Genomic DNA, 144179 nt, shown 5'->3' on the forward strand with positions numbered 1-144179 from the left:
CATATCATTCTGAAATTCTACAAGTAGGACTCTGTCTGTTAAGAGTGCATAAAGGAATGATGCAGCCATGCTCACCATTCTGTTCCCTAAGCCATTGGCAGGTGTCCAGACAATGTAGTTAAATTTAGCAGTGACATTAGTCCTAAACCTTTTGAGCATTACCATGGTTCTTTTGTAAGATCTAGTATGAGGTCCACATTTTTTGTGAAGAACTTCATAGTTTCGTAGTTTGGATATGAGATATGGAGAGGGCTTATGAGGGGATGCTTTGCTATATAAGTAGGACTGAAATCTGCTTAAGCATGATCCTTCATCAAACCCTGAAGTGAGAAGACCGTCAATGAATTTGTCAGCATGATTTCTTGTAAGTGAGGAGGAATCCTTTGTTGAACTTGTAAATGACTTAGTTTTTGAACCTGCAGATTTGAAGATATCTTAAGATAATTTTATCATGTAACAAAGGAAAAGCCTCCATGTATTCCTAGTTTGAAACATAAGCTGTGGATATTGATATTACCTACTCTTGATCCTGTGAAGTTCTTAGTTCCCAATACAGAGCCATTTGTTGTAACGTTTGGACTTCTTTCACTTAGTACCTCACCTATTGAAAACCCCTTTAAATGACCAAAATTTGAGGTGAACGTTAATATAAGTAGAGAGAAACCTATAGCAATGATGACCAAGGAAGCTTTGATCTTCTTGGAACTCAACTCCAACCATTCCATCATGGTGGCTTCAATGATTTTCACACTTCTAGATATCTCACCTTTGATATAGTAATCAGCAATCACTACCCCTCTTAAGATAAAAACATATGCACAAAATCAATCTCTCAGAATATGTAACAAGTAACAATATCAATTAGAAGCTTATATTTTACTCATAAGTTATATCCACAGCGATTAAAAGAAGGATCTTGACTTTTTTTCTAACTGCAATGCAACAAACTAAGACTAATCTCGCATTCGCAGTAGAACCAGAAGCTGGCTCAAGAATCAAAAGATATGAAATTGGCTGAGAAGGGTTAAAAAATCCTAAATTGAGAGCCAGAATAAAGGTTCCCGTCTGAACAAGCAAGAATAAAGTTTCCCCTCAGAACAAGGTTCACAATTTTTACTGCTATAAAGCGTACAGCTATAAGAAGGAAGAATCTGAATGACAACATCACCATACAATTGAATGATGCTCATTCTGTTCAATTTTTAAGATCATGATGAAAGCAAATTATTAATTCCATAAAACAAATAGAGTCATAGACTACAATTAATATACTACAGAAAACTTCTAACTTTCGATGGGGAATAAAAAACAAATAAAACAGTGTGGACAAGGATCAAATAGTGTTTGGTTCCGGAGAAATTTATTTTAGTAGAAAAATGTAATTGATAGGGAAATGGTTGGAAAGTTAGTTTAGTAGGAAAATGTAAAAAAAGTTGTTTGGTTGACCGAAATATTACCAGAAAAATTTATTTAAATATGCAAAATCTATGTTCGGGAGAAACTTTGTATCTGTTTTTTCACTTCTCCAGTTATCTGTTATCTCAAGTGGTATTCTGTAACAGTGAATTTCATCCAAAAATCAACACAAAAGTCATTTTCCCATCTATCCTATTTGTCCAGTATTTTTTGAAAAAAACCTGAACCAAACGTGCTATTTTCCAACATCCACTTACACTTTCCCATCAATCCCAAAATAAACCTTCAACCAAACACTGCCTAATAACACACTGTGGTTAGTTTTTGCAATGAAGACCACGAAACAAAAAACAAAGTGAGATCAAAATTGGGACAATGCCGCATACCTGGAGAAGAATATTATGTGTTGCAAGCGACTCTTTTAAATGATATTTAGGGAAGCAACATTTTGAGTTTGAGGCATATAATATATGGGGAAGGATATTGTGATAATCAAGTTGTGTTATTATCAAGTGACTACCAATTAATCTCACCGTTACATCGATTATGTTGATCCAATTAAGTATGTATTACATACAATATATAGTAGTATGTATTATCCATAATATATAGTATAGTTTATAAGAATTTGTAAAAGAAAATATGTAAATATAAGAACAAAAAAGTGAGTCAAAACGAAAGCACTAAATATAACGATAAGCAAGCCATATTTAGACAATAACATGCATTTGGGGAAATAGAGGAAAAAAGAGGAATATTTTACAAAATATTATCTGCCAGGTTCAGCTTTAAGCAACCATATACAGAAAACAAAATTATTTTCGAGAGGTTAAAAAGGAATATTGATAATAGATTCGTTATTATATTTATAAATTTTTTATTTACAAATTATATTATATATTACAGATAATACATACTAATTAAGCAATGAACATTTATTACCAGTAGTATATATTGTAATTTATAAAAGTTTACAAACAAAAAAGTTATAAATATAACTTAGAGTTGAAACAACATTTCTTTTTGGAGGGTCTATCACTAATGGGTCCTGCCTAAGAAAAGCCCATACGAAATCCAAACGAGAAGGCCAAGGAAAAAGAAGACTGAATTGTATTGCAGGAATGCAGGGTGTACTCTCTTTACATGTCCTAAAACTGAAGTGTATTAAAGGTCCGTTTGGATGAGTTTTTTTCTTCTTCAAAAGTTGCTTTTTTTCAAGAAAAAAAGTATTTTTCATTTTTAGTTCATTTGGATGTCAGCTTTTAAAAAAATGAGAAGTCACAAAAAAAGCCAAAAACCTACTTTTCTCAGAAGCTAAAATTTTTAACTTCTCATAAAAGCAGAAGTCAAAAGCCAAATATTTTTTTTCAAAAACTAAATATTTTTATAAAAATATAAATAGCTTTAACTTTTGTAAAAAGTACTTTTAAAATAAGAAAGTAGTAAAAGTTACTTTTAGAAAAACCTGAACCAAACGACTTCTGAGTATGCTGACAAGTAACTTCCTAGATGACTAAAAACCATCAACCAAGTCACTTAACAAATTGTCAGGTCAAGGATAAGAACAAATAAAAGCTAAGGAGGCTTAAATACTTCCGAATGTTTGACTACCAGTAAAACATGCTTCAGTAGTTCGGTTACATGACAAAGAATGAATATCCCGTTGAAAACATGCACTTAAAAAAGTCAAACAAGTTGACTGGACAAACATATCACATTTCACAGGGAGACAAGAAAAAATGTGAAACCGCAAAACAGTGATGGCCAGATTCTAAGATGTAGATGCTAGCTATAGAGCACAACTGAAAATATGCAACTTTGTTCGTGTCGTCACATCTCATCAAATAAGAACAGGACATGCCAAGAATAAAAAATTGGAAACCAAAAATCTTGAAGATCAGCATTTGCTCGTGCGTGTGAAGGAAATTTTGTGAATTGGAGGTGAGGATCTGATCTGGAATAATACATAAAAGGAAAAGAAAGAGAGAGAAAAAAAAGGAAAGGATAAAATGAGATTTAATGCATTCCAGTCCGGGAAAGAAAATTTTGTTATTAGTCTCATTTATTAGTGTTGTAAATAATAGTTTAGAATAGTAGTATAGAAGTCCCACATCATGTATATCTCTTTGTATTTTCTTTCTTTTGAGTTATATAATAGACTCTCCGCTGTGTAGTTAACACACATGGATTACATATAAATCTTCTTGTTCTTGATATTCAACATGGTATCTAGAGCCTAACAAGATCTGCATCTTTTCGGTAGACCCACTGTCTACCGAGTAAAAATCTTCTCGGAAACTGTCACCATCGTCAATTTCCGGCCACCGTCCTCCACCGGAAAAAAAATTTTGGCGCCCGTTTTGATCAAAAAGTACATTAACAGACTCAGAAGAAACCGATTTACCCAACGCCGCAAGACCCACCGTCATCAGAGGTTGCCAGCGTCGTGGACCACCATTTGACCGCCACCACCGACCACTTTTTAGGCACTTTTTCCGGCGAGCCACCCACAGTTGTGATCGTCACAAAGAGGCGGTTCTTTCCGTCCAAGGCCCGCTCCTAAATTCCCACTGAAGCATTTCTCCTCTTTCCATTACTGTTCACGACATCTTTGTTTCAGCGAATTGTTCTTGATCCATGGCTGATTCTAGCTCATTTATCCTTCCTCAAGATATTTCTCGGCTCACGATCACTGGTTCCACTGCTATTGTTGTGCATACAGGTAATAGCGTTGCTAGTTTCACTCAAAGTTCATCATTTAGTCATTGGGTTCTTGATTCTGGTGCCTCTGATCATATTTTTGGTATAAATCTTTGTTTTCCTCTCTTTCTACCTCTGGTTATTTGCCTGTTGTCACTATGGCTAATGGTTCCCAGGTTCAGTCTCATGGGATTGGAACAGTACATATCTTTCCCTCAATTACTATTGATAATGTGCTCTATGTCCCTGGTTCACCCTTTAATCTCCTTTCCATTAGCCGTTTAATACGTTCTCTTGATTGTCTCATTTCTTTTACCCAAAATTCTGTTGTTTTACAGGATCGAAATTCGGGGAGGACAATTGGCGGCGGATTTGAGTCCAATGGCCTTTACTTGCTCTCCAGCTCCTCTCATGCTCATTCTGTATTAGATTCTCCACTCACTATTCACGCTCAGTTGGGTCATCCTAGTCTTACAAAGCTCCAGAAGATGGTACCACGTTTGTCCAAGCTGTCTACTTTGCAATGTGAATCATGTCAATTCGGGAAACATACTTGCAGTTCTTTTCCTAATAGAGTCAATCGTCGTGCCTCCTCTCCTTTTAGTTTGGTTCACTCTGATGTTTAGGGACCCAGTCGTATTGAATCAACTCGGGGTTATAGATATTTTGTTACTTTTATTGACGATTATTCTCGAAACACTTGGTTATTTTTACTGAAAAATCGCTCTGAGTTGTTCTCCATATTTCAGAAGTTTTATCATGAAATTCTTACTCAATTTGGTATTCCTATCCGCACTTTTCGTAGTGATAATGCTCGTGAGTATCTATCTCAACCATTTCAATCATTCATGGCATCTCACGGCATTCTTCACCACACATCATGTGCACATACCCCCCAACAAAACGGGGTTGCTGAAAGAAAAAATTGTCATCTTATTGAAACAGCTCGGACACTCTTAATTCATGGGAATGTTCCTACCAGTTTTTGGGGTGATGCTGTTCTCACCACATGCTATCTCATTAATCGCATGCCTTCCTCTGTCCTTGGTAACCAGGTACCGTACTCTATCTTGTTTCCTCATCATCCTTTACATTCCTTACCCCTTCGTATTTTTTGTTCTACTTGTTTTGTCCATGAACTCGGTCCCAATCGTGACAAATTGTCTGCCAAATCCCACAAATGTGTGTTCCTCGGTTACACCTGGACACAAAAAGGTTATTGATGTTACTCTCCCAGTCTTCATCGCTCTTTTGTCTCGGCGGATGTTACTTTCTTTGAGTCTGTGCCATTTTTTGGCTCCACCTCCGTTCCCGATGACTCTATTGATACTCAGTTACTTATACCCTCTGTTCCAATTCAATATGTTCCGGCACCAGATTCCACACAACCACCGCCTGCACCAGATTCCACACCACCAACGCCTACTGTCACTTCTCCATATGTCCCAGCACCAGATCCTCCTCTCCAGGTTTATCACCGTCGGTCACATCCACCCATACCCCAAGACATTGATGAGGTTCCTATGGACTCAGATCTGCCGTTATCAACTCCTGCGGTTTCGGTCCTGCCCTCCGACATTGACCTACCCATTGCTCTTCGAAAAGGTACTCGTAATATTCGTCCTCCACCCAGGTATTCAATAAATATGAGTTATCATCGCCTTTCTCCATCACATTTTGCTTGTCTTTCTTCTTTGTCTTCTGTATCTGTTCCTAAGACTACAAGTGAGGCATTATCCCATCCCGGATGGCGACAGGCTATGATTGACGAGATGTGTGCACTTCATGGCAGTGGTACTTGGGATCTGGTTCCTCTTCCCTCTGGAAAATCTGCTGTTGGATGTAGATGGATATTTACTGTCAAGGTTGGTCCAGATGGACAGGTGGATCGTCTCAAAGCACGTTTGGTGGCCAAGGGATATACTCAGGTGTTTGGTGAAGATTATGGGGATACATTTCCCCTGTGGAAAAAATCACGTCTGTTCGCCTCTTTATTACTATGGCTGCTATTCGTCACTGGCCGCTTTATCAATTGGATGTGAAAAATGCTTTCCTCAATGGTGATCTTGCGGAAGAAGTTTATATGGAGCAACCTCCTGGATTTGTTGCTCAGGGGGAGTCCAGTCTAGTTTGTCGACTCCGCAAATCTTTGTATGGTCTCAAACAGTCTCCACGAGCTTGGTTTGAGAGGTTTAGCACCATTGTCCAGCAGTTTGGTATGACTCGGAGTGCGGCTGATCACTCAGTCTTTTATCGCCACTCAGACTCTGGATCTATTTATTTGGTAGTATATGTTGATGACATTGTCATTACAGGTGATGACCATCAAGGCATTACTCAGTTAAAACAACATCTCAGTCATCATTTTCAGACAAAGGATCTCAGAAGACTACGATATTTCTTGGGAATTGAAGTGGCTCAATCCAAGGATGGTATTGTGATATCCCAGAAGAAATATGCTATGGACATTCTAGAGGAGACAACTTTGTTGAATGCTAAGCCCGTCGATACCCCCATGGATCCAAATGTCAAGCTTATGCCAAATCAGGGGGAGCTATTTTCAGATCCAGAAAGGTATAGAAGATTGGTTGGGAAGCTGAACTATCTGACAGTTACTCGACCAGACATCTCATTTGTAGTCAGTGTAGTAAGTCAGTTCTTGAATTCTCCTTGTGAAGATCATTGGAATGCAGTGATCTGTATCCTCAAGTACATCAAGAATGCTCCAGGTAAAGGTCTCCTCTATAAAAACAAAGGTCATACCAGAGTTGAGGGATACTCAGATGCTGATTGGGCAGGTTCCCCCAGTGATAGAAGATCCACATCTGGGTATTGTGTATTCCTTGGAGGTGTAACTTGGTTTCTTGGAAAAGCAAGAAACAAAGTGTAGTTGCCAGATCAAGTGCTGAAGCAGAATATCGCTCCATGGCCACAACCACCTGTGAACTTATCTGGTTAAAACAACTATTGAAGGAACTCAAATTTGGAGACATTGGCACAACATCTCTCATTTGCGATAATCAAGCTGCTTTACATATTGCTTTCAATCCAGTGTTTCATGAAAGGACCAAACACATTGAGATAGACTGTCATTTTGTTAGAGAAAAAGTTCTCTATGGAGATATAGTCACTAGTTTTGTTAACTCAACTGATCAATTAGCTGATGTTTTCACTAAGTCTTTGAGAGGGCGTAGGATAGATCACTTATGTAACAAGCTTGGTGCATATGATTTATATACTCCAGCTTGAGGGGGAGTGTTGTAAATAATAGTTTAGAATAATAGTATAGAAGTCCCACATCATGTATATCTCTTTATATTTTCTTTCTTTTGAGTTATATAATAGACTCTCCGTTGTGTAGTTAACACACACGGATTACTTATAAATCTTATTGTTCTTGATATTCAACAATTAGCATATTTGATTCCCTTGAACTAAGGAAGGAAAGAAATCACTAATTATATTTACATAATGTGATATTATATTATATAATATAACATAATTTAGTGATTTCTTTCCATACATGTTTAAAGGGAATCAAATATGTTTTCTATATATTACGGGGAATGATATTGTGACAACCAAGTTGTGTTACTACCAAGTGACTACCAATTAATCTCACCGTTAGATCGATTATTTTGATCCAACGATTATATTTATTTCCATCTTTGTATGGTTATGATTTCTCATATTTAAAGTGAAAGCATTAAATATGGAAAATCATAACCATACAAAGGTGGAAATAAATATAAAGTATTAAATTTGGGAAACCATGACTATACAAAGATGAAAATAAATATAACCGTTGGATCAACATAATCGATCTAACGGTGAGATTAATTGGTAGTCACTTGGTAGTAACACAATTTGGTTGTCACAATATCCTTCCCCCTTAAATAATATGTATTACCCATAATACATACATAATATAATTTATAAACAAAAAAATTTATAAATATAACTCTGCTCATATTAATATAGTAATCCAACATTTTTATTACGAGTTCAGTCTTTCGTTTTTTCTTTATATTTTTGGATCGCAATGTAGTTTATCGACACAATGATCAGAAAGTTCTCGTACTTGCAGCAGCAAACGCACCCTATGCTGTATAAGTATATAAAAAGGTAAGATTGCTTGTTTCAAAACTACAATATTTCTAAATTCAGAATTCAATGATGCAAGTTAATGAATGAATATCAGTTAAAATATGGGGGTAAAGGAGTTGTTGGCAACAAACATTTTAGCAAATTACTCAGACTGAATTTACATACATTAGGACCAGTTCAGCAGCAAAATTTGCAGAGCTAAAGAATTTTCAGAGCTAACGATATTAAATATATATATTCGGCGAGTTTCTCTTGGCAGATCATCCTTCCCAAGTTGAATAACATCTACAATGGCCCTTTTCAGAGTGAAGAACCAACACCACTATAGTCGCTGCTGTAATCCGCTTAAAATGTACATTCATAATAACACCAACTTTGTCATGATATGTTTAGGATAGCACTTCCAATGAAACTCATTGCACAACGCTTGCCATAAGAATTCATGATGCTTTGTAGAGATCCTTTGAAAAACAAAGGTCTGATTCACAAAATAATCTTCAAAACACATAGGACATATTAGCCCAAACACCAGCAGTAGTCCCCACAAGCACAAACAACCAAAGTGAAACCGGTTTTGAATCCCTGACAACAATATACGTAAGACAACACTTACACAATGGAGAACTGTATGCCAATTAGTTGCAGTGCATTTGGTGTAACTGGTACTTTGTCAATGGCCTATTAAAGAATCACGAAGGTTAAAATTGAAAAAATAAATAAATTAGATTAGCACTAACACGAGCAGAGGACTTCGGTCACAGAAATATACATAAACACAAATGCTCACCTTCAATTCGTAGAAATAGGTTCTACTAAACCTTTGCAAATAAAAAAAAAAACCTTAAGCCTCTGAGCCAAAGAATTAGAAATGGGTGAAACCCAGAGTGACCTGAAATATTGAAAAATGAAAGAAGGAAATGTCAAAAACCAAGGACAGTGCTCTTTCCCTCCGTTCTTGGGGACTTCAAATGCTGTCAAACAAAGATGGAGAAAGTAACATAGTGAAATATTAGAACTAACAATTAGTTAGTATAGCAAATAATTCAGTGCTGGTGCCAATAGTTTGTTTGTTACCTAGCGATTAGCATTAACCAGCCTCAATCCACTAGTTACGTCTTCACAATGCTTCATGTGATGGAAAAGGGAAGTAAAATCAACTTTGCTGTTGGCCCTACAGTCATACTTGGGAGGATAATGGAAACAAGGCTCCATGGACATGGCTCGTTGACAAGGTGGATTTGGGATGGTTTCCCCATATGCCCTCTTCAGAATCCATGGTTTCAAACCTCCAAGACTTTGAGCAACATACCCAAAAGTAGACTTGGGGCTTGTAACCAATGCATCACACAAACTCAGCAAATATATTTCGGACCATGCCTTAATGTTGTGCATGTCATTATTCGACTTTTGACGCTGTTCATGACTAGGCTGATAAACTCTTATCACTTCCTTGGTCGCAGTTGTATTTGCCAGATACATAGTCCTCAGCTTCTCACCATATTCTGAGTATAAAGATGCTACTAGAACAGCTTTCGATGTCTGCTTCTTCAAAGGAGAAGTTGCCGAACTTTGCATGCCTAATTCAGGTAGCAGCTTATGCTGAACTGTGCAGGCTATAATTTCATTGATAATAGTTTGATGTGGTGCTCGATGAGTATTAAATACTCTAATCTGCAGGCCAATCCTCTCATCTGCCTTGGCTAAGTGCGCCTCATAGAAACTGCTAATTAGTTCCCATGCCTCATTTGATGGGTGAAAAAGGTAACGTCCCAGATGGTGAAAAACAGTGTCCTTTTCAGGGAACATTTTGCTTAGATCTAGTCTAAATGATGGAACCATAAAAAGAGAGGGGACAAAGTATTGATCCGACAACAAAATCAGGACAGGGACTTTCTGGAGAAGATCTTGACTTTGATCACAATGAAAGAAGTTATTGTGACCATCATGCGTGTGTTGTAGATTAAGAATAAGAAATGATGGCAAAAGCTCCTGTGAACCGTTTGTCTTCTCATTCGTGAGCACACTTTCATACGTATCAATGTGTTTCCGATCTTTCCAATAAGGAAAATCCCTAGGCAATAACCATGAGGAATCAGGAAATGGCTCGCAAAAGAGACCAAACATATCAGACCCAAATCTGACAAGTAGAACACGGTCCGTGAGGATAGCATAAAGGAATGCTGAAGCCAAGGTTACCATCCTGTTCCCTAAGCCATTGGAAGCTGTCCAGACAAGGTACTTGCACATTGTACCTGCACCTTTTTTGCTAGAGTTTGCACCCTTTCTCATGATTTTGTTGTAGGATTTGGTATGAGGTCCACAACTTCTATGAAGGTGTTCATAGTTTCGTAGCTTTGATATCAGATGTACAGAAGGTTTATGAGGGGAAGCTTTGCGGTATAAGTAAGATCGATACCTACTTAAGCATGATGCTTCATCAAATGTGGAAACTAAAAGTCCATCAAGGAGCTTGTCATTAGCAATGCTAGTAGTAAACAGGGATGAGTCATTCTTCTGATCTTCAAATGAATGATTCTTTGGACCTATAGATGTGGAAATAGAGAAAATAAAAATCCTAGACAATTCCAATATTATTTAAATTCAGACTACAATGTGTTTTTACTGAGTTATGGTATAGCTTGACTCCATGAATGTGAATGAATTAAATGAAACCATCTTAGAGCTCATTTTAATATAAGATCCTGCTATAATTAAAAATCTGAGTGCCTTAACCAATGGTAACCTACCAATGCTGGTATTAATTGTTATTTTTCTCAAGTATATAACTTAGTAATTATTGTCACAAGTGCTTGTTACAAATAGACCCTTACAGTGATCTTGAAACTAATACTGTCTTTGTATAGTAAGTATGACCAAAACTAATAAAATGAATAATTAAGTAGGCAGATCAAGGAATAAAATAGATTAAGCTGCAATTACCAATATCTGATATTAGTGTATGAGGTCGTTCTTCCAAGATTCCAGGCATAACATTTTGATCTTTGTCTCCCAACACCTTATCTAACATATACAAGTTAGAGAGATCAGCTGTTAAAGACATCAAATGAAGTAACTAGTAATGAATTAAAGACATATGACTGGGGAAAAAAAATGAAAAACTTTGCAGTTATTAAAAAAATAGTATTAGGATCTAACCATGGCCTTACCTACCGCTGACTCTGTGATATTTTGATATTTTCCTCCACTGGCTTGAACTGTAATATTTTGAACCCCTTCTTTTAAGACATAAGTAGTAGCATTCTGTGCCCTTTTATCTAATACGTTAATCTTGGAAAATCCCTCAACGAGATCAAAGATTGAGTTTTGGTGTATCAGAGTAAATGTGACTAAAATTGGGAAGGTTATGGAACCCACAAGCAAGCATCTTCTGAATCTCTTGAAACTCAACCCGATTATATCCATCGTGACTTGAAAAGTTTTCCAGGATTTCTATTGAAATAGCAGTAATCAAACTCCCTTCAACATAGAAATGAATGCAACTTGAGATACTAATTGATTTCTTAGAACTATGAAGCACCGATACTCCGAATTTTTTTTCCAACGTATCTGATACGCGTATCGGGAACGTATATCGTATCGATGAATTAATGGTCGTATCGAGAGCGTATTTGGAACGTATCGAAAACGCCGTGTTGGAGTCGGTGCTTCATAGTCCTAGAACATGCATGTTGAAATAGCAGCACATACTATTGTAGAGATGCACATGAATACTAACCAATCAGAGCATCAAAATGCAATCAAAAAGGTTTAGGCAATGTGAGAGAGTGAGAAGTAAACTGAATAGTGAAAGATACCCAAAAATGGTAAATGCATAAATACATAATTTAGATTAATAATAATTAACACACACACACAAAAAAAAAAAAAAAAAAAACCTTAAAACTTGGAAGAAAACAGAGCATTAAAATGCAATCAAAAGAAAAAAACTGACCTTAGAGTTAAACAGGAACAATATTGTTGGTGATTCATCAAAGCCAGAGAAGCAGATGCGGCGCCTCCATTTGCAGATCCTCAAGTTTACTTCTTTATGTCAAATTCATTGTCGAGTGCAATAATTGGGTCATCTACTGCAACATATATGTGTGAAACTGGGAACCTTAAAAACTGAAAAAAAAAAAATGAAAAAAAAAAGGAAAATGCTTTCCGACAAGTGTGAGCTGATTCATCACATTTTTTGACCGATTATTTGCAATCATCGTTTGCTTTTTATTCGGTTATATGCGCTAAGTGTAAAATGATATTATTTTGTGACAAAAATTATAATATTTTTATAATTTTAATTTATTTTAGAATTATAATAATTTTTATATTTATAATTTTTTTAGATTTCAATATAAAAATAATGTTGTTTTGGATTGTATTAACTGCAAAAACATTTTTTCTATTATTTATTATATAAACTTGTAAAACTATTCCTATGATTTAAAAAACGATTTTGTGCTTAAATAAATCAAAATTAATAACGATAATGTCATCTTAGTTGCTTAAATACTTTCTAAAGCGTGAATTGAATTAGCCTCTTCATTTAATTTAAAGAAAACGATTCATTTGTAACTATCGACAGCAAAATATTTTATTCCCGTCTCAATGAAGAGAGCTTTAAAAAATAAAACTACTTTTTTTATTGAAATTTAAAAAAAAAATGTTGTGAAGTTTAAATTTTTAACCTAATAAATTTTCTTAAAATTGTGAAATTGAAGTGAACTATATGAATCAAATAATTTCCAAAAGAAGTCATTAGGAGTGAATTAGTAATGAGAGATTTTGATAATTTTCTTGAGGTTAACATCAGTGTGTAAAAAAAATTCTCAATAAATAAATTTTTTTTCTAATAATTTGCTAAAAGTATGTTCAAAATAAAATCTGTAACTCAAAATATTCTGAAATTTGTACTAATGTGTTGCAAGAATTAAATAAAAATACTCAATTTCTTAATTAAAAACCTTAACTATATTTTGATTGATAATAAATAATAAAAGGGAATGAAATGAAATGAAATAAAGATAGTTATTAATATTTAGATTGTTTAAAATATGACAGAACATGATGTTCATCTCATTGCGCTCAATATTTTTATTTTTCTTTCTCTTAAATTCATAATATGAAATGGAATTAACTTATTTACTCTTATATATTGAGGGTGAGTTTGGATAAGCTTTTAAAAATGTTTCTATAATACAAATTTTAATATTTTTTTTCTCTAAAATTAGTATTTTTAATTGTGAGAAAATATTAAAATAAATTTTATATTTTTGTTTTTTATCTTATCTAATTATTATATATTTTGAAAACACAAAAAGGTCTTAAATAATCAGAATTTACTTTGTTGAGAATGGTCAAAAAATTTAATCAATTAAAATTATGTCATTCTTAATTTTTTGATCTTAAATTAAATTTTTTAATTAACTATACATTTGTATAACTTTAAATATTTGTATACTTTAACATATTTCTTTTTAATTTTGATAGGACTAACATTTTATATTTATTGTTTAATTTTAAATATGTTTCTATTAAATATGTTTCATTTATATTTGTATATTTTCTATATGATTAAGCATGTTATTTATTTAATAATTTATTATTATTATTATTTTAGTTTTTTTTAAAAAAATATAATTTTTCTCTTTTTTATTATAAAATATTTTAATAATAGTATTTTAATTTTATCTCATTTAATCTTGTTCACTCATTATTAAATATTTAATCATATAGCTTACCAAAAAATAATAATATTTAATCATATATTTTTTATAATAATATAACAATTACTTAAATTTCTTATAGATGAATTTGGAGTATATCCTTGGTATTAAAACATGAATACGATATAAGAGTATTTGATTATAAAAATATGAGTTTAATTAGTCAATTTATTAGTGAGTGAAAAAAATATTATTTGCATAGGTGAATAAATTAGCTTTAAAACAACAATGATTAATTGTGATTGTTATAAAACAAACTCATATTTTATCTTTTTTAATTTTTATGAATAATAATAAAAAATAATTTGAAAAAGTGCTAGAACTACTAGTGTTCTTAAAAAAAAGAAAAAGAAGAAGCTGTAAATGGATTGAATTTCAATTTAATTCTAAACTCAAATCAAATGTGGATTGATACAAAAAATAGTTTTGGTTGGTGTGTTGTTAGAAAAAAAATCGATAAAAAAGAATAAATAACTCTGAATTTTATGATATACTTTAAATAAATCACATGTAAAGATACCATTAATTGTGAAGGTATTCACTTATACGATATAATAATGAAGGGGGCACAATATATTTATCATCAAATGTTTTTTTATATTTATAATTAATGTAATCACCATTAATTTACGTAGATCCAACAGTTATAATTTATTGAAAATTAATAATTAATTAATTAACAAATACGACCAAATAATTTTCAATAAATTATAACAGTTAAATTGACGAAAATCAACGGTAATTAAGTTAGTTGTAAATGTGATAAACTTTTTTGGTAATAAGTATATTTATCCCCAATAATCAATAGCAAAATATTTTATTCCCATCTCAATAAAATAGAGCTTTACAAAATTGAACTTTTTTTCTCTCTCTTGGAAATGAAGCGAAAAAATGTCGTGAAGTTTGAATTTATGCGAGAATTAAATAAAAAAATTTCAGTTTGTTTTTAATATTGAAAAAACCCTTGGGTTTAATAATAAACTCAGTGTTTGTTTGTGTTTCTGTTGAAACCTCGTTGAGTGAGTTGCCGCACTCGCCTCCCCGACAACCACAACGTTAACTCCATCGCTGCTCAGGTTCTCTCCCTTCTCTTTCTATATCTATCTCTACTCTTAGGGTTTATCTATTAATCGCTGAGTTATTTTTTTGGCTTGGCCTTCTGAGATTGATTTTCTTCTTTAATTTGCAATCCTTTGTGTTCTGAGTGAACACCAACAATGATAATGAATATGGTTAAGTGTTCAAAACGCCAAAATCACAACATTTTTTTTTTCTTGTTTGAACTTCTTAAATCAGAGTTAGAAATTATTTTCACGACTGGAAAGTGAAAGTATATGAGAAATTCCTGAGAAAGGTAGGTGTTGGAAAGATGCAATTTGTGCGATTAACTGAAACTTTGGACCTAATTCATTTTCATTGTTTTCGATAAGAGAACACATTTCTATACCAGAAGATCCCTAGCACTGTTTTGGACAAGAGAAAGTAGGGGAGGAGTATAATAGGAAATAAATTGGGTGATGAAAATAATTTTCTTTGTTAAGAAAATAAGAGAAATTGAAAGGAAAGTAGAGGAGAGAATTGGTAGGTTGGAGAAATAAGGAAAGATCAAATGGTAGGTTATTTTCTATTTTTCTTGAATTTTTCCTGTTTTTTCTTTACAGATTCAAAGCAGAAGCTATGAAGTTGTTCAATATAAATGGAACCGCTCTTTCTCTTTCACTCTACACTGATGTCACCAATTCGAAGTTACTCTCTCTCTCTCTCTCTCTCTCTCCCCCCCCCCCCCCCCCCCCCAATTATTCTGCAAAAACCAAAACGGGAACTAAATGTTCTGAAAAATGAGTAACTTGTTATGGAATTTTACCTGTTAGTGAAAGTCAAGATATTATGATCAACTTGTTTGTCAGTTAGAATTGGTTCAAATTATCAAAGATTTTTTTCTGATGCCAACTGTCAAGTAGGTGTTGCTATTAATATAGTTATGTTTAAATCATGTATGTGTGGGTCGACTTCATAGGTTGAACACCTTTCATTTTTTTATTATGGCATTAGGTTAATTGGTTATTAAGATGCATGATTGCTTCTGGATAACCATCAAACATTGCTATCATAGACATAAGGGATCACTTCGTCTTGAAATTCAGTTTCACCACAGTTGCAGCTTAATCTTCTTCCCTTCTCTTGTGAGTTGTGATAACAAGTAACAACATTCAGTGTTAGTAATGCAGTTATGACAGTTAATTTATGATAATTGATAAACCTGTTGCTCCTGAGTAATTATTTCAAGATGGTGATTGCAAAATCTTTGCTATTTAAGGTCATACACCAATCTGTAAAACTATATATATATATATATATATATATAGAATACATGGTAAAAAACTTTATCTATTTATTTGTAATTGATTCAAAACTTTGGGAAGCTGCTCTTGGCTGAAGTGTGTTATGTTCTCACAGGGAACTCTTGGAAAGTATGCAAGCTGGGACATTGGAGCCTGAAGTTGCATTCCTCAATGCTTTACTTGTATAATTTCTTATTCTTGTGTTTTATGTCATGTCCAGCTCCATTTATAAGAAGACCAATATCGTTTCATGTCACTCATTAGCATGAGAGATTCAAGTTATAAGAGAAAAAGATATATTTATAGAGGATCCAATAATTTTACTTTTGTTTCTTTCTCTCTCAAAACGTAACCCTCAGGTTGCTGCACTTTTGCTTCTTTCTAATGTTACCGCTGTTATCAACTGAACCAGATTCCAGATATTTTCCCTGTTCTAGCAGCTGCACACAAGACACTTGTAGCCAAGTCACGGGACTCTTTGACCACACATACTCTTCATTCAGAGCTCGTTTTCAACTACTCAGGGTCCAAGCATGTAATTATGTATTGCTATTTAACTTATTATGTATGGTTCATTGTTCCAATTAGAGTTGCTAACTTTGTTTTGTCTTGTGACTAGATTACTGAATCTTTGAAAAGATGTGGCATCTCTGACACCACAACTTATATCCTTGCTGCACGATTTGATGCTACTCCTGATGAGGTGAGACAATTCTACAATAAAATATGACACCCATTTTTTCCCTTACTCACATAACTTAGTGATATTTGTCTCTTTACTAGATAAAGGCCATAGAGAAGCTCATTAATGGAAAAGAGATTGACCTAGAGGAGCTGGAAGGAAGAGCAACTCAATCCATGATACAAAAGGTTTGTAGGGGGATCTCTGATCAAGATCACGTTGTATCTTTTTGTGCAACCTAGTTAGTACATTCAATAATTTGTTATGTTTCAGCATTACAAGATATCTGCCTCGGAACTTGGATTATCATCACTTGCAGATGCAATAACTTGCCGAATAGCAGCTCGTGATGCCTTGTGAGAAGAATGATTATGATTTGTGATCTGCTTGTATACTACCAGTTTTATTATCTCTCCCTGATCTACCGTAGAATAATATGTCATGGAAATTAAAAGAAAGCTTTTAGCCCCCATCCTGTACTTTATCTTATCAAACTTTCTATTTTTTTTTGTTTTTTTTTTTTAATCTACAATCTTACTGCAGCAACATTTCTTATGGAAAATCAGAAGTATGGTAGGCCTTTTTTTTAATTGTTTCGTAGAATTATTTTACAGAATAAATCTATCAATTTTTATTTTATTTTTTTATGAACTTTGTTTTGAGAGTAAGTTTTGAAAGTTTATGCTGATGTAGTTCCAGTAGCAGTAGTAACATAGATTCCGCCATAGAAACAATCTAGTGTTTGACAAAAATGGATGTTTTATTCATAGGATTTAATTTTTTGAATAAAACCTTTTGGGAAGCTTAACATTATTGCAGAGTTAGTTCAACATAAAATTATAAATTATATATTTTTGGAAATACATAATTATAATATTAAAATTATTTATTTTTTCTCTCTCTCATAATTATAGAATGAAGTGGAGCCTTTTCTTTTGATAAAATTGAAGTTGAGTTTATTCTCCCTAACTTCTCTTTGACTCCGCCATTCCACAGAGACATATACTAGAGTGCAAGTTGCAAGTTAGGGCAACAACAATACATGTATATAGGCAATTGTATAAGGTTTCAGAGTGTCTATTTGAATTCTTTTATTTTTAAACTAAAAGTTACTTTTAAATATAAGTTAGGGCAAACAGATTTCGAGAAAAAAATTTATAATAAAAAATTCTTTTTTTTATTGAAGAAAAAAGTAAAAGCCAAGAGCTCTTAGGTTGAGCTTCTTTTCAAACTCTTATCAGCTTTTTTTGAATTGTATATTTTTTTTTTAAATGAAGAATCATAGAAATAGAGAGAGGAGAGTTTTCTTTAAATGTGTGCTTTCAAATAATTTTTAAGCTAAAAAAATTATATAATAACCAAAAACTTTTTTTAAATTTTTTTTAACTTTATCTTAAAAATAACTTTTAGCTTAAAAAAATAAGATCCAAACAGGTTCTTAAATGTGTGAGGTGGCATGAAACAGTTCTATGCAAATAAGTGAGTGTGTATGCCAAGAGGAGAATTCTATGTCATGTGAATGTTTCATTCTATAATAGGGAGTGAAGAATAGGTTGAGCAAATCCAAAATATAATATGGAATTGTAAACGCCAAGCCAAAGAATTCTGAGATTTATGGGAGGATCAACAAGCTTCAATTAATTTTCTTCTTTGTTACTTTTTACACTGTTCAAAGAATTATTTTCCAAGATAATATGTTACCTGTGTTTGTATGCTTTTTGCATGAGCATTAAACTTTCTTGTATAACAGGAGATTTCTATAAAGTTCTTGGTATTGCTGACCAGTTGGGTGGTGTGCTATTATTCTATTTTTCTCAATTACATTCCTACATTTCCAGTCAAATTTATTTACTTCATTAGAAAGATTGTTTATCTCCTCTCACAGGATTGCTTTCTTGTTTTGTCTTGTGATTTTGTTCAACTGTACTCCATCAATTATATCACCAAACAAAACTCTATTTCATCTTAAAGCATATAATATTATATTAACATACAGAAATTCAATTTCAAAAGTTTGAGTATCCGAATCAAACTTTTATTTTTACAAGTGTAAGTGGAATTGTGACATGGATGGCATGTGTGAGGCCATTTCAATGCCACTAGTTGCACTCCAAAGTAAGCTCAGATTTTAATAGAGCAGAGATTCGTGGAACTTTAACCCCTTATCCCATCTTTCAATATGCGTTCTTTATGTCTGATTGCAATACATATTACGTTGAATCTGGTTACGGATTGTGGAGTATCTTTATCATTTGTCTTTCTGCATAAAGTTCCCACGCGCAGGATTAAAGTTTTTTCTCTTTATTGCAGATCCACATGAATGAAAATGTTGTTTCAGCGAGCCCAATTATGGAAGATTATTATCCATAATTAAATAGGCCTAGGTGATAAATTTATAATAAGTCATTGAGTTTATGTGTCATTTCATTTATGGGGTTTGTATCTATCATGTCACATGACACAAAAAAGTTTTCTTTTTTTTGATAACACTTTGTGAGGTTCATATTTTTTGAAGCAAAAAAAAAAAAACTAAGGCACGCAAAACGAATCTCTATAACATTACACAATCACTTTTCCCACAACATAACTCTTATAAAACCCTTGATTTATATATGTTAACATAAGCTATTTATGGTGTCTGTTTCAATGTGAGTTTTTTTTTCATTCACACTTAAATTCCTAACCTAACATTATCTTATAAAAAGTTTCTTAATTTACCTTGGGAAACCCAACAAGGAAAAGAAAATTTTAAAAGTAATGGAATATGAAAAAATTGGTGTGTTTGGTTTAAGGAAAAAGTGTCTGTCATTTTAAATGATGTAAAATTGTGTCATTTTAAGAGAGAGACAGAGATAGATAAAGGAAGAAAGATAGAGTTGACAAAAAAAATAAAGGTGTGGGTCTCACCTCTTTGTGAGAGTGAAAAGATATAAGTTATGTCATTTAAAAGGATAAACATTTTTCCCTTTGTTTAAATCCAAGAAAGTTTAAAATCCCGACGAATAACATCCTAAAATCACATATAACATTATTTCGATATGCTTAATAAAAGTCACAAAATATCATATGATAGTAGCTCAGTTAGTGTAAAGGAAATAAGCAAGTGAATGTAAAAACATGTATTTTATCTGTATCATATTTAGGAGGAATTTAAAATCTTAATTCAGAACCCGCTTTGAATCGGACTAGTCGCGAAGTTATGAACTGATAGAAATATCTTAAAAAAAAAAATCTCATATTTTCCAACACATTCGACATCATTTCTAGCTAAAGTGATATAGTTTTACTTTTTTGTTGAATAAAATCAATTCTACCAATGCAAAATGTGAGCTTCTCGTCTTATTCTCATTTGATTGAATTAACAATAGTTTTTTTTTTTTTTTTGGATAAACAATAATTTTGATACCTGTGATTTAAGGCTTAAGCTATTGTGCATTAATTAATATGCTTTTTTATTCAATAAAAGTAAATAATTAATGTCAATATTAAAATTTAAAGAAGATGTTAAGCTAGTGATTTAACATGTATAAAATTTAATATTTTATAAATTTATTTTAAATTTTCAAAAAAATAAATAAATCTATTTTATAAGTTTTATTTGATAAAGAATATAGTATAATCATATAGTAATATGACTTTAATTTTGGTGCAGAATCAGTGTAAATATTTTAAATTATCATTCAATCATGTATTAATTACTTTGACTATGTGAACAATTATATAAAATATCAAAGTTATTAAATAATACAACAACACATGATTACGTGTAAGTGATATATGATTTCTTTTATATAAGAACAAAAATTGAACACATAACTTAATATAAATTACTCAAATTTCTCACCATTAAACCAAACATAGTGGCTTTGTAAGTGATATTTTTTATGGAAAAAATGTGTATCATTGTAAAGGATGTAAAATTGTGTCATTTTAAGTGAGAGAAAGAGATAGATAAAGAGGGGAGAGTGGACAAAAAAAATAAAGGTGTGAATCCCACCTCTTTGTGAGAGTGAAATGACACAAATTATGTCATTTAAAAGGACAAATATTTTACTCTTTTTTTATTACACTAAACCAAAAGGCCAATAAAGATATATTTATTTATTATCTTTTTTTTGTGTGAGTAACTTAGAGGTATCCTCACACTTTTTTCAACCATCTTGTTCTTAGAGTATGAGATTAACTCCCAAAAGATTCTAAAAATTTGTATTACCCAAAATCAAACCCTCCCAAAAGATTCCAAAAATTTATATTACCCAAAAATCGAACCCTAAACACTGCAAACCCCTGGTTGAGTTGAGCTACCTCTAGGAGTTATTTATTATCTATTTGTTGTATAAGATATATTAAAGAATAAATATTTTTTTTGGTCCCTAACAAAAAATACAGTATCCATCAGTGTTGTTAAGCTCGATTCGGGTATCGACCCGATCGGGGTACTGGATCACTGGTCGGACCAGTTGACTCGAATATATATAGATATGTAAAAATATATATAAATATGAATATATAAATTCAATTATATTCTCCATATATAAAATGAATTAAACAAGGTTCACTAAATAAGCTCAAAAACATGAAGCATAAATAAATAAAAACGCACGCTATTACTATGTCAATTTAAATTGCAACTCATAATCCCCATAAACATACCTCTCAATGATATTAAACTCATATTTTTCAAATTCAACTACATTAAAATGACATATATTACATTCTTTTAATTTATTATTCCGCAAATTGATTCAGTATTGGAAACTGAAATTTGAAGTCATTGTAGAAGAGTATACTAGCAAATAAAATTCCAAAAAAAATTTAAAATGAGTTCTACATTTTTTCTGATAAGATGAAACAGTTTTAGTTTTAGTTTTTTTGTTTGTAATGTATGACCCGACAGGGTCATCGGGTCAGGGGTTATCGGTTTTGACCCGGTTTGGCCGGGTTTTGATCGGGTTTGACCGGGTCAATGCATGACCGGTCCAATGCTTGACCCGAATCGGTTCGATGACCGGTTTGCTGGGTTGACCTGGTCGGATTTTGCAACAGTGATCTCCACTTTAGTTCCTTACAAAAAAAATTAGTAGTCTAGTTCTTATGAAATTTAAAGTGGATCCATTTTAGTCATTTGGAGGGATCAATGTGAGTCTTTTTTGAATTTGTAAGGGAGAACGATTTCAACGAAATTGATCCATTTTGAATTTCTTAGGGACCTCGAGACTATTTTATTTTTGTAAAGAACTAAAGTAGGGACCATATTTTTTGTTAGGGACCCAAAAAAGTATTTACTCTATATTAAATTCAAGTTGATATACATAAATGCACAATACATCTATTAATAGGTATATACATATAATATAGATGGAGATTCTAATCATAGAAGGGGGAGGTTATACTTATTACATCTTTTTTTTATTATCTCTTACTATTAAATTTTAATTACTATTTTTTATTAATTTAATAGTGGTAATTTATTGAATTATATTTATTAATTAATTATTAATTTTTAATAAATTATAAATATTAGATTGACGAAAATTAATTTAATAATAAAAGATAATAAAAAAAAGAGCGAGTAATATTTTCCTTTCATTTCCATGAAAGTACGAAACGTTGTCGAACCCGCTTGATATGTGCATGAAAACGACATAGCCACATAGGTATTATATAAAAGCAACAACATACGAACTGTGTCTCTGTTTCTTTCTCTTTCTCTTCTCATTCGCTTTGTCTCTGCTATTGTGTTGTATTCCATGGACGACTTCTTGGCTCTAATTTGCCCTAATTCTCCATTCGTACGCATCTCTTCCCCTTTTCAACTTTGTCCTTCTCAAGTTTTTGTTCCTTTTTTAACGAGGAACCAACACTAATCACACTAAACCAAAATCTTATATTTATTTCTATGGTTTTGTTTTTAATCAATCTCTACCTTTTAACTTGTCAAATATTTGAAATTCTAACGTTTAACTATATTTTGTTCTACCTAATATTCATTTTCAAGTCAGCCCAAAAGGAGTGCCATTAATTTTTGCATGAAGACTCTTAAACTACACTTGCTGTGAAAATTTGAATCAGACTATGAGATTCTGTTTGCTACTAAATTGTTGGCCTTTGGCTTTCTTAATGGGTGCAAGGATGTTGTTGGATTTTTGAGAATATATAATTGAAGAATCATATGATTCTGAATCTGTTTCTCACTTGATTTCAAAATTAACTTTTGCCACTAGAGCAACTAACATTTTTCTGGATATTCAGAATTGATTCAAAAGTAAAGGTTAAATATTACACCATTTAAGATCATGAAGGTTTATTGCACTCTCCTCATGAAAGGCACCTTTATTTCCTGGTTTACAGGTATGGGATGGAAAGAGATTCTCCGAGTGTTTTGAAGACATATATCCTTATTATTTATGAGATTTTAGACTTCAATTTGTGCACTGAGAATTTTATTTTATTTTATTTTATTTCCTTAACAATATCTACTGTTTTAGGCTTTGCAGTGAACATAGTGACTATTATTATGATTGTTGTGCTTGGATTTTATCAGAAGTTTGGTCGAGGTGTTCAGAGATCAGATGCCCAGGTAGTAGCTGATCTTAAAGGTTTTAGAGAAGGCACTAGAAAACCGCTGCAAAGAAACATGTCAAAATTTCATAACCTGGCCTTTGTTTTCTGTTTTCAAAACAGTTTTATGCAAGCCTTAAACTTTTATCCTGTAGTGTTACTGTATACTGTGTTCTCTTCAGCTCATACATTGTCCATTAGTTGTCAAGCTTTGTTGAAATTGTCTAAATCATGCAGGAAAGAGTATTTAATATTCCCCATATATGATCTTTGCATTCTAGTATATACCTGAAATAATTATATCCATATTTGATGCATTTACAATGAGTGAACAGATGACCCTTCCCGAGAAATTTGTCCTGGAATTGGTACCAGCTGTTGGAGCATGTCTTTCACTCTTGGACATTTTTTTTCTGTGGAAGAAAGCACATAATAGCCACTTTGTTGGATATCATAAGTGGTTTTATAGTTGTTCTGAGTTGATTATGTGGGTAAGTTTTCTAATTTTTAGTTGTTGGCTATGATGTTGTGTAGAGTTTTAGGCATTTGATTTCTTGTGATCTAAATCTTTACTTGTGTCTGTATGTAGACAAATATCATTTTCTTCACAAAATGTATCAAAATTCATTACATAGTCTTCAACTGCATCTCGTGTTTCTGGTGGATTCTGAAACCAATATTGGGGGTCTTCCATTTGGTGACAAAGTTTCCATCATTGGAGGTGCTATGATTTTCTGGATTAGATTTTTTTTTTATTTCTTTCAATTATTACTAATAATATTTGTTTATTTTCAAACAAATCTTATATCAGTATGTTAGATGTGAAAGATTTGGCATAATCTTCATTGCAGGTTTCATTATGCATCATGGAAAGCTTACTTGTTCTCTTGAATATCACATTTGGCATAGCTATCAATGTGATCAGGATAAAGAGGCTGTCTTCCAAAAGCAGGTATATACTGGCCTGTCATTCTTATGTAGTCACTTTCTTTTTAAGATTGGTGATAAGCATTAAGCATTAAATAAATTTTATAAAGATGGTAGAACTGATCATCTCTCTCTCCCACACAAGCGTTCCTTAAACCCATTTATTTGCCCCTTAAACTGTTGGCCACCCTTGATGCCTAGCTATCCTTGATTATATTATATAGGGTACATTACATGTAATTTTGCTTATCACTTATCTAAATGATTTGATCTGATTGTGGTAACAAGTACTGTGCATCCATTTGATTGTTTATGTTACTTAATATATAGAAATGAAAATTACTTTTTGTTTCTAGCTCACAGCAGTAAATGTTGACCGAATCTGTTGTGATAATTTTAGTTTATTGGAAGATCCACTTCTTTCCAATGGCATGGACCTTGAGGAAGGTGGCAATGGTAATATTGTAAGTATATATTGCTGTTGTAACTCTCTTCTCCAACTCTTGTGTTTACTCTCTTAAGATAATTGGTCTCCAATATGTATGGGATGAGTCCAGGATATAATTTTTTTTTAATTTTAAATACAATTTAATTGTTGCCCACTGTTGTTTTGTTTAAACAATTGGATAGTGGTAAAATTAAAGGAGAAATGTACAAAACTCTTGTTAACTTCGGGGCTTTAGCATATATTGCCATCAACTTTCAACTTCGGCAGTCAACATCCTTTAGCTTTCGAAAATTTTTCAATAGTTAGTTTATGCTAAAAAAATATTGCTAACTTTAGAAATTTATTTTTCAAAGTATGAATTTTTAAATAAGGAATCAACATATGCATTGACATTTAAAATTATTTAATTTAAGAGTGGCATAAAGATAAATTAACTAACAAAATATAGATAAAAGCAGCTATTGAGACATTTTTCAAAGTTGCTGGTTATTTGCCAAATTGAAAGTTGGGAGGTTTTTTGCCAAAGACCTGTTTTGGAAGGGGATTGCATGCATTTTCCCCTTGAGTTATTTTCCCCCTGTAGAATATTATCTTATTGTAGTTGTTTGAGCTGTGCCCTATCATATTCTTTTATAATTCAGTTCTATTAATATTTTTTATTTGACGAATGCATCCCTTCTTTTTTATCTTTGACTCAGTATGATATGTACATCCCTAAAATAAATTGTCCATTACAACTATTTTAATCTTGAATGTATGGAGAGTTAGTTAAAGCCTTGTCTGTTAATGTGGTTTCTTGTGTCTCGTACAACCTCCCAAAATAATTTGAAAGCAAGAGTTTGGAGTGTATTTCTTGTTCTCCACAATCTGCATAATGCTTTTTATGTAAAATTACAACAATTTTAGTGCTGTCTAATAATTACTTGTACAGTGTTTATTTCAAATTTCTAAGATTGATATGCTCTTACTAGTTAAGTTTTTCTAAAGGGAAATAATGGGAACGTTTGGGATATGATGACTTTTCAATTCATAAGTCCGGTAATGAAGCATGGTGTGGTAAAGCAATTAGACTCTGAAGATCTGCTGCCGCTACCTACTGATATGTGTCCTTTCTCCTGTCATGATATAATTTTGTCCTGCTGGCGAGCTCAACTGAGTAATAATGGTTCAAACCCATCCTTGTTAAGAGCACTCTGTAGTGCATATGGATGGCCATATCTCCGCCTGGGTTTATTGAAGGTACTTTTCTTTACCAAATCATGGTCTCCTCCCCTCCGCTAAATAAATCTAAGTTGATACAAAATCAAAGCTCCTGCATTACTATTTATACACAATAGTTACTCCATATGTTTAAGCTACTATAGACTAGTGGAATCTATTTTTTTCTAACTAATGCTGTCTTTAAGATATTGGAACTCTTAAATTTCAACTTATTTTCCTGACTATCACTATGGAGATGGAAGTTCAGTCTTTTTTTTTTTTTTTTCCTGGAAATTGAAGGAAATTTTAATCCCTGTTAAATAAGTTTGTGTCTACAGAAGTTGCTTTGTGTGCTGTACTCTATGTTGCCTTTAATAACACAGCAATGGTTCATGGGATATTGGTCAAATATACTGATAGTATGCTAACTTCTGTAATCAATCGTAGATTGTATTTGTTGCTAGAAATTCCTGTTATGCCAATGGATGTATATTGATAGTATGACAGCTTAGATGGCATAGCATATTTTACATTTATCTAGATATCTTTATTAAAAGGGAATGATTGTTATTTGGGACTTCGATCATATTGTCACAGTTCCCAAATTTTTTTTACCTGAATGCCACGAGACTGGAAAAATTTGCCAAACTGCCACGACACCATACCCGCTAATAGTTGTAGATGGTTTGATCTGCCACGTGGCACGAAACCTAAGGCCACCAGACTCACTGTCACTAACAGCGAGTTTATTGGTCTGAAACTCGCTTGGATTAGCAATGAGTTTAACGTGGCATAAAATTTAGGATGTTTTACCTTGAAACTTTAGAAGGACATAATTTTTGTCTCGGGTGTTCGAATCAAGTTTTTTTTTTTTTTTTTAATCCACGTAACTTTTTGAGAGCTATGCGCTAATAAATTCCCGAAAGAGATTCAGTCAAAAAAGTTTCCCAAAAAATGCTTCTTTGTGCCCTATTTGGCATGTTTTATCTTTGTGAATGATGCTATCTAAATTTTTACTTTCTAACACTAATAAATAATCCTTCGGCAATTTGCCAGTGCATAGATATTAAAAAGTTATGTAGGATAAAAAGAAATCCAATTGATTCGGACACCCGAGCCAAAAATTATGGCTTTCCGAAGTTTTACGGTAAAACTACCAAAATTTTGTGCCACGTGTCATCACCGTATGAGTCTAGAAAGTCGCTGCACTAACAGCAAGTTTCACATTTGCTGCCACGTGTCCCTGCTTCTGAAACACCTCTGACTAATTTGACCACCAAACTCGTTGTCAATGACAGTGAGTTTGATGGCCTCTGGAATTTTGCCATGTGGCAAAACCATACCTGCTGCTACTGGCAGCAGGTTTGACACCGTGGCAATTTGAAAAAAATTTCCATCACCGTAGCATTCAGGTTAATTATTTTGGAAATCGTGACATAGTGGTCAAAGTCCCATTGTTATTTATTTCCAGATAAGCAGGGAGAAATTTGAATAGTCTGTATATAGTGTATATATCCCATTTTTAATGATGATGTTATCTTGACATGTTTTAAATTTCGAGAAGCTACATGGATGATCATGACAATCTAAAAATAGGATTACTTAAGATTACATGACTTGAATATGAAATAATATGTTGTGTATTAATCTGATACAAAGAGTTACAATATATAGAGACCCTAATGGGCTTAAGTGAGAATCCCAGAACTAATCCAAAAGAATATTTACAGATAGGAAGTAATCTATTTAAATCTAATCATATCTAAACATATCTATTCTAACACTCCCCCTCAAGCTGGTGCGTATATATAGGGGTGTGCTTGGAGCGTTTCATAACCGGTTTTAACAAAACTGAACCGAACCGGTTTTAAACGGTTTGGTTTTCAAACCGAACCGGTTTTCTTCTTTTAAAACCGGTTTTTAATTTTCTAAACCGGTTTGAAACCGGTTTATGGTTTATAATCGGTTTTGATTTAAAACCGGTTTTAATTCAAAACCGGTTTTAAATCAAAACCGGTTATGAACCATAAACTGGTTATCAAGTTCAAAACCGTTTTTTTAACAAATTCAAAACCGGTTATTCACCATCAGATCCAGATTTATCGCCTTAATTTCTCACCTAATTTTTTTTTTTTGGTAATTTCTCACCTATTTTTTTTGCTCTTTAGTCGCAACTCTAATTTTAATTTTAATTTTAAATTTAAATTAATCACACTCCTTCACTTGTTTTGATCGCAAGCTTTTCACTCGTTAGGATACTTTAATAACTCACGGTTTGATACTCGCAAGCTTTCTTTTTTTTTTTTCTCCAAAAAAAAAATAACTCACGGTTTGATCTAATTTCTTTAGCTTAGGCTTCTGTATTTTATAGCCGGTTTTTTAATAAATTTAAAATCGATTTCATATTGAACTGTATTTTATTTTTATAAACTCGTTATTTACCAAACCATAAAAATAATTGGTTATCCATAACCAAACTCCTTTATAATTAAAGAACAAATAAGTAAATCTATTGTGAGTTGTCCTTTTAACGACGCTCTCTTAGAGACGTTAAGCCAATTGATTAATTTCGTTGCCCTTTTTGTTATGATTTTTTAACTTCATTTTTGTCATTTCAAAGCCTTCGCCTTGTCAAGTTATGAGTTTGCCAGGAGGTATGTTGTTACTTTTTTTTTTTTGGGAAAAAAAGTTGTTACATTACATAAGAAGTGCTTTTATTAGGATGCGACCTTTCGATTTATGTGTAATTTTTTTTAAAATAAATATTTTCTAGTTGAGCTGCTTAACTTTTTTTTGCTAATTTATTGTTTGAAAGTTTGAGTCAATTGACTAATATAATAGGCATGATAAAAGAGAATACTTATTTGTTCTTTAATTGTAAAACAGTTTGGTTATGGATAACCATGGATAACCAATTATTTTTATGGTTTGGTAAATAACCAGTTTATAAAATAAAATGCAGTTTCATATGAAACCGGTTTTAAAAAATAACCGGTTTTTAAAATGTGGAGCAGTTTGGTTCATGTGGACATTTTGAACACCCCTACGTATATATTGTGAGCACCAAGCTTGCTACAAATGTATTCAACCCGAGGACCTCTAAGAGCTTTAGTGAAGACATCCGCTAGTTGATCATTAGAGTTGACAAAAGCTGTCTTGATTTCTCCTGACTGAATCCTTTCTCGAATGAAGTGACAATCAATATCTATATGTTTGGTTCTCTCATGAAATACAGGATTAAAGGATATATGTAGCGCAACTTGATTATCACAAATGAGTGTAATGGGTTGTTTCTGTTCACAAAGATGAAGCTCCTAAATCAACTGCTTTAACCAGATTAACTCACATGTAGTAATTGCCATTGCACGATACTCAGCTTCTGCACTAGATCGAGCAACAATTGGTTGTTTCTTGCTCTTCCAAGAAATTAAATTTCCTCTAAAGAAGACACAAGAGCCAAAAGTAGAGCCTGTCTGAGGGTGATCCTGTCCAATCAGCATCTGAATAACCACAAATTTCTGTATTTCCCTGATCCGAATACAACAAACCTTTTCTTGGTGTTCCTTTGATGTATCGGAGGATCCTCACAGCAGCATCCCAATGAGAATCACAAGGGGATCAAGGAACTGGCTAGCCGTACTAACAACGAAAGAAATGTCTGGCCTAGTCACAGTAAGATAATTGAGCTTCCCAATTAGCCTCCGATAACGACCAGGATCAGATAACGGCTCCCCCTGTCCGGGCAATAACTTGACATTGAGATCCATGGGTGTATCAATTGGTTTACACCCCAACATACCAGTCTCTTCTAGGATATCCAAGACATACTTCCTTTGACAGATAGAAATGCCCTGTCTAGATTGTGCTACCTCAATTCCCAAGAAGTAACACAGTTTCCTGAGGTCCTTTGTTTGAAATTGACTGAATAAATACTGTTTTAACTGACGAATTCCAGCTTGATCACTCCCGGTGAGAATGATGTCATCAACATAGACTAACAAATAGATGCACTTATCAGGAGATGTGATCCTATAAAATACAGAATGGTCAACTTTACTGCGAATTAAGCCAAACACATGAACAGCAGAACTGAAGCGACTGAACCATGCCCGAGGAGACTGCTTGAGACCATATAAGGATTTGCGAAGACGACACACCTTCCCAGACTCCCCCTTAGCAACAAAACCAGGTGGTTGCTCCATATAAACTTCTTCTTGTAAATCTCCATGAAGAAAGGCATTTTTGATGTCATGTTGAAGGAGTAGCCAGTGATGAACAGCAGCAAGAGCAAGAAATAGGCGAACTGACGCCATCTTAGCGACCGGAGAGAATGTATCGCTATAATCAAGGCCGAAGATTTGAGTAAAACCCTTTGCAACTAGGCGTGCCTTAAGTCGATCAACATGGCCATCAGGTCCAACTTTCACAGTAAAAACCCAGCGACAACCAACTATAGACTTCTCTGGAGGAGCAGAAACAAGGTCCCAAGTGCCAATTGAGATGGGATAGAATTAAAGGGTTGTTGATCAAGAAAAGTGACATCAGCGGAAACAAAGTAACGCTTAAGATCGAGAGAATAACAACGATAACTTTTTTGAAGACGAGAATATCCAAGAAAAATACATTTAAAGGCTTTGGATGTTAACTTGTCCTTACCAGGAGTGAGATCATGAACAAAACAGGTACAACCGAAGACATGTGGGGATAAAGGATAGAGAGGAACATCTGGAAGCAATAAGTTATAAGGAATGTCATTATTAAGCACAGATGAAGGCATACAGTTGATGAGAAAACAAGAGGCAGGGACTGCATCGGCCCAGAAGTGAAGAGGAACATGCATGTGAATAAGAAGAGTCCGTGCAGTCTCAATGAGATGTCTATTTTTACGTTCAGCTACTCCATTTTGTTGTGGAGTGTGAGGACAAGTAGTTTGGTGTAAAGTATCCTGTGTGGCTAAGAAATTAGAAAAGTCAACAGAAACATATTCCTTAGCATTATCACTACGTAAAATACGAATAGAAGCACCAAATTGAGTATGAATTTCAGCAGAAATTTTTTGATAAATAAAAAATAACTCAGAACGGTTTTTCATTAAATAAATCCAAGTACAACGTGAAAAATCATCAATAAAGGTAACAAAATACCGAAAACCTAAAACAAACACACTATGACTAGGACCCCAAATATCTGAATGAATAATTGAAAAAGGAGCATCAGCTCGTTTATTGACTCGATTAGCAAAGGAGGAGCGTATGTGCTTCCCTTGTTGACATGACTGACAATCTAAAGTCTGAAGATCTGATAAAACAGGAACCATCTTCTGCAATTTTGAAAGACTAGGATGCCCAAGGCGACTGTGGATGAGTTGTGGAGATTCTGTGAGAGAACAAGCAACTGAAGGACTCGGCACAACCAAGTAGAACAGACCCCGTGACTCACAGCCCACTCCAATCGTCTTCCCCGTACCCAGATCCTGCACAGAAACAGAATGGTTTGAGAAGGTGACAATATAGTTAAGAGAGTTGATCAATTTACTAACAGATATTAAACTATAAGGGATGTCAGGAATGTAATAGACAGATGTCAAGGTCAATGAGGAGGTTGGACAGATTTGTCCAATCCCATGAACAGATGCCTTAGTGCCATCAGCAAGAGTAAAAGAAGGTAAATTATTAGAATATGTAAGGGATGAAAAGAGTTCCTTATTACCACAGAGGCAATCAGTAGCACCTGAGTCAAATATCCAAGGACCAAGTTATGCAGAATGAGAAACACAAGCAATGAGATTACCAGTTTCTGAAGCAGAGGCCTGAGACTGAGGAGAGGCCTTCCTGAGAAGGGTCTGGAGTGCCGCATAGTCTTTAGAGGAGAGAGAGACTGTACCATTTGAAGCAGTATCCGATTGAGCTATATTAGCAGCATGAGAAGGTCGCAGGTGAGTATACTTTGTGTAGCAACGTTCCTCATAATGACCAAGTTGCTGACAATAATGACAACGAGGTCGCTGACCACGTCCTCCTAGGCCACGTCCTCCCTGGCCTCTACCACAACCACGTCCACCTCCAATGTTCTCGCGAAAGTCAGTACGGGAAACTAGGGCAGTGGAATCAACAACAGCAGACGATGCAGGAGCAGATTTCTTATTAAGATTCAGAAGACGCTGATACGTAATTGATAGATCAGGATCCCCACTAGTCAAGATAGTATCCCGGGCATTATCATATTCTTCGGGAAGACCAGAAAGTGTGGCAACCATAAAGAGACGTTCCACCTGTTTCCAATATGCAGAAGCATCAGTAGGGTAGGGCAACATATCAAAATATGTCTGCATCAAAGATCGACTTTTGCCAGCATATGTTTTCATCTGAGTGTCAGATGATTTGCGCAGATCAATAAACTGAGACATGATGGAATAGAGCTGCTGAACATCATTAGTGTAGAGGTGTTTTGCTTCCTCCAACACTTCAGTGCAAGTTTGAAAAGAATAGAATGTCCAAGACGACTGGATCAATTGACTGCCAAAGGATACTCAGAAGCTGGTTGTCAATCCTTTCCCAATCAGATTTTTCCTCCTTAAGAATATCAGTAGATTTAGTCCTGAGATGGTTCCCATGTCCCTGTCCAAAAAACCAAACTCGAACAGAGGTGGCCCAGGTCTTGTAATTAACAGAACCCTTCAACTTTGAAGAGGTAATGGGCCCAACATTGGTGGAGATGATATTAGGAGAACTTTTGACAGGACGAGAGGGAGAATTAACCTCCGAATGAACAGGAGAAGTTGCTGCCATTATATTAAATCACAAGGGTATAAACCGAGTAAATAGGAACGAACCTGATCACAAATCAAGAAGAGGCGCGCACAAAAAGTGAGACCCACAAAGATCCATTCACAGATCTGGAAAGGAGGACGAGCTTTTCTGTCCAAGAACGGCCAGAAAATTCCACCGGAATAGTGCACACGCGCCGGCAGAAGGTGGCGCGTGAGCACCACGCGCATAGGAGACGGGCGACACGTGACGACTGCGATGGTGGTCGGACTTCCACAGACTTGGTCGCCAGGAGGAGACGGTCCTGATCGCGTGTGGTTTGGGCTGAAAACTCGCCGGAAAACTTCTCCGGTGGCCTGAACAGTGACGGACGGTGGTTCCGGTGGCCGTCGGAGGTGCTGACGCGTTCGGAAATTACTCAGAAGGGGCTTACAGCCTTAGATGGCTTGCTGGAAGGACGCACGGCAAAGAAAAGAGGACTCCTAAGCAGTGGGCTTAGGTTTTAAAGCTAAAACAAGGTTTTAAGCGTAAGCGAGGGTCCCCAGAACAAAAGAGCTCTGGTACCAACTTGAATATGAAATAATATGTTGTATATTAATCTGATACATAGAGTTACAATATATAGAGACCCTAATGGGCTTAAGTGAGAAGCCCAGAACTAATCCAAAAGAATATTTATAGATAGGAAGTAATCTATTCAAATCTAATCATATATATTCTAACAACATGGATTATCATGTTAATTTTAAAGGTGTTGACACCTTGACAGTTGACATATTCACCTATTAGTTTGCTAGTGAGAAAACTGGATTTTCCAAATGATATCGAGTCGTTAGCCTGTCCTTGTTTGTAATGAGATGCCTTTTATAAAGTACATCTAGGTCAATATTAAAATACGTCTTCTTTGCCCATGAAGAAAACTGATATGTACAAGGGAATTGGTGGTCCTAAACCTTTCAAGGTTTATACTAGAAGGAATAATGTTTAATTATATATTGTAATAATGTGGAGTTGTACACAGGTTACGTTAGTTGTAGGAAGTTATGGGTAGTTTTATCAACTATGGGCAGTTTAGGACAATACCGTTGAAGACAGTTATGATATTGTAATAAGAGGATAAATTAATCCTCAGTTTAGAAGGGAATGCAGTTCTTACTGGTTTACGTAGGGGTAGTTAGTAAAGGAAAGTGCTCCTTGGAGAGGTCTAACCTCTTGTAAGTGTTGTAAGTGAACTTCTTCTATTGAATATATGGATTGCAGTATTTATCTGCTGTTATATGTTAATTCAAGGGAAAGAAACTAGGAGCACAACAAAAACAATATTTTAATCTATCTTCTTTTTGATTTTATTTTCTTACTTTTTGCTCTACAACTACAAAATATCTGAACTTCTTCCAGGTAATTAATGATTGTAGTGGTTTTGCGGGACCATTGCTTCTTAATAAGCTGATCCAGTTTCTTCAACAAGGTATTGAAACAATGAATATTTTATGTTTCTCCATTGTGATCATTGAAATTTTGGCTTGCTTCTATTGCTTTATTTATTCTCTTACTTGAAATGTTTCTCCATGATTTTATCCCCTTTGTGCACAATACTTTAATTTCACAATTCTTGATACATATCTTGATTTGCCAATTGAAAACATTTTAAGCAACTAGCTGTGAAAATTAAGAATATAAACATGGTAACAGGGATGGTAGTCCCATCCTTCTTCTTCTTTTTTTGTTTTTCCTTTTAATTTTTAATTTTCCTTCTGGCTGCTTATCAGACAATTGGGGAAAAAATCATCCTAAAAATTTGGTTCTACTTTTGTTATGTTTTTCAGGTTCAGTGAATATGGATGGGTACTTACTGGCATTATCATTGGGTCTCACCTCTATAATTAAGTAAGTTTGGTTCTTGTATTTATATAATTCATTATGTTTTTATTTGTTTTTTTCTTCTTGTGCTTTATGTTCCTAGGCTTCACTCTACTTGCCAACTTCTTATTGCTGTTATTATTGTTTATCCTGCACTACACCTAAGTTCATAACTCATTCAAAGTTTGATAAGTCCGAATCGTTGATAAATAAATGTTACATAAAAAAGTAAAAAAACTGTATGGATTGATTAACTATCGACTTATCATTCACCCATTATTCATTTGATAGGATGCCAACATAAACAACACAAAAATAAGGGCTGAAAAGTGAGAACTCCATATATCCATGTGTTTCAGATATAAAACCATGCATAGATCTCCATAACAACTTAACCTTCTAGGAGAGTTGGTCAAAAAAGAGTACAACTAGGGGGAGGATATGGTAGCCTCCGGAACACACCAACTAAAAGAAACAGAGAGCCAATGTGGATGAAATGGAACAATACTGTCCAATCTATCTGCAAATCAGAAATAGGAACCCCCTTAAAGCAACTGTGCGCAGAACAGAAAAGAAAAATGACACTCTTGATGAACATAGGCATGTCTGTATTTTGCATTTTATTTGTGTTAGTCAATATTTTTATGTTGCGTTCTCTCCGACTTCGAGCAACATATCTTCATTCTGTATGGTATAAATTATATAATGCTTTTTTGATTTAATTATGTAATGCTTTTTTGATTTACTTACCTTTAACAATTAGTAAAGCAGTGTCCTTCTGGTCTAGATCCTTTTTAGATACACAATATACTTTTCACCTTTCCAAACTGAAGCTAAAGCTGCGATCTAGTATCATGACTCTAATCTATGAGAAGGTATGGTATTTTTATTTTATTTTATCTCTTTCATAAATGCCAAAATATATATTTTTATAATAATGAAATGCTCATGCTCTTTTTATTTTCTTCCTTAATGATGTTATTGATGCATGGCTTTCTATGATTTGGTTCATGATCATGCTTTCACACTAAAACATATATATTGTTTCATGTGTTTCAAGTGTCAATGTGTGAACCTAGCAGAGCGTTCCAAATTCTCAAATGGAGAAATTCAGACGTTCATGTCAGTGGATGCTGACCGAACTGTCAACTTGTGTAACAGTTTCCATGATATGTGGAGGTATTCCCTTAATTCTGCATTTCTTAATGCTAACCCATTATGCCAAACTATCTTTTTCCTTATTTGTTTGAATATCTGTAGTCCAACAGACTTATTGTCTTGTAGAAGATCCTTTTATGTCTTAAAAAAAATTACAGGTGTTCAAGTTTAATAAAATATCCATATATTGTCTTTATTAAGAGCTAAAGACATGATTTATGCTTTAACATGTGTAAAGAATCAATTCAACTCAAAAGCTTAAATTGTTAGGTGAGGTTACATTAATGATTTTTATACTTCTCTAACATGGTCCCCTCACACAAGAGCTCATTGGACTTAAAGGGTGGACAATACACAGGCCCACCAACCTGTGTTAAGAAACTATACAAGACTTAATTAAATGGGGGCGGTGAGGATCGAATCCGTGACACCGAGGCTCTGATACCATGTAAAGAACTAATTCAACCCAAAAGCTTAAGTTATTGGGTAAGGCTACATTAATGATTTTATACTTCTCTAACACGCCCCCTCACACGAGAGCCCACTGGACTTGAAAGGTGGACAATGCACAGGCCTACCTACCTGTGCTAAGAAACTGCACAAGACTTACTTATCATTAATTAAATGGGGAGTGAGGATCGAATCTGTGACACCAAGACTCTGATACCATGTAAAGAACCAATTCAACCAAAAAACTTGCCTCACCCAACAACTTAAGCTTTTGGGTTGAATTGATTCTTTATGTCCTGCTTTTGCCAGTAATGGAATCTTCTGTAGCTTAAATTGATGTCAAATGAAGAATGTTAATATTTGACAATGTAATTTATATAGATCTTAAGCACTGCGGTTTTATTGTTTCAGCCTGCCTTTACAAATTGGAGTGGCGCTTTATCTTTTGTATACTCAAGTCAAATTTGCATTTGTATCTGGATTAGCAATAACCATTTTGTTGATACCAGGTAGAAATATCACTCTTACAAAAATTTTAGCAAAAGAAAGCCACACTTGGTATATCATTTATTTCAGTCCATGTTTAATTTGTTTTTCACCTGCTTGAGCACATCATTATGATCGTCAGTTGCTCGCATTACTGCACTCTCTGTCAGATCCTTAAATTGATTTGTACTGCTTGATTAACTTCTTTTTTTCTTTATCTTGCTTTGTCCTGCTATAGCTGTATTGTATCTGTTCTAAAATTTATATGGTTCAGGAAAATTTCTTATTGGCTATGCAATTGACCATGTCGACTTACATGCTCCTTCTGTGCAATCGTATTACTTTTGGGTCATACATTAGGTAGTATTTGATTTAGGTTCCAAGTTTGAAAGCTTGTTCAAGAACTAAGCTGTACTTTTGGGGAAGATTTCCTGATATTCCTTTTGATTTAACGTATATCTCAGAAGTTAGTTATTTTTTATTTCAGATTATTTTTCAGAAATGTAACTTGACCTTCAAGTTTATCTATTTAAAAAACTTGTTTTTTTTTATTACTAAATTTTAATTGATGCAGTGAATAAGTGGATATCAAAGTTGATTGCAAGTGCCACTGAGAAAATGATGAAGGAAAAGGATGAAAGGTATCAAGTACATTTGCCTTCTCTATTCTTTACTATGAGTGAATATATAGAATAGGTCTGAAGGCAGGCTAGGGCTAGTTTTAATTTCACAAAATAATTTACAATAATTACAATGATGACAATTGTACCCAATGTGGGACTATTACAACAATTCTCTTCCTAATTTTAGCATTTTACATCATTTTTCTGAGTGCATGGTAGGTGAATATGAATCAAAGCTGCCAGTGTGTATTTACAACATTAAAATTATGCTTCTTACAGGATTCGTAGGACAGGAGAACTTCTGACTTATATTCGCACTTTGAAGATGTATGGATGGGAACTTCTTTTTTCTAGTTGGTTGATGGAGACGAGATCTTTGGAAGTGAAACACTTAGCTGTAAGACTTTATATTCTTATTATTTTTATTTAGAGATGAAACTGTAAAAATTTTCTTGAAAGCCACTGAGCTAGTGTTCAAGAATGGCACGATCAAATGGATTAATTTCCTTTTCATCTTATTTAATTTTGATCATCATGTGTCGTTCATGTTTTGTAGACTCGGAAGTACTTGGATGCATGGTGTGTATTCTTTTGGGCTACAACACCAACACTTTTTTCTCTTTTCACATTTGGACTCTTTGCATTGATGGGACATCAACTTGATGCTGCAATGGTATTTTCAAACTTGTTTGGCCTAATCTAATTGTCAAGTTTTGCTTCTTTTTTATTTTGCATTTAATTCTTTTTTATGCCATTATTAAGAAATTTGATGTAGTCAAGAAATCTTAATTGCAGGTTTTCACTTGTCTTGCTTTGTTTAACACACTGATTTCACCACTGAATTCATTCCCTTGGGTGATAAATGGATTGATTGATGTGAGTCTCCTATATTCCTTGAATTTTTATGAACAAAGTTGACTTGTACCCCTTCATTGGTGATTAGAATGAAAGATTCTCTTAACTTCATTGTAGGCCATTATATCCTCCAGACGGTTGAGTAGGTTTCTCTCTTGTCCTGAACATAAATTTAAAGTGGGAGAGACCAATTCATGTTCAACATCATTCCTGAGTAAACAGCCTGATTCTTTACAAGGTTTGGCTGTCTTTATGCAAGACGCATGTTGTACTTGGTCAAGCAGTGATGAACAAACATTAAATTTGGTGTTGAATCATGTGACTCTAAGCCTGTCCAAGGGCTCCTTTGTTGCAATTATTGGAGAGGTCAGATCCCTGTTTTATCAAGATTCCTTTAGCCAAATAGCCAATAATAAAACAGCATCATATATTGTAAAGGAAATATACCCATTATATTTCTATATCACAACTTTTTGAAAATGGACATTTGAGATCCTTAGTTCAAAGTATATAGAATAGGTGCAGTTCCTCTCACGTAGTCTTCTATATCCCTCAGAATATCATCATTTGTAATATTTCAAATTCAGTTTGATAAAAGATATGGAATAAATGTGTATTTCATGTAAGTTATATCTGTTTCGCTTCACCAACTGCTTATGTTCAGGTTGGTTCAGGCAAGTCATCCCTGTTATATTCAATTCTTGGAGAAATGCGGCTTGCTCATGGATCTATTTATTCTAACGGTTCCGTAGCCTATGTACCACAGGTTTGTATGTGATAGTGCCGTATACTCAGCCCCTTGAATAAAAGTTCATGTCTTTATTTCCCTATAACTGCAGGTCCCTTGGATTTTATCTGGAACAGTACGTGACAACATATTATTTGGGAAAAGCTATGATCCTGAAAGGTATATGCCTTCAACAACAGGAACCACCCCCCACCCCCCCTTTCTTCTCCCCCCCCCCCCTTTCTCCTCATAATACATATTATAAACCAAAATAACTAATTCTCTTCCAATTTATTATCTCCCTGCTTTAAACAGGTACACAGATACACTACATGCGTGTGCATTACATGTTGATATCTCATTGATGGTTGGAGGTGACATGGCTTATATTGGTGAGAAAGGAGTCAACTTATCAGGTGGACAGAGAGCTCGTCTTGCTTTGGCAAGGTGATAGCTTCGCGTTCTTCTTTCACTCCACTAGTTTATGTGGGATTTTTATGCCTTGATTGTTATCAAGAAAAATGTTTTAATGTTGTTCAATTAACAGGGCTACGTATCATGACTCAGATGTTGTTATGCTCGATGATGTCCTGAGTGCAGTTGATGTACAAGTAGCTCAGTGGATCTTACACAATGCCATTCGAGGTCCTCTTATGCAGGGCAAAACTCGATTGCTCTGTACCCACAACATTCAGGTTGTTATATACTCTCCTTGCAATTATTGTTCATTACCTTAAATTACAACGGTTTTTTCAAGCATTCTTCTTAAATTCGGGTGAACATGATATTTTCACTGATATTTTGAGCTATAATTGAGGAGAGTTATATATTATATATTTTGTATTTTTATAAAATGTGTATTTATATAAGGATTAGCATTTTGATGTTTCTAAATTTATATGCAGGCTATATCTTCTGCTGATGTGATTGTTGTAATGGACAAGGGACACGTAAAGTGGATGGGAAGTTCAGCTGACTTTCCAATTTCTTCGTATACAGCATTCACCCCATTGAATGAAATTGATTCAGCTTTACACAATCATAAACAATCTTGTAGCATAAATCCTTCTTCCAAATCCAAGGAGCTGTCTCTTCCTGATAGAGTTATTATGCATACTCCGGAGGGAGCAGAGGATGTAATTGAAGTTGAGTTGAGGAAAGAGGGAAAAGTCGAACTTGGAGTGTATAAGTGAGTGTCAACGTAGACATATTTGATATCAGACATGTACGGGGAGCTTATGTTGTCTGTTTTGTAGATCAGCTTTTGTAGTCTTCAATTGTTGGTTAACAATTTAGTGCCTTTTGCAGGAATTATGCTGTCTTCACTGGCTGGCTCATCACGGTTGTTATATGCCTGTCAGCTATTCTGATGCAAGCTTCTCGTAATGGAAATGATTTATGGCTATCTTATTGGGTTGATACAACAACAGAAAGCGGTCAAACAAGATACTCTCTGTCATTCTATCTGGTGATGGGCTGATCTGTAGTAATATCTTTTATAGTACATTTTTCTTGCTGGACATATGGCTGATAGAAAATTACATATTTTCTGGCACTGAATGACTAATGAAAGAGGCACAACAAAAAACTTTTGATTCAAGTCTTATTTTTATTAATTAGAATAGCTCTAAGTATTAGAAAATTCAGTTTATGAAGTTTTGAAATTCCATTTTTTTAAAAATTCTGAATCCCCTACTTTCATCCTGGAAAGGTCATGGTTGAGAATGGAGTATTTAGATAAAACTTGTATCAAATTCAGAAAATTTCAGTACTAGGCATAACTGGAAGTTCATGTAGTAAATTGAATTTATGTTATGTAGTAAATTGAATTTTACCTAATCATTTGCCAAGACCATCACCTACTGATAATTGTAACTTTCTAATTTATTTGAGATGATAACTACTGCTGCAGGCTATACTATGTCTCTTTTGTATTATGAATTCCTTTTTCACATTGGTGAGGGCATTCTCTTTTGCATTTGGTGGCTTACAAGCAGCAACTAAGGTACACAACAGACTCCTCAGCAAACTTATCAATGCACCTGTGCAGTTCTTTGATCAGACCCCAGGTGGAAGAATATTGAACAGGTTAGAATAAGATGTATTCAGGCCATAGTAGATTATACTAATATGAAATTTATGTTTCATGATTTATAATGTTTTATGCAGGTTATCTTCAGATCTTTATACAATTGATGATTCTCTTCCATTCATTATGAACATTCTCCTAGCTAATTTTGTTGGCCTGTTGGGTATTGCAATAATTTTGTCTTATGTACAGGTATCCATAATTTTTTCTTAGTTTGTCTTATAAATATATTATGAAAATTTGAAATTTGCGTTAACTGTCTCCATCACCAAAACATTTTTATCTTTTGGTTTTGTATAGGTCTTTTTCTTAGTCCTGCTATTGCCATTTTGGTATATCTACAGTAGACTTCAGGTATTCATTTTTCTTATTATCATTTTCCTTGTTTTAGGTTGTAAGTTGTAACTATTGGGATTATTTATGTTATTGTATTGTATGATTTGGAATTCTTCTTTATTATGGTGTATGAAACAGGAGTTTTTATAATACTACAAATGAACTATGTCAGGATTACTTGAGTTTCAAAATTTTAAAACCGTAATGACTTCTTTGACTTAGTATGATAGAGAACATTCAACTGATCTATGCAGTGGTTTCAGTTCTTCTACAGGTCAACATCAAGAGAATTACGAAGACTGGACAGTGTTTCTCGTTCTCCAATATATACATCTTTCACCGAAACACTTGATGGATCATCGACTATTAGGGCGTTTAAATCTAAGGTAAATATATATGTCACTTAAAAGTAATAATCATATATAGAAAATTTGTCTTCTTATATCATTCATAGACCATAGCACTTATAGGTGAGAAGGGTCATCAAGAGACTTTAGATTCCTGCCACTACCATGATTTAAAAGCTAATTTGTTTATAAAAATGGAGGCAGCAACCATTGAAGTTTGGATCATATGGTCAGAGAGGCTTTTGTACCATGTTGGAGAACTAAAAAGCTTAAACTGTTCAACGAGGGACAAAAAGGGTTACTTTTAAGATATCACATCAATAAGGTTTATGGAAGAGAAAATAGCTAAAGGGGGGCAAATTCCGGTGAAAAAAACTACCCAGTTTGCAAAGATAAGGGTGAGGGTCAATTGTACACAGTCTTATTCTTGTATTTTTACAAGGAGGCTGTTTCCCAAACTTGCTCCTTGTGGTCTTTTGTTTATGTTAGAATATATCAAATATATTAGATATGATTAGATATAATTAGATATGATTAGAGTCTGTAATTATCTGATTGTATTAAGTCTGGGCCTTTCATATAAGCCCATTAGAGTCTCTATATATTGTAACCCTCTGAATTAGATCAATACAACAACATATTCTTTTATAATTAAGTTGGTATCAGAGCCAGGTTCGTTCTGGGGACCCTCGCTTCTGCTTAGAAACCTTGTTTTTGCTTTAAAACCTAAGCTCACTGCTTAGGAGTCCTCTTTCTTGCCGTGCGTCCTTCCGGCGAGCCATCTAGGGCTGTAAACAGCCTCTGAGTATTTTTTCCAAACGCGTCAGCACCTCCGACGGCTACCGGAACCACCCGCCGCCACCGGAATCACTGTTCAAGCAACGGAGACTTTTTCCGGCGACTTTTCCTACCAAACTTCACGCGATCAGGACCGTCTCTTCCCGGCGACCAGGTCTGTGGAGATCCGGCCACCATCGGAGCTCCCAGGCGCTCTCACGAGCCACCTGTCTTCCCTGCGCATGGGCTTCACGCGCCACCTTCTGCCGGCGCGTGAGCCATTTTCCGGCGGCTTTTTCCGGCCGGTCTTGGACAGAGAAGCTCGCCTTCTCCTGTTCTTTCTGGATCTGTGGTTGTTTTGGTGTGGGTCTGACTTTTTGCGCGCACCCCTTCTTGATCGGTGATCAGGTTCGTTCCTATTTACTCGGTTAATATCTTTCTGATTTCTTATTATGGCAGCAGATGGTTCTGTTCATTCGGAGATCAATTCTCCACCTCCTCCTGTCAAAAATTCTCCAAATATCATCTCTACCAATGTTGGGTCCATTACCTCTTCAAAATTGAAGGGTTCTGTTAATTACAAGAACTGGGCCACCTCTGTTCGAGTTTGGTTCTTTGGCCAAGGATATGGGAGCCACCTCACGACTAAGTCTACTGATGTCCTTAAGGAGGAAAAGTCTGATTGGGAAAAGATCGACAACCAGCTTCTGAGCATCCTCTGGCAATCTATTGATCCAGTTGTCTTGGACATCTTCTATTCGTTTCAAACTTGTACTGAAGTGTGGCAGGAAGCAAAAAACCTCTACACTAATGATGTTCAGCAGCTCTATTTCATCATCTCTCAGTTTATGGAACTGAGCAAATCATCTGACATTCAGATGGAAACATATGTTAGCAAGAGTCGATCTTTGATGCAAGCATATTTGGATATGTTGCCTTACCCTACTGATGCTACTGCATATCGGAAACAGGTGGAACGCCTCTTTATGGTTGCCACACTGTCTGGCCTCCCTGAAGAATATGATAATGTCCGGGATACTATCTTGACTAGTGGGGAGCCTGATCTTTCAATGACGTAACAGCGTCTTCTGAATCTGAATAAGAAATCTGCTCCTGCATCGTCTTCTGCTGTTGATTCTATTGCTCGTTTCCTGTACTGACTTTCGCGGGAACATTGGAGGTGGACGTGGTCGTGGTAGAGGTCCGGGGGGACGTGGCCCAGGAGCCCCAGGAGGACGTGGCCCAGGAGGCCCAGTCGGACGTGGTCAGCGACCTCGTTGTAATTACTGTCAGCAACTTGGTCGTTATGAGGAACGTTGCTACACAAAGTACCCTCACCTGCGACCTTCTTATGCTGCTAATATAGCTCAATCGGATTCTGCTTCAAATGGTACAGTCTCTCTCTCTTCTGAAGACTATGCAACATTCCAGACTCTTCTCAGAAAGGTCTCTCCTCAGTCTCAGGCCTCTGCTTCAGAAACTGGTAATCCTGTTGCTTGTGTTTCTCATTCTGCATCACTTGGCCCTTGGATATTTGACTCAGGTGCTACTGATCACCTCTGTGGTAATAAGGAACTCTTTTCATCCCTTACATATTCTGATAACTTACCCTCTTTTACCCTTGCTGATGGCACTAAGGCTCCTGTTCATGGAATTGGACAAATCTGTCAAACCTCCTCATTGACCTTAACATATGTCTATTATATTCCTCACATCCCTTACAATTTAATATATGTTAGTAAATTGATCAACTCTCTTAACTGTATTGTCACTTTCTCAAATCATTCTGTTTCTGTGCAGGACCCGGGTACGGGGAAGACGATTGGAGTGGGCCGTGAGTCACGGGGTCTGTTCTACCTGGTTGTGCCGAGTCCTTCCGTTGTTTGTTCTCTCACAGAATCTCCACAACTCATCCACAGTCGCCTCGGGCATCCTAGTCTTTCCAAGTTACAGAAGATGGTTCCTCTTTTGTCCGGTCTTCAGACTTTAGATTGTCAGTCATGTCAGCAAGGAAAGCACATACGCTCCTCCTTCGCTAATCGAGTCAATAAACGAGCTGATGCTCCTTTTTCAATTATTCATTCAGATATTTAGGGTCCTAGTCGTAGTGTGTCTGTTTTAGGTTTTCGGTATTTTGTTACCTTTATTGATGATTTTTCTCGTTGTACTTGGATCTATTTAATGAAAAACCGTTCTGAGTTGTTTTCTATTTATCAAAAATTTTCTGCTGAAATTCTTACTCAATTTGGTGCCTCTATTCGTATTTTACGTAGTGATAATGCTAAGGAATATGTTTCTGTGGACTTTTCTAATTTCTTAGCCAAACAGGATACTTTACACCAAACTACTTGTCCTCAAACTCCACAACAAAATGGAGTAGCTGAACGTAAGAATAGACACCTCATTGAGACTGCACGGACTCTTCTTATTCACATGCATGTTCCTCTTCACTTTTGGGCCGATGCAGTCCTTGCCTCTTCTTTTCTCATCAACCGTATGCCTTCGTATGTGCTTAATAATGACATTCCTTATCACTTATTGCCTCCAGATGCTCCTCTCTATCCTCTATCCCTACATGTCTTTGGTTGTACCTGTTTTGTTCATGATCTCACCCCTGGTAAGGACAAGTTAACATCCAAAGCTTTTAAATGTATTTTTCTTGGTTATTCTCTTCTTCAAAAGGGTTAGCGTTGTTATTCTCCAGATCTTAAGCGTTACTTAGTTTCCGCTGATGTCACTTTTCTTGATCAACAACCCTTTCATTCTATCCCATCTCAGTTGTCACAGGTTGATTATGTTCTTCCTGTCCCTTTTCTTGACTTGTCTTTGCCAGCTGCAGGTACTTCTATTCCAGATAAGCAACCTCCTGCTTCAATACCTGTTGACCGTCCACTTCTCACTTATCAGCGTCGTAAAACTGTGCCTCCTGTCGACTCGACTCCTGCTGACTCATTGCCCCCTGCAGTTGATTCTTCCCCTCCGGATCCTTCACCAGAGGCTCTTCCTATTGCTCAAAGAAAAGGTACACGTACTACTCGTAACCCTTATCCTCTTTATACCTTTTTGAGCTATGACTGTCTTTCTTCACCTCATTTCACCTTTGTTTCTAGTCTTTCTTCTATTTCTATTCCTAAAACCACAGGTGAAGCACTTTCCCATCCAGGGTGGTGCTAAGCGATGCTTGATGAGATGACTGCCCTTCATTCTAATGGCACTTGGGACTTTGTTTCTGCTCCTCCAGAGAAGTCTATAGTTGGTTGTCGCTGGGTGTTTACTGTGAAAGTTGGACCGGATGATCATGTTGATCGACTCAAGGCACGCCTAGTTGCCAAGGGTTTTACTCAAATCTTTGGCCTTGATTATGGCGATACATTCTCTCCGGTCGCTAAGATGGCGTCAGTCCGCCTATTTCTTGCCCTTGCTGCTATTCGTCACTGGCCACTCCTTCAACTTGACATCAAAATTGCCTTTCTTCATGGTGATTTGCAAGAGGAAGTTTACATGGAGCAACCACCTGGTTTTGTTGCTCAGGGGGAGTCTGGAAAAGTGCGTCGTCTTCGAAAATCCTTATATGGTCTCAAGCATTCTCCTCGCGCATGGTTCAGTCGCTTCAGCTCTGCCGTTCAGGCGTTTGGCTTAATCCGCAGTAAAGTTGATCATTATGTATTTTATAGGATTACATCTCCTGACAAGTGCATCTATTTGTTAGTCTATGTTGACGACATCATTCTCACCGGAAGTGATCAAGACGGAATTCGTCAGTTAAAACAGCATTTATTCAGTGCATTTCAAACAAAGGACCTTGGGAAGCTGCGTTACTTCTTGGGAATTGAGGTGGCGCAATCTAGACAGGGAATCTCTATTTGTCAAAGGAAGTATGCCTTGGATATCCTCGAAGAAACTGGTATGTTGGGGAGTAAACCAGTTGATACACCCATGGATCCTAATGTCAAGTTATTGCCCGGACAGGGGGAGCCGTTATCTGATCCTGGACGTTATCGGAGGCTAATTGGGAAGCTCAATTATCTTACTGTGACTAGGCCAGATATTTCTTTCGTTGTTAGTACGGCTAGTCAGTTCCTTGATTCCCCTTGTGATTCACATTGGGATGCTGCTGTGAGGATCCTCCGATATATCAAAGGAGCACCAGGAAAAGGTTTGTTGTATTTAGATCAGGGAAATACAGAAATTTGTGGTTATTCAGATGCTGATTGGGCAGGATCACCCTCGGACAGGCGCTCTACTTCCGGCTATTTTGTCTTCTTTGGAGGAAACTTAATTTCGTAGAAGAGCAAGAAACAACCTGTAGTTGCTCGGTCTAGTGCAGAAGCTGAGTATCGTGCAATGGCAAATACTACCTGTGAGTTAATCTGGTTAAAACAGTTGATTCGGGAGCTTCATCTTTGTGAATAGAAACAACCCATGACACTCATCTGTGATAATCAAGCTGCGCTACATATATCCTCTAACCCTGTCTTTCAATAGAGGACCAAACATATAGAGATTGATTGTCACTTCATTCGAGAAAAGATTCAATCAGGAGAAATCAAGACTGCTTTCGTCAATTCCTCTGATCAACTTGCGGATGTCTTCACTAAAGCTCTTAGAGGTCCTCGGGTTCAATACATTTGTAACAAGCTTGGTGCTCACAATATATACGCACCAGCTTGAGGGGGAGTGTTAGAATATATTAAATATATTAGATATGATTAGATATGATTAGTCTGATTAGATATGATTAGAGTCTGTAATTATTCTGATTGTATTAGGTCTGGGACTTTCATATCTATATATTGTAACCCTCTGAATTAGATCAATACAACAACATATTCTTTTATAATTAAGTGTTTAAAATATTTTACTTCTTATCATATTCATGAACCATATGAAATTTTGGTGAGTGTAATTTACTAATTTACCTACTGGCACAGATTATTATATTTTTTCATTGTTTCAAAAATCCACTTTTACATTGTGAAATTTCTTATAAAAATATATGAAAAATATGCTTTTAACTAAAGCTTTAGACAGGTGGCTGGAGATTTATCGTTTTACATATTTTAATAAGAGAATTATCTTATCAAAATTAAGGATGGGGGATCTATAAATAGGAAGACACTGTATCCTCCCAAAGAAAGAAAGTGGAAAACAACAGAAGATGGCAATGCCCTCCCCCTCCTTTCAATATCTGTTGCTGTCAGAGGCAAAGATGGCTGGAGCACTGATTGCCACACTCAAACAACTAGTTTAAGGCTAAGTTAGTAGTAGTTGTTTAAGGAAATACCCAAAGCACTATTAACTGAACCTCACTGTGAAGTGCTTGTTTAGTTGTTTGGTTTATTTAGCTTGAATATATGCTTAGAATTCTCCATTTTACTTCCATGGGGAGACTTCAATCATGAAACATATCAAGCTTATATTTTTCAATACAATTTGTTGTCCTCATTTTGATTACAGTGACTTTTATTGTACTTTTCATGATCATGACTTATATTTTGCATTTTTTTTGAAAGTTTTTGTTTCTCTGGTCTTCTGAAGGGATTAGTTGTCTTCCCTATGTGTTGTGATTTTTATGCTAGCCTTGTTAGTTCGTGTAACTAATTAACTATATTACAATGGTCATTGTGGACAGGACTTTTTCTTTGCGAAATTCACTGATCATATGACATTGTATCAGAAGACTTCATACACAGAGATAGTGGCAAGTTTGTGGCTTTCCTTGCGTCTTCAGGTATGTCTTTGAATCAACTATATTTACTGACATATCAAGCTAAGAAAATATAGCAATGCACCTAAAGGTTTATGCTTTATAAGATTTATTCATGCAGCACTAAAGTATGTATTTAATAGGTTTGAATTTATGAAATCTGGAATGTCAATTTTGTTAATAATGACTTTCTTCCAGTTATTAGCTGCATTTATCATCTCGTTCATAGCTCTGCTGGCTGTTGTCGGATCTCATGGCAGACTGCCTATCAACTTTGGTACCCCAGGGCTGGTTTGTTTATTATCCTTTTATTTTTTTCTTTTTCTTTTTTTTTTGTAATATTTTATTTTTTTCTTTGATTAGGTCAATTATTGATACAAAATTTGAACATGGCACATTTTTTTTCAACAGGTAGGATTAGCCCTCTCTTACGCAGCTCCAATTGTGTCCTTGTTGGGGAGTTTTTTAACAAGTTTCACTGAAACAGAAAAGGAAATGGTTTCAGTTGAAAGAGCCCTCCAAGTATGAATAGGACTAATTTCACTAAGTAGGAACATGTTTAGACATATATAAACAGACACCTAACATTCATTAAATATTTTCTAGTACATGGACATTCCACAAGAAGAACAAGCCGGATGCCTATGCTTGAATTCAGATTGGCCAAATCAAGGAGTTATTGAATTCCAGAATGTTACTTTGAAATATTTGCCATCTTTGCCAGCTGCACTCTGCAATCTTAGTTTTAGAATTGCAGGAGGGGCACAGGTCAGTGCATGATACTTGAATTTGTGCTGAAGTTTTCCTAGATTATGACACCTATTATTTTTAATATTTTTTACATTGCATGTAATCAGGTTGGAATAATCGGAAGAACAGGTGCTGGAAAGTCTAGTGTGTTAAATGCCCTTTTCCGCCTTACCCCAATATGTACAGGCTCCATCACTGTTGATGGCATGGACATTAACAATATTCCTGTCAGAGAACTACGTGCACATTTGGCTATTGTTCCTCAGAGTCCATTCTTGTTTGAAGGATCATTAAGGTACTCTATTCAAATGTTTTTGCAGTTAATACTTCTGATGCAAATTCTGATTTAGTTCCATTGCAATTACAATATTCTTTCTTTCTTTTTGGAAAGGATTGCATATTGCACCAACATTTCATGTCTACTTTATAGCCTGTATTTGAAGGTCTTTCAAAATTTCAGGGATAACCTAGATCCATTAAAAAAAATGGATGACTTGAAAATTTGGAATGCATTGGAGAAGTGCCATGTAAAAGAGGAAGTAGAAGTAGCTGGAGGGCTGGATATTCTTGTTAAGGAAGCGGGGCTGTCATTTTCTGTTGGCCAGCGGCAGCTTTTTTGTCTTGCACGTGCACTTCTCAAATCTTCGAAGGTAAGAATGATAATATAAGAGAAGCATCATAATGTAAATTTGTCTTTGATAATATCTTCTTAAGAAACAGACTTCATTGTAGCTCATTATGTATCATACAAAGAAACAATTAACGTTTCTAGAATTATCAATGTCAATATCTCAACTTAATATCACATGCCTCTTCCGTATCTGATTATTCGGTTATTGAGATGTTCTTCTTGTCCTTTTAGGTTCTGTGTTTGGATGAGTGCACGGCCAATGTAGACATTCAAACTGCTTCACTGCTGCAAAGTACCATATCCAGTGAATGCGAAGGCATGACAGTGATTACAATTGCTCACCGGATTTCAACTGTTTTGAATATGGATAACATTCTGATTCTTGACCACGGGAACCTGGTATGTTTTATTTTCTTTAACTTTCTACTTGACAAAAGGGTAAGAACTAGCTCAAGGTCATTCGTTGTTGTCAGCTTCATTGATTTACCACTACTGAATTGTCCGGGAATAGGTGGACCTTGTGCATGATTTTATTTAGATTGTAAAGAACCAATTCAACCCAAAAGCTTAAGCTATTGGGTGAGGCTACATTAATGATTTTATATATCTCAACACACTCCCTCACACGAGAGCCCACTGGGCTTGAAGAGTGGACAATGCACAGGCCCACCTACATATACGAAGAAAGAAATTTCACTAGAAAGAAAGTGGGGACGGTGAGGATTGAACCCGGTACACCGAGGCTCTGATACCATGTAAAGAATCAATTCAACTCAAAAGCTTAAGCTATTGGGTAAGACTACATTAATAATTTTATATATCTCAACATAAATGAAAGTTTAAATTAAAGAAACCTTACTCAACTTCACAATGTTTGTGTATTGGCTGTGATCAATTTAAAGTTACCCCTGTGGCTCTCGTTATTAACCAACATGAAATGACATGAGCTTTTTCTTTTCTTTTCTTTTTTTTTTTCCCTTTTTTGACTATCTTGTGTCTGTGTAGGCTGAACAAGGAAATCCACAGGTTCTTCTGAAAGATGACTCCTCTATATTTTCTAGTTTTGTCAAAGCTTCATCAATGTAACCATCCAAGGTGGCTGCTTGCATTTGATTATGAGATCAAACAAACGTCAAGTTTTGTTCTTTGTTGATCTCTAGTCATGCGAATATCAAATTGCTGTGGCCAGTAATTGACATCACACATCATCCACAAAGACTGCCAGATATGATTCTCAGCAGTAGTATCATATTAGGTGTTTTGGGTCTTTTTTTTTTTGGTCAACTTCTTGTAAAATATCAAACCTGAACTAGCTTGTATGTTGTCTGATAAAAGACCATAGATCATTGCTAATGCTAAGTAAGTTCCGTCCAGATCAATACAAACTCAAAAGTATGTTTGACTTTTCTTCAAAGTTCCAAATCTATTTAATAGAACCCCACATTTAGTTAGCAAGTGACAGATCTCATTGATAACAATTTTCAGATACCATGTCAAATCACTTAATTTCATAGCTAATATAATGTAGGGAAATATTATTCTTATGCAACATAAGATAACATCTTTTTCCTACACACCCATTGATTTCCGTGTAGTTTAATTTGTAATTTTTTATTTTTTATAAGTGAGTGGACCCCACCTATAATTGTGTCTATGGTAGGAGATAACACTCTCCTACAACATGAGATTACTAAATCCCTATAATGTAACTACATAAATCACAACATCATTTGATACAATATCTCATGGAAAATTTTGCAAGCATTAATGTTTAAGAAGCCAACTGCCAAAATCATGTAGCTCACTTTCCATGCAAAAAGATTTGGCAGTGTTCCTGCGCCAATGTTAACGATATTTTTTCAAGACTTGTGGAAAATAGTAAGTTGGAGTACTTAGTTATGTCATATTTATAAACTCGATCAATTAATTGAACATAACGGTTTCCATCCAACCTCTTTGTTATTTTCTTCAGTTCAATTTTAATGATGAGTAATGAATCAGCTACATTTTTCTTGATAAAATCTCTGTTAAATTATGCATATATATGCTATTGCAGTTCTAATTACTAATTAGTGATGATGAAAAGGAAAGGCATTGATTATCTTATATAAAATAGGGAAATAATTTTTTTATTTTGTAGGAAAATAATTATTTTATAGAAATAAGATTACAAGTAGAACTCATAAGTAAGAGGAAATGGAAAAAAAAATGAGATTTACCAATCTTTTGTATATATAGTAAATTTAATTATTTCATGTAAAACGAGATAAATATAATTTTATAAAATAAAGGATAATCAGTTTTGCTGTTATCAGATAATTGACCCCGTTGCTGCGAAGAGAGCCACACGTGCGGCCCTTGATGCTTGCCAGAAATTTTAGAAGTACAGGAAGCCTCGTATGCAATCCCTGCTGACCCAAGTTCTGTGTTTCAGCCCTAGATTCTTACCTACTGCTGCAAAAGCAAGGAAATTAAAAGCTGATCTTGCCGCTTTGGTTTCTTGTTTTACATTCATTCACATTGAGTTGATAAGTAGTATCAATCATAGAAAGTGCTAATTCATATGATAACATATTGTTCTTTATCGAGTGAATTTGATCAAATAATTGACTCCACTTTGCTGGCTTGAAAACACACTGAATTATGGACTAGAGAGAGTTTGGGCTATTAGATATGTGAAAGGTTCTCCTTGGTAAGCATTTTTGCAGACTTTCTTTTTTTAGTGTTAAAGACCAAATAGGGCCTCGATAAATTTATTAGGGACCAAATAGGGCCTTCGATGTTAGGGTCAGCTGTCCAAAACTCCAAGAAGACATAAGGCATATTCAAAACGGCGTCGTATTACTTCCACGCTGGCATACTTAATGGTGACTCAGCAAACTAACGTTCCACGTGTGCTCCGTTAGTTGGGTCGTTGGATGCCAACTAACGGAAGGACAAACGTGGCCCTGTTTTTGTAAAATTAAGGACCAAAATGAGCCTTTTTTATTGTTGGGGACCAGAAGGGGCTTCGTGAAAATTGTCAAGGACGAAAAAGGGTATTTACTCTATTTTGAAAATAACTTTTTTTTTCTAGTGTGAAGGAATGTTTATGGGTAAGGTTATATTTACCGTAATTTTATTTTTACCACTTGATCGGTTCAATTCAAATTGGACTGCGCTTAATTACACACACAGTTAAAGTGTAAGATGTTAATGAAGAAAATGAGAGATAGCATTGGAGCTTGCCTAGATGTCAAATAGCTTTGGCAAGATAGTTGATCAACATTTTGTCTATATGTGTAGTTTGAGAGCGACTCGGATAGGTACATGAAAAGTCACTTCAACGCTTAAGTCAGTTCAGTATTCAAGGAGATTCAAGTATTCAAAGAGAGATATCATATTTTAGCTTCTGTATTTATAGTGCTTGAGCGCCTTTGTATCTTCCCATCTTTCATAAGATTATATTCACATTTATTGGAGGAGAAGGGTGGCCTCAAGCTATTCCTTGGTGGGCAAGCCTATGTTCAGTAGTAGCTTCAGTAAATATAGTGGCAATCAGGAGCTATCATTCATTCACCGATTCCTGGTAGTGGCCAACTTGTCTGAGCTGCTGATCTAGGCAATGATGGTTCCTTTCTACAAGGGATGAGTTTGCCTTGATGGCTAAGTCACTGGGGTTTCTAGGCTCTTGGGCCTTTATTTCGCATGTAGTAGGTCCAGATCACCACTCTTATTATATGATTAGTTATCATTGGATCAATTTAAAATCAATAGTTGAAAAAGAAAAAGAAAATTAATATAACAATAACCAAACAAGTAATAATGACAAACCTAGAATAGTGGTAAGTATAACTGTCTCATGTTAATATGCAATTTTACAAATGTTGAGTTGAACACATTATGCAAGGACCATGGGCTAAGAAAGAACGCAACAATAGATTTTGAATGCATATTAATAAGGGATTGATGTTTTTCATGTTATAAAATATAGTTTTATTTTCTACACACATAAAAGTATGTGGGATCCATATTATCTTTTTCTCTTTTTTTCTCTTCACACGACTTCACATGAATCTCACAAACTTTTTTTTTTTAAGTAATATCAAGGGTATCCTCCAGCCGTAACCAAAAACTAATCCTCATTCTCACACACTTTTAAGTATATATAGGAGATAAAAGTATCTCATATAACATAAGAAATATTAATCTTATTTTATAATAGGGAGTCTTTTAAGTAATGGAGAAATTTAATTTACGTGAATAATCAATTTAACGTTTCCTCCCAAATGCGTCGTATCAACATCTGACTTTGCTGCCCTCCCTAAATGGGTAATTAAAGAGTTGTTTGAGTGTGTTATGATTTTTTTGTTCTTAAAACTGTTTTTGTAGAATAGTTACGGAAACAAATATTTTCTATTTTTTTATTTTGAACGTTAAAAAGGCTATTTGACCATTTTGTGTCTCATTAATTAATTAATAACCATTTTGCCCATGATTCGAAACTATCTATCAATCTGCCCCTCTTTAATCGACTACTTTGCATGTTTAATCGACTAAATGGTTGTTGGGAGATTTAATCGACTAAATCTCCCTACTTAATCGATTAAAATCATACTGACTTATTTTTTTGTCAAATATGGAGATTTAGTCGACTAAATAGGGAGATTTAATCGACTAAATCTCCCAACAACCATTTTTTGTCTATTTTGACCATTTAGTCGATTAAAAATGCAAGGTAGTCGATTAAAGAGGGGCAGATTGATAGATAGTTTCGAATCAGGGACAAAATGATTATTAATTAATTAATAAGGTGAAAAAGCCCGTTAAAAACAAAAAAAAAAAAAAAAACAACTCAGACATGTTCTATAAATTTGATTCTGAAAACAAAAAAATAGTTACAGTTTTTAAAATATTTTTTACAAAAGAGACTTTACTAAATGAGTTTTTTTAATTTTTTTATTTGGAAAACTATAAAACTATTTTTAGAAACAATAATCAAAGAGAGCCTAAGTCACCATAGTACTATATATATGCACCACTTGCTTTGTTTAGTTTCCTTAATAATAATTAATTACTTGTGTTTTCGTAGTTGGTTCACCCAATTGTAAATTTTACATTACCCACCCTCAACTGAATGATCGGTTCAACTACTTTTAGAGTTTATAACTTTTTATAAACATTAAAAGGTCGTATTAAAATTTATATAAAAATAAACGTAAATTTTTTCACAAATGACAATAACGTGAAATTTTAATGTAAAAAAGAATCTTTTTTCTGACTTTCATATCATTTCAAATGTACTCTCATAAAGCAATAAATAATATTAAGAAAAAAAAAAAAAAAAAGAGAGTGAGAGACAACACATATTGAGAATAACAACATCGGCATCGGAGTTTCCTCAAATTGGATTGCCATAATCGCTGCTTTCCTTCGGAGCTGCCTAAGTTCATTGTTTCTCTGTCGTCTTTGTCTTTCATGGCCTTGCTTCTACCTCTCTCGATTGCATTTACTTCTTCATTCTTCCCAACCATATAACATATAATAATAACCTTAATATCAATATATATTTATATATATATTCCTTTTCTTTGCGTTGCATACATAGTAATTTGTTCGCAGTTGTTGTATATGGCGAATGCATCTGGGTTGTTCACTCCTTCGATTCCCAAGTTGAGAGTGAGGGTTCGGCCTCTCACAAGCATTCATCGATTTGATGGTTTCTCCGCCAAAGTTGTTTGCTTTGGTTCCATCGAAGGAGCTGAGAAGCATGCTTCCACAGTTTCTCCTTCCCAATCTCGGATACCCAGGTCATTTTTTCTTCTTCTTTTTCGATCTAAATATGTTTCCATGCTGCTTTGCATTTAAAGATTTGATTTTGATCGACACCCAACAATTTTGGCATCACTGCCAAACATTCTAGTTCTAGTTCTAGTTCTAATTCTAGGTTATAAAATCAGACTTATTAATGTTATTTGGGATCAACATGAGATTGCCCCATTTTGTTTTTGTTTTGTTTTTTTAACTCTTATTGAAGAGTCTGCACTCTACAGGCTTGTCAGTAAAGGCTGCAAGTTAATTGGATGTGGTTCTGCTGTGCCAACTCTTCAGATTTCTAATGATGACCTTTCAAAAATAGTTGATACTTCTGATGAATGGATATCTGTTCGCACTGGGATTCGTAGACGACGAATTCTTTCAGGTTAGTTATTGGTAGTAGTCCTAGTCCATGCTAATGTTATCATAAACAAAATAGGTCTGTGGTTAGATTACACTTCCTGCTTTTAGTTTAGGCTCTTGATGATAAATTGGCAAGGGTATTGATCAGAAATCAGGCATCTCAAGGGTTGTTTGTCAAAGGCTGAAACTTTCATATATGGAGCATTGCCATCCCCATTCTTCTTTTCATAAGATAATCCCATGATAAGGGAAAGATTCGTTTACAATTTTTTTTTACAAATTACACTAAGTCTGACCGGTCATACACTCTTGATTGAAGTATGACCGGTCAGACATAGTGTAGTTTGTAAATAAAAAGTTTATAAATATAACCTTCCCCGATATATAAATCAAAACTTATTTAATTTTTTTTTTGGGAATTTTATAGTATGATGATGGATATGGCTTTCTATTGCTTGATGTTGTGCTTGCAGGCAGAGACAGCTTGACATCATTGGCGGCAGAGGCAGCTGGGAAAGCTCTTGAGATGGCAAAGGTTGACCCTGATGACCTTGACCTAATATTGATGTGCACATCTACACCGGAGGATCTTTTTGGTAGCGCTCCACAGGTATGGGTTCAAGATGTATCTTATTGAGAATAGTTTGTTACATTTTTTCCATTATCTTTAACCTTAGCAAAGTAATCTGTATTTTTACATTAAGACATTTTAAGTAATTAATGGAGTATTTGATCAATTATGATATTGCAAACTCCCTCTTGCAAATGATTAAGTATTGAGGTTATTACTGTTCTCTTATCTCTCCAAGATCGGGTATCTGCTTTATCCATTCCTATAATTTTAATTGTCCTTGTGAGTTGCAGATTCAAAAGCAACTTGGCTGCAAAACAAATCCATTGGCTTATGACATTACAGCTGCATGTAGTGGATTTATATTGGGTTTAATATCAGCTGCTTGTCACATTAGGGGTATGAATTGGTTATACTGTTGACTTAGTACTTGCTAAATGTGGTGAAAATCATTGCCCTTTATCTGTGTGAATGCAGGGGGTGGATTTCATAATGTTCTAGTTATCGGGGCTGATGCTCTTTCACGATATGTTGATTGGAGTGACAGAGGGAGCTGTATCCTTTTTGGGGATGCTGCCGGTGCTGTATTAGTACAGGTAATTGTGTATCTTCCTGTATTTGTGCAACATTTGTAACAATGTCCGGAAGCAGTTTGGATCTTGTTTCTTAGCTATTACTATTAGTTGTTGGTTATGTTTATCTTTTCCTTTTTACTATGAAAGCAAGGTTTTGGGAATCTTTTGTAAAATTTAAGATAATAGCAAACTTTTGTCTTAGTCCTTGAACTAACTGTTCAAAATTGCAAATAAAATATTAAATGAAGTTGAGATGAAGTCTGCTGTCCCTATGTTTTCTCAAGATTTATTGTTGCTTAAGAGTGATAGTGAGCTGATGCTTTTTTCTTCGAAGAGAAGTCTTTTCTAGTAAAGGGATATAAATTGATGTCATTGCTCCGATATTATGATTACATTGCAGGCCTGCAACAGTGAGGAAGATGGTTTATTTGCTTTTGATTTGCATAGTGATGGCAGTGGTCAAAGGTACATACTTCTCATATTATTCAAAAGATCTGTTCTCTTCTTCCCGTAAGCTATGTTATTAAGCACCTACTCTCACTTCATGTAGGCATTTGAATGCTCTCATTAAAGAAAACGAGTCAAATAATGCAATGGATTCGAATGGTTCTGTGTTAGACTTCCCCCCTAAGCAGTCCTCATTTTCATGCATTCAAATGAATGGCAAAGAGGTCTTTCGCTTTGCTGTACGATGCGTGCCACAGTCAATTGAATCTGCCCTTCAAAAGGCTGGTCTCCCTGCATCTAGCATTGACTGGTTACTTCTCCATCAGGTACACAAATTGATCTATAAAACAAAACTCTGGCATGTCATCTAATGTACATATATATATAACCCGGGAATGTATGCCTGAGAGTATTACTGATGAATGAACCAAATCTTTCATCTGTTGTCTTCGTATAGCATAACTGTTGCTTATAAAAATGTGATTATAATTTAGGGGATAGGTAATATCTATTGGTTGAATCACTAGTGCAACTTGCTATGACTTCTTCAAATGGGTGGACAAAATGGACATGTACTTTTACATCCATGTGCAATGCGTTTATATTTATGGCATCCTAGGTGGATAGAAGGTGGCTATTACTTTGAAATTAATTTGTACTTTTGTTTTCATGTAAAAAGAATGGGAAATATAAATTAAAAGGGTAGAGAAACCTGATCTATCCTTTATATCCAACGATTCAATAGCTGCACGTGGGTTATAGTATCACTTTGCTAAGTGGTAAGATCTAATTTTACAATTGAAAATAAAGTAAATTTGAGTAAACTTGGTAAGTGCATAGCATACATGATAATATCTTTACTTGGAGAAAGGAAGGTTATATAGACTTGATAATAAGTGCAGGCAAACCAGAGGATTATTGATGCAGTAGCCACTCGGTTAGAAGTGCCATCAGAAAGGGTGATATCAAATTTGGCTAATTATGGAAACACAAGTGCAGCTTCAATTCCCTTAGCTTTAGATGAAGCAGTTCGAAGTGGGAAGGTTAAGGCTGGCCAAACTATTGCAACTGCTGGCTTTGGCGCTGGTCTTACTTGGGGTTCAGCAATTGTTCGTTGGGATTGATTTCTTGTCTTTCACGGCAATATTGCAGCAAATAGAGAAGACATATTTGGGTGCAGATAACCCTGCTTTCTTACACATTTGTTGAAATGGCGGTTTTGTGAGTTTGTAGAACGATAAGAATAACATGCAACACTCCCTCAACTTGTCCTTTTCGTTTTCTTTTTGTCTTCAATTCACATTCTCCTTTGTCTTCTTTTCTCAAGTATCCGAGATATATGTATTTGTCATTCAGATTTATTTTGAACGAGGCTTATTATTTATGTTTATCAATGGTACTTGTAAATAAAATTGCAAGCATGGAAGTGTCTGCTTGCTTATACTCAAAACTTGTCCCCACCAAACAACGACTTCATTTAAATATTTGTCCTTTTATCAGAACATTTTTTTTTTTCTTTTCAAAAGAAAAAATGGAAGCATGGGAGTTTCAATTTTTAGCGACGTTAGAACGTCGCCGCAAGACCGGTGTTAAATCCATTAGCATAACTTACTCAGCGATAAATATTTGAAGCTCTCTCTTTCTCTCTCTGTATATATATATATTAATTAATTATTGAAGGTTATAAAATGAAAACTAATGGCATTGTATGTATTTGTTTAAGTTTTATTCAAAATAATAATAATATTCAAAATTTTCATTCTTAATTTTTTACAAATAAAGTAGTTAAATACCAAGATAACATAAAATCTTTGATCGGGGGTGTGTTCATCAACCGATCCAAATCGATTTAAACCACGGTAATCGAACCGAAAAACCAAAAACTGAATAAACTGAAAACCGAAAAATTAAAAACAAAAAAAAAATCGCAAATTTTAATTGGATTGGATCGATTTTCGGATAGGTTGATAAAAACTGATTCAATCCAAACCGATCTAATATATTAATTTTCTTTTACGTACTTGGACTTTTCCCCAATCATAACCCAAAAATTTCTAAACCCAAGACATGTTAACCCATCAACTACACTCAAGAAAAAGTCAAATCACATCTCATCAACAAAATTTCATTTGTGTAGAACTTCAATCTCATTGCTAAAAAAAAACTATACTATCGTTTACTGCTTTTGTATTTCAAAAATAAAATAAAATTATAAAGTCAATATATACAAAAAATGTTATTTGCACAATAATCATGAAACAAATTCTAGGATTTTCAAAAAATCGAAAACCGATTCAATCCAAACCGAAAAAAATTGGATTGGATCGGATCAGATTAGAAAAAAATCCAAACCGAATGGATGATTAAATGATCAAACCGAAGATATTGGATCAGATAATTTTTTCTTCCAAAACCAATTCAATCCAGACCGCGAACACCCCTAATAAGAGGACATTCCTAATCTGAATAAAAGCTTTCAAAGTAAGTTATATATTCTTTTCATATAAATAGCAATAAGTTGCCGATAAGTTTGTTGGTGGTTTTTGTGGATATATATAATATGGGTTTTATAAGAGTTATGTTGTAGGAAAAATGATTGTGTTATGTTATAGAGATTCGTTTTGCGTGCCGAAGTTTTTTTTTTTTTTTTACTGCGGGTCCCACAAAATGTTGTGTGTGTAGGAAATTTTTTGTGGTCATGTTAAATGATAGATGATAAACCCATATAATATATATAGTGGGGCACGCACGCACATGTTAAGTTAAGTTAAGATGAGAAGTATCTCAAAGAAAGTAATATGACATTTAAAGTAGGGAGGGACCGCTTTTATCTGCTCCTACATTAACATGCCCACACTTTTATTCACAAAAAATGTACATTCTCCACCAAACGTGTCGCTGTTTTTCTAGTTGTCCAACCAAATGTATAAAGCCCCAACAAGATTATGAATGGACGTCACAGATTTCTTTATACAGATAAAGAGATGAATGCACTCTTTGCTTTCCCCCATTCATTTTATCTTCATTCTTCTTGTTCTTTTGTTGCTTACTATTTCTCTTCTTTTTGCTAAGTCATGTCATGTGATTTGAGTTCTTCTCTACTCTAAAATACTTGAATTTTCTCACTTTCTCATATTCCTTTATCTCTGCTCAAGTTATTATTTTGAAGAGAGACCAAAATGGCTGTGGCTATGGCTGCTTGCAGTCTTGGACTTCACTTGAGTGCTGATAACAGCTTGAGAGCTTTGGATAAAACCATTTGCTGTGCCCCTTTCCTCAAGTCCTCCTCTGTGTTTGATGCTACTAAACCATGTTACATTCTTCACAAAACAAGGTATGCTGAGTTGGATTCTTTGTTGCTTGTATATAGTAGAATTCAAGCTTCTATTATGTTGTCCTTTTTTTCTTGTAGTCAGTTTCTGCTGTAATATTTCACTTCACGATTTACTTTAATTCAATTAACACTCCTAAAAACTCTTGGTGCACAAAAATATCTAATGGAACTAATGGATAATATGTTTTATTTATTTAGCCCTTATGTTGCAACCTTAAATCTTGCCATAGTTGTATGTAGAACACTTGGAGGTTTTAGTGTGATCTGATTGAGTAAGATAGTAGGCAGGATGAATACTGAAAACATTCATTGATTAATATCTTCAATTTCTGGAAGGCTTAAAAAGTGTAACCTGCTAGGACTGCGCACAATGATGTGTTCATTATCTGTTAATTGTATGGGTAAAGAACCAATTCAACCCAAAAGCTTAAGTTATTGGGTGAGGCCACGTTAATGGTTTTATATATCTCAACACCCTCCTCACACGAGAGCCCACTGAGCTTGAAGGGTGGACAATGCACAGGCCCACCTACCTGTGCAAAGAAAGAAATTCCACTAGAAAGAAAGTGGGGGCGGTGAGGATTGAACCCGGTACACTAAGGCTCTGATACCATGTAAAGAACCAATTCAACCTAAAAGCTTAAATTATTGGGTGAGGGCACATTAATGGTTTTATATATCTCAAGAGTATGTACTATTTTCTCAGATTGTCATCTTCAGGAATTACAAACATCCCTCGAGCAACAACAACTGTGACTGATGTGGAGGTATTTAGCAACATCAACCAATACGGTTGTCATTTTTATTGCATGTGAATAGGCACTACTTCCATTTTTCTCATGCTTGTTGACTTTCATACTTAAACATTTGCTTTCAACTTCTCTTTTGAGAAAAGGATGGAAATCAAGGTGAGGCTGATACCATTCCAACTCCCATAGTTATAATTGATCAAGACTCTGATCCAAATGCAACTGTGGTGGAGATAACCTTTGGTGATCGACTTGGGGCACTTCTTGATACTGTTAGTCATTCTCTAAAATATATTGGTGCTCATGTTTTACTTATCAAACACTTTATATATATATACACATATATATGTATGTGGTGTAATATATATATGTGTGTGTATGTATGTGTATATTTGTGGGTAGGCAGTTTTCTGATCTGTATTATTTCTTTCAATTTCATTGAGAGATAATTGATGATAAGCGTTAATAAAATGGTTCTAAAATATCTATTCCTTACCTGGGTTTCAGATGAATGCATTAAAAAACTTAGGACTTAATGTTGTTAAGGCAAATGTCTTTCTGGATTCCTCTGGCAAGCACAACAAGTTTTGCATCACAAAAGCGTAAGTTTTACGTGTTATGCAATATGTATGAGTTAGTAATAATACATGGTTACTGTCCTATCCTACATTCCTATCATTGCTCTTGTGTTTTTTTATTATTGCTGAAGTATGCTAAGTCATTGTTAATAATGCCCTTGTTCTGTACTTGTGAATAATAACTTCTAGTACTGAGGTGGCTCCTCTATCATTCAATTATTGTACACAGACAAGAAGAAAAGTTCATTTGAGATAATGTCTAAAGAAATGGAAAAAGAAAATGAATGGCTAAAAAGGTTTTAAGATATTTCAGATATTTGCAAAATGAATTTAGTAGGCACTATTTTCGCAGCCTAACTCCTATGGATGGCTTCTAAAGTAAGGTTCCACTAGGGCTTCTATATTCAATGTAGTCTAGCACAATGAAACTTGTTTGGTTCGTTTTCACCTTTCAAGTTTTTAACTAGATTCTCTACTAATTCATTGAATATGCTGGTGGAGCTTTGTTTGCAGTGATACCGGTAGAAAAGTGGAAGATCCAGAATTGTTAGAGGCAATCCGTTTGACAATTTTAAATAATATGATTCAATATCACCCGGTATGCTTCCCAACTATTCTCATTCTCCTTCTCTTATTTTGGAGCATGATTTGGTTAGATATCATCAGGGAGTTCTGTGCTTTTAATTAGAGTTATGTGTTTCAAACTGTTTTGTCAAGGAATCAAGCGCCCAGTTAGCTCTGGGAGCAGCTTTTGGACTTGTGCCTCCAAAGGAACAGGTGATGAATACTTTGCATGTGTTGGTTTAATTGTCTCTGACCTTATTAGTGGAATCTGGTTTATATATTTTTTTAAATATTTCAGGTTGATGTGGACATAGCAACCCACTTAACCATCACTGGTGATGGCCCAGATCGAAGGTGATGCATCTAAACATCTGCTTCTTCCTTAACATAATAGTTATTCTGATCCAAACAGAAAATTGCTTAGTTGAAACCTCGCATAATAATTTGAGATCTTAGCCCTGACACAACCATGCGCTGAGCATGCTCAACACCACCTTTGAATTTGTTGGAAATCGATAATCGCATGTTGAGATATATAGTCCCACATTGGTTGTATGAGCAACTAATGTGGCCTTTATAAGGCCTTGGGCACTCCTACCCTTAGAGCTAGTTTTTGGGGTGGTGTATCACAAGGTTCTTATCAAGTGGTATCAGAGTCAGGTTGGGCTCGAGCTAGCCTGGTGATTGGCTAGGAGGCCGGTCGAGTACTTTGCGCTTGGGGTACTCGGTTGAGGGGGAGCATACCAATGGTGGGTTTCACACTTGAGGGGGAGATTGTTCTTGAGGGGGAGATTGTTGGGATATTCAAGTGTGATGAGTCCCACATTGGTTGGTAATGGGCTAAGTGAAGAATATATAAGTGAAAGGACCCATAAACCCAATGCCTTAAGGTTCTGGGTTGAGACATAGTGTCGGATCCACTTGCTACGGTTGGTGTAGCCTTAGCTCATTGATGGTGGTCCCCGCCACGGGCTTCAGCATGGACCCACCTGACAGTGGTATCAGAACTGGTTGAAGGCGGTCGGAGGTGTTTGGGTCGTTTGTGGCGGAGGAACGTTGTGTAGAAGGATAAAAAGAAGGTCAATAGTGGTCCCCTTGGTCCAAAAGGTCATCGGAAAAAAATTTCAGGTGGCGGCTGATGGCGGCATGAAGCAAAGAAATTAGGGTAGTGCCCAAGACCTTATAAACTCCACATTAGTTGAGCATACAACCAATGTGGGACTATATATCTCAACACGTCCCCTCACACGAGAGCCCATTGGGCTTGAAGAGTGGATTATGCAACAGGCCCAATCTTTGGTTTACCTTTTTGTGCTTCCACTTTAAAGTGGGGGGCGGTGAGGATCGAACCTCAAGCTCTGATACCATGTAAAGAACCTTGGGATACACCACCCCAAAAGCTAGCTCTTAGGGTGGGAGTGCCCAAGGCCTTATAAACTCTACATTAGTTGCACATACAACCAATGTGAGACTATATATCTCAACACGCCCCCTCACACGAGAGCCCATTGGGTTTGAAGAGTGGACAATGCAACAGGCCCAGCCTACCTGTGCTAAAAAACGCCACAAGAGAAAGTGGGTAGCAGCGAGGCTCTGATACCAACTTGAAAAAGGGTTATCAAATATTATTGAATTGTGTATTAATCTGATACAAAGAGGTCTCTATATATAGAAACTAAAATACCTAATTCTTGACCTAATGAGCTTAGCTCAATACAACAAATACTAATAATAATAAAAGACCTAATATTTACAACATCGCACAACACACAAATAGATAATGAAACGGAAAAGGGTGAGAGAAAATTCATACGGTAATTTATCCTGATTCATTCAATGTATGCTACGTCAAGCTTATCTGTACTATATTGACTTCACCGTCACTCATTACAAGTCACTCAGTTTACAAGAAAATATAAATAGGATTTGAAAAATCCTAACAACAGTTATTCATAGGCTCAAGCCACTAAAAAAAATAAAATTACAATAAATCAGAGATCCACAACAGTCCCTGCACCCAGCAGGAGTGGCTCCCCCGAACCCCCAGCTTTCTATTGACTCCGCTAACAAAATTCATCATCTAAATGCAAAGTATGACTTATACACAGCAGAATTAATATGGTGCTTATCTATAGACAATACAAGTATGCTGTTGCTTACCTGTTTTTTCTGTTGCAGTTTACTCTATGTGGAGACAGCTGATAGGCCTGGATTACTGGTGGATCTTGTAAAGATCATTACTGACATTAACATTGCTGTTGAATCCGGAGAATTTGACACAGAGGTAAGTAAATCATAGCCAAAAGTGTAAATTTATTTTTTTCAGTCCTAACTCCTAATCATTCAATCTCTGAATGTGTCAATCTGATTATTATTATAAAAATAAAAAAAGAGAAAAGGGATGTCTCAGTTACATATATGAAAGCTTTGGTGTAAAACATAGGGGCTGTTGGCTAAGGCAAAGTTTCATGTCAGCTACAAGGGTAAAGCCATCATCAAGCCTCTCCAGCAGGTAACAATGTTATTGAATGATGAGAAACCAACATTGTCAGTTTCTGAACTCTCAACTGATTAAAATTCATCTCTACCATGTGGCAGGTTCTTGCTAACAGCTTGAGGTATTTCTTGACGCGACCATCAACCGAGGAATCCAGTTTTTGAGTTTGGAATATAACCACGCTGGAATTGCAGGATGCATATTCATTCTGTTTCTTGTTATTCTTCATTTGGAGGACAAATGCAGAATATATTTAACCAAAAGCTGGAGTCATTAACTCTAAAATTTAATAAACTTTGATCGCATTGTAAAGTGACATTCCGATGATTGACCAACCTGGTAAAATAAATAAATAAATAAAGGGTAAATGATTTCTTCAGTCACGGGCTAATAATCGAAGATAAAGTTATCTCCAGCGAGTTTAAAACGACATCGTTTTGGGGCGGAAATCAAGTGTTCTTGTAATTATAATATATTGCAGGGTTATATTAGTCTTTATCATTATTATTTTTTAATCTTATAACCTAAAACGACGTTGTTTTGGGTTTATTGGAGATAACTTTATCTCCGGTGACTAGAAAAATACTTTTCTCATAAATAAAATAATAAATAAGAATTACAAGGCTTTAGTTTACGTAATGCCACTAACAGAAAGAGTGCTGCGAACTAGGTTCCTATGCGTTATAGTTATGTACACAAAGTCATGGTTTTTCGTCAATAATAAGGGAAAATTTTAAAAATTTCCGTGTAAGTTTCTTCGTAATCACTTACCCCATCTCCAAAAATTTTAATCATTTATAACCCTATTTAAAAAAAAATTATCACTTATCCCCTAACTTGATTTTCCAATCCAAAGTTAAAGTTAACAGAGTTAGTTTTTAAAAAAAATAACAAAACTACCCTTAAAGAAAAATAACACATGGACCTTACTGCTAGCAAGAGATAGTCATTGAGGAGTGGAACCCTAATCATTCTGACGCTCCACCGCCCCTGCTTCTGATTAGAAGGTAGATGTTTATATAATTCGGGTTCTGAAAGAAACTCACAGCACTCAAAGATTTGTACCGGTAAATCTCCATTTTATTCGGTTGTATTTGAGTGATTTGTATTCTCTCTCTATAACAAAGAATAAAATGAAGTTTCATATCACAAACCCTATATGAAATCAATGGTATTCAAATGCGATCAATGTAATATATATATATACCATTTTTGAGTTCTTCAATCAACGACCATTAATCAGTGACCATTTGCGAGTTCTTCAATCAGCGAATTCTGCCATTTACGAATACTCAATCAGATATATATATATATATATATATATATATATATATATATATATATATATATATATATGGGGAAAACATTTCTGCAGCCACTTTAGATAAAGTTGTCTACAGCTACTTCATTAAAATTGTATTTTCTCTCTCCGCCACGTCAGCCGATAATGTCTGAGGAAAGAGAAAAAAAGAATAGCTTTATTATTATAACTAAGTATGACCAGTCATACTTAGTTAAAAAAGGGTAGTTGTAGATAACCTTATCTAAAGTGGCTGTAGAAATACTTTTCCATATATTTGTGTGTGTGTGTGTGTAAAAGACAATAACCGACCCCGATCAATAATTCAAATAAAGTGTATTGCAAACACATAAATCGAGATGCAAATGATAAATGGTTAACGAGTTGCAAACGCTAGCAATAATATGTAGAATAACATATTTGGTTGTATATTTTTTTGAACTATTCACTCATTTTTTGTAGGTTACAATGAATGACTATGACGTAGGTCTTCCATAATCACCTCCTATGGATGAAGGGGTTTTATCCATGGTATTAAACTCCCATCGTCCTTTATATCTCATTCATTTTTTTATGTGTTAGTTATATTCTGGGTTTAATTTTTCTTTTTAATGATACATAATTTGAAGAAGATGATAGTGTTGAGTTTGAAAACGATGATGGAGCTGACTTTGGAGATGATATATTTGATGGTGAGGCATTGGTTGAGGATAAAATGAATGAAATTTTTACAAGTCCTCCATGCATTAGCATTTTATAAAGCAACAGCTCTGCACATGTCTAAAGTTATACAAGTCCTCCATGCATTAGCATTTTCTCGTTCTTGGGAATGACCAAGTGATTGAAAATTATCTTCTTCATTTGGTATCAGAGCTATGCATATATGATTATAAGACCCAAATTTTTTTATTTATTAAAATAATTATAAATTTGCATATAGAGCCTAAAGTTCATGCTAAAATTTCGTTTGAAATTTTTTGCAATTGATCTTGCAAACCTTGGGTTTTTGTTCTACGTGATGAGAGTTTTCTAACCATATATCATATGCATATTTTCATTGAGTATTCTAAGAAAATTTTGAATCTGAATTTCTGGATTTTATTACATGAAAGTCTAGAAAATTTCTCAAATTATTTTCAATCGATAAATTGACACCTTAAATTGCTTTGGGGCTTTTGAAAAACAAGTTTTTAGTTATTTATTGACACAAAAAATATTTGAAATGTTTCCTATAGCGAAGGAATTTCGTTCATGAATGTATTGTTACGAAATATAGGGGTCATATTATGAAAGTTTCAGTCTTTCTTTAAATTGATATTGTTTCGTTGATGTAAATCGAAAATTGGTTTGAAGGTTTTGTTCCCCTGCTGTTTTCTCACTGTTTTATGTTGTTTTTAATATAAACATCACACATTTTTGTGCTAAGAAAAATCGTGACCCATAGATTGAAAAATTATTTTCTAAACTTTCAAAAGCTCTCAAAAATAGCTGAAAAAATCTGTTAATTTTATATGGATTATATTATAATCTTGTTGATTTGTTGTTTCTGATTTGTTTTGTGATGAAAATCACTCAAAATCTGCTTTTTTTGAGCTTTAACGAAGCTCTCGTGGCGAAATCTGATTTCGAGCAGGTCAACCCGCCAAAGAAAGAAGAAGACACTGCAATAGAGAAATCTCAAGAAATCCTCAAGGTTAGGGTGAGATTATGATAGAGATATCCTATTTATATTTCTCACTAAAAGGTCTCACGAAATCCACACCAATAGGAAATCCTTTAAAATCGTGAGATTTTTAAATACCACAAGAATCCTGATTGAATACCAACAGATTGGACGGACTCTAAAATAATCTTTAAAAATCCTAATCGAATACCACATGACTTTTTTTCAATCCTTTAAAATCCTAATTAAATATCAATGGATTTTTTTGTCAAAAAAAAATCATTAAAATCCTTTGAAATCTCAATCAAATACACCCCCTTAATTTTATTATTATATTATTTGATAAAATATTAGTTTTGAAATAGTTTGGCATAAATAATGATTTTAGAGTGTCTCAAATTTCATATTTGATTTTAAAAAAGAAAAATTGTAAGTTACCAAGTCCTATTTATTAATGTTTTCATTATTTGTTGATTGGGAATTGTCATTTTCTTTCAAGGAGGTGGAATTAGTGATTCCATATTTCATATAATCAAATTTAAATATAGTTTTTGTTCTGTCGTTAAGACAGATATGTCCAATCTGATGATTGGTATATTTATGTAGAATTTATGTATCCTCTCTCAGATATCTATGAAGGAGATACCAACATAATCAAGGCGTGGAGTGTGTGCACAGTGACAATTAGGAGAGAGAGTTTAGAGTGTGTGTACCTTATATTCGCTTAACCCCTTATTTATACATGGGTATCTGCAGAAGTGAACTTTTGGGCCTCTTAGGAATATATGGGTCTAGTTGTTGATCCATTACTGCTGTAATAGGATTAATATAATTAAAGAATATTTCTTTAATTCTCTCTTAGCCGTTAGCCCTTTTTGGGCCTTCTAGAATATGAGCCTCTATGTCAGGTCGATAACAATTTTCTAACTTATCCTTATTTATTTTAGGGGAAGGATATTGTAACAGTTAATTAATGTTACTACCAATCAATTTCACCGTTAGATCGATTATGTTAATCCAATGATTATATTTGTTCCCTTCTTTTTGTGGATTAAGAATTCTCTCCTCTGGCTCCTCATCGTACTGCCACTGCCACCACCATGTCATCATCATCACCATCGTTGCAGCCACTGCCATCACCACCACTACCATTATCGCTGCCGCCACTATGCCACCACTACCATTATCACGCCACCGCCACCGCCATCACCACTACACCATCGCCACCGCCACCATGTCGTCACCATCACCACCATTACTACCACCACCACCATCGTTACGGCCACTGTTGTCATCACCACCACCTCTACGTCACCGCTACCATTACCACCACCACCACCACTACCATCGCTGTCACCACCATTATCACTACCATCATCGCAGCTATTACCGTCACCACCCCCACACCACTACCACCACCATGCCACCATTACCACTGTTGCCACTGTCACCGTGCCATCACCACTATTGTCACCGTCGCCACCACCATTCCATCACCTCCACCACCACCACCATGACGCCACCGCTATCGCCACCACCGCCACCACCACCACAACACCACTACTACAACCACCACCACCACCACACCATATGAAAAGGAAAGTGATGATCCGAAAAAATTTTGCTTAATAGGAATAATTTTTTGTTCTATTATTTGTTGTGTTATCATACGCAATTCTCATTCGCGGAATAAAAATAAAACATGTTATCAAACACATTTTTTTTCTAGAAATTGTTCCAAGGCACAGAAATAGAAAAGAATTATTTCTTTTCATAAACAGTGCTAGGGAACAGAATGGTTGTGATGCACACCCTAATTCCACATTTCAATCGATGCAATTATTTGAAGATCTTAATTGAATTGCTAATGTTACCAAACAGACACTTGACAAGATCTTCAATTGATTTGCAGATCTTCATATCTTAAGCTGCTCGAGATAATTTTATCTCCGGCTACTAAATCATAATCATACAAAGAGAGATCAATGGTGATAAAGGAAGAGAGAAAAAAAGGGAATCATAACCATTCAAAGGTGAATTAATTAATATAAGGAAATAAATAAACAAAACGACGTAGTTTTGGGGTAGTCGGAGATAAACTTATCTCAAGTTGCCGGAGAAATATTTTTTCCATATATATATATATATATATATATATATATATATATATATATATATATATATATATATATATATTACAAGTATGAAGATAAGGGTAAATATTTCTTGTAATTTTTACAGCGACCTTATAGGGGTAAATATTTCTACAGCCACCCCAAAAACTACGTCATTTTGATTAATGAAGGGAGTTTATGTAATTTTAGGTGAATTAATTAAGGGTGTTTTCGTAATTTTATTTATTTATTTATCATATACATTTTACTGAAACACCCTTCAATAATTCACCTAAAATTACATAAACACCCTTCATTAATCAAAACGACGTAATTTTTGGGGTAGCTGTAGATAACATTATCTAAAGTAGCTGTAGAAATATTTTTTTCCATATATATACAGTGGTCGGGCACCAATTTGAGCCCGGGCCAAAAAATTATGTGTATTTATTTTTCTTAATTTTAGTTAGTTCATATCATAATATATTTAAATTATATTAAATATAGAGCACCTAAGCAAGCAGCACTAAGAAGAGTTATAATTTTATTAAATATTTTTTAATTTTACAAAAAAAAAATTATACAAGTGAAAATTGAACACATAACCTAATACTACTTACCCAAATCTTTCACCAAAAATATTTTAAGTTTTAGATAGGGCCAAATTATAAATTGTAGCCCGGGCCAAATTATAATTTTAACCCAAGCCAAATTATGATTAATTATATAATTATACATGATAAGTACAATTTGTTAAAATTTAGCACGACCGAGGCCACTTCAGTAATTCACTTAAAATTACAGAAACACTCTTCATTAATCAAAACAACGTAATTAATTTACTTAAAATTACAGAAACACCCTTCATTAACCAAAATAACGTAATTTTTGGGATAACTGTAGATAACTTTATCTAAAGTGGCTGTAAAAATATTTATCCCTATATATATATGTGTGTGTGTGTTTGTGTAATTTTCTTTTTTTTTTTACCTCTTATTTGTAGGATTTACCATTAGGGTTTGAAATTGTGGACCTTTTTGCCTCCAAAGCCCATATGCTATGATGTCATATCTATGTCAATATCTTGGATTAATATCCTTCTTTGATTGTATGTCAGGCCATACATTAAAGGGAAAAGTGTTTATCTTTTTAAATGAGACAACTTATATTCTTTCACTCTCACAAAAAGGTGAGATCCACACCTTTATTTTTTTATCAACTTTCTCTCCTCCTTTATCTATCTCTTTCTCTCTCTTAAAATGACACAACTTTACATCCTTCAAAATGACACATATTTTTTCCTACATTGGGGGTGTATTGGATTGAGATTTCAAAGGATTTTAATGGATTGTTATAGACAAAAAATCTGTTGGTATTCGATTAGAATTTTAATGGATTGAGAAAAAGTCACATGGTATTTGATTAGGATTTTAAAAGATTATTTTAGAATCCGTTCAAATCCGTTGGTATTCAATCGGGATTTTAAACAATGGAATTACAATCTCGTGGTATTCAAAAATCTGACGATTTTAATGGATTTTCTATTGGTGTGAATTTCGTGAGACTTTTTAGTGAAAATATAATTAGGATGTCTCTCTCGCAATCTCACCATAACCCCTAGGATTTCTTGAGATTCTTTTGTTACAGTGTTTTCTTCTTCCTTTGGTAGGTTGACTGCTCAAAATTGGGTTCCGTCGTGAGAGCTTCGTCAAAACTAAAAAAAAAGTATATTTTTGAGCGATTTTCATCAAAAAAACAACCTAGAAACAACAAACCAACAAGATTCTAATATATAATCTATCTCAAAAATAACTTATTTTTTAGCCATTTTTGAGAAATTTTGAAAGTTTAAAAAGTGATTTTTCAAGCTATGGATAGCAATTTTTCTTGGCACATAAATGTGTGATTTTTGTATTAAAAATAACATAAAACAGTGAAAAAATAACAGGAGAACTAAAACCCTAAAACCAATTTTCGTTTTACATGAATGAAACAATATTAATTTAAAGAAAGATTGAAACTTTCATAGCATGAACCCTATATTTCGTAACAATACATTCATGAATGAAATTCCTTCACTATAGAGAACTATTTCAAACAATTTTTGTGTCAATAGATAACTAAAAGCTTGTTTCTCAAAAACCCCAGAGCAATTTATGGTTTCAATGTATCGATTGAAAATTTTTTGAGAAATTTTCTAAACTTTCATGTAATTAAACCCAAAATTTTAGATTCGAAATTTTTTTAGAATATTCAATGAAAATATGCATATGATATATTGTTAGAAAACTCTCTTCACGTAAAACAAAAACCCCAAGTTTTTCAAGATCAATTGTAAAAAATTCCAAACGAAATTTTATTATGAACATTAGGTTCTATATGCAAATTTAGAATTATTTTTATAATTAAAAAAATTGCGTCTTATAATCATATATGCATAGCTTTGATACCAAATGAATAAGATAATTTTTTGTGAAAAGCTGTTGTTTAGTAATTTTAAATGTTTGTTAAAAACCATATTATGTTTTAATGATTGAGAAAATTATATTAGATTTTAATTTTTTTATTAATTTTATTGCATTTCTTTGTTATTTTTTTATAGGGAAGATTATTATTACAATCTATTTATGTTTACAACCATATCTTAACCGTTGATTTCCGTCAATAAACAGTTATTATTTTCGTAAATCAAACTCATTAATTATTATTTAATTTACAATAAATGGTAACCGTTTTAAGATATGGATGTTAAATATTGTAAACAAAAAAAGGTTGTAAGAACTACAAAAAAAAAAAAAAAAAAGTTGTAAGTATAACATTTTCCTTTTTTATTGACTCTTGTAATTTTGAATGTTTGTTAAAAATTCATATGACTTTTTAAAATCTTATAAATTTATATTGTCCTTTCAAATCTTATAAAATCTATTAAAACCCTTTAAGATCCAATCTTATGAAATCTTGATTGTAAAAAAAGTTTTTAAAGTCTCTCCAATTCGAAATAGTCTTTTAAAATCTATAACATTTTTTACTTCAAAGAAATCTTTTAAAATCCTAATTTAAAATCTATAAGATTTTAAAAAATCATATATATTTTAAACGAACGTTCAAAATTACAACCGTAGAAAAAATCTTTTAAAATCCTAAACGGGCCTCGGGCCTTTGTAAGAATTACATATAGTACACTTATCACAACAACGAGAGTAATATCGACTCCCTTATTTTTTGTGGAATAAGAATTCTCTCCTCCGGCTCCTTATCTTCTCGTGAAACAGTGAAGGTATGATCTTTTGTTCTGCCTCACAATTCTTCTTTTTATTTGTGTATTATTATAATGGGTCCGTTTTTTCTGTCTTAGCACTTAAACTAAATTCACTGTATAATATTATTTGATATGATGACCAGGATGGAAAACAAAAACAAGAAGCAGAGACTCATGAGCCCAGATTGGTCGGAGACGCCAACAGACATCATAGAGATGATTTACAAGTGCTTAGAATTTCCGGATCAAGCTCGATTTGGCAGCGTATGCAAGAGTTGGTATTCTTGTACCTACAACAAACCCCACCTTGCAGTTCCAAACAGTACCCCTTGGTTAATTGATGACCAATATAGAAGTTCACAATACAATCTTTTTATTAGCCCCTCTCATAGTCAAAAGGACTTTAAGATCTACAAACCATTTAGGCCTTTCAGTGATTCCTTCATTTACGAATCTATCAAGGGCTGGTTAGTTATCCAATCTCAAGTAAAAGTATTTATTGTCAACTTGTTCTCAAGTGTTCGAATTGAACTCCCTCCTCGTACCACGATGCCCGATTTCCCCAAGTCAAAGGGAAACAATATTGTTAGTGGCATGGACACTCCTGTGACTTTCACAATTTCAACATGTGTCCATTCAAATCCTATCATGGTTGCAGCTGTTACTTGGGGTGGGGACTTGATATGGTGCAAGATAGGATCAGCCAAAGCATGGAAAGGCTATCGGGGTGATAAAGAATATGGTAATCTCACTTTTTATAATGACAAACTTTATGCTGTTACCGGAGATGGTACAAAAGTTGATATATTTCGAGTTGATGATGAATCATCAGTGCTCTTTTTGTTGCAAAGTATAGATTCTATGCAGCCAACCAATGATCTATTAGTTTATTTGCACGTATATTTGGTGGTGTCTAATGAAGATGTTTTGGTTGTGAAGAGGTATTATGATCATCGTCGTGAATTAAGAGTTTTTGAGGAGCCAACGATTGGCTTTGATATTTTCAAGGTACAAGAAAACTGTATCCCACCAAACCTCGTGAATGTGGACACCTTGGGAGACCAAGCTTTGTTTCTAAGTGCCTTGAATTGTGAATCTCTTCCAGCTAAAGAGTGCTCTCGTGAAGAAGGCTGCATATACTTCATTGACACCTTCACACGCAGTAATGCACCTCTATTTAAAACTTTCTCAGTTAAAGACAGGAGTCTGCGTAATCCTCTTCCTCTTCCCAATATGGAATATCCAATTTGGGTCTTGCCAAGGTTTGCATTTACGTGTAACTGCACATGTCGTCATGGTTCTACACTATGGAAGCCCAAGAAAAAGAAAAAATACGCAAAGCGCAAAACTAATGTTGTGTGAGTTTAGGCCTGGGATTTGGATCTTGTGTACTTTGTGAGAGATAAATAATTATCAATGCAATTTTTTTTTTATTGTTTTGATTACTTTCAAGGTTAGGTTTTATTCAACTCTAAAACTTATCACAAGAGCCTACGAGTCCGTGTCTTAATTTGTGTTGTTCATGAGCATGTCGAATGAAGTGAAAGGATTCAGATTAAGTTTAGTTTACAAGTCTTTTCCATTTTCTACGTCTTTTGGGTTTTCTTCGTGATTGTTTGTTTACCTTCATTCGTGGTTGGCTATCTTGGCCGATTGTTATATAGTTTGGCACGCGAGTTACAGAAAGTTAAAAAAATCCAAACTTTAAATTTTAAAAATAAGTACGAAATTTGTTGGTTGAGATTTTGTTGATTAGTACGAAATTTGTTATTTTTTTTGGAAAACAAAAGAATTTTTTTGAATTCCACTGAATCAGGTTAATAAAAATCCAGATTTCGATGCCATAGATTTAAATTAATTGCCTGTCACCATTCAGAATTCAAAATCAAATTTAAAATTTCAAGTTAAAATTCAAATTCAAACTTGGAAATTAAATGAGCAGTCAGATATACATTAATGAGCTGTCTGCCACCAACATTAACAACAAATCTTTACCATTGATTTAAATCAAAAAATCTTGTCCATAGAATTAATCTTGAAAAATTGATTTTGTTTTATATTTACTTTATTCACTGATTTAACAAAGAAGGAAAGATTTTTAAAATTCTGTAGTGTGAACACAAAGCTGAAAGTGAAGGAGAAAGCGACACATCAGCAAACTTTCCAAAGTTTGAATTCCATTTATTTTCTTTTTTTTAGATTTAAATTTAAATTGTAGGTTTGAATGTTTTTAGTAGTTATAATTGTTATTTTTATGGAAAAAATCAGAAATTTGTTGAATTCCACTTAATCAAGGTTAATAAAAATTCAAATTTTAAACTGCAAAAATAAGGATCAAATGTTCTAATCAAATTTATTATTTTTATACATTCAAACCGTAGATTGGGTTCTTTCGAGTATTTAGAAAATATTTTTAGTTTTCAAAAGTTGTAAATTCTAGAATTACACTGAATCAAGGTTAAAAAAAAAAAATCCAAACTTTAATCTTTAAAAATAAGTACGAAATTTGTAGGTTGGAATTTTGTTGATTAGTACGAAATATTTTTTTTTGAAAAATAAAAGTAAATTTTTGAATACCACTGAAAATGTTTGTTGAAAATGTAGAGAAGGAAAAGGGATTAGGGAATATCAAAAAAGGGTGTTAGTAAAAAATCAAATTTTTAATTTTAAAAAATCAGAACCGAAAGTTTGAATTCCAGTTTTTTTTTTTTAGATTTGAATTTAAATTGTAGGGTTGGATGTTTTTAGTATTTAAAATTGCATTTTTTGTGGGAAAAAACAGAAATTTGTTGAATTCCACTTAATCAAGATTAATAAAAATTCAAATTTTAAACTGCAAAAATAAGGAACAAATATGTTAATCAAATTTATACATTTAAACCGTAGGTTGGGTTATTTCGAGTAATTAGAAAATATTTTTAATTTCTCAAAAATTGTAAATTTTTGAATTACAGTGAATTAAGGTTAAAAAAATCCAAACTTTAAATTTTAAAAATAAGTACGAAATTTGTAGGTTGGGATTTTGTTGATTAGTACGAAATTTGTTATTTTTTTTGGAAAACAAAAGAATTTTTTTGAATTCCACCGAATCAGGTTAATAAAAATCCAGATTTCGATGCCATAGATTTAAATGAGTTGCCTGTCACCATTCAGAATTCAAAAATCAAATTTAAAATTTTAAGTTAAAATTCAAATTCAAATTTGGAAATTAAAAGAGCAGTCAGATATACATTAATGAGTTGTCTGCCACCAACATTTACAACAAATCTTGACCATTGATTTAAATCAAAAAATCTTGTCCATCGAATTAATCTTGAAAAATTGATTTTGTTTTATATTTATTTTATTCACTGATTTACCAAAGAAGGAAAGGCTTTTAAAATTTTATAGTGTGAACACAAAGCTGAAAGTAAAGGAGAAAGCGACACGTCAGCAAACTTGCCAAAGAATGGAATTCCTTTAGAATAATAGATTCTTTAAAAAATGTGAAGTTTTTGAATTAAACTGAACAAATATTTAAAAAACAAAGATAACGACAAAGAGTGATTTAGTAGTTATAAATCAATGAATATCCCGTTTTTTTAATAGTCATTTCATGGAATAAAACAGTCATTTGTTTTAATAACAATGAATATCCCGTTTTTTTTTTCAAAAAATGTAAAGATTTGAATTAAACTGAATAAAGGTTAAAAAAAACGATTAGATTACATGATCAACATCAATTATTTAAAAAACAAAGATGACGACAAAAGAGTGATTTAGTAGTTATAAATGATATTTTCATGGAATAAAACAGAAGTTTTTTCTAATAACAAAACACTCATACCTGATTCCACTGAATCAAGAGGTTAATAAAAGATTCAAATTTAAAAATCTGAAAATAAGGAACAAAGGTAGGGAAATGTATGAGTGTTTTTTTTTTACTAATTAATTTTTTTTTCGAGTAAATAGAATTGTATTCTTTAAAAAATGTAAAGTTTTTGAATTAAACTGATTAAAGATTAAAAAAACAAAATTAGAACCTACTTAAAAAGAACAAACGAATACATTAATAAACACAAACGAATAAGCAATCTTGACCATTGATTTAAAGTAACAAATCCTGTCCATTGAAAATATAATTCTTTTTTGTATTTATTATATTCACTGATTTACCATTAAAGGAAACTTTTTTAAAATTTGTAGTGTGAACACAATGGTGAAATTGAACCACAGTGCGACACGTCAGCAAGGTTTCCACAGAATGAAATTCCTTTATAATATAAGATTTTATTGCATTTCTTTGTTTTTTTTTATAGGGAAGATTATTATTACAATCTATTTATGTTTACAACCATATCTTAACCGTTGATTTCCGTCAATCAACAGTTATTATTTTCGTAAATCAAACTCATTAATTAATATTTAATTTACAATGAATGATAACCGTTTTAAGATATGGATGTTCAATATTATAAACAAAAAAAGGTCGTAAGAACTACAAAAAAAAAAGTTATAAGTATAACATTTTCCTTTTATTGACTCTTGTAATTTTGAATGTTTGTTAAAAATTCATATGATTTTTTAAAATCTTATAAATCTATATTGTCCTTTCAAATCTTATAAAATCTATTAAAACCCTTTAAGATCCAATCTTATGAAATCTTGATTGTAAAAAAAGTTTTTAAAGTCTCTCCAATTCGAAATAGTATTTTAAAATCTATAAAAAAATTTACTTCAAAGAAATCTTTTAAAATCCTAATTTAAAATCTATAAGATTTTAAAAAATCATATGAATTTTTAACGAACGTTCAAAAATACAACCGTCAAAAAAATCTTTTAAAATCCTAAACGGGCCTCGGGCCTCGGGCCTTTGTAAGAATTACATATAGTACACTTATCACAACAACGAGAGGAATATCGACTCCCTTATTTTTTGTGGAATAAGAATTCTCTTCTTTCAATATCAAAATCTCCTCCGGCTCCTCATCTTCTCGTGAAACAGTGAAGGTATGATCTTTTGTTCTGCCTCACAATTCTTCTTTTTATTTGTGTATTATTATAATGGGTCCATTTTTTCTGTCTTAGCACTTAAACTAAATTCATTGTATAATATTATTTGATATGATGACCAGGATGGAAAACAAAAACAAGAAGCAGAGACTCATGAGCCCAGATTGGTCGAAGACGCCAACAGACGTCATAGAGATGATTTACAAGTGCTTAGAATTTCCGGATCAAGCTCGATTTGGAAGCGTATGCAAGAGTTGGTATTCTTGTACCTACAACAAACCCCACCTTGCAGTTCCAAACAGTACCCCTTGGTTAATTGATGACCAATATAGAAGTTCACAATACAATCTTTTTATTAGCCCCTCTCATAGTCAGAAGGACTTTAAGATCTACAAACCATTTAGGCCTTTCAGTGATTCCTTCATTTCCGAATCTATCAAGGGCTGGTTAGTTATCCAATCTCGAGTAAAAGTATTTATTGTCAACTTGTTCTCAAGTGTTCGAATTGAACTCCCTCCTCGTACCACGATGCCCGATTTCCCCAAGTCAAAGGGAAACAATAATGTTAGTGGCATGGACACTCCTGTGACTTTCACAATTTCAACATGTGTCCATTCAAATCCTATCATGGTTGCAGCTGTTACTTGGGGTGGGGACTTGATATGGTGCAAGATAAGATCAGCCAAAGCTTGGAAAGGCTATCGGGGTGATAAAGAATATGGTAATCTCACTTTTTATAATGACAAACTTTATGCTGTTACCGGAGATGGTACAAAAGTTGATATATTTCGAGTTGATGATGAATCATCAGTGCTCTTTTTGTTGCAAAGTATAGATTCTATGCAGCCAACCAATGATCTATTAGTTTATTTGCAAGTATATTTGGTGGTGTCTAATGAAGATGTTTTGGTTGTGAAGAGGTATTATGATCATCGTCGTGAATTAAGAGTTTGTGAGGAGCCAACGATTGGCTTTGATATTTTCAAGGTACAAGAAAACTGTATCCCACCAAACCTCGTGAATGTGGACACCTTGGGAGACCAAGCTTTGTTTCTGAGTGCCTTGAATTGTGAATCTCTTCCAGCTAAAGAGTGCTCTCGTGAAGAAGGCTGCATATACTTCATTGACACCTTCACACGCAGTAATGCACCTCTATTTAAAACTTTCTCAGTTAAAGACAGGAGTCTGCGTAATCCTCTTCCTCTTCCCAATATGGAATATCCAATTTGGGTCTTGCCAAGGTTTGCATTTACGTGTAACTGCACATGTCGTCATGGTTCTACACTATGGAAGCCCAAGAAAAAGAAAAAATACGCAAAGCGCAAAACTAATGTTGTGTGAGTTTAGGCCTGGGATTTGGATCTTGTGTACTTTGTGAGAGATAAATAATTATCAATGCAATTTTTTTTTTATTGTTTTGATTACTTTCAAGGTTAGGTTTTATTCAACTCTAAAACTTATCACAAGAGCCTACGAGTCCGTGTCTTAATTTGTGTTGTTCATGAGCATGTCGAATGAAGTGAAAGGATTCAGATTAAGTTTAGTTTACAAGTCTTTTCCATTTTCTACGTCTTTTGGGTTTTCTTCGTGATTGTTTGTTTACCTTCATTCGTGGTTGGCTATCTTGGCCGATTGTTATATAGTTTGGCACGCGAGTTACAGAAAGTTAAAAAAATCCAAACTTTAAATTTTAAAAATAAGTACGAAATTTGTTGGTTGAGATTTTGTTGATTAGTACGAAATTTGTTATTTTTTTTGGAAAACAAAAAAAAAATTTGAATTCCACTGAATCAGGTTAATAAAAATCCAGATTTCGATGCCATAGATTTAAATTAATTGCCTGTCACCATTCAGAATTCAAAATCAAATTTAAAATTTCAAGTTAAAATTCAAATTCAAACTTGGAAATTAAATGAGCAGTCAGATATACATTAATGAGCTGTCTGCCACCAACATTAACAACAAATCTTTACCATTGATTTAAATCAAAAAATCTTGTCCATAGAATTAATCTTGAAAAATTGATTTTGTTTTATATTTACTTTATTCACTGATTTAACAAAGAAGGAAAGATTTTTAAAATTCTGTAGTGTGAACACAAAGCTGAAAGTGAAGGAGAAAGCGACACATCAGCAAACTTTCCAAAGTTTGAATTCCATTTATTTTCTTTTTTTTAGATTTAAATTTAAATTGTAGGTTTGAATGTTTTTAGTAGTTATAATTGTTATTTTTATGGAAAAAATCAGAAATTTGTTGAATTCCACTTAATCAAGGTTAATAAAAATTCAAATTTTAAACTGCAAAAATAAGGATCAAATGTTCTAATCAAATTTATTATTTTTATACATTCAAACCGTAGATTGGGTTCTTTCGAGTATTTAGAAAATATTTATATTTTTTAAAAGTTGTAAATTTTTGAATTACACTGAATCAAGGTTAAAAAAAATCCAGACTTTAAATTTTAAAAATAAGTACGAAATTTGTAGGTTGAGATTTTGTTGATTAGTACGAAATATTTTTTTTTGAAAAACAAAAGTAAATTTTTGAATACCACTGAAAATATTTGTTGAAAATGTAGAGAAGGAAAAGGGATTAGGGAATATCAAAAAAGGGTGTTAGTAAAAAATCAAATTTTTAATTTTAAAAAATCAGAACCGAAAGTTTGAATTCCAGTTTTTTTTTTTAGATTTGAATTTAAATTGTAGGGTTGGATGTTTTTAGTATTTAAAATTGCATTTTTTGTGGGAAAAAACAGAAATTTGTTGAATTCCACTTAATCAAGATTAATAAAAATTCAAATTTTAAACTGCAAAAATAAGGAACAAATATGTTAATCAAATTTATACATTTAAACCGTAGGTTGGGTTATTTCGAGTAATTAGAAAATATTTTTAATTTCTCAAAAATTGTAAATTTTTGAATTATAGTGAATTAAGGTTAAAAAATCCAAACTTTAAATTTTAAAAATAAGTACGAAATTTGTAGGTTGGGATTTTGTTGATTAGTCCGAAATTTGTTATTTTTTTTGGAAAACAAAAGAATTTTTTTGAATTCCACCGAATCAGGTTAATAAAAATCCAGATTTCGATGCCATAGATTTAAATGAGTGTCCTGTCACCATTCAGAATTCAAAAATCAAATTTAAAATTTTAAGTTAAAATTCAAATTCATATTTGGAAATTAAAAGAGCAGTAAGATATACATTAATGAGATGTCTGCCACCAACATTTACAACAAATCTTGACCATTGATTTAAATCAAAAAATCTTGTCCATCGAATTAATCTTGAAAAATTGATTTTGTTTTATATTTATTTTATTCACTGATTTACCAAAGAAGGAAAGGCTTTTAAAATTTTATAGTGTGAACACAAAGCTGAAAGTAAAGGAGAAAGCGACACGTCAGCAAACTTGCCAAAGAATGGAATTCCTTTAGAATAATAGATTCTTTAAAAAATGTGAAGTTTTTGAATTAAACTGAACAAATATTTAAAAAACAAAGATAACGACAAAGAGTGATTTAGTAGTTATAAATCAATGAATATCCCGTTTTTTTAATAGTCATTTCATGGAATAAAACAGTCATTTGTTTTAATAACAATGAATATCCCGTTTTTTTTTTCAAAAAATGTAAAGATTTGAATTAAACTGAATAAAGGTTAAAAAAAACGATTAGATTACATGATCAACATCAATTATTTAAAAAACAAAGATGACGACAAAAGAGTGATTTAGTAGTTATAAATGATATTTTCATGGAATAAAACAGAAGTTTTTTCTAATAACAAAACACTCATACCTGATTCCACTGAATCAAGAGGTTAATAAAAGATTCAAATTTAAAAATCTGAAAATAAGGAACAAAGGTAGGGAAATGTATGAGTGTTTTTTTTTTACTAATTAATTTTTTTTTCGAGTAAATAGAATTGTATTCTTTAAAAAATGTAAAGTTTTTGAATTAAACTCATTAAAGATTAAAAAAACAAAACGATTAGAACCTACTTAAAAAGAACAAACGAATACATTAATAAACACAAACGAATAAGCAATCTTGACCATTGATATAAAGTAACAAATCCTGTCCATTGAAAATATAATACTTTTTTGTATTTATTATATTCACTGATTTACCATTAAAGGAAACTTTTTTAAAATTTGTAGTGTGAACACAATGGTGAAATTGAACCACAGTGCGACACGTCAGCAAGGTTTCCACAGAATGAAATTCCTTTATAATATAAGATTTTATTGCATTTCTTTGTTTTTTTTTATAGGGAAGATTATTATTACAATCTATTTATGTTTACAACCATATCTTAACCGTTGATTTCCGTCAATCAACAGTTATTATTTTCGTAAATCAAACTCATTAATTAATATTTAATTTACAATGAATGATAACCGTTTTAAGATATGGATGTTCAATATTATAAACAAAAAAAGGTCGTAAGAACTACAAAAAAAAAAAGTTATAAGTATAACATTTTCCTTTTTTATTGACTCTTGTAATTTTGAATGTTTGTTAAAAATTCATATGATTTTTTAAAATCTTATAAATCTATATTGTCCTTTCAAATCTTATAAAATCTATTAAAACCCTTTAAGATCCAATCTTATGAAATCTTGATTGTAAAAAAAGTTTTTAAAGTCTCTCCAATTCGAAATAGTATTTTAAAATCTATAAAAAAATTTACTTCAAAGAAATCTTTTAAAATCCTAATTTAAAATCTATAAGATTTTAAAAAATCATATGAATTTTTAACGAACGTTCAAAAATACAACCGTCAAAAAAATCTTTTAAAATCCTAAACGGGCCTCGGGCCTCGGGCCTTTGTAAGAATTACATATAGTACACTTATCACAACAACGAGAGGAATATCGACTCCCTTATTTTTTGTGGAATAAGAATTCTCTTCTTTCAATATCAAAATCTCCTCCGGCTCCTCATCTTCTCGTGAAACAGTGAAGGTATGATCTTTTGTTCTGCCTCACAATTCTTCTTTTTATTTGTGTATTATTATAATGGGTCCATTTTTTCTGTCTTAGCACTTAAACTAAATTCATTGTATAATATTATTTGATATGATGACCAGGATGGAAAACAAAAACAAGAAGCAGAGACTCATGAGCCCAGATTGGTCGAAGACGCCAACAGACGTCATAGAGATGATTTACAAGTGCTTAGAATTTCCGGATCAAGCTCGATTTGGAAGCGTATGCAAGAGTTGGTATTCTTGTACCTACAACAAACCCCACCTTGCAGTTCCAAACAGTACCCCTTGGTTAATTGATGACCAATATAGAAGTTCACAATACAATCTTTTTATTAGCCCCTCTCATAGTCAGAAGGACTTTAAGATCTACAAACCATTTAGGCCTTTCAGTGATTCCTTCATTTCCGAATCTATCAAGGGCTGGTTAGTTATCCAATCTCGAGTAAAAGTATTTATTGTCAACTTGTTCTCAAGTGTTCGAATTGAACTCCCTCCTCGTACCACGATGCCCGATTTCCCCAAGTCAAAGGGAAACAATAATGTTAGTGGCATGGACACTCCTGTGACTTTCACAATTTCAACATGTGTCCATTCAAATCCTATCATGGTTGCAGCTGTTACTTGGGGTGGGGACTTGATATGGTGCAAGATAAGATCAGCCAAAGCTTGGAAAGGCTATCGGGGTGATAAAGAATATGGTAATCTCACTTTTTATAATGACAAACTTTATGCTGTTACCGGAGATGGTACAAAAGTTGATATATTTCGAGTTGATGATGAATCATCAGTGCTCTTTTTGTTGCAAAGTATAGATTCTATGCAGCCAACCAATGATCTATTAGTTTATTTGCAAGTATATTTGGTGGTGTCTAATGAAGATGTTTTGGTTGTGAAGAGGTATTATGATCATCGTCGTGAATTAAGAGTTTGTGAGGAGCCAACGATTGGCTTTGATATTTTCAAGGTACAAGAAAACTGTATCCCACCAAACCTCGTGAATGTGGACACCTTGGGAGACCAAGCTTTGTTTCTGAGTGCCTTGAATTGTGAATCTCTTCCAGCTAAAGAGTGCTCTCGTGAAGAAGGCTGCATATACTTCATTGACACCTTCACACGCAGTAATGCACCTCTATTTAAAACTTTCTCAGTTAAAGACAGGAGTCTGCGTAATCCTCTTCCTCTTCCCAATATGGAATATCCAATTTGGGTCTTGCCAAGGTTTGCATTTACGTGTAACTGCACATGTCGTCATGGTTCTACACTATGGAAGCCCAAGAAAAAGAAAAAATACGCAAAGCGCAAAACTAATGTTGTGTGAGTTTAGGCCTGGGATTTGGATCTTGTGTACTTTGTGAGAGATAAATAATTATCAATGCAATTTTTTTTTTATTGTTTTGATTACTTTCAAGGTTAGGTTTTATTCAACTCTAAAACTTATCACAAGAGCCTACGAGTCCGTGTCTTAATTTGTGTTGTTCATGAGCATGTCGAATGAAGTGAAAGGATTCAGATTAAGTTTAGTTTACAAGTCTTTTCCATTTTCTACGTCTTTTGGGTTTTCTTCGTGATTGTTTGTTTACCTTCATTCGTGGTTGGCTATCTTGGCCGATTGTTATATAGTTTGGCACGCGAGTTACAGAAAGTTAAAAAAATCCAAACTTTAAATTTTAAAAGTACGAAATTTGTTGGTTGAGATTTTGTTAATTAGTACGAAATTTGTTATTTTTTTTGGAAAACAAAAAAAAAATTTGAATTCCACTGAATCAGGTTAATAAAAATCCAGATTTCGATGCCATAGATTTAAATTAATTGCCTGTCACCATTCAGAATTCAAAATCAAATTTAAAATTTCAAGTTAAAATTCAAATTCAAACTTGGAAATTAAATGAGCAGTCAGATATACATTAATGAGCTGTCTGCCACCAACATTAACAACAAATCTTTACCATTGATTTAAATCAAAAAATCTTGTCCATAGAATTAATCTTGAAAAATTGATTTTGTTTTATATTTACTTTATTCACTGATTTAACAAAGAAGGAAAGATTTTTAAAATTCTGTAGTGTGAACACAAAGCTGAAAGTGAAGGAGAAAGCGACACATCAGCAAACTTTCCAAAGTTTGAATTCCATTTATTTTCTTTTTTTTAGATTTAAATTTAAATTGTAGGTTTGAATGTTTTTAGTAGTTATAATTGTTATTTTTATGGAAAAAATCAGAAATTTGTTGAATTCCACTTAATCAAGGTTAATAAAAATTCAAATTTTAAACTGCAAAAATAAGGATCAAATGTTCTAATCAAATTTATTATTTTTATACATTCAAACCGTAGATTGGGTTCTTTCGAGTATTTAGAAAATATTTATATTTTTTAAAAGTTGTAAATTTTTGAATTACACTGAATCAAGGTTAAAAAAAATCCAGACTTTAAATTTTAAAAATAAGTACGAAATTTGTAGGTTGAGATTTTGTTGATTAGTACGAAATATTTTTTTTTGAAAAACAAAAGTAAATTTTTGAATACCACCGAAAATATTTGTTGAAAATGTAGAGAAGGAAAAGGGATTAGGGAATATCAAAAAAGGGTGTTAGTAAAAAATCAAATTTTTAATTTTAAAAAATCAGAACCGAAAGTTTGAATTCCAGTTTTTTTTTTTTAGATTTGAATTTAAATTGTAGGGTTGGATGTTTTTAGTATTTAAAATTGCATTTTTTGTGGGAAAAAACAGAAATTTGTTGAATTCCACTTAATCAAGATTAATAAAAATTCAAATTTTAAACTGCAAAAATAAGGAACAAATATGTTAATCAAATTTATACATTTAAACCGTAGGTTGGGTTATTTCGAGTAATTAGAAAATATTTTTAATTTCTCAAAAATTGTAAATTTTTGAATTACAGTGAATTAAGGTTAAAAAAATCCAAACTTTAAATTTTAAAAATAAGTACGAAATTTGTAGGTTGGGATTTTGTTGATTAGTACGAAATTTGTTATTTTTTTTGGAAAACAAAAGAATTTTTTTGAATTCCACCGAATCAGGTTAATAAAAATCCAGATTTCGATGCCATAGATTTAAATGAGTTGCCTGTCACCATTCAGAATTCAAAAATCAAATTTAAAATTTTAAGTTAAAATTCAAATTCAAATTTGGAAATTAAAAGAGCAGTCAGATATACATTAATGAGTTGTCTGCCACCAACATTTACAACAAATCTTGACCATTGATTTAAATCAAAAAATCTTGTCCATCGAATTAATCTTGAAAAATTGATTTTGTTTTATATTTATTTTATTCACTGATTTACCAAAGAAGGAAAGGCTTTTAAAATTTTATAGTGTGAACACAAAGCTGAAAGTAAAGGAGAAAGCGACACGTCAGCAAACTTGCCAAAGAATGGAATTCCTTTAGAATAATAGATTCTTTAAAAAATGTGAAGTTTTTGAATTAAACTGAACAAATATTTAAAAAACAAAGATAACGACAAAGAGTGATTTAGTAGTTATAAATCAATGAATATCCCGTTTTTTTAATAGTCATTTCATGGAATAAAACAGTCATTTGTTTTAATAACAATGAATATCCCGTTTTTTTTTTTCAAAAAATGTAAAGATTTGAATTAAACTGAATAAAGGTTAAAAAAAACGATTAGATTACATGATCAACATCAATTATTTAAAAAACAAAGATGACGACAAAAGAGTGATTTAGTAGTTATAAATGATATTTTCATGGAATAAAACAGAAGTTTTTTCTAATAACAAAACACTCATACCTGATTCCACTGAATCAAGAGGTTAATAAAAGATTCAAATTTAAAAATCTGAAAATAAGGAACAAAGGTAGGGAAATGTATGAGTGTTTTTTTTTTACTAATTAATTTTTTTTCGAGTAAATAGAATTGTATTCTTTAAAAAATATAAAGTTTTTGAATTAAACTGATTAAAGATTAAAAAAACAAAACGATTAGAACCTACTTAAAAAGAACAAACGAATACATTAATAAACACAAACGAATAAGCAATCTTGACCATTGATTTAAAGTAACAAATCCTGTCCATTGAAAATATAATTCTTTTTTGTATTTATTATATTCACTGATTTACCATTAAAGGAAACTTTTTTAAAATTTGTTGTGTGAACACAATGGTGAAATTGAACCACAGTGCGACACGTCAGCAAGGTTTCCACAGAATGAAATTCCTTTATAATATAAGATTTTATTGCATTTCTTTGTTATTTTTTTATAGGGAAGATTATTATTACAATCTATTTATGTTTACAACCATATCTTAACCGTTGATTTCCGTCAATCAACAGTTATTATTTTCGTAAATCAAACTCATTAATTAATATTTAATTTACAATGAATGATAACCGTTTTAAGATATGGATGTTAAATATTATAAACAAAAAAAGGTCGTAATGATGTATCTATGATACCTAGACATGAAGGTCGTAATGATGTATTTAAGATATGGATGTTAAATATTATAAACAAGAGACACGCGACGATACGACACGTTAATTTTAAAAAATGCTAGATTTCGACACTTTAGGACATGTTTTGATATTCCATAATATTTTTAATTTATGTAATATATATTATATTTAATGTTCAATAATTTAACAAAAAAATAAAGTAAAACTTATAATATCCATCAATTTTGTAAATAAACATAAGATATCTCATATATTTATATTAAACTCAATAAAATAGTAATTGTTATCTAATGAATCTTATAATTGGAACTAAAAATGCAACGCAATGCAACCTTCGAACTCTTTTTTGAGTCTCTGCAACGCGTGTTGCAGTGTCGGAGTGTCGAACACGACAAGTTAGGTATTTTGAAGTGTCGGTGCATCATAGGTAGTCTCTTTCATGCTATACACCTTCGACAGGTGGACTACAGTTTTGATATGATCGATTAGGTTGATGATTTTTTAATTAATGTCTTACCATATGTTGAGAAATCTCTAGAGAGAGTTTGAGTGAAACATCTCTAAGGGAGTTTGATTATCACCATTGTTGGAGATGTTATGTTAACCACCACATTGGTGAATCTTGATTCTTTATGACCATTATTTTTCATATTGAATTTTTGATCTGGACTAGGTCTCGTGTGTTTTTACTTCTTCATTGGAGAATGTTTTTCCACATTAAAACTGATTGTGTTCTCCTTCTCTCTCCTGCTTGTGTTTTTTGTTTTTCCGCTTCGCTGTCCGACCTGGTAAAGTTCAGGCCGAGGTAAGATTGCCGAGATCCGAGATCCAGGATCTTGTTGATTGACTTTCACAAAAAGACTGCTTAGCCGAGCTTGAGGGAAGAGTTCCCAACATCATTCTCCTGTGTCAGAACCATGTTATGTACTTATGTTGCTTTTCATGACGAAGAGTGGGAAGTTCCTGCTCATGTTGACAAGTTATCTGGGTTTGTTCTGGTGTTTGTACAATCTGGTTTCGGCTTCCATGCTGAAACTGTCTCATGGTGGCTTTTGGTTTTGGTGCAGGTAACTGTTTGAATTGCTTAGCTTCTCTGGAGATTTGGCTGAACTTACATGGCCCAACATTCTTAGCAAAATGCAGTTATTTCGGTACTGATTTAATCATCTGTGAAATGTATATCCTGGACTTAATTACTTGATTTGCATATTGGTGATATTACTCAAAACACATCAGAAAAGATTACTCATCAAAAAACTGGGTCACCATATTTCCAGTGCTTCCATTTTGTTTTTGATTGATTAGGCAAAAAAAGTTGTGCAAAATGCACTACTATAAGTTTGGGATATAGTTCTGGAGGAGATATGTTATATTTACAAACTCAAAGTTTACGAACTCTTACAAATTATATTTTGTACTATGGGTAGTACATGCTTAAATAATATGTATTACTAATAATAAATAGTGTAATTTGTAAGAATTTGTAAACTTTGAGTTTGTAAATATCACTATTCTCGTTCTGGATTAATTACTGTGACATATAGGGAAGTCTTCCTGAATTTTGATCCAAGTGCTGTTTGTCCAATGAATGAGAAAAAGATAGTTGGACCAGGGATGCCCCGCCAGAGCCATAATTGAAAATGCACGTCAGATGTGTAAGGTAAATACTCCCATTCCTTCATTTTCTAATCTTATGTATAGCATCTGTAAAAATTGCAATGAAATGAATCAGCCTTAAAGGCTTAAGTTTTTTCAAACTTTTCTGCTACCTACCGAGGAGAATATTATTATGACAAATTAAATAAACCTGCTTCCTGACCCACTGATGAATATAAAAAGAACACTGGGTTGAGAAAAATAAAACTCAGTCCAACTTGTTTGAGGATGATAAGTATGGATTTCTTAGTTTATAACTACAAAACAACGAGGCTGAGTAAATCTATGGCTTTGACTGCATGTTTTTAACCATTGTTGTGTAGGAGATTGAAGAGTTTGAGTCCTTTGACACATTTATTTGGAACTGTGAACTATAAGCGTACAGTCATCCAGTTTTGACCCCAAATAGCAGGTACCTATTTGTTAGAGAAGTATAATATAAAATTATTAAAATGGTATTCACTTAGTAATGTGTACTTTTATACGAGATGGTTCTTTAACATAGCATCAGAGTCAATCATCAAGTGATCATAAATTTGATACTCGTTACTCATTCTTCTAATGAATATTTAACTATGAATTTCTTAGCACAGGTGGGTGGCCATGTATATTATCCACCCTTCAAGTCCAATGTAATCTTATGTGAGGAGTTTAATATAAAACTATTAAAATGACATTCACTTGACATATTGAGCTTTTAGTTGAGATGGTGATTCAGTTAGAGAAGTCTAATACTGCCCAATATCCTAAAGCGGAGGTCATAAGCAAAGACCTAGTAAGGAGAAGATTCAGAAGTGTGGGACCAGAAATCATATATACATTCATGCAAGTGGCTGGGCTAACAAATGATCACCTTAATTATCAGTTGCTTCAGATTCAAGGAGTGTATTGCCAGCGCAGAAGCAGATAGCTACATCAGCTCTAAAGTCAAAAAGAAAGCAAGTAAGGAGCCAACAAAGGTGGGTCTGTTGCTACTTGCTAGCTGTGGGTGATTGAGCTTCTCCTCAAAGTAGTACCAGGGCTTTGGTCAAATGTCATATTAACAATAAGGCAGTTGGCACAACTTGGTGGAAAGATAGGTGTGTTGTGGAGTGTACAAGTCCATACATATATGAAATAGCCAGAAGCCTGATGTATTTGGAAAAGAAAAGTGACCTATGGCAATTGTTTCAAGTTCTCATGCATTAGGCATATTCAAGGAAATGTTTGTTGCATAGTATTGGATAAGGCTTGATAATATAATATCTGATAGTATAAAATCTAATTGTATAAGATCTGATTAAATTTTAATACTATCCAACGTTTGGTACAGTATTGTATAAGATAATATTCCCCAATATTTTAAAAATTAATATATTAAAAAAAATTATTTTAATATATTAATATTGAAATGATATATTAGTTCTTGAGAATTGTACTTGTAAGCAATATTAATACATCAATCTCTTATCAGGCCTAATCTCACCCCCTTAGGCCTGATTAAGTTATACATCATTTTGATGTATTAAGAGGTTCTGTTGTATAAGCTTATACTATACGATGGTCACACCAAACAACTGAAAATCTTATAACGTATAGTATAAGCTTATACTATCAAGTCTTATACATCCATGGTCAATTGGCTGTTGCCCTTACCTACCTAGAGTTATCTTATTACCTCTGCCACTTTGTTTTCCATGTTTTTATGTTAATTAAGTATCCTGAGTCGAGTCTTACGGTCAACTAAGTACAGCATGAGCCGCATTACATACCTTATCAGCTGTCATCAAGATAACAATGCTGGATTTGTTTGCAGTATTGGTTGAATGCCTCAGTGCTTAATACTTTCACCTACTACCTACTTTAAGGAAATCAGGGTTAAAATATTGCAGTTAGGAGTTCTAGGCATTCTGACCAGTTTGGTTTAACAAAGTGGGGTTTGGGTCACAACAAACCTGAAAATGTTGGATGAAAAGCAAATTAGGCTAGGAGTAACCTCCAATAGAATCTAAGGGGATGTAAAAGTACTAAACTAATGGGACTATTCTTTTCGATATTTTGTTGAGCCCTGGATGAAGGAGAGCTGAGTTGAGTGAAGCTTAAATGACTAAACTTTCATCTTTAATACGAAGGCTCAAGATCATCTCTACTATCCATCATTCAAGAGCACAATTCACTAATTCAGTGATCAGACTAAGTTTTTTTATTTGGGGTTTTGTTAAACTTCGCCCAAGACACATAGGTGTTGTAAGGAAATTACTATGTTAGTTTGTTATCCCTGAAGATTGATCTAGTTTTCAATAAACCTCCTTGCACATTTCTAAAATCAGATTCAAGTTGATCAAAATACTTGTTCAACTTGTTTTACAAATACTATGTTTGGTTAAGATCAATTGGTACAATTATAAAACCACATCAATCTTATGACTTTCATATTAACCTATATTAGGATCGACTACTACCCAAAATATCTTAGAAGTGAAAGCTCTCGTCATCATATAGATAATAGCTAGTTTGATTTATATTCCAAGCCTTACAATACTTAAGATTAACGTAGAATATAGTTTATAAATTGAAAAATCTCAGGCTAGAAGTCTACATAATATATTACACAGATTATGAACTATCCGATTGTTGCATCACTATTAATCAACTATGATATGAAAAAGGACAATAAATAGAATATGGCAACATTATAAAGAAGCAGGGTTCCAGAGAGAGAGAGAGAGGTAGAAAAGGGAAAGGAGAAGTTGTATTGTCAATAGAGTTGCACTTCTTGAAATGAAGTTTTCTTTGCTTTAATTTACTTCACAAATTTTTGCAAGAACTTAATTTGGAAATCTGATTTGAGCTATCCTAATTCTTTACCTTGTTGCAGAAGAGTAAGGAATAGTGAGCTGAGCTTGATTAGCTATGCATAGTAATCAGCTCTAACATGCTATCCTAAGCGGAACTCAATTCCCACTTTTAAGGATCAAATTGAGGAATATGTCCCAAGTTTCTACTTTGTATTTACACTAAAAATGATCCATTTATAGAATACTACACTAATGTTGTACTTAATTATTGTGCAACATTCTTCCTGAGATAGCGGCAACAAGTGCTGCTCTGAAATTGGGATCCTTGGTTAAGGAAGTAGCCATCTGTTCCACCAAAATCTGCGGGACTTCCGGTGACTCAATTTTGGGATCTTTTTTCTTGACAACATCGTTGCTGGACTTAGATTTTGTCCAGTCAAGGGTAACTGTTGGTGCGGAAGTGTTAAGAGACGCTGAACAAGGTACTGAACCTATGGTCATACCATGGTTGGAGCCTGATGTTGCTTCCATTTGAGAAGGGTGGGGATGATTATGCTCTCCTTCATAAGTTGCAACCAAAACAGATTGATCATCAACACTTCTTTGCACCTGAATATTCAATAACCAAATTAGCTTGTGATCCAGTTCCTTAGTGGAGTTTGAATGACAAATTCCTAATTAACTCTTAGAAATAATTACCTTCTTTTTTACTGGGCAGCTTGGAGCAAAAGAGCATTTGAAGTATGCTCTTGGAGAAGGGTTATCCCTGGTCACTTTTTGCCCATATTTCCTCCACTGATATCCATCTTTCACAATCTGTAAAACACATAAAAACAAAGAAAGCCTGTCAAACAATTACATCTAAATGGTTTATGACTTGTGAGTCTGTCTATGCTCTATTGCTTTAAAGAATCTTACAAGGCTGGTATCAGATGCTTCGGTCCTGAAATGAACTCTGGAAATTTTTGCTTTGATTGTGTCTTCCCTCGGTTTCTTGCATGACTCTTCATCAGTTGAGCTGCTCTCAGAGTTTCCATTAACTCCCATTTGATTACTATTGTTGTTGCTGCCTTCGGACTTCCTTTTCTTCGATGAACTAAGCTCCTTCTCAGGATTCTTCCTCATATATTCCATCAAGTTGCTTCGCAAAGTGTTATAATTCTCACACATCTCTGTGAGCATTTCGGTCAACTTCTTGTTTTCTGCACTCACCCGCTTTAGCTCCTCCACCAAGGCACCAGAGGACTGAAAATGGAAGCAGAAATATGATCATTTATACAGCTTTTATAAGAAATAAAGGTGGGGGACTTATATCTAGTATCCCTAATGAACTGATTAACAAGAAAATCATTCAACCATAACCATGAAATCACTCTCCATTAAACCCCAATTAGCAAATAGGGACAAAGAAACAATTTTACCACTTTTAAGCCTTATTAAACCATATTTCTTTCAAATCAATTTAGATTGTTGACAAAGGAACATAATTAAAGGGGAGAAATAAGGAATTAGCACAACTAACCTCTTCTTTTACAGAAGACTTCCTCATCCCCAATGAGAAAAAATTGTTTTCCACCTTTTTCTGAAATGAACACACAAGAAAGAATTATTCTCCATATCAAACATTATTCTGATGTAAGCATTTCACAGAAGATCTTCCACGCAAGATGACTTATTTCGTTCAATCGTTTATACTTACTGGAAATTCTTCATGAACTCTGTAGGGATTAATGTTGAGATCCAAGGAAGTGTTAATCCATGATGAACAATCCATTGCTGCGAAATGAATATTCAAACAAGTAGCAGTTTCACAGTGATAAGCTCTTATCACCAAAAGCTCTTTTTGAAAGCAAAACCAAGCTTCTAGATTTGTATGAAGCAAAACCCAGATGAAGAACCTATAGAGCAAGCTGAAAAGCCTCAAACTTTGTGAAGTTGGAAATGATCAAAGTGAGAGAAGCATATATAGAGGCACATGAAGAGAAGCACAAGTTGAATAAGGAAACTTGGAGGAAATTGAGTGAGGAAAAAGACACATGGGAATATATTCTACTACATGTTCAAGAGCTGGCTTCTTATTTATTTATTATTTCAATTTCAGCTCACATCCTTATTTAGTAGTAGTATTTGACTAGACTACACTAGACAAGATAAGAAGCACGTGTCTATCTATTTATTAATTTTTAAAGGAGTTTTTTTTTTTTTTTTTCACCCACCAAAGTAGAGGCAATATCCTGGGTATTTTGAGTTTCATCTCTAGAACAATTTTTTTGTTTCGTCTTAATCAGAATATTCTGGTAAGGAAAAAATGAGTATTATTTTTAAGGATAGAAAATTGTGTCATTTTAAGTGAAGAAAAGAGATAGATTATAGAAGAAAGAATGAGTGAAAAAAGTTTTAAAAATGTGAGTCTCACTCCTTTATGGAAATGAAAGAATATAAGATATATCATTTAAAATATACCTAAATAACTTTTACGGTGGCTTACCTAATCAATAAAATATTTTTAGAAGGTGCCCACAATCTTACGATTATCATAACGGATGATTTCCCTTAAATTTGATGTAATTATCCGTCTAATCAACTTACATTATTTACTTTAATCTCATATTAACTTGAACTAGCGGTTTTTTGATAATATTTCTGAGAAATTTATTTTCTCAATATATTCCTAAAAATTATGATTTTTAAGAATAAAAAATATTTTCTTCTACCAAATGGTTTGTTACGGAACACTATCGTAACTATCCTGCAAGATGACTAAAAGAAGTTATTACAACTACACTAAGCATCAGCTTTAAGTTTTATTATATGCTTTGTATTTATAAAGTGAACTTTGTATCAGTCAAAGAATTAGTTTTCCGTTGAGTTAGTTAGCGTAGTTTACGGAAGTAGTTGTGTATAATTAAAGGGATTTAAATCTTACGTAGAGAATTATTCATTCGGTTAATTTTCTGAGAAATGAATTCAAGATGAGTTCACAAAATTCTCTCTCTGTTTCAATGGGATTTCACATGGTATCAGAGCTCTGGTATTGCATTTTTCTTTGTTATTTGATCTTCATTCCTTTCATGGATAATTCTTCTTCAATGGCGAACTAGAACTCTCTTCCAGATTATCTGACAAATCCCTCCAATCCATCCAATCCTCTCTACCTGCATCCGAGTGAGAATCCCTCACTGGTGCTCGTGAATCAACTTCTTGATGGCAAAAACTACAGCACTTGGCTACGTGCAATGAAAATGGCGTTACGTTCTAAAAACAAGTTGTGTTTCGTTGATGGAACGTTCGTCATTCCAGGAGAAAATGATCCAACCTTTCGGGCATGGGATCGGTGTAACACCATGGTGTTGTCATGGTTACATAAGTCTATTCAACCTACCATTGCTAGATCCATTCTTCAGATAGAGAAAGCTCATGAAGTGTGGAAGAATCTTGAGGAACGATTTTCGCATTCTGATATATTCAGAATTGCAGATCTGCAAGAGGATATTCACTGTCTTCACCAAGGAGATTCATCAGTAAGTGACTTCTTCACTGAGATCAAGACATTTTGGGATAAATTGGAGAATCTCCAACCATTACCAAATTGTACTTGCGGAGCGTCTAATAAATTGAAGAAATGTAGAGAACAGGATCAGGTAATAAGGTTTTTAAGAGGCCTTAACGATCAATTCCAACAAGTTCGTTCCCAAATAATGTTGATTGAACCTCTGCCCAACCTGAACAAAACGTTTTCATTAGTTGCTCAACAAGAACGTCAAATGAGTGTTGAAGTTTCTGGAGAAATGACTATTGCATCCAAAGCATATGCAGCTGAGCAACAATAACAACGAAGCTATGCTCGTGGAGCTCCATTTGGTAGAGGAAGAGGAGGACGTGGACGAGGTACCAAGTTGTGTACGTAATGTGGTCGCACCAACCACACAATCGAAACGTGTAATGCCAAACACGGATTTCCTCCAGGATTCAAAAGCAAGGGAAGGATTGTTTCTGCTAATGCAACTATTGCAGAATCTGAAGAAACTAATAAGATGAAAGATTCTATGGTGTCAATATCTCAACAAGAATACCAGAGTTTTCTTAATGTGATGAATCAGTCAAAGATTGATAATGGAGTTGAGGACAAGACTCATATTGCAACTGCACATTTTGCTCAATCCAAAGAAAGTACGGCTTTCAACACCAACTCTGGTAAGGCTTTCAATCATTGGATTATTGATACAGGAGCTACTGACCATATAAGTTGTTTTGTTTCTTTCTTTTCCTCACTCAAGAAAGTTGATCCAATTGCAATCATGCTTCTGAATAATCATAAAGCCACAACCAACTATTCAGGAACAGTATTGCTATCAAATCACTTAGAACTCACTAATGTGCTATATGTTCCTGAGTTCCATGTGAATCTGATATCAGTAACGAAATTGCTAGCAACAATACCTTGTGAACTTACCTTTCGTGATTCCAATTATTTTATAAAGCAGATTTCATCGAGGCAAGTGATTGGTTCAGCTAAGCTTCTGGTCTTATTGCATTCTACATGCAATTCACTTGATTAACAGAGTCAGCTCCCCTACTCTTCTTGGAAAGACCCCTTTTGAATTACTTCATAAGGCACAACCAGTGTTTGTTCAACTCAAAGTGTTTCGATCTCTATGCTATGCTACCACCTTGTCTGCCATGCACACTATATTTGCTCCACGTGCTCGTAAATGTGTTTTTCTTGGATATAAGAGTGGAACAAAAGTATATGTGGTACTTGATTTGTCCTCACATCAGATATTTGTCTCAAGAAACATCATTTTTTATAAAACCTGTTTTCCATTTTCTAAAACTCAAAATTCCAGCCCATCACATACTGAAATTTACCCAACTACCACACCGTTAATTTTTTATGAACTTCTTCAATCACATATAGCAGCCACTCCCATATTGCCTTTTACCCAAACCCACTCTACATCACCTGATTCATCAAATTTACCTATTACTCAGCCCTTTACTGATCCATCAAATGTCTCTCTTCGTCATTCTGATCGTCCACGACGCACTCCTACTTATCTGAATGATTTCCATTGCACTATGAATACCACTACTCCCTATCCACTATCTTCCACTCTTTCCTATAATGCTTGCTCTCAGAATCACACTTCTCTCGGTTTTACTCTTAATTCCTTGAATGAGCCCAATTCATATGCTGAGGCTGTTCAATATGAGTGCTGGAAAAATGCTATGCAGGCTTAAACCTCTGCATTAGAGTTAAACAAAACATTGAGTTTCACATATTTGCCTCACGACAAGCACCCTATCAGATGCAAGTGGGTTTACAAGACCAAGCTTAAGGCAGATGGAACAATTGAAAAGCACAAGGCCAGGCTAGTTTCTAAAGGCTACACTCAGCTTGAGGGGGTGGATTTTCTTAACACATTCTCCCCAGTGGCCAAAGTTGCTTCCATACACATTTTATTATTTGTGACCACTGCGAAGGGGTGGTATTTGGAGTAACTAGATGTGAATAATGCATTCTTGCATGGTGAGTTACACAAAGAAGTATACATGGTGCCACCACCTAGAGTAAAAACACCACAACCTGGCCAAGTATGCAAACTACACAAGTCATTGTATGGGTTAAAACAGGCCAGCAGACAATGGTTTTCACGATTGAGCTCTTCTTTATTGTCAATTGGTTATGAGTAATCACAAGCTGACCATTCCTTGTTGATCAAATCGCGAGGAAAATCATTTACAACACTACTAATCTATGTAGATGACATAGTGCTAGCTGGTAATGACAGAGATAAAACTCTGTAAAGAAATACCTTGATGATATGTTTAAAATTAAAGATTTAGGAGATCTGCATTATTTTCTTGGCTTGGAGATCATCAGATCAAATGATGCGCTGGTGCTTAATCAGCGCAAATATGCTTTAGAGATAATAACATATGGTGGTATGCTAGGAGGCAAGCCTTGCTCTACACCATTGGAATCAAGTGTTAAATTGGAACGTGATAAAGGAAAACCTTATGAAGAACCTGCTAGCTATCGGAGACTTGTAGGAAGGCTGTTGTATTTAACAACAACACGTCCTGATATTTCTCATGCAGTCCAGCAACTCAGTCAGGAAAAAATGCCCTGTTGTTTCATGACTGACATACAATACTTTCAAAAATGATGGGTAATTTGGTAAATTCGATTCACATTCTCATCAATATATTACAATCAATCAAACGTAGCATCAGTCAAGTTAACTTAATTTTTTCGGCAATATTTTGAGCTACCAAACACCTTTTTGTTACTTTTCTTGGGCAAAATATTTTCCTTCCAAGATTTTTCGATAAAAAAAAAAATCTCTTGCACTAAACGCCCCTAAATGTCAATTTTTTATCCCAATAGTGTAATTGTGGTAGAATATTTTGCCAAAATAATTTTCAAAAACGATTCTATCAGAAAATCGATATTGGGTTAACTCCAGTTGAAGCCGATTTTTGTCCAGTTTATTAATTTTTGACCAAATTACATACATGATTAATTAATTAACTGAATTAAATCAATTAATGGTTCGGTTCCCGATTCAAACTGGTCCAACCGTTTAGGTTAGATAATATTTAATAACACTACTCCAGAGACTGGTTGAATAATAAAAGAATCTATAATTGAAATAAAAATAAAAATTAAGAAATATTATTTTATGTAATTATATCGTGCCAAAAATAAAAAGAGGAAGAGAAGGCAAAACACGAATCTGTTTGGTGCGAGTAGGGTGATTATTTAGTGATATTAAAAGAAGAGAAAAATTACTCTTATATGACATGTGGTAAATTTTTCTACTACACAGTCTTCGATAATTGTGTCATCTTTTTCTTTTTTTTTTCTTTTTATTTTTCAGGTGATGGAGCCCACAAATTTATCTCTATGACATGAAATAACTTATCTCCTTTAACATGAGATTAATAAAATCTTCAAAAGAATATACTTGACGTGAAATATGTCGGTGAATTCCTGGTGCATGGGATGGAATTCAAATTTCAAAGTCAAGCCCGCCTTGAAAATTCTCCACTAAAGTATACTGTTTAAAACTTGTGGATTCAGCTACGTCGACGTGTTCTTCACAATTATATGATATAATAAAGGGAAAATATACTTTTATATTGTATGAAAGATTTTTTTTTTTTATATACATACATTGATTTCGGTGTTTTTTTTATTTTTTTATTCTTTTTTATAATGGATGGGTCCTACACATAATTATCTTTATTGCATTAGAGAGTTCTCTCTTATTGCATGAGATTAATAAAGCCTTATAATAAAAGGATCTATTTATATCTAGTGGTATTAGATGATTATCTTATGTAATAGAAATAAGAGAGTGAGGTCTATTATTAAAAAAAACTAATGAATCTTACTATTTAATTTTATTTATGTTGCATAAAATAATTATTTTTTTATAACAAACTCATTATATGCCTGTCTTGTAGAAAAAAAAATTGTTGTGGTAAAAATAGTGTAAAAAGTTTATTTAAAATTATTTGTTCACAATATTTGCGTAATAATAATAATAAGTAGCTAAAAAAGAAGAGAAATGTTATACTTACAATCTATTTTTATTTATAACCTCTTATAACTATATCTTAACCGTTGATTTTCATCAATCAACGGTTATCATTTATTGTGAATTAATAATTAATTAATGAGTTTAATTTGAAAAAATAATAATCGTTGATTGACGAAAATCAACAATGTTAAAATATGATTGTAAGAGGTTGTAAACAAAAATAGATTGTAAGTATAACCTTGTTAAAAATGAAATATTATTAATGATATGATAGTAGATTAGTAGTGCGTAGAAGTTTTACATTGACCCGAATTCATCTTAATTTGTCCTGGTCTTGCTTTGTTTATTAGTGGGGGGCCCTTGCCCCTTGTTTCTATGTTGTCATGATTTCTATTTTCAACATTTTCCACGTTGCACGAATTATTAATTAAGAGAGTTGTTGCCATTTTTTATAAGTATTATATTTCTAAAAAAATTAAATAAAAAATAATATGTTTATTTTTAAATTGGTATAAATTAATACCATGATATATTTTAAATTAAATTAAAAATAAATATATTTTTACATATCCGTTTCAGAATGAAATAAACTTTTAAATAATTTTATCAAATATTAAAAACAAATTATCAAATATTTATTGATAGTTAATTTTATAATAATATTAATATTTTATTAAATAGAAATAGTAAATAAATAATATCTAACCATGAAAAAAAAGAGAAATGGACATTAAAGTCATGAACTTAAACTATACCGATGCATTGTAGTGGCAGACTTTGCTTGTAACTTTAGTTTTTCTATATTCTACGCGCTTCACACACACTTTTGAAAGATTAAAGGGAAAAGTGTCTGTATTTTTATTGGGAAATGTTTTAAAGTTGTGTTATTTTAAGTGATAAAAAAAGATAAATCATTGAAAAAAATGGGTAAAAAAAATTTAAAGGTGTGAATCTCACCTTTTTACGAGAGTGAGAGGATATAAGGTAGGTCATTTAAAATGACACATCTTTTTTCAATTTTTATAGGACATAAATTTAAATTTTTTCAAGAGAGAAATAGATATAAAGAGATGGGATCTATATTTTTATTTTTTTATCTTTATTTTTTTCAGTAAAATCCTATGTCTATTTTTCTTTTAAAAGAATTTAAATTTATGTCCTTTAAAAGAATAGATATATTAAGATTAAATATAGGGGATTACTTCTCTCATGTAATATGAGAGAAGTTTTCTATGCTAAGAGATAAATAAAATGGGTCCCACTAACTTTTAGAAAAAAAAAGAAAAAAAAAGAGGCACATTTTTCAAAAAAAGAGTGACATGAGAAATCCATCTTATGCAACGTAAGAGTATGATTTCCCTTAAATATATTATATAACACTACATTTTTCAATAAAAGAGTCATATGTACTCGTAACTTCAAGGGAGCCTTTTTTTTAGGTAGGCCAATTTATACTCGTATAAGGGAGAAACTTATTTTTTTTTCTCAAAAGAATATGGTTAATTTCTCATTAATATATACCAAATAATTATTTGGTAGATCAATTTTTACTCTTGTGAATTACTCAATGAGAAATCAGTATTTTCAATTAAAAATTTTAAGAAACCCTGATAAATTAAAAACCTTTTTGCTAAACTTAATCTTAACATCACATTTTGGTAGTGAAAAAAAAAAACAAATTTGGTTAATATGGTTGGATGCACTTGCATAGGTGCTTGTTTTCGGTGGACAGAGAGCTTGTGTTTCCTTTTCAAAAGTAGGAGAGAAAAAAAAGAATTAAGAGAAAATTTAGAAAAAAATAAAAAAATATTTCCTTTTTTGGTAAAGAATCACTAAATTTATCGTGGTCGGAACCATATTAAAAAAATCCCTTGCGGAGGCTAGTGGATGTTACAACGTGCGAGAAAATGAATCATTGAATTCTACCGCGACCATTTCTGTTATTCTTTCGGTGCAAATATCTTGTGTCAAATGTCATTTTCCTTAAGTTGATATTAAGATGTGAGAAGAAATATTGATATAAGGTGATTCAGTGTAATTGCTGCTTAGTCTTTATTTAATTCATTTAAATAATTAAGTGGCTATAAAATAAACTTTGATTTCGCTATAAATAACACATATTAATAGTACACTGAATGATTAAAAAAAAAAGACAAAAAAAAGGGGTTATCTAATGCCTCTTATTAAAAGGATAGATCGAATTATTAAAAGTAAAAAGTCAGACAGCTAATTGAAGAAAGTACAAAAAGTGAGACCCACTGATTGACCATGACCAAATTAATCAACCACTCACTTCCTACCCATATTCCGCTAATTGGTCAATTACTCAATCCATTGAATTGAACCTAGAAAAAGAAAAACCCGAACTTTCTTACGGCATGTTCGCATTCATGAACGGGTTTATTTTTTCTCACATGTCCACGTCCAATTTATTAAGCACCTAATTAGGACAATTACTCCTTGGAATTCAAATCCCATGGTCTAACTTTTGAGTACACGATTGAAAAAAAAACACTGCATTGATTAAAAATTAAGGATTTAATTATTTTAAAGTGATAAGTATATTTTAAAAAATAAAAAATTTAGAGGATAAAGTATAATAATTTTGATAATTAAAACTTCAACTAATAATTATAACTCTATATTTTTCAATTTAAAAGAATCATTACATGTGGGTTAAATCCAACAAATGCTACGAGCTAGACGATTAACACAATGAAACGGAGGTAAGCGAAAAGATAAGTATTGGGCAAGTGCTTCTCTTACACATCTTTTTTTTTTCCCCTTATATAGTTCGTGGTTAAAAATATATTAATAAAAAAAAACTCCTTCTTATTTTAGTTTAGCGAATGACCAGCTTATCTTGAATCCGTTGATATTAAATTTTCATATGATAAGAAAATTTTGCATTTATCTCTATCTATTTTTGATAGATTTTTACAAATTTTAGTAGGATTTTATTTATTTAATATTTATAAATATAATTTTGTACACAATAGAGTCAACTCCTCTTAATACATTTTGTAATTTCCATTCAAATCCTCCTTCCGACTCTAATATCTTTAAATATAACTCTAGCATTCCTGTAGGAAAATATTTTCACTATTACGAGAATACTAAAGACTCAATATATTTTTTATTAAATATATGTAAAGAATCTTGGGATACATCACCACAAAAGCTAGTTCAAAGGGTGTGAGTGCTCAAGACTTTATAAACTTCATATTAGTTGCACATACAATCAATGTGAGACTATATATCTTAACACGCCCCCTCACACGAGAGCCTATTGGGGCTTGAAGAATGGATGATGCAACAGGCCCAGCCTACCTTGCTAAGAAATTCCACTTGAAAGAAAGTGGGGGGCGGCGAGGATCGAACCCGGAAAGCGAGACTCTGATATCATATAAAGAACTTTCAGATACACCATCTCAAAAGCTAGCTCAAAGAGTGGGAGTGCCCAAGATTTTATAAACTCTACATTAGTTGCACATACAATCAATCTGGGATTATATTTCTCAACGATATAGAAAATAATTTTTTTATTTTTTTATTTTTTTATTTTACCCATCTTTATATGGTTATTTCTCTTAAATTTTCTGCTTTTAATAAAAAAAAATACATTCTCCTATAGCATTAAAGATATACTCCCGGCTCCCCCATAGTTAGAGTTTGCAATAACTATTTCTCTCTATATTTATATATTCTCGCGGGACAGCTGGCTCATTTGAAACCTTGGATTCGGGGGAGGGGCAGGGATGGGAATAAAAATTGTCCCAGCGAACCATCCCCCAGAATTGTCGAATATGTGAAATTATTTTATTTTTTTAATTAACCCAACTCTAAATCTCTAATTATTTTTTAAGTAAGTTGGCTGCCTAAATATTTTCGCAAATTTCGACTCCATAAGTTAATCATGGGACTAAAATTACTTTCAGTAAATTATAGGAGGACAAAATTTAAATATTACATTGTAATATTTAAATACGAAAAAGTACTATTTTGAAACTTATTTACGAATCTACAGCCACCCATCGCTTTTAGAATAGGACACAACCTGTTGCGCCTAGAAGAGGCGCCTAAGGGGCCTAGGATGAGCCTCATGTTAGGTGCAACTCATACGGTAATAATACATGACATCAAATTTTTAACAGTTTTATCGTAAAACTTTAGAATGTCATAACTTTTGATTCGGGAGTTTGAATTAGATGATCTTTTTTTATTCCACATAACTTTTCGAGATTTACTCGCTAACAAATCCCAAAGGTCAAAAAATGCTTCCTTGTACCCTGTTGGCACATTTTATCTATGTGAATGTGAATGATGTTATTTGAGTTGAAATTTTGTCTCCCACAAACATAGTTTGAATTTGGAACAATGGTGCCACAACCACAAGAGCGTTTAAACCCAGAAGCCTCATAGTTCTTTTCGAACTAACATCATGAGCTGCAACACATGTCATCAATTTCTTTACAGTGTACTAAACTTTAGGGTACAGATACCTACTTTCTAACTAGTTGAATAAGTTTTACATAATTTCTCTTGTCCATTAAAACAATGAGTCACAATTATTTGTTAGTGTTGGAAAGTAAAAATAATAATAGGAATTAAATAATGTCATTCACGTTAACTGTAACATCATCTATAACTAACTAATGTAGAGAATATCACATTATTTCTTATATTATATTTTAATAAAAATAACAAAAAATATAGAGGAATATAACTTAGGAAGATCAACTAGTTAAACTAACATTTATTTTGAACATGGATTTGAGTTAGTACATAACTTTTCACATTCTACTATCTTACAATAAAGTCTACATCCTAAACTATTTCACATCAGTACCATGCATATATTACATTCCTAACTACTTAAAGATTACAAATTATTACATTACATGAGTATCACTTTAATTTAGCCTATAAGTATAAGTTTCCACATTGTATAAATGAAATATAGCTACGGCTCGTTGATTTTCAATTACTATATAGAATTCTGAATGGCCTTCATAAAGATACAGTAACGGCCCAGAAATATCTCAGTAATATTGTGGTTTTCTAACTATAATCATTTCAGCCATAAGAACGAAAAATATCATTCTCTCATGTAATTTCAAAAAATGAAGTAATAATAATAATAAAATGTATAATATTTAACTAAATGGATCTATGCATGTGAAATAGTCTGAATGGCAGAGCTCAAGCCAAGATAAAACGTTTCTTATCCTATAATCATCTGAACCTAAATTTTGTGGGACAGTTCACGACAACATCATACATTTAAAATTTACACATTCTCTTAGTAATAATTTGATACCAAATAATTCATCAGTGTGATAATCAACTTGAAAAGAAATAAAATTTTAGAATTAAATAATAATAAAGCTAAAGATAGAAATAAAGTCAAATAAAAAAAGAAATTTAGAAAAGGAACTTGACAGAGTAACAACACCATTAAAAATGTTCAAGTTTTTAAATAAGAAAAAAAATGAGAGAAGATTTTTATCTCTCAATATTATTTTATTGTCTCTTCGCCTCTCTTTTCTTTTATCGGTCTACTCTATTTTCTGTCGAGTTTTGCTCTTGGTTTCCTTTTCTTCTCTCTCTATTGTTTTCCTTTCTTTTGTTCTCCGTTTCCGTCAGGTGGTATATGTATATATATATATATATATATATATATATATATATATATATATATATATATATATATATTGTTGATTTAACAAAATAATATTAATAATTAGATTTACTTAAATTCTAACGAAATGAAATAAAAATCCTAACGAAATAATCTTGTCTTTTCAAATAAAATTTTAGTAACTATCGTCATCTAAGTATCATCATAAAAAATTTCCGAGTATCCTTACGGTGCATACATTTGTTATTGTATTTATTTATTTATTTGTTTTCATTTTAATTTATTATTTATATATTTTATATATACTTATTAATTTATCTATTACATTTAATATTTAATTAATTATTTTACTATTATTATATTATATTATATTTTATATATCTATATTTATTTATTTATATTTATATTTACATTGCACAGCGTCAATATGGGGCAAAAAAATTAAAATAATACATTTAAATTTAATAATTACGAATTTAATGCTGTTTTGTAAAAAATTACACATCTGCTGCACAATGTGCCGCCACTTTTGGGCGTTACATGCGTGCTCTATATATTCCCCCACCCCCTCCATTCAATTCACCCATCTTCTCTCACTCTTCATATCTATCTTCTCCACCAACATTCCTTTATCTTTAATTTAGTATTTGAATTTTATTTCTTATTCTATTTAAAAATGAGCTCAAATCCTGATTATGTTCGTGTTGTGTTATATTACAATGGTAGGAAGGTAGAAGGTCGACGAGGTGTCATCTTCGAAGGTGAAAAAAGGTCGACACGTATCCAACGCAACACAACCATTGGCGAACTGCATCAGAGAATTCGGCAGAAGTTAAGTCTTCCAGACAACCAATGTATCACTGAGATCACGACAAGGGTGTGGCAAGGTGATAAATACATTAGTTTGAAAGTGCTTGACGATGAAGACTTGGAGATGACAATGGAAGAATTTTGCAACCAGTCAAGGACAGATTTTCTAGAGTTGTATGTCGACATCGCCGCAACCGAGAATGCTCCCTTACCGATGAGGTCAGTTTATTTAAATTCTCCCCGTCTTCCAGCTTCTCCTGCCGCTCATGCGTCTCCAGTTGGTAACTTTTCTGAGGGAGATGAAAATGATCCGACTTGGGAAATGCACGACGAAGATGACGATGACGACGATGAAAATATGGCAATGGAAGAACGTCTTCTGGCGGAGGATGCTAGTGCTTCAGAAGGAGATGAATCCCGTGAGATGGGTGCGTCTCAAATCCCAATATTCCATCAAACAGTTGTCGCGCAAATGCCGCAGTTGAATGACGTTGCGTCTGCCCCGTTCGGTATTCACCATGAAGGTAATTGATCCCATTTGTATATAGCTGAATAGATAACTGATTTAATACCTGAATTAGTAAGTTTGTATTAAAAAATTATAATCCGCAATTGCAGGTAACACAGATGTTATTCCTTTTTGGGAAGATATTCCGCATTATTCCTACATTGATTGGAGTTATCAGAGCGAACAAGAATCATGTACTGATGGTTCGGTCTCTGGATCGGCTTCAATACAAGGTCCGTGGCAACTGGGTGACATGTTATTTGTCAATCAAGAATTTGCGACAAAAAAAGATGTCCAAATGGCACTTAAGCACAACCTCATTAGGGAGCATCAAGAAGCCATTGTAATTGAGAGCACGCCTGCAAAGTTGTCAATGAAATGTTGTGTGTATGATCAAGGTTGTCTGTGGCGCGTAAGGGCGATTAAACCGGTGTTTCGTGAAAATTGGAAGATTACGAGATGGGGTGAAAAACACGAATGTGTGAATGAGCACATTTCCCAGGGTCATAGACAGCTCGATGCTGACGTTATTGCAGATCTCGTCATAGGTACGTATTTATTTACCGTATAGACATGTCAATGTTTACGTACTGCCGTGTAATTAAATTCGTTCAATGTTATCGAGGCACTGATATCCTCTTCAATGCAGGGATGATAAAGTCAGAACCATCTGTGTCAATCTCTTTGGTGCAAAAAAGGATAACTGCTAAATATGGCTTTAAAGTTTCCTACAGAAAGGCGTGATATGCGAAGCAGAAAGCGATGGCAATTATGTACGGCGATTGGGAGGAATCATATGCTTTTTTGCCAAGGTGGTGCGAATACATGCTTCGCTTTTCTCCAGGTTCATTTTATCATATACAAACAAATGATCTTTATGCCGAGCAGAGCTTAGTTTCTGGAAAAAAGGTTTTTCATCGCATTTTTTGGACGTTTAGACAGTGTTGTGAGGCGTTCAAATTTGTCAAACCCGTCATACAAATTTATGGAACACATTTATATGGGAAGTACAAAGGGAAATTGTTGGTGGCCACAGCCCAAGATGGTAATGACGAATGTTTACCGATTGCTTTTGCCATCGTTGATGGCGAGACCTTGGATGCATGAAACTATTTTCTCGTTAATATTCGTGCTCATGTTACTACCATGTCAAACATATATTTGATATTCGATCGGCATCGAAGCATAATATCTGCTGTGGAAAATAACCCTAATTGGCAGCCGCCAAATGCATATCACGTCTTCTGTATTCGTCATATTGCAAGCAACTTCAATCAAAAGTTTCGGAATGAAGATTTAAAGCGGATGTTAAAGAATTTAGGTATACTCATTGACACGATGCGTAATTATTTCTTTCCATTATGACTGTCAATTTATGTTTAATTCGTTCATGTCCAATTTGTGCAGGTTATACTCCAGCCATGGTTGATTTTGAAAGGAATCTTGCGAGTTTCCGTGAAAGTAGTCCTCAAATTTCTGAGTGGATTGATGCGATTCCTAAGGAAAAGTGGTCGCCAGCCTACGATATTGAAAGACGGAGGTACGGTCATATGACAACAAATTTGGTTGAATCTGTCAATAGGGTTTTGAAGGGGCCCAGAAATATGCCTATAACAGCATTGGTTAAGCATACATATAGCAGATTGGTTGCATATTTTGTTGAGAGAGGAACAAATGCTATTCCACAACTTCAATCAGCTCATCGTCACTCCAAAAATGTTGTTGAATTGGTCAAGAAGAACCAGGTAGATGCAACAGGCCACCACATTCGTGCATACAATGTTGAACATACTGTCTTCAAGGTTGACGCATGTTGGGAGCGTTCATATTCTGTCAACCTCCCACAAAGATACTGTCAGTGTGGAAAGTTTACGGCCTTTAAGTATCTGTGTAGTCACGACGTTACTGCTGCGTTAAGTGTTAGGCAGAGTGCGTTCACTTACGTTGACGACGTCTTCTTGATAACTAACTTGGTCAAGGCTTATTCTTTTCCGTGGGAGCCAATCGGAAACGAGGAAGCAATACCTGAAATTAGTGGTACAGAGATTATTCCTGATTCTACTATGTTGCGTGCAAAAGGTCGTCCAAAGTCAACTCGCATCCGCAACGAGATGGATGAAGTTGAGACAAGCCAGAGCCGTATCAGGTGTGGACTTTGCAAGGAACGCGGCCATAATCGTCGGGGATGTCCAAGTCGTGGGAGAAACGACTGAGATACATATTATGTCATTATTTTGCTGTTGGTTATGTTATTGCTGTAATTGTAATGTCCGTTATGTTGGACTTTTTACTTTCCGTTTATGTATGTTTTTATTCTTGTATTATTAATTAACTGATGCAATTAGTTACCGTAACATAAATGCGCAAAGGACGACAAACAAAAATGTAGCATAGTGAATAGTCCAAATAATATAATAATGTAGCGTCCACAAAATAACAATATGCTACAGTCATAACTAATACAAAATAATAACAATATGAGACAGTCCACAACATAGTGAATACTCCAAATGGCAATGAAACTACGATCACGGTGGCCATGGCCTATGTCGTGCATCCCTATCTGGCAGTATACGTTTGTCCCAGACTGGGTCTCCCTGATGCACATGTGCCTGTTCTTGTCGTGGTGGAGTGTAGAAGTCATCCATCGCCGCACGGATGAAATCATCTGATGGTCCTACACTACTTCCTGGCACCTCAAAAGGGGTGTGTCCCTGACTGTGAGAATCCGTGGCTAGAGTCTCCCCACTGTCATGGCTCTCTGTAACAAGGCCTACAGAGCGATACAACTCAATCGTGTCATCTGCAAACCAAAGGGGGTAATCGACATCAATTCCCTGTGAATAGGGTTGGAAATCAGGCTGCGAGGATGCCGAATCCGCTCCTGCCATAGCCATCGGACTAGCCTGGAAATCTAGCTCCTGTCCGCTCATGTAAGGGTGCTCAGACGCCGCCTGACTAGGACCTGCCGCATACTGCGATCCGTGATGATAAATCAGCTGTGACCCGTAAGTAGGACCAATGAATGGAGGTCTGAACCATCCCTGAGTCTCGACCACTGGTCTCGGTGCCATAATCGGGACAGGCTCAGCAGCAACTCTCTCACGTCTACGTCCTAATCCGCGTCCCTCCCGTCTATTACGAGGAACATCCACGATCAACTGAGGATCAGGCTTTGTCTGCATGGGGGGTGCCTCAGGTCCAGGCTCATCAACTCGTGAACTCTCACGAAACATTCCAATAATCCGGCCAATCTCCTAGTGGATATACTCTATGCCAAATCGAGGAAACTCCTCCGCTGTTGTTGCACGATAAAGCATTTCAAGACCGTCAATCTGTATATTACGAAAACATGTTAGAAATGTGAAACAAATGTAAAATATGTACAAATGAAAGAATTTGTTATGATACTATCACCATGCGGCCTATCTTTGCTTCCCTCCGAGATATGTAGCGCTTTCCCTTCTCTCTGTACCACTCCATGTACGCATGATTAGGTGACATCAAACCATATAATGGAGGTGGCAGTACAATATGTTGAACCCTAGTATTCCATCGATCAATGTGAGCCCTCAGCTTACGTCTCTAGTTCTCTTCAACCTTCCCCCGTAGAGTATGATCATGTATCCCTCTCAACTTTCTTGATTTATCCGGGATGGGTTGATCAAGACCGAACTGTCGTATGCACCTATCCGGTTGACATGCCTCTACTGTGTGGAAGTAGATAATAGGTGTGGCAGATAGCCACAGGTACTGCTGCTCTAGAGTCACGTCAAGCCACTCATATTCGATATATGGCTGCCACACCACCTACAAACAAAATGTTAATCAATATATAGAGTTACAAAAAAAAAAAAACCCATAGAGAAATAACAACATCGTAAGTATCCAACACCTAACCTCATCTCTACATAGTGTGTCCAAAGTTGCCCGATAATGGGTGACCTCATGAGGTTTAAACTTTTCTACAGTATTAAACCTGTCATCAGAAACATTCATTATCAATCATAATCAAGAAGTATACAGTTAGTATATACATTATCAACCATACATTATCGAAATCAAATGAAGTAAATAAATCATACCGGCATCCATAATGTGTGCCCGACTCTGGATGAGGAGGAAGGGGTGGAGCAATGGGTGGGAATCGTATCCATACCCAAATTTGAAGGAGAATATGGCAACCACCCATGTCAGTTCGACGAGCATCTGTCAATTCACACAAATTCCTGAACAAGTGTGTCAAAACTGCAGATCCCCAGCTGAATCGACCAATGTCCTCAAATCCTCCACCTAGCAACGGGACAAGCCGGCAACCAAAATTGCTACCTCCAGACTTATCCGCCAGCAACCAAGTCCCCAACATCCGAGCAATGTGGGCTTTTGTGAAGTAGATCTCGGCATCGTGATTTCCCTCATGATCAGTCCACCGGGTATAATGCCGATCCAAGAATGAGATGCGGAGGTCGCTGAAATGATGGAACTCACCGGCCTCTGGAACATGTCCAAAAACAACAGCACAAGCAGCGTGCCAATCCTCAGAGGTCGATCCGGTGACAACAGTGCCGTCAGTCGGCAAGCCCAATATGCTTGCCACATCTTGTAAGGTGATCGTCATCTCACCTTGGGTCATGTGAAAGGTATGTGTCTCTGGTCTCCACCTCTCGACCAGAGCACTAATTAAAAATGTATCGATCTGTGATAAATTACGCAGTTATCACGTGTTAACGAATTTTATTAAATAATTACATAAATACAAAACGATGTAAATAACATACCTGGATATGTTGCATCCTGGCAACATGTATGAATCCCGCCTGTCTGAGGTACTTTTCGACAACCTGTGGAATAGCACCGGTAGGTGGCCCCCCTTGTGGCTTCCCACGCCTGGTCGTAATTTTCCTTACATGCTTTGTATTCCACACTCGCTGTGAAATATGAGCTTTCTGCGTCCTCTTACGAAGGACCTCCCATCTGTACGGCCCAGGTATAATCCACATGCTGGGATCGGTGGGCTCTACATCCGATGCAGAATCCGATGAAGATGATGACTCAGCCATTATCCTCAACTATATAATATAAAACAACATTTGAATTAATCACATGTAATGCCCCATTTTATTTACAATTTAATTAAGCAGTGACATAATTGATTATCACAAAAATTAAGCATATGCGTCATTTATTTAACTAGAATCGAAATTTATGAAGTCCCGCCAAAACGTAGAACAGTTATTTATTTGCAATTAAATAATAATAATACATCGGACTAAAATAATATAATACTAACTGAATATTTAACCCTAGGTCACTACCAACTTGTCCAATACGTACTAATCATCACACCTAACTAACTACAAAGTTATGCACTCCCGCATTAATAACATCATACATACGAAATTTACGAAGTCCCTAACACTATTTATAAATCACTAATTAATATGCTAAACCCTAATGCATAATTAAAAATTAATAATAATAACTACGTAATAATAAAATTACTATATCATTACAACATTCATAGCATGCCACAAAATTTTTAAGTGACTATCCTAATGTTCCAAGCCTCTAATATACAATCAATCCTAACATGTATTACTAACTAGTACTGTAATTTAAATGTATACATATAAGGTATTATGACCTTACCTACGTTGGCAGAGCTTCGCTACGAACCGCGGTTAGAGAGAGGTTAGAGAGGTGAATGAGAGCCTGTTTGGATCCTCTTATTTTTAAGCTAGAAGCTACTTATAAGCTAAAGTTAAAAAAAAAAGAGCTTAAAAAAATAAGCTAAAAGCTGTTTGGAAATTACATAAAAATTTTAGCTTAAAAATTAATTAAAAGCACATATTTCAAGAAAATTATCTCTCTCTATTTTTATCACTCTTCATTTAAAAAAAAGCACACAATTCAAGAAAAACATATAAAAGCTTAAAAAAAAGCTCTTAAGAGGAGCTTTTAGTTTTCAGCTTTTTTCTTCATTATTAAAAAAAGAGCTTTTTGTTATAAGAGCTTTTTCCAGAACCTGTTTGGCCTAGCTTATGCTTATAAGGAGCTTCTAGCTTAAAAAAACATGATCCAAACAGGCACTGAGTAAGGAGTGAAAAAAGGAAAGTGGGGTATATATAGCTTGCACATGAGACGCCCTCTTTGAGCGTCACATGTGACGCCCCAATGGGGCGTCTTCCACAAGGGAGAGACGCCTGACGTCCAAAGGAGGCGTCTCATTGTGCAACAGATGTGTAATTTTTTACAAAACAACATTAAATGCGTAATTATTTAATTTAAATGTATTATTTTAATTTTTTTGCCGCCAATATGGCGCTTCATTTTGTTACAGTGGCGCTCTCAGCTCCATTCTTACGCCCAAAGCGTCTAATTTTAAAATGTATTTATTTATTTATTTTTAATTTAAATTTAAATATTAAATTAACAAAGGTAAAAGGTTCCAAACAGGATACAAGAAAGCATTTCTAATGCGCGTACTTTTGGGTGAGACCAATCTGGCCCCATTTTGGGCATAACTAATTGCTATATGTTTGTAAATAGGTTTCAAAATATTATTTTTTTTTTGTATTTTCTTATGTAATTTATAATATTTAAATTTTTTTATCGTAAAATATGTACATATACTTATAAAAGCTTACTTTTTAGTCATTTCATTATTAATTAATTCATTAAATTTAAAATAAAAAGAATTTACTTTGCAATTTCCAATTTGTTAAAGAAAACTTAATTTGTTGTATAATTTTATATTTTTTTAATTTTATTAAATTTTTCTTATATTTTCATTTTTTATTTTTACATCTTCGGGAGAACAAGGAGTTACTCCACCCTCGCCTGCGTTGAAATCCCTAACTTCACGTGAAAATCACATATTTTGATCATCAATTTTAAAAAAGAAAAGTTATAAATGTGTAGATATGTGTGTGTGTGGTTTAGGTCTTTAATATTGGGTTGTTGTGTTAAAAAAGTATATTTAACAGAACATGCTCGCCTTTGCTAGAGCGTAGAAGTCATTTTTCTGATCCAACTAGTGAATCATGTATGACATCCATGATGCACACAAAGCTACTTGTGCTGATAATTAACATGACCGAATTTGCACTCGAAAGCACTTTTCAAATTGTTTTGATTACTTCAAATGTAAAATACAGCACAAGTTGGAAAAAAGGGATAATTGGACAGTGATGTCATGCATGAGATAAGCATCACCAACGCCATCTTTGTGATGCCTACTTACATTTTAAGCACATTAATCACGACTTTTATGTCGGCTTTTGATAAGATATTTATGGTACCTTCTATTCTTTACCCTTTAATTAGCTAATAAAGTTAGGACTAATTTAAAAAGTTATTATCTAAATCTAAGAACAAATATCATATAAAGTTATAAGGAAACACTTCAACTCAAAATTTTAAAAATGATAGACAAAAATTATTTTAATAGTTTATATTATTTTCTAACAAACCTTCTCACACAAGAGTTTTAAGGTTTAAAGCATGGGTATTGTATAGGTTAATTTTTTTTTTTTTTTACTTTATGTTTATTTAATACCACAAATGGAAGACGATGAGTATCGAACTCATGACTTTGTGGTCACTAAAGTTTTGATACATGTAAGAAATAATTTTAATTCAAAATCTTAAGGTGTTGGGTAAGGACCTTTCTAATGATTTATATTATTCCATGATAAATAAAGTTAGGACTAATTTAAAAAGTTATTATCTAAATCTAAGAACAAATATAATATAAATTAGACCATAGAAAAATTATAATATCATGTAAATTAAATTTATAGTTTATTAAATATTTAACGTAAAATTAGTTTTGTATTTTATATCAATTTTAGGTATTCTATTTGTTATAATACAATTGGTCCGAATATATATATATATATATATATATATATATATATATTAATTATTGATACATCATAATTAATTAAATCTAACAAAATTTACTTATTTAATACACAGTAATGCTTTTAACAAAGTGAATGTATCGTTCCACCAAAAAATGAAAAAAGTGAATGCATAGTTAAGAAGAGAAATAAATAACCTTTTTTAACCTTATCTTACCTACCTTTAATTTTAGCTCATTTGTTAATTAAGACCAATTAAATCAAACCGTGACCACTTATGCCAGCATTATAGGATTGTTTGTTGGCTATTTGACCATTTTACCTCTCATTAATTAATTAATAATTATTTTGTCCCTTGTTCGAAACTATCTACCAATCTGCCCCTCTTTAATCGACTACTTTGCATTTTTAATCGACTAAATAGTTGTCGGGAGATTTAATCGACTAAATCTTCTTACTTAATCGATTAAAAAATCATACTGACTTGTTTTCCTTTGTTGCCTGTTGGGAGATTTAGTCGACTAAATAGGGAGATTTAGTCGATTAAATCTCCCAACAGCTATTTTTGCCTGTTTTGGCCATTTAGTCGATTAAAAATGCAAGGTAATCGATTAAAGAGGGGAAGATTGGTAGATAGTTTCGAATCAAGACAAAATACTTATTAATTAATTAATAAAGGACAAAAGGGTGAAAAAGCAATTGTTTGTTATTTATGGTGTTATTTAGAAAATGTCCACAATTTCCGCATGGCTATTTTAATTTAGTCGTACTAGGTATTGTCTTTTCCTTTACATGAAATATTTATCTTATATTGTGTATATATCTTGTTTAAGTAATGTTGGTAATCTTCTTTAGTTTATATATTGTCCGGAGAATGGTGCTCTAGCATTATAAGATTTATTAACGAAAAACTACAACTGTAGCTAATCTATATTAAAAATAACCATATAACTTAAATGAAAAATACCCCTGGAATGAATATTTTAAGGGCTTATGGATATGATAGGAGGATTGTATAAGAGTAGGAAAAAATATGCAAGTGACAAACTCATATCTTATTTAGTGTTTGATGTGTATAATAAGCAGTCTGATATGATCCGATAACTATTATCTTTGCAAGGACTTGCACGGGTTAATCCGTAACAAGACAAGTGAAGATCTGACGTGTTGATGCTAATAAAGATAAAATAGCAGAATAAAATATCATGAGTGCTTACTAAACGTGACTATTAATAATCATAACATAAGGAAGTCACTTACCTCTCTTATAAATATGAGATTTTATACTAGACATGTTTTTGTACCAAAATCTGGTTATCCTGTTATTGATTTAAGCCGTAAGATAGTGTTTGGTTCGAGAGAAAAAATTTTTTACTAGGAAAATATAATTGATAGGAAAATGGTTGAAAAATAAGTTTGGTAGGAAAATGTAAAAAAAGTTGTTTGGTTGATCCAAATATTACCAGGAAAATTTATTTAAATATGCAAAATCTATGTTCGGGAGAAACTTTGCACCTGTTTTTTCACTTCCCTAGTTATCTCAAAATACCACATCTCAAGTGGTATTCTGTAACAGTGAATTTCATCCAAAAATCAATACAAAAGTCATTTTCCCATCTATCCTATTTGTCTGGTATTTCTTGAAAAAAACCTGAACCAAACGTGGTATTTTCCAATATCCACTTATATTTTCCCATCAATCCCAAAATAAACCTTCAACCAAACACTATCTAAGTGTTTTACTCTTGTTTTGCACGCCCCTCCTTATTCATGTTTGTGACGCTCGTGTCAAGGACCGTCATCTTTGGAGGGTGACAGAACAATGATATAATTGGTTTTTTTATATAGTATGCGAGTCTTCGTGACTAAGTAGTTACAAATTCGATTATCAGAGCCTCATGTTCATGGTATCCGAGTCTTCGTGATTAGGTAGTTACAAATTCGATTCTCAGAGCCTCATGTTCAATTAATAAATAATTAAGTATTTGTGAAATTTCTTAGTATAAGTAAACTGGACCTGATGTATCTTTCAAGTTTAAATAGACTTTCGCGTAAGAGAGAATGTTAAAGAAGTATAAAATTATTAATATAACATCATCCAATAATTTAAACTTTTAAGTTGGATTGATTCTTTATATATATATAATATCATACAGAGATTGCACAGTACAATTGAATCGGGTTGGTTGGTTTGGAAAATAGTCAAGTACTCGAGAGATTGACCTACACTCACGTGTACATTCACTTGTGCAGTTGGGCATGTCTCACGTTCTTTGTTTACATACGGTCAAAAGAACCACCAATCTTTTATCCATTATTGTCAAGGACAAAATAATAAAACACTTTGGGTTGTGTTTCTTGACATTTATATGCTTTCTTTTGTTTGAATTTGAAAACCCAAATTAAATAACAATATTTATCGACAAATAAAAACAAAGGCAACATTGTCTAATAAGAATCTTTGCGTAGATTTTACCCCACGAGCTAAAGATCTAAAATTGTTAATTTCAACATCCTAATCTTTAGAGCCAAGCCTAGATGATTGATACTTCTGCCAATATATACCTTGAATCTGCTGTTAGATAAATTTATCGATAAAAGATGAGAATAAAACCGAAAAATACAAAACTACAAAAGATAAAAGATGAGTTTGTTGACCAAAGGAAAGGGTGTACAGCTCCCCCAGAAATCAAGACTAGCAAGAAACCTTGTATGAACATAAAAGAGACCCTACGCAAGGTCAAATAAACCGACCATAATCGTTAATTCAATGCATTACATAATGTGTATAAAAATTTGTTTTAGTAGAAAAAAAAATACTTTATTCGAATGATGGGGAGGGATCTATTTACCACCAATTAAGTTTATCACTTCTTATAACCAAATCTTAACTATTGATAATCAATTTGACGATTATAGTTTATTGGATGACACCTATGAATTAATTTTCAATAAATTATAATCGTCAAACTGATGAAAATTAACTGTTAAGATTTCGTGGTATGAAATGATAAACTTAATTGGTGGTAAGTATATGATTGCTTGATTTATGAAGGTTAATATCTTAATTTATAATATTAAATTAACTTTTTTATTTGTATACTTCTTTATATATAAATTTTAAGGAGAATGATATACTTACCACTAAAAAAGTTTATAACTTTTACAACCAACTTAATCACCGTTGATTTTCGTCAATCTAACGGTTATAATTTATTGAAAATTATTGAGTCGCATTTATTAATTAATTATTAATTTACAATAAATTATAACTGTTAGATTGACGAAAATTAACGGTGATTAGGTTAGTTGTAAATGTGGTAAACTTTTTTGGTGGTAAGTATATCATGCCTCAAATTTTAATTGTAATTGTAATAGTAATTATAGTAATAGTAATAGTGTAATACAACTATTTAAATTGATTGCAATTGACATTGTTACAAGTCTTTAAAACTTGCTATAATGCCAAAAATTTGATCTTATGCTAAACTATCACTTCTTTGTCCCTTAAAAAAGACTATTTATAATCTCAGGGTCGGATCACATCATTACAATGAATGTTTTTCACTCGCAAAAACATTTTTTTACAGTTTATATATATATATATATATATATATATATATATATATATGTGTTGCATTATATGATTCCCAAAACTTTTCATAATTTCAATGAATTAAAATCAAATATATTGTTTTTAATTGTTAGTTTGCAAATTAAAATTCGTCGCTTTCGAGTATTGCTTATTTTTTTTTCTTTTTCTGGGTGGGTTTTTAATCAATGCATATATGATATATGCATTAAAACCTATCATCACTACTCTCGACTCATTGAATCCAAAACTTAAGCCAACCGGGAAACTTCTAAAAACAAGAAATAGTGGAAATGGATATAACCCAAATTTGGGCAAGTTAAGGGTATATTTTGAACAAAGAAAAATATTCGGTGCAGTGTGCAGAGTACTGAAGCTGTGAAAATTGGTCTACGGCATTTACATTCAATTCATGTACCTGTGAATTAATGTCAGGGCTAGGTTGACAAATGGTAGCGAGCAAAGAAAATCCTTGGAATTCAAATTCGTTAGGGTCTTATTCTCAGCACATGTTTGGGATTATTTATAATTTTGGTTTGTTGCAAGTGGCCAACGATGGCAATGAAATTGGAAGCCTCAAAAGGCAGCTTGATTTGTCGTGGACATCCACTGGATCAAGTTGAACTTAGTGGGGACCGCTTTCTCAGAACTCCAATTCGGACATTTCTTCTTCACTTTGTAAACAAAAACGAGAATCCAAAAGCGTGGCAAACTAACAAACAAGGAATGAGCACGAGGATTGATTTCTATATGACTGACTAACGCTTATTATTTGCGTGACTTTCTTTTGTCGGTCCAATCAACTCGTTGGTGAAACTTTAAGATTTCTTTTCATTTTTTTAAGAAAAAACTTGTCAAGAAATCTTCATCTGTTTCTCTATTCTTTTATATCATTAATTACAATAACAGCTTACACAAATTTACTACAAGCAAAAAAAAAAAAGGTTCTTTCTTTATAACGTCTTATCTAAAGAAATATTTATCAAATTTTCATGCTCTTTAATAATCTAAAAGGAAAATGGTGCAATCAGAAATTCTTTATATGAAATAGTGTAATTTTACACAATAATATATACCAAATAGTGGTAGCTCAGTTGATAGTAAAAATGCTGAGTAAGTAAAAAGAAATTGATCTTAGTTAGATCCCCACATACCACCTCTGGGAGGGATTTAAATATTTTCTTCTTTGACCCGCTCCATATGCCGGATTAGTCTCATAGCTGACTCAAAAGTAGGGGTGGCAATTTGGGTTGACCCTCCCCGACCCGCAAAAACGGGGCGGAGCGGGTTGACCCGGCAAAAAATATGGGTTAAAAAATGAACTCACCCGTTTTATGGTGGGTTGACGGGTCAACCCACCAACCCGCCAATTAAAAAAATTAATTAAAATTCAAAAATAAATTATATTCTATAAATTTTTCTAATATTATTTTATTTTATTTCACACTTCTTTATATTTTTTTAGTCTCAATCTTAAATGTATATTAATATTTGTCAAACATTCTTTAAGAATTTGTATATAGATAACATTTGTCATAAATAAAATTGTTATTCTTTATTTTTTCTAGGAAGTACTAAGATAAAAAAATTGGATACCACAAAAATTTAAGGACTAATGAAATACTACCTAATGGTAAAAAAAAAAAAAAATTATAATCCGGCGGGTCAACCCGTCCCACGACGGGTTGAACCCGTTTTGACCTACTTCTAGGCGGGGCGGGTTGAGGTGAGTTGGTGGGTTGAAAACCTCAACCCAACCTGCCCCGTTTTGGCGAGTTGGCGGATTGACTCGTCGAGCTCCACCCATATTGCCACCTCTACTCAAAAGAGTCAAATCTTTATGGGGATACACGAGGGAGCCAACTAACTTAAAAGAAGTAATTATGATTGGATTAACTCAAAAATAATAATAATAATCATGATATACAACCTTTTTCCAAAAAAATAATGTGTGACAAGAACGAACTTTACATTAAGTAGGGGAGTGAAAATCCATAAAATTAATCATTTGCTGATTCTTCTTATGGTAAAATTAAACGAGGAGGAGGATTATATTTACAAATTTTTTATTTACAAATTCTTATAAATTATACTATGTACTAGGGTTAGTACATTGTGTGCTGAAATATATTATTCCTAATATATAGTATAGTTTGTAAATAAAAAATTTGTATATATAACTTTTTCCAAATTAAGAAGTGATTAGTATTTCTCATTTTGTATGAGATAATTTTATCTTCTACACAAATATAAAAATATATGAGATCCATATTTTTTTTCTCTTTTCTCTTCACATGTTCTCATATGGCCCCACATACTTTTATGTGTATATGAAATAAAATTATCTCGTACAACATAAAAAACACTAATTCCAATTAAGAAATCTCATTAATAATCACACTTTTATGGGCGTAGAGTCTCACCCTTCCCCAATAATTCTCTTCTCCTTTCACCATAATATTTTGGACCGATAACCTATTCGGCCCAAAATCATCAGATTCGATTTAAGTTGGTTCTTGGGAAAAAATTTTAATACGATTGTGTTTGGAATAATTCAAAATCTTGATTAGTTTGATTTTATTTAGAAACACTTTCTAGGTGTGTAACTCAATACAAAAATTAAATTTTGAATTGATTTCAAATTTCATTTTTATTCAAAACGTATCAAAGATGATTTAAATTGATTTTATTTAGAAAAAAATGCTTATTTACCAACAACAAAAAAATATTAAACGAAAAAATTATTAATAAAAATTAAATTAAGTCAAATCTACTCAGATTCAATTAAATTATAGTGAATTTTTTATTTTAGTAGAAATTTGAGTAAATTTCTACTCAAATTTCTATTTATACAATGTCAAATAAAGAGAGTTCCACGTGCATCTTGTGATCTCATTTTAGTAGTTTAGCTAGTAAGAATTGGGGACATAATGGATCTATTTTGTCACAGGGTAAAGTATATGGGAAATGAATGTGTAATGTTACAGAAATAAAAGTAACATTCCTGTAGACACACTACAGAAAAGAGAGAAAGTCAGATGAGTGGAAGAAGAAAAAAATTTGTGGGCCCCACGTCATTATTGTTTGTGCAGGAATAAACAGTAACTTTCATGTTACATGATATATATATAACCCAAAGTATATTCATCACACAAAGACGAGAGAGGTAGTGGTATAGATTAGAGCTCTCTAAAGTCACCGTACTTGCATCATGTTAACTGTGAGTGTAAAGGAGCTTGTGAAATTGAGCTACGGTTATGGTTGACAGTGGCGGAGCCGGGCTCAAATTTGAGTCCGGGCCAAAAAAATTATGTGTATTTTTTTTTAATTTTAATTAGTTCATATCATAATATATTTAATATATTTTTTTTAATTTTAATTAGTTCATATCATAATATATTTAAATTATATTAAATACAAAATATTGAGCAAACAACACTAAGAAAAGTTGGCCTGACTTAGCCCGTTAGCTTGTTAATTTTTAACTTCCAAGCAGGACCATGAAGCAACTTACAAAATACTCAAATTCTGTTGCTAATAAATCATAATTTCAATGCCCAAACAGAATCATGAATCACAACAAAACTCATACAATTTGTATTTAAGTCACTTGCAAAAGCAAAATGCTCAAACTAAATAACATATATTTCATCAGATCCAACAAACAAATCCATACTATGTAAATTAAAATATCTACATGAATCCAACAAACACATCATGATACTTGTAGTAAGTATAATCTCTTCCAAAAACCTTTTAATATATTCATATATACAATCTAACATGCTGAGATGTTGGTTCCTCCTACATAAGAAATAAAGTCAGATTTCTATTAAAATATTATCAAATATAATTAAGTTATAAATAATTACAATTAATTAAATTTATATCTTTTGTTTTTTCTTCAAGGCATACTTATTATATTTTATTTTATTTAAAATAAATAGTACAATATAGGCGGACCTATAGGTTTATAGGCTAGGTGAAAGTGAGTCTACGGTCTTTTTATTAAACAAGCTTTTTAAAAGTCCAAATCCGACCTATTTTATGAAATATACTAAGTCAGGTCTGACCTGACGAAAACCGAGCCGTAGGCTCCACGTAGGCCGGCCAGGCCCAATTTTACCCTAGTGGAAAGTATGAAATGACACATATCCAAGAGAGTGAACATGTTCCACGTGCTAAGTGATGATAGATCATCCGGCCGGTCTAGAACATAAAGTAAACCAGTTTGATTCCGCAAATATTCTTCATGTCATACTTTATTAGTCCTTTCCACGATTATCAGATGTACTGCTGCAATGGCCCTCAGCCTTGGAAGTGGCCCAATAACGACCAAATACTATTATTCCCTTTCACCCAAGCATCTCAAGTCCACCCCAACTCGTCTGTCCCTTTGGGAGTTTCTAAATCAGCCTTAAACCGAGTTAAAGGCTTCAATTTGGAAACTGCCCCTTCCTTTCCTTCACCCAATTTGACTTGGCAATATTTTGGATCATTGTATTTTTTGGCCTCAATAAGCAACCCAACCTTGCATGTCCATGAATCATTACTCAGTTAAAGCCAATTTGACATTCCCTTCTCTGATCATTTCAACCGAGCCATTGGCTAGACCAGTGGTATGATATAAAAAGACACATGCGTATATTTTTATTTTTAACATTAAAACAATGGGGAATATTAGATTTTCGAAATGAGAGAAACTATCTCATGCAAAATAAGAATAGTATTTCCCTAAAATAATTGTGTTAAGCGTCACTCTAACGCAAAATCTTAGGACCTGTTTGGTGTGACGTATAAGGCATGATAGTATATACATTATGATATTTTCAGTTGTTTGGTGTGACCATCGTATAATATAAGCTTATACAGCAGAATCTCTTAATACATCAAAATGATGTATAACTTAATCCGACCTAAAGGGAGGGATAAGGCCTAATAAGAGATTGATGTATTAACATCATTGACCAATGTAATTCTAAAAAATTAATATATTATTTTAATATTAATCTATTAAAATAAAAATTAATTTTTCAATATATTAATTTTTAAAATACTGAATATTTTTATTTTATAAAAATTAATTTATATTTTGGACACACTAATCAATAAATTTAAAAAAAATTAACGTCATATGATATTTTTTGAAGAATTATATAAATTCTTTATTAAAAGATTTTTTATTAAAAATATTTATTTTTATCCTATATAGTATTATACAATGCATTAGCAAATACTGGATGATACTATCTTATACAATATATTATTTTATACAATACCTTGTCAAACACTGGATAATATTAAAATTTAATCAGGCCTTATACTATCATGCCTTATCATATACTATGTACCAAACATGCCCTTAAGGTATCAGGACATTGTCTTGTGCTGCACAAGTTCATTTTTTGGTCGCCTTGTGCTTTTCTTAATTCCACCTAAAAGTGGATGGCAATGAGGATCGAACTCGTGATCTTGTGACCACTGAAGCTCTAATACCATGATAAGCCACCTCAATCTAAAATCTTAAGACATCATGTTAGGTTAAGATAATTATTTTATATCTCCCTAACAAATTGCCCCGTTTTATGTGCTTCGAATGATTTATTTTGGATGTCTGGCCTGGATTGGGGAAGAGTGACTATTTTGTCACACTTGGCAAAAAAATTTACCAGACTGCAACACTGCAACACCAACAGTAAATTTTGCCAAAATGCCACGCTGCACCCTTAGCCGTCGTTGAAGAAGTCTGAAAATAATTAAGAGTTAAGATAAGATAATGCGAATTAGTTATATTTTCAGACTTCTTCAACGACGGCTAAGGGTGCAGCGTGGTATTTAGACAAAATTTACTGTTGACGTGACAATCTGGTAATTTTTTTTGCCAAATATGACAAAATGGTCACTCTTCCCTGAATTGGATTAGTTGATATAGAAATCGCTTCTTTTATTAACCAAAAAAGAAGAAGAAAAAGAAATCGCTTCTTTTCTTTTTCTTTTATTTTTTGGGAATCTTTTCCAGTAACGACAAAGAAAGCACACATACCAAGAAGTGCAGAGAAGGGAAATAATATCACAACACCATTTAAAGAAGAACATTTCGAGATATTTTTCTTGGTGCTGTCACAGAAATGACACACTTATAGATCTTGGACAAATGAGAATAAGCATTAAAAATTAAAGAAGAATATTAAATTTTTTAAAAAGGCTTGCTTATCTCGCATCTTTAAAATATTTAAAAATGGTAAAAGAGTTTACTTTTTTATGAACTAATAATATTTAAAATATTTTATATTTGCAATATTACTACATTATTGAATAAGTTTGAATTTTCATATAATCATTAACATAATTGAATTTTTTATATAAAATGTCAAAATAATATTAAACATAAATGCATTTTTTATATCAATAATGCCTCAAAATTAAACTCATGTTTAATGGTTGAAGAATAAAAGTCTTTGAAAAATAATTAATCGAGGTAATGAAATTTACGAAATGTTTTACTTGTATTTCAACTTATCATTTAATTTGTTACATTTATTTCAAGATTTTTATAATATTAGAAAACAAATATATGAAATGATTTTGCAAATAAATTGGTATATATACACCATAAACAGTTATAGAAAAATTGAGGTAATTATATAATATTATTGCACGGAAAGAATTTTTTTAGCCCCTTAATTACGTGGCACCATGGTATTTATTTTTATTCTAAAAATAGCTTATATAATAAGCTTTTCTTTTATTAATTTATTATGTACAATTTATTTAGAATAATTTCGACTAATACAATTAAATAAGATTCGATCAATTAATATAAACATGAAACAATTATGTGCATGTTTTTCGCGTTTGATTTTAATATTTTTTAAAAGAAATTTTCGTGCACCAATTGGTGACTATGTGAAAAGTTAACTCTCTTCACATGCATAATAGCATTAGATACATGATATCATAAATAATTATTTAATTATATTTATTATGCATAATAGTTAAAAAAAAATTATTTTTATTTTTATTCTTAATAAAAACTGAAATATCCATGAACACATTTAACTGATATTAGACGTTAACTATTTTCAACACTCAATCATTAGCTGTGCAATTATAGTATAACAATTTTAAAATAATAGCTAATATTAAATCGAATTAAATTGAAGATTCGGTTCTGCTATACAGTAATTTATTTAAATTAAAATTATATAGATCAAAATATAGAATCAATATAAATTATATCAAGTATTTATGTAATCAATTTATCCTCTCGTCTCATTTCATGCAGCATAAACCAATTATGTTAATTATAAACGAAGGAACCTATTATTTTATGTTTTTTTTTCTAGAAGAAAACAATAATTGAAGTAATGACGTACAACATGAAACAATAATTAAAGTATAAACCTTAATTTATATAATATATTAAATGAAATTTTCATTAAAGCTCAATATTGTTTTCTAATTAAAATTAGAAATTGGATCCGTTTACAAATTTACACTAAGTACGACTGGTCGCTCATTGTATGATTAGAGTATGATTTGTTATCGAAAAAGTTTGTAAATATAATCTGTGCCTTAAAATTATGATATGATGAAAAGTTTGATTTGACATCACACTCAGTCAAATAAATTTAATACATATTAAGATTTGCAAAATAGAAAACATTAAGCTTTGGGTAACTATTATATTATGATGAATGAATTAATTAAAGACGAATACAATAAAAGAAATAAAATGCTGAGAAGATAATCAATGATTTAAGAATTGGAATGCAATATATTTTTGGTTAAAGAAATTGGAGGGGAATTGTGCGGAACTTGGTTTAATTATAAAAAGAAAATAGGAATATTGAAAGTTGGTAGGTGAACCGTGAAAGGAAAAAACTGTTGGAGCGTTTTGCTTGTTTTGCAAATCCAATGATTGGCGCACATTTCAAATTTGTTAAGCTTGAGCTCACAATTCACATCCACACCATACCATACCCCTCCGTTCTCAACCGCCATTCAAATCAAAGTACACAAGGACAAGGTGTGATAGATAGGGTTTACATTTTAAGATTCAAACGCCGCGCACTTAGCTGTATTCGACTCAGTTCCACGTCACCCTCATCATTCATCTCCAATCATTAATCTTATCTCTCTCTCACAAAATATCCAAACTTAACCTCCACCACATCCCTTAACCCCCACCATCTCACATTCATCTCTTGATTTAAAAAATAAAAACAAAAAGACTATATAATATAACCATAATAGAACCATAATCTCTATCATAGCCCTATTAGTATTTAAGATGACATATAATAACTTAATTACTAATTAGATTATTTTTTAGGAAAAACTTCAAAAAAAAAAAAAAGCCTACAAGTTTCCTCAAAATCACTTAACCCTCTCCCCGAAATTTTTAATTATTTACCTCCTACTTAAAATTTCTTTATCATTTATTCCCCTAATTTGATTTTTCATCTAAAATTTTGTTAACGAAGTTAAATTTTTTAAAAGATACCAAAATTACCCTTAATAGAAAAAAGAAAAATATAATTTCCTCACAAACGCAGTTTTGGATGAAAAATCAAATTAGGGGAGTAAGTGATAGAGAAATTTTAAGTAGGAGATAAATGATTAAAAATTTAGGAGAGGGGATTAAGTGATTTCGAGAAAACTTATAGGAGAGTTTTTGAAGTTTTCCCTATTTTTACAGGGAAAAACTATTCTTACGTCACATGATATAAGTTTTTTCTCCTACATACTCTTCGATAATCTTTTATTTTTTTTATTTTTTCAGGTGGTGGAGTCCACTAATTTGTCTCTATAACATGGGCTTTTTCACCCTTTTGCCCCTTATTAATTAATTAATAATCATTTTGTTCCTGATTCGAAACTATCTATCAATCTGTCCCTCTTTAATCGACTACCTTGCATTTTTAATCGATTAAATGGCCAAAAACAGACAAAAATGGCTGTTAGAGTCGACTAAATCTCCCTATTTAGTCGACTAAATCTCCATATTTGACAACAAAGGAAAATAAGTCAGTATGATTTTGATCGATTAAGTAGGGAGATTTAGTCGATTAAATCTCCCAACAACCATTTGGTCGATTAAAAATGCAAAGTAGTCGATTAAAAAGGACAGATTGGTAGATAATTTCGAATCAAGGACAAAATAGTTATTAATTAATTAATGAGAGATAAAATGGTCAAATAACTCTATAAGATTAATAAAACCGTTTTTTATAACATGATAAACATTAAATACTAAATAAAATTGGGTTTTTTGGGCCACGTAAGTGACACCGCCTGTTGCGCGTGCTTATTGACCAGATTTTTCTTAATTTTGGGGTGTTTCCACAAAATTTCCGGTGTTTATCTCTCTGAGCTTAAAACCGTGTTCTCCACATGCTTTCTTTCTCCTATTCAGCGTTACATCTTCTTCCTCATCCCTTTAGCCTTTCTCCTTCTAATAACTAATTTTATAACAAAAACCATTACTTTATCCTTTTTTTCACGCACCCAAAATTGGCACACCCCTTTCTTCATAACCACATATAAAAACCTCTCCTCACATCCTTGCTCATCACCCTGTATGCACACGATGAAGATTTTCAACCCCTCTAAATGCTTTCTTCAGAATGTCGTGTGTCCATTCGACACAATCTTCCTCAAAAAAAATGGATCTGGTTCTTTCACCGTGAGTTAGCTTAAAGCTTCTTTCAAAACCCCCAATCCCCCATCCAATTCAATTCAATTCAATTCATTTCTTGCCCCCACTTCCACATGGATCCACAACACAAAACCAACAACAGGAACATCCTGTTCAACAAGTACGAGATTGGCAAGCTCCTAGGACAGGGAAACTTCTCTAAGGTTTACCATGGTCGAAACCTCATCACCAACGAGAGCGTTGCCATCAAGATCATCAAGAAAGAGAGGCTGAAGAAAGAGACCATGATGAAGCAAATCAAGCGCGAGGTTTCTGTTATGGGCCTCGTTCGCCACCCCCACATCGTGGAGCTCAGGGAAGTCATGGCCACCAAGGCCAAAATCTTCATGGTTGTCGAATACGTCAAAGGTGGCGAACTCTTCGCGAAGGTAACGAAGGGGAAGATGAGGGAAGACGAAGCAAGAAAGTACTTCCAACAACTCATCAGCGCCGTCGATTTCTGCCACAGCCGCGGCGTCACGCACCGTGATTTGAAGCCCGAGAATTTGCTCTTGGACGAGAACGAAGACCTTAAAGTCTCCGACTTTGGATTGTCGGCGTTGCCGGATCAGCGCAGATCCGACGGAATGCTCGTGACGCCGTGCGGAACGCCGGCGTATGTTGCGCCGGAGGTGCTGAAGAAGATAGGGTATGATGGGTCGAAGGCTGATATATGGTCGTGTGGTGTTATCCTCTATGCTTTGCTTTCTGGGTATTTGCCTTTTCAAGGTGAGAATGTGATGAGGATTTATAGAAAATCATTCAAAGCTGATTATGCATTCCCCGATTGGATTTCGACTGGTGCTAAGAATTTGATTTCGAAATTGCTCGTTGTTGATCCTGAGAAGAGGTATTCCATCCCTGATATCATGAAGGATCCTTGGTTTCAAATTGGGTTCATGAGACCCATTGCTTTTTCAATGAAGGAAACAGCTGTGGAAGATAACATTGATTTCAACGAGGATGATGATAATCATAACAATAGTCTTAATATTCTTGATGAATTGGTGGGGGAAAACCCAGTTCGTCCCTCTTACAATGCATTCGAGATTATATCTTCCTTGTCTCATGGGTTTGATCTTAGGAATTTGTTTGAGACGAGGAAGAGATCCCCTTCTATGTTCATTTCCAAGTTTTCAGGTTCTGCTGTGTTGGCGAAGCTTGAGACGGTGGCGAAGAAGCTGAATTTTAGGATAACGGGGAAGAAAGATTTCACGGTGAGAATGCAGGGGGCTAAAGAGGGAAGGAAGGGGAAACTGGCTATGACGGTGGAGGTGTTTGAGGTGGCGCCGGAGGTGGCGGTGGTGGAATTCTCAAAGTCCGCCGGAGACACGCTTGAATACATAAAGTTCTGTGAGGACCAAGTCAGACCTTCCCTTAAAGACATCGTCTGGACTTGGCAGGGTGATTCTCATCGCCATCATCAGTAGCTGCTGCACTGCAATGTGATTCTATTAAAAATAATAGAAAATTAACAAGTAGTTTCAATTATTGTTATTGTTATTATTATTATTATTACTATTCATTTAGATTAAGATTACCGTGTTTATAACTATGTCATAGTTGCAGTTTGTGATGGCATAAGGAGAATAATGAGTAACAGAGTAATTTATCATTCTTACTTCCTTGTTCATTTGAGTTTTTGTTGCATCTTGAGTTGGGTCCCTTTTATGTTGTTAACAACTTAACATGGTTGTTGAATCGAAATACTTATTTAACTGTTTTTTAAGGTGAATCATGAATAGATTCAAAGATTTAGAAAATATAATGAAAAGTGTCATTGTTCTCTCGTTGAAGGTCTCTATTTCCTTCCTAAGTTGTTCTTTCAAAGAAATTTTTTCATGCGCTGCTAGTCTCTGGCTGAATTCGTTTGGAAACTTTTCTATGAGACTCTCTTTTCTTGTGCATGTCTCTATTTTTCAGATTTATATTTATTTTTTGGGGAAGGATATATACCATAAAAAAAAAAATTAAAAAATTTGGTTTTTGTTAAATCTTTGTATAAAATCTTTAAAAGAAAAATATTTTGACTGGGGGAATTAATAAACTCGAATTATTCAATTTGATTACTGAATTGATATTGCTTGATATCTGGATATTAATGAAAATGTATGGAATTTGAAGAAGACTGATTACCTACTACTAGAAAAAGACTTGGATGCTTACTTAAGAACTTTACGGTTTTTACCGAACTGCATCATTTTGTTTTGCCAAATATGACATGATTTGGAGAAAGGGATGGATTAAAGCTTTTAATCTTTTTTTGGGTCCACAATTCATTTTTGTTTACTATTTTGGGGAAGAGGGTACCGGACAAAAGACCTGAATTTAGTAACAAAACTTGTAGGGCTGTTAATTACTAGTTAATTCAAACTAATTTAAAATAGTTTGGATAATTGTTTCATTTGGCATTTAATCTAATACTAATCAAATACAATTGTTTCAGTTATATATTCACGATTTTTTATTAAGACTCAAATTTTATTTAATTACCTAGCTAATTAATTTTTTTCCCTTCTTCATTTATTCTGATATCGTTATTTGAAACCCAAACCTTTAGCAAAAAGCTTACAATTTCAAATAAAGAAAATAATGAAGAATGTAATTAATATAATAGTAAAAAAAAGCCAAATATTAGTAAAATGTAATGTTAAAATTCGAAATTAATTTGCTTATCCTTTCGGTCATACAGAAAAAAAATCAAAATTTTAATAAAATGACAAAAACATATGAAAATAAAAAATTGTTTTTATTTTTAATTCAACTCAACTAAATAACTCTATTTTAATTAAATTGATTTGGTTAGAGTTGATTAAAAAACGAGACTACATCAATATAATTGAAATTCAAATCAAACAAATTAAGTTAAGAGGAGGGTTATATTTATAAATTTTATATTACAAACTCTTATAAATTAGTACGTAAATTAGGTTACACGATATATAATATAATTTATAAAATTTTATAAAAAAAATTATAAACGGATGTTTTCTAAATTAATACCATTTAAAAACTTAAGTGCCCTTTGGGAATTCTGTACATGTTTTAATGAAGAAAGTTAAACCGCCATCTAATCCATCTCGTGTGGTTCGAATGGCACAAGGGGGAAAGCGACAGTGAATTTCATTTGTTTGGTCCGTTTTACATTTTTTGCCTGATAAGGTGTGTTTAGTTCGGCAGAAATTTTTTTTTACTAGAGAAATGTAATTGATAGGGAAATGGTTGAAAAGTGAGTTTGGTAGAAAAATATAAAAAAAGTTGTTTGGTTGACCCAAATATTACCAGGAAAATTTATTTAAATATGCAAAATCTATGTTCGGGAAAAACTTTGCACCTATTTTTTCAGTTCCCCAGTTATCTCAAAATACCACATTTCAAGTGGTATTCTGTAACAGTAAATTTCATCTAAAAATTAACACAAAAGTCATTTTCCCATCTATCCTATTTGCCTGGTATTTTTTTGAAAAAGTCTGAACCAAACGTGATATTTTCTAATATCCACTTACACTTTCTCATCAATTCCAAAATAAACCTTCAACCAAACACTACAAAAAAAAAAAAAAAAAAGTACGTGAATGTAGCGTTATGAATGAGCTGTCCCGCTTTGTGCAATAATCATATATGGGAATGAATGGGACCTCCTTAGCTGAGAAGATAGCATCAGCTGACTCAGATCATACTCAGTTTTTCCAAATGAGGATCCCATTGCATTAGGGTTATACAGAATCTTACAGATAATTCGAGTCATGTTAAAACACAATTTGTCAACTTGCCTGTGCCTGCCGTCCTAGCCATATGATAGGATGCATCTCCTATTCAACATTATCAACATTGAACTAACATTAGCTACATCAGCTTAATTCAGATGGTTTGGTGAAAGAGATGTGCTCAAGACTTAAGCAATTAATATTTTTTTTTTTGTTAACTGTGTATATTTTGACAATGAAGCGGATGAATACATGAAAGAGTTTGTATTATTACAAAAAATAAAAAATTGAAGATTTATTCTGAGGTTTCTATCAAACCAAAACATATATTAATGTATTTTTTAAGGGCGTTTGGTATCAAAAAAAAATTGTTGGAGATTTAGTAAAAATTCTCAAGTAAGTTACGAAAAAGTATTTGGTAAATGGTAAAATATTAATAGAAATGTGAATTGAAATTACTAAAATACTTATACAGTCATATAGTTCAGCAGCTAGGATATTTTTGTCTCAAAAGATTATATTCAGAATCTAAAAGAATGGAAAAAATAAAAATAACATATCCTAGATGAGATAATTTTTTTAGCTTTGTGTAGTTCAAAAGGAAAATGTTCGGAAAAAAAATTATTGATCTTTTGTTTACATTCCTTATACCAAACATGATAATTAATAAATATATCTCATCTCACTTTTTATCATTCCAACTAAAATACTTATACCAAACACTCTGAGTTATGAATTATGATGCACTAGCTAGGATACAAAATTAAGTAGTTGGGAAAATGAAAAATGGAAACATGAAAGGACAAATTAATCAATGAGCTTGGCAATTCTTTACCGCAATCAGATAGCTTGATGGCTAACTGTGGCCTTGCCAAGTCCTTTCAAATTAATTGTGATCACTGTAGTTTGCCCGCTACTTGAAGATATTTCATGTAAAACCGACCATAGTTTGTGGATTAAGGGTCATTGTTCTTTTTCCCTCTTTCGTGGGTATAAGATTTTTTATTTTTATTTTATCATCGTAAATTTGAGTTCTTGATGGGTAGGGAAAAAAAATCGCTGATCAAATTCGAAGGCCAATAGCGTGATCCCATTGGATAGAAAATTTAGCCCAATGAGAAGAATATAATAGAATTCAGATTATAGAGAGTAATAATAATTAAGTAAATTACTACCCATGTAAGCTAAAGATGAAACTTAACCTACGTAGCACCGACACGATAATTCGACACGTCAATCCTAAAAAAATATGAATTTTGATATGTTGGGACATATTTTAATATTAAATAATATTTTTAATTATATAGTTTATATTTCATTTAATATTCAATAATTTAACAAAAAAATGAAATTAAATTAATAATACTCATCAAAATATTATCTTTCAACTTTCTTTTTCAATCCAAAACCACATAAGAAAAATTAATTCAAAGTCGGAATCTAAGGTGTTACATAAATGGAGAAAAAAAAAGAAAAATCTAATGTAAACAATGGCAACAGCAGCCAAAAAAAATTCACCGACACCCAATACCAAAAATTGTAGCAGCTTTCTTCACAAAAGGCAAAAACATAAACTAAAATAATACACTATAAAATAAGAACATCAAGAACACAATCAAATATAAGGTGGAAGCTTTAATAAAAAAAACAAGAACTGAGGTGAAAGAGAGAGATCAGATCAGATTAGAGAGAGATCAAGAAGGAGGAGATACGGTAAGAGCGTAACAGTAATAACAACGATGGTGCTGAGATGATCTATTATTTACTTAAAGGAAAAAAGAGAGGAGAAATTGATATGATCACGTGGAAGCTTTATTAATATTTTTTTTAAAAAAAATTCTATTTTTTTTTTAAAAAACAAAAAATATAAAAAAATTTACGAAAATGTTATTTGACTATGTCGGAGTGTGTCGGACTTGGTCAAATTCGCGTGTCAAAATGGTCAACGTGTCAGGAATGTTGACCGCATATCCAACACCGTGTCAAAATGTGTCAGAGCGTGTCACCGTATCAGAACGTGTCGAACACGACACTCCTTGTTTTTTTAGAGTGTCAGTGCTTCTTAGAACTTAACCTTAAGGAAGAAGCTGAAAAAACATGGTTGCTCCTTAAAACATTGATTTGAAGTCCATGAGATTTGCTTAATGAGAAACAGAAAACTAATGTAAAAAGCCCATTGGATAGCTGAGAATTCCAAAGATCTCCAAACAACTAACATGCAAGCACAACACCAATTGTCACTGTCACATTGATTTTTGAATAACTAATGTATGTTACGACAATTGATCGTAAAATTTTTTTAATGAAAAATATAAAGAAGAAATTTCAAAAAGTTAACAAGTTCTATCAAAATATCAATGTTTTTTTTTTCTTTTTTTCTTTTTTTAATATTTTACAGCACTGCCTAGATTTAGGTTAGATAAACTAGTTTAAAATAAAGAAAATATATGATTTTTATAAAAAAATAAATTACGTGGCTTATAGAAAAAAGTTTAGCCCATTACTATGTAGATATATTTTATATTATTTAAATAATATACCGTTATTTTAATAAAATTTTAAGTTTAAGGAAATAATAATCATAATTGTGGACAAATTTTAAAGTAAAATTAGACCATAATTAAATCGTGTAGAAGAAGGATGCGATGTCGTGTTTCGTAAAATCTCTAAATGCGACCTTACACGTACAATTAAATAATAGTGAGTGGGACTGGACAGTGCAGATACAGGCTCATACAGCACGTTGTTGGTATCAGTTTGCTGATTTTACCGACAGGCAGGGGTTGTTGTTGAAATCTGCTCCTATAGTCCTATTCCGTGTTTCTTAGCAGATGTTGATACAAATAACAAATAAATATGTGGCATTAGAATAATTGTTTTATAATTATTTGAGAATTGAAATCTTACGTTGCAGAGATAAAAAATATATGACACTCATATATTAAAAAAAGTTATATGTAAGACTCATATTAGCATGAAAATCAAAGAGTGTCTAGGAAGATTTCAATTCTCATGTTAAATGAGAATTATAAAATCCTTAGAATAATTGCTTTATTAATTTTATGTTGCAGGAAAGTATTTCTTTTATATTATAGACATGGTTGGTTTCACTTACTTATAAAAAGTAAAAATATAAAAATTGAGCTAAAAAAAAATAGGTATATAGAAAAAAGAGTTACTTTCTAACAACATGAAAGTAATTTTTTTCATAAATAAATGAATTGCAATGGTAAATTAAAACTATACTACTGCATAGAAAATGGTGGGTTTCTACTATCTAGCTGTATAAATTTCCTAAATCTTTTCTCTTTTCTGCATGATATTTCAATTTTTACTTTTCGAGTGTTTTTTTACGAAGAACTAGCATCCTTGCTCTTCGGTAGCAATCTTCTTTATTTTTATTTTTATTTTTATTTTTTCGGTAAACAGCAGTCTTCTTTGTTTTATTTTACCGTTGTTTTGTTTTTTCTCAAAATATATATTTTTTTATTTCTCTTATTTTCAAAATACATGAAGTATGTAATTTTAAAATTTTCATATTTACCTCATGTTATGATCTGTCAAAATATTATTAAGGAAAATTCTACTTACAACCTCTCTTTCTTTATAATCTCCTACAATGTTTTTATGGTTAGTTGTTAATGTGATTTTGATCAAATAATTATAAAAGTGATTGTAAGAGATCTGTAAGGAAAAAGAGGTGATAAGTATAATCTCTCTTAATTTTATTTTTATTTTTTCATATTTGTCTTATGTTTTGTTTTTGAAATAAAATGTTCAAATCTTATAATCAGTGATTATATAAAAATTAAAAGTAAAGAGATAGATTATTAGTTAGTTTCAGGTAAATATTTGTCTATGCTCTTAACTGATCTATTATTTATTTTAATGAACTTGTAAGGGTTACTTGATTTTTCGAATAAATTTCAGTTTATGGCTAGAAAATTCCTCTTTTTTATTAGTAGTTCAGTAGTAGTAGTAGTAGTAGTAATAATAATAATAATAATAAGTTACAGTTAATGAAGAAATAAAAAAAAATGCAGACAAACTTCATGTGTGAGCAATGTCTTCACGTCACTATTAAGTGTAACAAATATTACATATTTAGGAAAGTTATTCATTAAGGAAACCTACTTCTCCTTTTTACTGATGATTTTAGCGACAGACACGGGTTGTTATTTCCTAGAAAAGGTAACATGTAGGGATTGAATTAAACATTTTTTGAATAACTGAATGGAATTGGTTTAAACGGTTATGATCGATTCAGTTTGATTTAAAAACGGTTCTGTTCGGTTAAAAATTGATTTGATTCAATTTGAAAATCGTTCAATTTGGATCGGTTCAGTATGATTTTAAAATGGTTTGATTAAGTTAAAAACTGGTTCAGTTCAGTTTGAAAATCGTTCGGTTTGACTCGAAATCGATTTGAGTTTGGAACTGATTTGGGTCGAACCTATTCTGAAATAAATAAATAAATAAATTTATAAAAATAAAGTAATAAAACGGTTCGGTTCGATTTGAAAACGGTTCGATTCGGTTCTTGAATTGGTTACTAAAAATCAGTTGGGTTTTTAAACTGATTCTTTAAAAACTAGTTCAGCTTATGAACTGATTTTCAAAATCGGTTATTTTAAGTGCAATTTGATTTAGTTCACAATTCAGTTTAATTTTTTGATTTTTTTGCACATCCCTAATTACATGTACTCGTATAAGTGTCGGATATTTTTTTATAGCCATGCCTAACCTCTTCATTTTTTATAGTGGTGTAAATAGGTCAAGATAGGTTAGACTTTGAGTTAAATAGGCCATGTTTATGCCAAAAAATCTTTGATTTAGCCTAACCGATTAGCCTACGTAGACTCAAATTACAAATTTGACCTGACTTATATTTAAACAATAAAAGTCTTAGTCTAGACCTGTAGTTTATTCAAGCTTATTAAACATTCAATAATTAAAAAAATAATTAAAATAATATTATTTTATTATTCACAATTATTAAAATAATAATTTTATTTATTTTAGTTAAATTAATAATATAATAAAAGTCTGCTTGTAGATTTATAATACAAAAAAATCTATGACATGTTTTCTATATAATTTTTTTTAAAATACAAATATGTTCTATTTAACTATTTATAATAAAACAAATTTAACCTAATATAAATTAAGTCGTAATTTTTTATAGGCTGATCTAATTTATTTACGCCCTTAATTTTAGGGCTTTGTTAATAGTACAGATAGTCCAGCGTTTACAATCTTTGTGGGATCAGTCTGCAAAAGATGGCTAAAATATCAGTATGAAAATTTAAAATATTTAGGAAGAGTATACTTCACTAAAGATTAAATCACTCTCAATAGTGTGATGTGACGTATAACATAATTGAATTCTCGCTTATCTTTCTTCTTCAAACACTCACTTCAACATTGTTTAGGACATTTATATTTTTTTTTGAAACTCTTAAATTATAATTGCTTTAAAAAATTTTAAGTTAAAATGTATTTATTTTTTTTCTCAAATTTTAATTGTTTATTCTTTTAAAATTTTTACTTTTAAAATTTTCTTTTCATTTGAATTTTTTCTTATCAAATCTTAGCTAGTTATATTCTTAATTAATTCCCTTTAAAAAAAATTATACTTTTTTTTTTCAAATCTTAGTTGTTCTATTCTTATGTATTAAATTAAAGTATACTATTTTGGGAGTAGTTTAATCTTCTAGTATAATTTCCCTTTTTTAAAAAAAAAAAAAAATTCATATTCAAACTCTCATGTATAATTATGTATATCTTATTCAAACTTCTAGAAAAAATTTCTCTTTTGATCGGTATTTTTAAAATTTTATTTTAATTAATTAGTTAAATATTTTGAAAATGTTTTGTTTTTCAATTTATACTTAAAATTTTACCTGAAATTCACATACCTATGCAACTTTTTAATTTAATCTACAAGAGTAAAGAAATTGGAGTTTTAGAAGAAAGTGCAAGTTTAATGTAAAAAAATACAGAGAGATTATATTTATAATATTTTTGGCTTACAATCTCTTACAACTAAATTTTAGTCATTAATTTTCATCAATCTGACAGTTATAATTTATTAAATATTAATAAGAATGATCCAATAAATAATAACTATCAAATTGGTGAAAATTAACGGTTAAAACTTGGTTGGAAGAGATTGTATGCGAAAAGAGGTTGTAGATATAACTTTTCTAAAAAATAAATCTAAAAAGAATTATTTTGAAAATATAAGTAGTGAGAATTGAGGGGAAAATATTTCAAGTAAAAAATTAAAATTAATTATTAATTGGAATTTGTGAAGGGAGAAGAAATTTAAATGTAAAAAATTGAAGTAATTAACAATTCAAAATTTTATGAAAATATTAATAAGTATTAAATAATAATGAAAGTCGCACCTATTTAAAAAGAAGAAGAAGAGAATATAGTGAGATTATCCAACTTTAAAAACCGATGACTCAATATCATTTCATTTTCGTTGAATTCTAAAACGTTTGTGCGAGCCGCAGCTTTTGTTTTTGGGTTTTACTGTAGATTTTGATATTGATCAGAATGTTCTTTTTGTTTTTGTTCCACAGCAAGTTAGGTTCAAACGTAAGGAATATGCTGCAAATGGATCAGTCTTTAGCCCACAACCATGGACCATGCATGTTATGGCCCACTTCTATTATTATTTTATTACAAAGAAATAAAAGAATTTGAAACTGAGAATTTTATCAAAGTTTGTTGTAATTGTAATATAATAGGAGCCGTTCAATGAGTTGTGGTTTATTAGAATATAATCTATTATATTTCCATCTAACGTGGCAACATGCCCTCGCATTCTTTCCTCCACGGAATGGTTCTTCTGTTTTGTACCACACCTTCCCCTTTCATCATTTCTCTCTGTTCCACTCTATATACTTATATACGTATCCATGATAATTTATGTGTAACGTTTCTCTAAAAATTATTTCTAACAAAAACACCTACTCTTTAGACAATTTAATTCACCAAAAAGTATGTGTAATATGAAATAATTATAAATTTTAAAATATAATGACTGTATTTTTTATTATGCTTATAATGATTTAAAATGTGATTATCTTAATATATTTTTTGAAAAATATATTAACTTTATTTTTTATTTTATTTTTTATATGCATGAAAGAGATAATTTTTTATATGCATGAAAGAGATAATTTTTTATATGCAAGTGTAGAACATACTAACTTTCTCATTTAAAGATTAGCAATTATAGTAATTAATAACATTATACTAAGCTTTCGGAGAGAAGAGAGAACTTTAAAAACTTATAAAGGAAATAACACGGTAGTTTATTTCTTACAAACTTGTTCTACCTTATACAGACACCGGAACATTCCTCATATAGGCAATGAAAAGATAACAACGACAAACACAATAGTTATATAACGGATACCTCATCAGACATGATGTGATGATACAAACTGACAAACAACTTTTCAGAAATCTAAATTATTGGGCACACACTTTATTTTACAACCATACATGCGTCCATGACTTTAATCATTGTCGGTAGTACTGGTACTGATGTATAAATTTAAAACTTTTCTTTCTTCTGAGTGGACATCTCCATAAATATCTTTCCACCATGGTTTGTTGGTCTTGGCTTTTTTTTCAATTGTCTCTGCCATGATATCAACATTTGGATCTTGAGAATCTTGTCGGATCATATTGTCATCGGGAGCTTTGATTTCTGTGATTGGATCAAAAACCAATTCAATGTGCATGATAAATATATGAATACAAAAATTCTTTAACAAATATTTGTTTTGTGTGGCTTGTTAAAGAAAAAAAGAACAGATGCACGCCAAACTTTGGACAAATCTAATGTGAATAATTGTTGTGAAATAATAATCGGAAATCATGCTCTCATGTGAGAGGAGAGCAAAATATTTTCCTGCACAAATTTATTTTTCGTGCCAATTAATTTTTTTTAATATAAAATGTAAGACTTACATTTAATTTGTCTCTACTTTTATTCTCTCATACTATCATCCAACATAAAAAAAACATGAACCTAATAATAATATTGATAACGGACCTTCATATCCAAGCCAGTATTCAAACGTAATGGGTAAATTTTATTTAAAAAATAATAATTATTGACTACATTTTCAATTGTTGACTTTGAATTTATTCGAAAGTTTGACTGTTAAGTATTTGTTTTGTGACATCGAAAGAAATGTTGTATGACAATTATTAAGGAGAGAGATTTTTATTTAAGGCCCAATTTTTTTTGGCAGAATGTAGATACATCCGCTGCACTTAAGATTTGTTCGTAGATTTGAAGTTTGGTCTGAATTCCGTAAGAAGGATGTATATTTCTGTGTAAGGATATGTTATTCTATTTATTTTTTTCTGTCTACTTTTGCCTATCACTCTAAAAGATAATTAGATTAGAATCTTAATTAATATTTATCTTTTTTTCTCCTCTTTATATTCTGATCTAACGGTGTTGGAGAGTGGAGGCAAAAAAAAAAAAGATAAGTAGAATAACTTATCTTTTATATGTAAGTGCTTAAAGTAACAGTGGTATGAATTAAAACTCCAGGAGAGATACTGCAGGTGCAATCTCTGGCGAGGCAGAGAAAGAAGGAATGTGTATAGGTACGGTGGTTTTAGATTTTAGCAAAATAACAATTTAAGAAAATGATGTTTTGCAGATACTTCTTTAATAGGAGAAGATGAGTTTATGTAAATGGAAATCATATTCCCTAATGCCATGCAAGAGAAAAAGAGCATAATTGTTTTTTCCCGTTCCTTATTGTTGTGAGTGAGGAATTGCTCCACTATCTTGTTCGATAGGTGAGCTGTGCAGAGGAGTGAAAGATTCTTTAAGTTGAGGTTTATGTGCTTATTATGTGTAGATAGAGCGCGCTCTTCGAGCTGGAAATTCTTTCTTGCAACGCGCTTAAGCCCAGAATTGAGGGCTTAAGCGCCCAAAGGCCAAGAACATTTACGTATTTAGGAGGCTTTAGCTTTCTAATGGGAGCTTAAGCCTCTAAAGGCAGAGGTCATTTGCTCTTTGATTGGGATTTCTGGACTTCTAGGGGGCTTAAGCCTCAATGTGGGGGCTTAAGCCTCCTCTTTAACAACTTGATAATCTTAATAATCTTGAGATAGATCTTCAAATCTTCTAGTTTGATCTTCATCTATCCATATCTTCAAATTTGTTTCCTTTTCTCTTCAAATCCCTTAAAAACAACAATATATAATAATTAATTCATAATTAATCAAATTCAAGATTTTATGTCAATAAACCCTAGATTTCACTCATTTGACTTGATAATTCATTTGATTTTACTCCATAAAACAAGATAAACTAAAGGTTTATCAGTGAGCTGTGTAGAGGAGTGAAAGATTCTTTAAGTTGAGGTTTATGTGCTTATTATGTGCAGGAGTGAATGATTCTTTAAGTTGAGGTTTACATGCTTATTATGTGCAGGTCAACTATGTATTGTGCACGGAGAATCAGCCTAAACAATTCATACGTGAATTTATCAACATCAACATCAACATCAACAATACATTTATCCCAAATTAATTGGGGTCGGTGGTAGATGAATCCAAATAAAAGATACAAAAAGGTTGAAAAAATAAAAATAAAAAAAAAAGTAAAAATAAAAATAAATAAATAGAATAGTTATAATATATATATATATATATATATATATATATATATATATATATAAATATAAAGTAAAAGTAAAAAAAAAAGGGAAAAGAAGAAGAGGGGGAAATGAAGGGGGAAAAGAACTAAAAAGGGACCATCTAGAACATAGGAGTAACAACGGGTCTAACTCTCCATCATGCTTATAACTTTTCTCCATTCCATTCTAAGGCATACCAACCGCCAATCTATATCACACTCCATTAAATCTTGTTTTACTACCTTCTCCCAAGTAAGTTTCGGTCTACCTCTACCTTTTTTTTGTGTTGAGCTTGGTAACAAACTTCTGTTCTTACGGGAGCATGTTGGGGCATTCTCATTACGTGCCCAAACCACCTCAATCTATGTTCTCTCATTTTCTCAGCCGCCGGTAGTACTCCTACCTTTCATCGAATATCTTCATTTCTTATCTTATCCATCCTCGTATAACCACACATCCACCTTAACAACCTCATCTCTACTACTCCCATTTTATGCTCATGTTGCCTATGTGCTGGCCAACATTCAGCTCCATATAGCATTGCAGGTCTTACTGTTGTTCTACAGAATTTTCCTTTTAACTTAAGGGGAATTTTGCGGTCACACAAAAACCCAGATGCACTACGCCATTTCATCCACCCTGCTCTGATTCTATGATTTACATCCTCATCAATCTCTCCACCTTTTTGCAAAATGGAGCCCAGGTATTTAAAAGCAACTTTCTTGGGTACCTCTTGGCCACTTAGATGCACGAGATCTTGGTCTACCTCTCTTACCAGAGAAAACTCACACTTCAGATACTCAGTCTTGCTCCGACTTGATGTGAATCCTTTAGATTCCAACGTGTTTCTCTACAATTCAAGTTTTCTATTAACACTGTCTTTGCTCTCATCGATAAGCACAATATCGTCTGCAAAAAGCATACACCATGGAACTTCCTCTAGAATATCTTTTGTTAGTTCATCCATAACTAAGGCAAAGAGATAAGGACTTAGAGCCGACCCTTGGTGTACACCTATCGTGATAGGGAAATAACTTGATGTTCCGTTATAAGCTTTCACACATATAGTAGCCCCATCATACATATCCTTGATTGCCTTTACATACTTTGATGATACCTTTTTCTTCTCCAGAACCCACCATAAAACGTTCCTTGGAACCCTATCGTATGCTTTCTTAAGATCTATGAACACCATATGTTAGTCCTTCTTCTTTTCTCGATATCTTTCCATTAATTGTCGCATCAAGAAAATGGCTTCCATGGTACATCTTCCTGGCATAAATTCAAATTGATTTACAGAAATCTTGGTATCTCTTCTCAAGCGATGTTCAATAACCCTTTCCTACAACTTCACAGTATGGCTCATTAGCTTAATGCCTCTGTAGTTAGAACAATTATGTATATCTCCCTTGTTTTTTTAAATAGGCACAATCATACTTTCCCTCCATGCATTAGACATCTTATTTGTTTGAAGAATCTTATTGAAAAGATTGGTTAACCATTTTATTGCCATATCCCGTAGGCCTCTCCACACTTCAATAGGGACACCATCAGGTCCCAAGACTTTATTAGTTTTCATCCTCTTTAAAGCCTCCTTAACTTCAAGTGTATTAATTCTGCGCACAAATCTTCTATTCAAATCATCATAAGCGTCCTCCAAGTCCACCTCACTTATATCGCCATCCCCATTAAACAACTTGTTGAAGTAGTTCATCCATCTTTCATTTACATCTTTATCTCTCACCATAAGTTTTTGATTTTCATCCTTGATGCATCTAACTTGGGTGAGGTCTTTACTTTTGTTATCCCTTATTTTTGCAAGTTTATATATATACCTTTTTCACCATCCTTGCTCTCAAGATTTTTATTCAAATCAGCGAAAACCTGGCATCTAGCTTCTCGCATTGCTTTCTTTGCATTTTTTCTCGCCAATCTAAACTTTTGCAAGTTCTCTTCACTGGGGCTTTTATGCAAATATCTAAAGCATTCCTTCTTATTTTTAATTGCCTATTTCACCTCTCCATTCCACCACCATGTTTCCTTTGTATGAAATTCATTTTTTTTTGCTTTCTCCCAACACCCTCCTTCCCATATTTTGAATACACTTAACCATCTCATTCCATATTGCATTTGCTCCTCCATCATACGTGAATTTATATAGGAAAAAAATCTTATGAATTTGAAAAGTGAATATGAGAATATAAATTATTAATTATCGTTTGTATTAAATATTAAAACACTACTACTACTTAGACATTCATTCCTCACATGTCTTATAAATTTTCGGAATTGATTCTTTCATTATTTATTTTAATGTAATCATTTTATATGAAAAATATAAGTCAATCGTACAGCAACAATCAGCAATGAACATAACTATTTTTTCTTCTATGTTTTACAAATTTCATCTTTAAAATTATATTGATTTATCAATGAAATGAATAAATTTTTTCACATAGGATGTATAATCATGTTAAAATAAAAATAAAAAGTGTCTCAAAGAAGATGAGAGTTGAAAATTTGGCTAGATAATTTATTGAAACTCACATAAGAAAAAGTTGATGAATTTATGATTGAGTTTTATTATTGCCTCGTTTGGAAGGATTCTTGAAAAAAAAAATATTTTGTTGTAATTAAATATATTTTATTATCCCTTAGTTTTCAAAACTCTAAGATAATTTTACATCATCGGCATTCACTTCATCCAACCATTACATGAAATTTAAGATTTTATCTTGCAACTTCAACCTTAACGATTTCATGATAATTTTGTTGCAT

At 33.0% G+C, this 144179-nt stretch overlaps 12 protein-coding genes across 22 annotated transcripts in view; 9 read left to right on the forward strand and 3 right to left on the reverse strand.

Annotated features, from left to right (window-relative positions):
* LOC133315484 (probable fucosyltransferase 8) overlaps nucleotides 1–725 on the reverse strand; it is a 1772-nt gene extending 1047 nt beyond the window's left edge. The window contains exons 1-2 of the mRNA XM_061517112.1: nucleotides 522–725; nucleotides 1–381 (exon numbers count right to left, since the gene is read on the reverse strand). The exon at nucleotides 1–381 is cut by the window's left edge and continues 1047 nt beyond it. Coding sequence (XP_061373096.1) covers nucleotides 1–381; nucleotides 522–725 — 585 coding nt within the window. The remainder of the gene's footprint in view (nucleotides 382–521) is intronic.
* A 7607-nt stretch (nucleotides 726–8332) lies between these two features.
* On the reverse strand, nucleotides 8333–12286 carry LOC133315494 (galactoside 2-alpha-L-fucosyltransferase-like). Of its 8 annotated transcripts, XR_009752100.1 has the most exons (7): nucleotides 12176–12286; nucleotides 11391–11673; nucleotides 11164–11244; nucleotides 9298–10766; nucleotides 9011–9194; nucleotides 8837–8901; nucleotides 8333–8718 (listed from the first exon to the last, which is right to left on the reverse strand). XR_009752100.1 is itself a non-coding variant. In XM_061517128.1 (5 exons), exons 2-4 carry the CDS (start codon nucleotides 11644–11646, stop codon nucleotides 9298–9300), a joined length of 1806 nt encoding a protein of 601 aa, XP_061373112.1. In that variant the 5' UTR covers nucleotides 11647–11673; nucleotides 12176–12286; the 3' UTR covers nucleotides 8333–9112. The 8 variants fall into 8 exon arrangements, 4 of the variants coding, with proteins under 4 accessions (XP_061373112.1, XP_061373110.1, XP_061373111.1 ...); XR_009752098.1 differs by having other exon boundaries at nucleotides 8333–8901; XR_009752099.1 differs by having other exon boundaries at nucleotides 8333–8701; nucleotides 8837–9194.
* A 2638-nt stretch (nucleotides 12287–14924) lies between these two features.
* LOC133315500 (uncharacterized) lies at nucleotides 14925–17498 on the forward strand. 2 transcript variants are annotated; one of them, XM_061517136.1, is made up of 7 exons: nucleotides 14925–15025; nucleotides 15611–15694; nucleotides 16407–16473; nucleotides 16704–16826; nucleotides 16911–16994; nucleotides 17075–17161; nucleotides 17247–17498. In XM_061517136.1, the coding sequence occupies exons 2-7, from the start codon at nucleotides 15627–15629 to the stop codon at nucleotides 17331–17333; spliced, it is 516 nt and encodes a 171-aa protein (XP_061373120.1). In that variant the 5' UTR covers nucleotides 14925–15025; nucleotides 15611–15626; the 3' UTR covers nucleotides 17334–17498. The 2 variants fall into 2 exon arrangements, with proteins under 2 accessions (XP_061373120.1, XP_061373121.1); XM_061517137.1 differs by lacking the exons at nucleotides 14925–15025; nucleotides 15611–15694 and adding an exon at nucleotides 15721–16132.
* Nucleotides 17499–22725: 5227 nt separating this feature from the next.
* Nucleotides 22726–51107, forward strand: LOC133315482 (ABC transporter C family member 13). Of its 3 annotated transcripts, XM_061517108.1 has the most exons (36): nucleotides 22726–22765; nucleotides 23325–23365; nucleotides 23454–23553; nucleotides 23870–24025; nucleotides 24124–24255; nucleotides 24386–24486; nucleotides 24862–24925; nucleotides 25897–26148; nucleotides 34275–34344; nucleotides 34703–34763; nucleotides 35524–35611; nucleotides 35797–35915; nucleotides 36756–36853; nucleotides 37405–37471; nucleotides 37733–37850; nucleotides 38010–38126; nucleotides 38249–38329; nucleotides 38426–38674; nucleotides 38973–39074; nucleotides 39148–39215; nucleotides 39351–39482; nucleotides 39583–39730; nucleotides 39941–40224; nucleotides 40344–40503; nucleotides 40948–41123; nucleotides 41205–41316; nucleotides 41425–41478; nucleotides 41724–41846; nucleotides 48217–48315; nucleotides 48490–48582; nucleotides 48703–48813; nucleotides 48898–49059; nucleotides 49149–49336; nucleotides 49502–49691; nucleotides 49904–50071; nucleotides 50678–51107. In XM_061517108.1, exons 3-36 carry the CDS (start codon nucleotides 23491–23493, stop codon nucleotides 50756–50758), a joined length of 4287 nt encoding a protein of 1428 aa, XP_061373092.1. In that variant the 5' UTR covers nucleotides 22726–22765; nucleotides 23325–23365; nucleotides 23454–23490; the 3' UTR covers nucleotides 50759–51107. The 3 variants fall into 3 exon arrangements, with proteins under 3 accessions (XP_061373092.1, XP_061373093.1, XP_061373094.1); XM_061517109.1 differs by lacking the exons at nucleotides 22726–22765; nucleotides 23325–23365; nucleotides 23454–23553; nucleotides 24862–24925 and having other exon boundaries at nucleotides 23887–24025; XM_061517110.1 differs by lacking the exons at nucleotides 22726–22765; nucleotides 23325–23365; nucleotides 23454–23553; ... (3 more) ...; nucleotides 24862–24925; nucleotides 34275–34344 and having other exon boundaries at nucleotides 25995–26148.
* A 3863-nt stretch (nucleotides 51108–54970) lies between these two features.
* Nucleotides 54971–58815, forward strand: LOC133315492 (beta-ketoacyl-[acyl-carrier-protein] synthase III A, chloroplastic). The gene is made up of 8 exons (XM_061517124.1): nucleotides 54971–55461; nucleotides 55705–55853; nucleotides 56305–56441; nucleotides 56696–56801; nucleotides 56880–56998; nucleotides 57378–57442; nucleotides 57528–57750; nucleotides 58327–58815. Exons 1-8 carry the CDS (start codon nucleotides 55283–55285, stop codon nucleotides 58546–58548), a joined length of 1200 nt encoding a protein of 399 aa, XP_061373108.1. The 5' UTR covers nucleotides 54971–55282; the 3' UTR covers nucleotides 58549–58815.
* A 1570-nt stretch (nucleotides 58816–60385) lies between these two features.
* Nucleotides 60386–65458, forward strand: LOC133315486 (ACT domain-containing protein ACR11-like). The gene is made up of 10 exons (XM_061517115.1): nucleotides 60386–60758; nucleotides 61465–61525; nucleotides 61654–61779; nucleotides 62015–62109; nucleotides 62599–62683; nucleotides 62803–62862; nucleotides 62948–63003; nucleotides 64828–64933; nucleotides 65093–65161; nucleotides 65248–65458. Exons 1-10 carry the CDS (start codon nucleotides 60604–60606, stop codon nucleotides 65308–65310), a joined length of 876 nt encoding a protein of 291 aa, XP_061373099.1. The 5' UTR covers nucleotides 60386–60603; the 3' UTR covers nucleotides 65311–65458.
* An 8168-nt stretch (nucleotides 65459–73626) lies between these two features.
* On the forward strand, nucleotides 73627–74844 carry LOC133315519 (F-box protein At5g25290-like). The gene has a single exon (XM_061517152.1). It carries the CDS (start codon nucleotides 73627–73629, stop codon nucleotides 74842–74844), a length of 1218 nt encoding a protein of 405 aa, XP_061373136.1.
* A 3753-nt stretch (nucleotides 74845–78597) lies between these two features.
* LOC133315520 (putative F-box protein At4g22180) lies at nucleotides 78598–79815 on the forward strand. The gene has a single exon (XM_061517153.1). The coding sequence runs from the start codon at nucleotides 78598–78600 to the stop codon at nucleotides 79813–79815; it is 1218 nt and encodes a 405-aa protein (XP_061373137.1).
* A 3752-nt stretch (nucleotides 79816–83567) lies between these two features.
* LOC133315521 (putative F-box protein At4g22180) lies at nucleotides 83568–84785 on the forward strand. Its single transcript, XM_061517154.1, has one exon. It carries the CDS (start codon nucleotides 83568–83570, stop codon nucleotides 84783–84785), a length of 1218 nt encoding a protein of 405 aa, XP_061373138.1.
* Nucleotides 84786–92354: 7569 nt separating this feature from the next.
* LOC133315490 (probable WRKY transcription factor 40) lies at nucleotides 92355–94268 on the reverse strand. Its single transcript, XM_061517121.1, has 5 exons — nucleotides 94042–94268; nucleotides 93865–93924; nucleotides 93261–93587; nucleotides 93042–93158; nucleotides 92355–92951 (listed from the first exon to the last, which is right to left on the reverse strand). Exons 1-5 carry the CDS (start codon nucleotides 94114–94116, stop codon nucleotides 92604–92606), a joined length of 927 nt encoding a protein of 308 aa, XP_061373105.1. The 5' UTR covers nucleotides 94117–94268; the 3' UTR covers nucleotides 92355–92603.
* A 13729-nt stretch (nucleotides 94269–107997) lies between these two features.
* Nucleotides 107998–109064, forward strand: LOC133315522 (uncharacterized). The gene is made up of 2 exons (XM_061517155.1): nucleotides 107998–108172; nucleotides 108259–109064. The coding sequence occupies exons 1-2, from the start codon at nucleotides 107998–108000 to the stop codon at nucleotides 109062–109064; spliced, it is 981 nt and encodes a 326-aa protein (XP_061373139.1).
* Nucleotides 109065–127667: 18603 nt separating this feature from the next.
* Nucleotides 127668–129729, forward strand: LOC133315483 (CBL-interacting serine/threonine-protein kinase 5-like). Its single transcript, XM_061517111.1, has one exon. The coding sequence runs from the start codon at nucleotides 128083–128085 to the stop codon at nucleotides 129436–129438; it is 1356 nt and encodes a 451-aa protein (XP_061373095.1). The 5' UTR covers nucleotides 127668–128082; the 3' UTR covers nucleotides 129439–129729.
* Nucleotides 129730–144179: the final 14450 nt, after the last annotated feature.

This window comes from Gastrolobium bilobum, unplaced genomic scaffold (genome assembly GCF_033153095.1).
Source record: "Gastrolobium bilobum isolate Gb01-03AN ecotype WA unplaced genomic scaffold, APGP_CSIRO_Gbil_v1 utg2933, whole genome shotgun sequence".
Lineage (NCBI taxonomy): Eukaryota > Viridiplantae > Streptophyta > Magnoliopsida > Fabales > Fabaceae > Gastrolobium > Gastrolobium bilobum.

Coding starts and splice junctions, on each gene's coding strand:
- LOC133315494 (XM_061517128.1), bottom strand. CDS start 11,646: ATGGATATAATCGGGTTGAGTTTCAAGAGATTCAGAAGATGCTTGCTT. Junction 11,245..11,390: donor TATCACAGAGTCAGCGGTAG/GTAAGGCCATGG, acceptor TGTATATGTTAG/ATAAGGTGTTGGGAGACAAA. Junction 10,767..11,163: donor TACACTAATATCAGATATTG/GTAATTGCAGCT, acceptor CCACATCTATAG/GTCCAAAGAATCATTCATTT.
- LOC133315500 (XM_061517136.1), top strand. CDS start 15,627: ATGAAGTTGTTCAATATAAATGGAACCGCTCTTTCTCTTTCACTCTAC. Junction 16,474..16,703: donor CATTCCTCAATGCTTTACTT/GTATAATTTCTT, acceptor CAACTGAACCAG/ATTCCAGATATTTTCCCTGT. Junction 16,827..16,910: donor ACTACTCAGGGTCCAAGCAT/GTAATTATGTAT, acceptor TCTTGTGACTAG/ATTACTGAATCTTTGAAAAG.
- LOC133315482 (XM_061517108.1), top strand. CDS start 23,491: ATGATTGTTGTGCTTGGATTTTATCAGAAGTTTGGTCGAGGTGTTCAG. Junction 40,504..40,947: donor ACTCTCTGTCATTCTATCTG/GTGATGGGCTGA, acceptor CTACTGCTGCAG/GCTATACTATGTCTCTTTTG. Junction 41,847..48,216: donor TTAGGGCGTTTAAATCTAAG/GTAAATATATAT, acceptor CATTGTGGACAG/GACTTTTTCTTTGCGAAATT.
- LOC133315492 (XM_061517124.1), top strand. CDS start 55,283: ATGGCGAATGCATCTGGGTTGTTCACTCCTTCGATTCCCAAGTTGAGA. Junction 55,462..55,704: donor TCCCAATCTCGGATACCCAG/GTCATTTTTTCT, acceptor TGCACTCTACAG/GCTTGTCAGTAAAGGCTGCA. Junction 56,802..56,879: donor AGCTGCTTGTCACATTAGGG/GTATGAATTGGT, acceptor GTGTGAATGCAG/GGGGTGGATTTCATAATGTT.
- LOC133315486 (XM_061517115.1), top strand. CDS start 60,604: ATGGCTGTGGCTATGGCTGCTTGCAGTCTTGGACTTCACTTGAGTGCT. Junction 60,759..61,464: donor TACATTCTTCACAAAACAAG/GTATGCTGAGTT, acceptor CTATTTTCTCAG/ATTGTCATCTTCAGGAATTA. Junction 64,934..65,092: donor CCGGAGAATTTGACACAGAG/GTAAGTAAATCA, acceptor TGTAAAACATAG/GGGCTGTTGGCTAAGGCAAA.
- LOC133315519 (XM_061517152.1), top strand. CDS start 73,627: ATGGAAAACAAAAACAAGAAGCAGAGACTCATGAGCCCAGATTGGTCG.
- LOC133315520 (XM_061517153.1), top strand. CDS start 78,598: ATGGAAAACAAAAACAAGAAGCAGAGACTCATGAGCCCAGATTGGTCG.
- LOC133315521 (XM_061517154.1), top strand. CDS start 83,568: ATGGAAAACAAAAACAAGAAGCAGAGACTCATGAGCCCAGATTGGTCG.
- LOC133315490 (XM_061517121.1), bottom strand. CDS start 94,116: ATGGATTGTTCATCATGGATTAACACTTCCTTGGATCTCAACATTAAT. Junction 93,925..94,041: donor GAGTTCATGAAGAATTTCCA/GTAAGTATAAAC, acceptor TGTTCATTTCAG/AAAAAGGTGGAAAACAATTT. Junction 92,952..93,041: donor GCTGCCCAGTAAAAAAGAAG/GTAATTATTTCT, acceptor TTGAATATTCAG/GTGCAAAGAAGTGTTGATGA.
- LOC133315522 (XM_061517155.1), top strand. CDS start 107,998: ATGTCAAACATATATTTGATATTCGATCGGCATCGAAGCATAATATCT. Junction 108,173..108,258: donor GCGGATGTTAAAGAATTTAG/GTATACTCATTG, acceptor CAATTTGTGCAG/GTTATACTCCAGCCATGGTT.
- LOC133315483 (XM_061517111.1), top strand. CDS start 128,083: ATGGATCCACAACACAAAACCAACAACAGGAACATCCTGTTCAACAAG.